Raw genomic sequence first — 143698 nt, forward strand, 5'->3', positions numbered from 1 at the left:
CCTAGGGTCGGTCGACTCCTCCGATCGCCGTACGGCCGCCAGAGACTGTCAGCCCTGACAGCAACATGCGGCACTGTCACCTAAGGGCATTATCCCGCCTAGGGCATTGTCAGCCCTAGTGATTTGACAGCCCCACGGAGATGTGACACTTTCACGATGACTCTGACAGTCTACAGTGAGTTGACAATTCCTCAATTGTCCGCGCCATTAATGGCGGCGCCATACCACGCTCCACTATATATATCCGGGAAGGCAACAGTGCAAGAGACCCTTCGAAACAACAGACTTGCTCTCTCTCTCTCTCTCGATTGAGCTCTCCGTCTTCATTTCACTGTTGCCCAGTCACCTCTCTGACTTGACCGTCGGAGGGTCCCCGCCGGAGCCACCTCCGGTCAGTGTGGACTTTCTTTTTTGCAGGCGCTCGTTCCCGGCGACCAGGCGACGAGGGATTGGCCGCAACATTTATGGTTTTGTTGACAGATGATGTGAGTTTTATTAATCTTGCAAAGTCTATTTTTAATTCCTCCATATTCATACTTGTGGTGAGAAGGTTGTTTCCTCCAATACTTGATTACTCTGCATGCCAAGCATTACATATAAATTATAGAAAAGTTGAAGAATGTAGCCAGCTATGTAGAACTGAAGGTTCAGACATGTGAAAGAAGTGTTTAACTTTTGGTAGCATATATTGTAATTTAGGCATCTGGTAGAGAAACTTAATAAGTTAATCCACCAAGGCCCATCATTTCATGCACCATTTGCCTCAAAGCATTTCATTGTTTAATAGGATCAGAATGGTATTAGATCCTCCTCTCTCTCGTACTTGCCAGCTGGTCCAGATGCTGTTAACTTGGAATGCAACGAGCAACTAACCTAAGAACTAGATAGTCAATAAAATGAACTTTATCCATTTTGATAATGGAGACATGGTTGGACAAATTTATTCTAGAACTTAGACTAATAAAAACAAAGGATATAGAAATAATTATAGTTAGAAGGGAAAAAGCAAATGGAATTAAAAAAATGAATTATTTCGTTTGGATGATGAATTAGAAAAACGAAATAAACAAATAGGCCATGATATGAGTAATAGACCATTATTTCTACAAAAATAAAATGACATTGAAAGTGCCTTCACAATACTACTCTTACCACACCGAACCAGTGATGAATGTCAGATTGAATTAGACTGCTTTCAGGTGTCGAACGTACTTGGAATCATGGGTGCATGGCCAAAAACTTATCGCCAAAAGGACACATTTAAAGAGTTCATAAAAAACAATTAGGAAGCTAAAGCAATTTCACGACTTAGATGAGCAAGAAAAAATTGAAGGTAGAACCCCAGGGACCGAGACTCCTGGCCGATTTTTTGTTTTTGTCACTACTTGTGGTGGCAATCCAACCAACATCAAAATAGATTACTGAAAGGAAACTCGGTCAAGATGCCCAAGATAGTCTTATGAAACGTCAGCTTTATAACTGCATAAATTTGAACACGTTGAAGTCTATAGAGTTTTACATCAGCTTTATAACTGCAAGCTTCTAATAGTTGATTCCAGTCACCCTCATCTATGTTTTGGCGATCATGTTCATTTGACTTAACCAATTTCTTCCAATCCTTTCTTATGGTGCCGCGCAGTGTGGTTCCATCATGCAAATCGAGTTACTTTAACAGCTGCCCCTGAGTGGAGTGGAGGTTGGGTGTTTGATCACTATTTGGTGGCTGGACATGGCTCATGGGTCGATCAAGTCAATTTTGTGGGTGCTCACCTATACCTAATGCTGGATTATATTACTGACAGTGATCATGATGTCATAATAGTTTGATAGAACCAAAATAACGATAAAAAAGTAATTTTAACTTTTTTAGTTAAAAAAAGTAATTCTGATCTTTTACATTTCATAGGTCGATGTTGTCAATGGTCATGATCCATGCTTCATCCACGTAAACTAGCTTAGGCATGCTTTGACACAAATTCATCCAACGAGGAACTTCCGAATAATCCTCGAGATATTAATATGGCATGATTACCCAACCATGGATCGACAATTGCATGGTGAAGCCAAGCAATTGATCATAGGTCTTGTCAGATGATCGGAATATATCTTTGATTGAAACATGATCCGAGGTTGAAATAGTGTCCCAAAAAGTTCCAGCACCATGCATGGCTCATGTAGGTGAGCTTTCCCAAATATGTGAAGGTGCCGGCCTGTGGAAGGGGAATTATGGCACTTTTAGCCAAGACAGTGACTCAAATCATGCAAGCAAGTGGAGAGGTGAGATTGGAGATAACCCACGTTCTTCGATATTGTGTCCTAATAGGAAGGGCATGGGATTCCAGTGTAGGTCTAAAGGGGTGGCAACCACAACTATAGGAAACTCATGTTTTCTTACTCCTTTCCTTGCTGCCCTTAGCTTCCTTTGGAGGGTCACCTATCCTAGCCCACGGGGATGGGATTGGTCTTGAAGGCTATAGATTCTCACAGCACAATTGTGGCCTTGCGCAAAAGCTTCCAGACAATGGTAGACCTTTTAACGGATTGATGGGCATTAGTTCCATTTTGGTGGAAGAAGCCTCTGGGCTAAGCTTTGGACTGCTAGCTTCTGTCTTCCTGTACTTTAATTGGGGGTCGGCATTGCTGGACAAAAAGGTCTTCTGCTAGAAGATATTTCTCAAGTAAAACAAGATCAGGTGTTCTCCTTATGTTTAACATGTATAACTCATCCGATTATCTTACCTACATTCCTCTCAAAAGAAGCTTATCTTACCTACATTTTGGAGCTGCTCACCAAAGCAAAGACTGTCTAATATCTTCGATGGCTTTCAAAGCTGCTATCTAGCTCGCTGGATAGGTCTCTTGGTGGTTGTGCTATAAACTCGGGATTAAATGATGCTTTTGTCAGATTTGACATGTCATACCAGCATAAATTTATATTCAATGTTCATCTTAATTTTTTTTCTTTTTAAAAAAAGCTGGCTGGTATGTTGTCTTGCGATGAGATATATTTGAAACTATTTATATCCCGAGTTCCTTACATAAAGATCCTACTTGATGCCAAAGCTAATTAACATGAAATGACTATGAAAATGGACAACAACCACCCGGAAGCTGATCAGAACCAATCTAGACATGGGATTATTACCACATGTTCTACACTGTGTGGAATGAGCTGCGACACCCATGCACACCCATGCACCGATTTGGGTGTATGGGACTTAACCCAAACTGAATGGTTTGATGGACTTACCAGATTCCATGCGCTGCAACCAATATTTACTACACTTGAGATTTATTTGAATTGTAAATTTCTCAAAAAACAAAAGAATTAATTGAATTTCCACTGGAAGCACAGGTTGGCCCCTGTCATCTGTCATCCCTTTGCCAACATTAGAACGAACATATATGCCACAATGCAGCGAGAGTTTATACATGGAACCACACAACCAAAAAGCTAGCTCCCTTTCCTGGAATATCAACACTAGATAGTACATAATTAATTACACCAAAACATTTCAAGAGCTCTTGCCTTATTTTCTGCTTTCTTGGAGTTCTTTTTCATGGTGTGTTTCTTGCTTTCCTATGGTTAAGTGTTCATTGTTCCAGAAGTTGCGATTCTTGCTATCCAGAATCTTTCAGTATTGTTTCTCCCGGATGAGAAAAGAAACCATATCACATGCTTCTTGGTCTGCCACAAATACAATCGGCTGAACTTGTCCAAACCGATTTAGGTCATGTATTCCGTAAAAAATGCTTCAAAACCTCACCTATAATAGAAGCAAGCATCTGTCTCAGTGAATACTCTATTATTTGTGGAGTGTTGTAATTGGTATGACTTGATGCAACTCCATGGATTACAGCATAGTGAGTAGGAATTTCTTTTAGCTTGAGACTCTGCCATTTTTAACTGGCTAACATTCTTTCAGAATTTTTTGTCACCGTCTGCACCATTTTTAACTAGAGGTTATTCACTTAAGCTCCACCAGTAGCAGTCCTCCACATAAAATAACCTCCTAAACTGGGGATTTTAGAGAATATGGCTGCAATGCACTTTTTTGGTTGCTTAGGGCCTAATCCTCTCCGACTCAGAATGGTGAGTTAAAACTAATCCTTTTTGGTTGGCCGTGTTACCGCATACAAGAAACCATTCCTCCGCGAGTTAAAATTCCAAAGATTTTACCTAAATGTTGGAAAGTTGTAACGATATCTGGTACACGATAAACAGTCAACGGCTAAAAGCCAGTTAAGATATCTCGGTATAAGGCGAAATTTGGTCTCTTTTACTCCTAAAGATAACCAAGAATAACATGATACTAGTAATTTAGTATAACCACCAAGTAGGAAACCAATCCAAGTTATAAAACTGATTCAATGCCTAGCTAATCTCGGTTAGAGGAGAATGACATAGTGCCAGGATGGCAAGCCGCCTATAAAAAGGAATTCTCTCAGGTGAATTGGGATGTGGGACAAACAAACATAATGTTTAGTTAGGGGGATAGCATGGATTAGTAAGGATTAGCACATACTAAATAAAATCATATACCTTTTTTTTTTTTTTTTTTTTCCTGAGCGAACAAAATTCTACATTTCATGAATAAATATTCTGAACATGCCATGTTGTCTTTCTTTCTATAGAACTTTTCTATATTTAACCAAGTATGGTAATTTTGTATTAGCAATTTCGATCTAGATAGTTAATGCCATAAGCCGAATGGTTGAGTCATACATACTTAAATTGAAAACAAACAAGATCCAACTAATATAACATACAAGGCTCTATCATTTAGGCTGGTGAAGTTGTTCCATATTAACCTTAAATTTTGCGACAACTAATTAAGCCACTTGTTACAGAAAATGTCAACCATTTGAAAGGTATATTTGCCCCAGGAGGAACTAGTAAGATGCAATTAGTTAAGGCAACAGCCTCATACTACGAGCCCTTGTCGATTAGCAATTGGTAGTCCCTCTAACATCAATGGATTCTTCACGTGGTAGTCAAGAAACATGATGCATTCTAGAGCATCATGAATATTAGGATAAATTCTCTCTTCATCAATAGACTACCAGAGAAATCTCAAAGTGTGCAGTCTAAAATTTGCCACACACCCTGGTTATGGTTTTGCTCTCCTTGTCAGCAGCATCAAATCCCGGAAATAAACCAAATCCCCGCAGATTTGCCGTACGAGCGCGTCACTGCCACGTCCGCTAAGTCCCACGTGGCCGATGCTTCCAGGCCACCGTTGGACCCGCGGGCCGGCCCCAGGGAGGGACTCGCGGTCCCCCGTTAACCTCGGGCCCTAACCGCTGACGGCGCTCACCGTACGAAAAACGGCCGTTATTTGTCCTCCCCGTCCACTTATAGTCTTCCGATCTTCTAGCCTCCCAACTCGCCATATTTAGTAACCCCACCCGCGTCCCACTTCTCCATCCTCGGGCTCGTCCATCTCTCTCTCTCTCCACATATCATCCTATATATATTGGAAGGGGCCGGTCTCTGGTTTGGCTTAGGAATTTTTTGTATTCCATCTTTCTTTCCTTTTTTTCCCCCATTTTTTGGATTTGGAAGGATAGATGGTTTTATGTTAGGAGCAGGAGAAGAAAAAGGAAGGAGACATTTGCATTGAGCTGGGGATTCTGTTTTTATTTTTTTTGTTATTATTATTATTTAGAAGACAAACAGAGCTCGTGAAGGAGAGATGTTGCAGGACCTGATCCATCCTCCCTCGGAGCCGCTCTCCATTGTAAGTCTCTCATCCATATTGCTCCTAGTTTAGATTTTTTTTTTTTTTTTAATTGTTGAAAGTTCTTTAAAGGTTTGCATGTATATTATCATCTGCACATATACCTTTTAATTTCCTTTTGTCGCAGATTGTTCTACAAAATCTTAATGCTGTCTTGTTTTATTTTCCTCAAAGTTCTGCATGAAACTGCTGTTCCCATGTTTCAAAACAAAACCCGTTTGGAGGAAAAAGGAATTCTATTTATTCATTAAAGCCAAGCAAATAAATAAGCTACATTTTTTTAAAATTTAAATATTACTTTGTTGGAAATATAAAAGCATTTTTGGAGTTTTAGAAAAGAATAACCGATTTCATGAGAGTACATGTGCCGCTTATTCTCAAAGTGTCCTCCTTTTCCTTTCTAATTTAGATTAATTTATCTCTCCAGCTTTTGGTGTTTGTTGTGTTCAAACAATTAAAATGATATGTTTAATTCCTATTTGTAGCTGAGTTTGCAAATTCTATATCCAAACCATCTCCCTATCTTTCACGTATGATCTCCATTTCCTGTGTGTTTTAATCTCGAATAGCATGCTAGATAAGAGAAGTCTTTTCTTTACATTGTCTCCCCCCTTCTTGGTTCTTGTTATTCCCAAAATGGCCCATCAATATCTCTTAGATGTCCTTACGTGCATTTTTTTCCCCACGATGTTCCAACGTGAAAGTACCAGTGCCGCTATAATCTCACCGTCGGTTACCGTAACATAACTTGATGGTGGTCAACATCTTTGATACTCATTGCTCAAGTATTGTTCCGAATCCCTCTCTCTGCGCGTGGTGACCAATAGAAGCTAGATGGTGCACGCTAAAGCGACCAAAGCCATATCCTTCAGACAAGACTAAAACACCACCACCATGTAGAGAATATCTGCACTTTAGCTTTGCTTAGTGCCATAGGATGGGTGGTGCTGTTTGGATTTCTTGGTTTATGACCGCGGTGGTTTGAGATTAACTTCTTTTATCTCTTTTTGGAGATTGTTACCCTTTTTTTTTTCCTTATGTTTCATACTCCATAAAGGTCTAGATTTAAACAGGTTTCCACGTTAGCTATCCTAAAAAAAATTGTTGTGCTCATTATATTATATTTATAAATTTTTTAGGTATCGTCATCTTGAATTTCTAGAGAGCTTAGGACAGCAATTTGTTAACCCAAACCCTTCCTTGATTCCACCCAAATGTGCTCCACTTGCGTGGATCAATGTAGCACAACAAAAGTATGGTCGCACGCGTATTTCACTATTAATTCGTATTTCCATGAACATTTAGTTTCGACTAAGTGTCACCAATGATGCCAAGGGCAACGCATTTTTAAATAACACTGTAGGTCAGGTAGTGAAGGCCCACAAACAATGAAATGAATGAGTTGATTGATTTCAAAACATTTGATATTAGGAACTCAAGTAATAATTATTGCACTATCAATTTGGTCAATTATAAGCCCCTAACTATCGCCGCATCTATCCCTTCAGTTGCATCACCCGACAGAATAATGAACATAGTGTCATCATTGCTGGCTAAGTACCTTTCCGGCCTACATTCCCCTCTTAAGGACAACTAGGTCAATGCATTGACCGTATCCAGACCACGCTGGACACCGCGGGCCTGTCCCTGTCCCACAGAACCGGCAACAGGCATTGCCAACAAAAGGACTCGAAATCAAGACTCCATAATTTAACTACTCACGACCGTATATCGTCTCCTTCGAGTTTACATTTCCGTAAACTTGGGTCCCTCTAAAGTTACTCCTTTTGGGTGCGTCTATGATTTAGTGTTTTCAGAACATTTTTTCGAAATAATTGTTAACGACGCCTCCTTGTATGTATGGAGTGCGATTGGTTACGTCTTCGTTCATGCGCGCAGGAGAGCCCCATGGCGGCACAGATGCTGGACTTCTGCGACGAAGCAGGAAGCGATCTCTTCCTCCCCGATCCCCAACTCCTCCGCTCCTCCGACGACGTCTCCACCTCCTCCGCTGCCCACTCCGTCTCCGTCTCCGTCTCCGACGCCACCCCACCTCTCTGCTGCTACACAGACGCCTCTTTCAGCCCTTCCATCGCCGACGCCTGCTCCCCCTTCCCCTCCATCGACGCCGCCACCCTCTCCGCCCTCCTCGACGCGCCGCAGCCGCCGGACCTCCTCCCCGCGGTCAGTAACCCGTCCCCGACCAACCCCTCCTCGATGTTCCCGATCCCACCGCAGTACGTCGGGGAACAGCACCAGATGGTGGACCCTTTCGACCAGATCGGGCTAACGGATCCGATCCCAATTGGCGGGTACGGCTCCTACTCGCCCGAGTCCATGGTGCCGATCCAGATAGGGGGCCCGTCGGCGCAGCAGCAGGCGCCGGTGTACGAGGAGGAGTGCCTGGCGGCGATGCCGGGCGGGCTCGTGGGGTTGGAGGCGGCGGTGCAGTCGCCGTCGTGCGCGTTTCTGGAAGGGGGTGGTATCGGGGCGTTTTACCATCAGGGGGGGATGGTGGGAGGAGAAGGGCATCAGGGCTTCTTTAATGCGGGGATGATGATGGTGGGATCCAGGGGGGAGGTGGTGGAGTACCAGCCACTGGTGGAGGGGGTGGGAAACGTGGGGATCTACGGCCCGGATTCCCTGCAGCCAGTCTACAGCTCCAGCGACCTGCAGCAGGTGGCAACCTCAAACTCCAAACTAGAACGTCTCCGCTTTTATATTTTCATTTTTTCTTCTTTTGCTAATTAATATTTCCATTTATGAACAATTTGCTCGATTAAAAATCAAGTCAAGCTTCAGCGATGACGCCGCTGGGAAATAGACTAGGACTATGGTCATCTTGTCAAACAAATAAAAATTTGCTTAGATGCAGCTGGAGAATTAGCTTACTCAAAATGGCCGATGAGCCAAGTCCGAAGACTCGGAACACAAGTTTTGAGTTTGGTTTTCCTACAATTGAGCTTGGTCATCCTTTTGAATGACTAATCTAATGGCACGGAGGTCCACTTAGATCGACTTTGTTCAGCATTAATTTCAGCCTACTTAACCAAGACAATAGCATCTACAGCCTACCTATGGATTAATTAGTGCACAAAAGGGTCGGGGCCTGTCATTCATAGCTAAAACCTAACTTGATTGTAGGCCTACCGGTATAAGATATGGACCCATACCAGACTCATTGACTCCATCTACAGATCCGCTCTGTTTAGGCCTTGTCTGAATTCTAGAAGTTAGATCTCGATATTCAAACACCCTTTTAGACTGGTTAGTAGTAGGGAAAACAGTACTATTAAGTTCCAACCTTACCGGATCCAAATCATACCTAAGCTCTTTTAGGTCTTGATTTTGAGGTGACCGATTCCAGCTCTTTCCTACGGAAGTTAATTGTAGGAGGCCAACCAGAAAGAATCTGGTTCAGTCTAGACCTGCTAAAAAACAGTTCCCTCCTTATGGTAATAGTGCGCAGACTTTTGTCATGGATTAGATTGCCTTTGGTTTTATATGCCAAGCCAGACATTTAACTTCAACCCCACCAACCCCACTACCATGTACAACCAGAGTGCTCCAAACAGCGAGAAATGCTGTGACACAAAAAAAACCAGCGAGAAAATGCTCCTCGACACCTGGAATTGTTGACCCATCACTCCTAAAGTGCCAGAGTTTCCCAAGTTCCTCTGGATCATGGAGTTGGGCAGCACACTTTCCTGTTGAATCAAAAATTCTTAAACCTTCATGTGCATCAAAAATTGTGCATCTACAAGGCAGCATGAAGAATCAAACCTCTCAATAGGCCAGCATCACTTTGGAATGGTTGACAGGTTGTGTCAGCCATTCTACAACGAACAAATGGAATTTTTGTCATGGTGCACTGACCATCATCAATTTTGTTCCTTTTTAAGGTGATCGGAGGAAATCAGCATCTGATGGGCGGGTGTGGTGGCGGGCCAACACCATTGCCAGCATCAGATATTGCAGCATTGGATGAGTCCACCTTCAAAGTTGGTCGCCTCTCCGTGGAAGAGAGGAAGGAGAAGATCCATAGGTACATGAAGAAGAGGAATGAAAGAAACTTCAGCAAAAAGATCAAGGTAGACGAGCCTTACGCCTCATGGCTATCTGAGATAACGAGCTTTTAATTTTGAGATTGTTCTTCTTGCATATTACGCCTCACTAATGGTCCAAATTGATTGGAAAAAAATGCAGTATGCTTGTAGGAAAACTCTAGCAGACAGCCGACCTCGTGTCCGAGGGCGATTTGCAAAGAACGATGAGTTTGGAGAGGCAACAAGATCCACCTCAAGTCACCATGAGTTTGATGATGAGGAAGAAGTAAGATTTACCGTTATGTCATTTTTTTTCTATGCATCATGCTGATTGTCCAGAAAACCTCAGCAGTTATTTGCAATGGAAAAATTAGTCCTAAAGAGCAATATATACAATGGAAAAGAAAACTGACGAAATATTTTATTGTCTAGAAAGCATATAAAAGAAATGGTGATTATGAGCAACATAATATACCATAACCTTAACTTATTTCAAAAATTAGTTGATATGATATGAATGAATGTGAACTGATCCATTTTCTGATCTGTCTTCGTTGAATCACCATCAGTGTTAGAACACAGTTGCCAGAAATGGTCCGCCCTGCGCCATTTGATCATTAACAGTTCAAAATATTTAAAAATGACAACTGATATTAATATGAAACATTGAAGGCCTCCAGAATATAACTCTGTTGGGCCCAAAATATTAAAAAAACCATACTAAGAATCCATTGTTACATTTCCAACATCTAAGGTTTAGTCTTGACTCGACAAAAGCATTTAAAACTAACATATTTTCCTTCTTGCTTTAATCCTGTTTTTAACTCCATTTAAAACTTCTACCACCAAGCCGAACTGAGCTACTTGTCAGATCTCAATAAAACCTACATGCTTTGCTACAGCAGGTCTCAATATCTTGGTTAACTTCAATAAGAAAGAAGACAGCTTTCTATTACCCTGGGTTAAGCATAGCTTTCTCTTTTCCTTTCTCCTGACATTATTGCTAGTGCTATTTGCAGGTGGTAGTGAAGGAACAAGAAGATATACACGACTCCTCAGATATACTTGCCCACATCAGTGGCGTGAATTCCTTTAAATACAACTACACTCTGGAGTCCTGGATATGAGTCATATGACCCGACAGATGCTGGAGTTGGTGCAATTGCTATATGTGGCCATTCACCAGCGGGCGTAATCATCATCCCGTTCAAATAAAAAGAATGGCATGGAGATTGTTTTTTCCAGTAGTGTTGTATAACACAATTTGCATGATTGCAGACATAGCAAGAGATTTTCTTCCCATTTTCTTGTTGTCTTGTTTCGATGTGAAAGACCCATATCTGAACATTGTCATACATACTTCACACTAAAAAATAAAGCTGGAAGCTTTACGTCCTAAAGAAAGCCAGACTGATAGTCAAAGAATGACCAAATTATAGAGAAAAAAGTCTGGTATATGAAATGCTAGTTTACATTATATGCTATTGTGTACATATGTAAATATTTCTTCATGTGATAATATATGAGGTCTAAGACACATCCCATTTGCATTTTCTTGATAAAATTGAAGGTGCTATTAAGTTGCAGAAACTGTTGTGAAAGCCACTTCCAGATGGTTTGTTCTTATTGCTAAATCCAATTTTGGAGAAAAAAGGCCAGGGAGGAAAGTGTGTGCAGTAAAGCAATAATCACCAAGATCATCCAAAGCCAAGGAGCCCCTATTCCAATCAAATTATTGAGAGAGTGCTACTTGAAGCATTGAAAAGGAATGATTTAGTGAAGAACCACTTCTAGACTAGATTTATTTGATAGAACAAAATTCATGAAAGATCAAAGCATAGCAATGTGTTACATCAATGGGGTTAAATACCAGCAGATACTGGTTTGCACTTTGCACCTTCTGCTTAATGCCATCCATAACTGCTCCCCAAATTTGTGACAGATATTTGGATGATTTATGACACAACCAATCTTAAAAGTTACATTGATAAATGACTTAATTGTAAGCAATGAAGTTGACCTCTTTGGTTACTCCTATGCAGGGAGGCAATAACACCTATGATTTGCACTATTTTTCACAATAAAATAAATTATGCTTTGTGGAATGTTTCATTGGCTCGTGCAGTGGTTCTGCTCAAGTCATTCCCCTTCTCCTAAATAGAAACCTCCTTGTTATCCACCTAAGATCAAGGGTCTGTTTTGGTTGTATCAGACCATCATTTTATTGCTTGTGTGCACATGGACACGACTGACAGTAACAATAGTACCATCAACAGGAAAAGAAAGTTGTAGAACCAAATCCTTTATTTTGGATCATGTAATCATGAATGATGAAGAATTCTGAAATTCGGTTAAATATATGCCAGCAAATTCAGCAAGTGTTTCACAAATAATATGTAGAGTATGAAAATAAAACGCCAGGAAATGAAAGGTAGATGCAATACCATGGTTACGGGAAGAATACTCGACCTTGTGATAATTTAGCCAGAATAATGAACATTCGGTATGTGTGCAAACTTCTGTTTGTATTCTTGTCCTTAATCTTAGGCACAAAATTTTGCCAAAGCACCAAGGTTGGATTACGTTTAGCAAATAGTATAGAAAAAATCCGACACTATTGAAGATATTTTAAATATAGAACAGGTCAAATCTTGAAAAGTAGTCATTTTTAGGCATTTGCCAATTTCCACAATCCAAAGGAATAGACTCCTGCAAGCTCACACGATAATTGTAGTTAACCTGAAAAAGATGACTTCAGAACTGCAGGATCATTATGTGTGACCCTTTGCCATATTCACAGAAGCCAATCAGATCTTGGAAGTAATTGAATTGATGTAACTTGAGAATCGACAGTGCAACACAGAGCAGAACAATTTTGGGTCAAATTATGCCTTCCATGAGCTTAATGGGCTTAGAAATGTGCTGCTGGCCCATGGACAAAGCTATACAGGATAGGTCACTTAGCTCAGATGACACCAAACATACATGCTGGGCGGATACTTAGCTGGGCAAAGCTCTACAATATCTGTCACTTTCAGAGTTCAAGTTTTCTAATATTAGTAGACATGTATAGAGTTTTTGAAGGTAGGGCTGGAATATAGAGTTCAAGTGCAACGAAGATATTAACTTTTGCTAAATTTTTGCTCAACATATTTTGAGCTTGAGGATATCTACTCCCTTCTCCGCCTATTTCCCTCTCTGTTTTTCTTCCTCTCTAAATCTAATCTATATCTTTTCTTCCTTCACATTGAATTTGGTATCATAACTTGAAAAAAAATCTACATTGATGTCAGACTTAGCTGATTCTTTGAGCAATATGAGTTTGATCCCCTGGTCATCTTCTCATCTTCCTAATCTACAGGGAATGATGCCTTTAAGTAACATAAACCCATTTTCTCAAGCAGAGTTTGTTTTTGGAATTAAAGCACAATCTTATTCTACAAGTTCTTGATATGAAGAAGTAACAAAGAGAATGAGATAACATCAAGCATGGACCAATGACTGGAAACTATAGAGAAAACAGTCACCACTGTAAGGCTGCATTTGGTTTGAAAATAAATGAATTAAAATAAAGGAACAGGGATTATTGATTTTGGCATTGCTATCATGCAAGTTGTTTCTGTTTTGCTTTTGGCTGAAATTCCTTCCTCATAATAATTAGTTAGACTAACCAAATATGTTATTTGGTTGGAATTGCTGGAACAAGAAATATTCTTGAAATAAGATATGATAAATTGCATGTTTACCTTTCTCATCAACATGAAGTATCAGAGTTGGCAAGAGTGTTCACAGATCACGCTTGATTTCATTATATATGACTAGTTTTTTCATTTTTGCTTGGTCTCATTTGACAAGAATGCAAACAAAGAACCATCAGCTACAGTGGAAAGAATAATGGTCTGATACCTCAAAGAATCCCCTTTGTTCCTCATTATATAAAATGTAACCAAGAAATCACAAATCAGAGAACACCCCTATGCATAAAAATAAATAGGCACTTGGATAAAACAAATTATCTTCACCTCAACCAAAGAATTTATAAAGAAGGGTTCTAGCAATTGTAACCAAGAACTTGCAAATTAAAGAGCATCTTTATGAATAGAAACTGGTAGCCAATAAGACAAACTAATTACCTTTTCCTCAACCAAAGTTTTAATAAAGAGAGAAGGGAGGTAGAGTATATCCAAAATTTCCCACCAAGATCAAGAACATAAAAACTATAACTGTCACAAGGAGGTTGTACAGGGATCATGCATAGGAGGAGCTAGCGTTAGAGCTAGGGCTCTAAGGTGGAGAAAGGCCAAGGGTAATTTTTTCATACAAAGACCGGGGTTATGGAACAAAGATGGCAGCTAAAATGCAATAAGTCTTATTCCAACTGTCCCATAGAAGTATTATCCAAGAACAAGCAAGCTTTGTTAGAGCCACTGGTTCCTTCTTATTCCCAGTTTTCAAAACCCATTTGGCCAGAATAAGACACATTCCAAGCCTCTTCCAGCTTCATGCTTGAAACAAGCAGGGTGTAAGGCACAAAATAGATCAAGAAGTCACCACTCTTGTGAAAGATCTCAATTCTCAAAGAAGACTTGGACAAACATGACATGAGAGACAACTTTCAACACAACCTAAGAATCAACCTAACTAGATGACTGTCAGAAGGGTCATCCAAAAATTGAGTTAGGTTAGGTCTTTATTCATGCCTCGTGAAACATATCAGTTTCAGGTCAAAGTCTTAACGTGTCCTTGGTTATCATGTTAAAATTAGATAGGTAGGCATAAGTCAAAATAGATGTAATACAGCATTCTAAACCTAAAAGTAAAACTTTTGAAGCAAGGCCCATAACAAGGAAATCTTAGTCTTTCTATCTTCAAGAAAATAACCAAGACAGGATCATGAAAAATTGAACCTCCAAATAGATTCTACATCTAAACCCTAAAAGTAGAAGTCCCGATCTCTCCTTTTTCCACTCTATTGCTTACTATACATAACAAACACTTTCTCTTCCTGTGTACACCATGAGCTGTAGTTGCTATGCAGTATCCATGACTTGTGACCTATGGAAGCTGGCGACCAAGCAGACGTCCCCCACCCCACCCCCCTTTCTCTTCTTTACAATATTTTCATAATTTTTTGCTTTTTTCCTTGATTTCAGAGGTTTGATTAGATTCTGTTTAACATTGTGCATTTCTGAAAATTAATCTGAATGGTGGTGGTTTATAAAATTTCAAATGGAGGAACTTCAATGATATGGTTAATTCAAGGAAATTGGATCAAGTTAGATGAGTAGGCTGTTACAATTGTCTGCTTGGTAAGATGAGTTAGGTCAGCTCAAGTTGAGTCATGCTGGGCCACCCTTATTATCAGTTAAAAATTTGACCACCAACAAATCACAAATGACTGAGGTTGGGTTAACCTCATGCATACTGGCATAAGGTGGCTGATAGTTGACAAGACCTGAACTCAACTGAACTTACGGCCTCCCTTAATCTAGATCCAATTGCCAATATACTGGGAGTACGATATGCAAAAATCAAACTTCACCATCCACTTAACTCAATTATTCCAGACATGTTGAGATCCAGGGCAAGTCCCTCTCCCTAGACCATATATACACTCAAAAATTTATGCCTATGCATCTACTGACTAATAGTTTTAGAGGCCATTCCTCTTTGTGATCGCTTCTAATATTTCTTAACAAAGAAAAAGGCAAATATAGTATCACAAGCACCCAAACATCTTTTCCGACATAAAATTAACCTAGATTTATTTAGATTTTTTTAAGTAAACACAGTTTTTTTCTCCCTTCCTCTTTTTTCTCAATTTCCAATATCTGTGCTGCACATGTACATGCTACTTATGAAAGCAAATGCCACAAGAACAGAAGATGCAATTGCTTATATAATGAAAGCAATTTCATTTTTTCCCTCATTCTGGTGGCAAGCAGAGTCACACTTCTAATGAAATTTTTCATATCTTTTCAGTGAAAAAATATCATATTTTCTGGTTACCATGATGTATCCTCAATTTTACTCTCTTCTTTCTAATGCTTGATCAATTACACTTTTATAACAACGATCATATTTTTTTCTTTTTTCCTCTGGCATTGATTTTGGCATAATCTGGACCTTAAAGTGTTAGCTTCTGATTGAAGGAGTACTGCACACCTAGTTAGTTCCTTGTGGCATGCATATGCAATGTGTCTAAAATGACCCTCAACATCTCTTTCAGTACTGCACACCTAGTACTTCTTCCGTTCTCCTTAACAATGTCAATTCTATCAACAATGCTTCTATATGACCCTCAACATCTCCTTCAGTATCTAAAATATCGAACTTCAGAAACTAGCTAACTTTCTAATCTACAAAAAAATGAATAAACTTGATCATGGTAGCCCACTACATATCATGAGGTGAACTGTATGAGTTCTCCAAACTGCTGAATATGACTAAAGAGCTGCTACAGCTATTTGAACCATAACAAAATTTCAATACACTGGAAGCCTAAAAAAATACTTTTGTTGATGAGCTAATAAATTTCATCCTCTACTGAGCTCAATAACAATGTTGATTGCATGACTCATCATTAGGTAATGGGAAACCAATGAACCCAACCAACAACGTTGATGGTGCCAATTTCCTCCTTATATACAACAATCAATTGACAAACTAGACCGTAAGACTACAAATATCAATAATTTTTGTCCTCGTGTGCATGCAAAAAACCAGGCATTTTTACAATAACTACAGTAAATTCATTGGTATCACCTCATGTACAGGAATAGACAAGCACAGCAGTTCAGAAAGATCCGGCTCCGAAGGCATTTCACTAATCACTGCTCTCTCCAATTTAGGAAAATTCTCTACAGGAAAACCTGTCACATATCTACAATCCCCGTCAAAATTCGTTCTTTCATAACACAAACAAGCCCCATACCTCATATCGATGCGTCTCGCGAAGCCACACTCGTGCCGCCTCTTTCTCGGCCATCCGATCACAATCCATTGCTTGAGCTCTCTTGCAACAAACACAACCCTAACCAGCAAACCCAAGGTATCGACGCCATTCTTGAGAGCCGAATCCAATTGCAAGCCCATAAACCCTTCGAGAACTTTCAAGAAATTCTTGGAAAACTTGTAGCCACCCTTCAGGAGCCCCAACCCCAGGAATCCATCCGCATAGAGAGGTGAGGTCGCGTATCTGACCAAATTGATGGCGCTCAAATAAGCTTTGAGCCTCTTGGCGATGAGGGGATGGATTCCGAGGTTGGTTCCGGCTGGAATGAAGCGCTTCGAAGCCTTGTAGCCCTTGATCAAGGCCTTGGAAGCGAAGACGATCACTTTAGGGGAAGGAGAGTGGAGATCCTGGAGGACCTTGGTGCCCTTGATGGCGCCGTCGGCGACCATGATGGCGGTGGAAAGGGGTTTGATGGATCTGGATCGGGTGAAGAGGAGAAACCCCAATCCAATCCCAAACCCTAACCCCAGATAGGTGACGATAGGGGGGTCTAGGGCTTGGAATTGGAAGGTCGGGACCAGAGGGAACAAGGAGGAGAGGTGTTCGTCTCTTCCTTCTTCGGTTGCCATCAACGGCTACAGGCGCCGCTCCCCTGGTGGTCCTGCTCGTCTCTTCCAGACAATAATTGAGACTCCAGCTATTAGCACGTTTGGTACACGTGAGAGAAGCACACACCTCACAACTCAAAGAAATGAGTTTGAGAAATTTTTATAGGGGATCAAAGATAAATCTTCAGTTTTATTTTTTATTTAAAAATAATTTTTTAAATAAATTTTATATAAAAATATTTATTAATTTTAAATATAAATTAAAAAAATTATTTATTTTAATTAAAATTTTCTTCATATCTTTTAAAATATTACAGTATTACATTATTGTAATGCTAAATTTGTTTACAATAAAATAATATTACATTATGTTAGTGTAGTATTTCTTTATAACAATGCAGTGTTACTTTATTTTGTTATATTAATATAATATTTTTTTATAATAAAATAGTATTACATTATATCAGTGTAGTGTTCGTTTATAATAATACAGTATTGCTTTATTGTATTATATTAATATAGTATTTCTTTACAATAAGATAGTATTACATTATCTTGGTATAGTATTTTTTTATTGTAGTATTATTTTATAACAATACAATATTGCTTTATAATAGTGTAGCATTACTTTATAATAGTATAGTATTTTTTTTTATTATAGTGCAATATTATTTTATAATAGTATAGTATTACTTTATAATAGTATAGTGTTGTTTTTATAATTATAAGGGTAATTGAGTTATTTCATCCCATTTGGATAGTTACTTTTAAGTTATATTTCAAATGGAGAGGATTTTTTACTTGAAACTTAAGTAGATAATTACTTTTAAGTTTAAACTCAATTAGATATTTCTCATTAGTTTTTTCAAATTTTTAACCTTGCTAATAAAAGATAAATTTGACAAATCGGTTTAACACTTATAGGGAACTTTTAATAGTTAAAAATATATTTTTCTTATTTTTAAGATATAAATTCGTCGGGATGATGTTTTTTTGGTAACATGCTCGAAATATTATTTAGCCATCATGAATACCTAAAAAATGCACAAAAGATCACAACATTCAAAAAATAAATATAAATAATATTATTGTTTAATGTTGGCGGTAAATTTAAGACAATCACTTATCACAGTTTTGCATTTTCCAGGAGATAACTAATTTAGTGGAATCAATGAAATCAGATTTGATAGTCTATTATGTAATTTTGGAAGGAATAAACTTAAAGGCTTCATAATTAAGCATCATCTTTTTTATAGTTGAGACTCAATATATGCATAGGAAACATTTTCATGCGCTAATTTTACATATATATTATTTTTATTTGCTATACATTTAACTCAAAAATATATACATCAAGAGAGAGAGACTGTTGTGCATTGCATGATTAGTTATTGGCCTCTTTTTTGTTTTTTTCGTTTGTGTTTGGAAGTGGGAACCAAAGTCAAAACTGAAACGTGGAATCCTTCTCAGGCTTTGCTTCGAGCGCTAATTTTGCATCAAACTTCAAACATAAACAATACTTAGGCTGTGATGGGCCTTTAAAAAAAAGAACATCACCACGTGGATGTGGGTTAAAAAGTCAAAGATATCCTAACTTTGGCTTAATCACTAGCAATGATTACTAAAAACAGTGCACTAGTATGTTGCCCTATCAAACTTCGAAGAAGGATGTCTGGTACCGGTGAACCGGAGCGTTGCTTTGTCCGGCTCATTGCCTTCTTTTATTGCAGGTTTGACTGCTTTGACTTTGGCCAACAAAGGGTTTAATAAAGTAATCTTTTTTGAAGGAAGAGTTTAATAAAGTAATCAATAATATAATGTGGCCAATGGTTCTTGGAGTGCCGCTGGCGGAACCCAAAACTGGAACAGTCATGGAACAGGTGAAGTGTCGAGCTTCCAAATCTATGAGTTACTGTTTTGCTGGACAACTTAAATAATATAAGGTTGTTATTGAAATGATAAAAACTCGCCCATCTTTTTAGCTCTTCGTCTACTTTTGAGAAGGCTGCAAGCAATTCTGAGAAACCAATTCCCATTTAAAACGCCAAACTCGCCTCTCATGCAAATATCCAGCTAGCAAATATCTCACCTCTCATGCAAGGGCTGTAATATATTTCTGTCTCAAGAATGGGTTGAAGTAGCATTGTCCTGGTTTTTGTTTCTTGGGTTGTCTTGGCCCGGTCCTGTTTCCGAACCATGGGAATTTGAAGTTTGAGCCATTTGTGGGGACTCGAGAATTAAAATATTAAGGATCCTTAGGAGAAGCAGATGATGTTTCGTGGAAAAAGTGTGCAAAGAGCCCACTATTTTTTTTTTTTTTTCCAACATGCAGCTCCTCTTATGCCCGCCGCTATCCGGTGCTCTAACTCTATATCATCAGTCTGTGATATAGCCTGGAGCCCAAAATATATGGGATGCCACCAGCACCACCTGTTCTTGCGAAGCCAACTGTTAGCCACTTCCCGCTTGCCACTGTCGGTTTGAAAGAATGAGCATGGTGCTTACACGACCACCAGCTTGATTGAAGCGGTAAGGGGATTGTAACATTCCTCTGTGATATCCAAACAAGCAGCTGAGGCGGAAACGGCATAGATTTTACTGAATGGGGAGCCTTTGAATAATAAATTGATTCCAAGCGAGGCGTGATTTGCACCATGGCCGTTTACATGAAAACAAAATATGTGATTAATAATTTTTCAATTATTTTTCTTATTGATAAGGTCTTTGGAGCACCAATCAAATAAAAAAATATTTCTCGCACCACCTCTGCAGGCAGGCCTTCGATGAATTAATGCAAGTAGCCAAAAACAATCCCGTTATCCCAACTTTAATGCTCGTTCCGATTGGATATGCTCGATATCCGCCACACCAACACATTTTTAATGCGCAACGTGCGGTGTTCTCTGGTACCCATCGTTCCTGCAACAACGCCAGAGGCTCGGCAATCAGCCAAAGAACAGAAGAACGACGGTGATCAGTTCTTAAATCCCCGGGTTTTAACCTTTGGGCAATGTACAGGGGCAGGGTAGAAGTGAAGGCGTCAAACAGGGGCGGGATAGGTGGGAAGAGAAAGAGACCCGTTTCGTGTGATTAGTTTCATCACCATACGAAGCCGAAGGGAGCTCGCAATCTCTGCTCTCATCCCATCGCGTCCTCCCAACTACTCTCTTCCAAGGAGCTGAAAAATATTATTTCAATATTTTTGATTAAAAAATTTCTATTTTTTCTTCACCCCGCGCTCGATCACATCAGGATTAGATGGCAATTGGCATGGCACTTCCACGCTAAAACGACGTTTTCTATTTTTTTATTTAAAAGAAAGTTAGTTGCTTTCTTTATCTCTCTTCTTTTCTTGGCTACTGCTGGTAATGGTGGCTTAAAGGATTACAGTTGTTCAGGGTGATAGACATAGGAGTTGATTGGATTGTTTGGACCTGGCACGCGCTAGAAAGGAGAAGCCGACGGAGAACCGACTCCACTCTACAGTTCATCTTATCCTTCTTCGTTTGTTTCTCCTGGGTCTCCCTACTTGAGTGTTTTCTAGGGGAAATCCCTTTCGTTTCTCTCCCTAAAGAAGTCTTTTTTTGACCTTCTTCTTTGTAGTCCCCTCTCTGTAGTGGAGAAACAGGAAAAAGGAGCGCCTCTTTCCCCCGCTAGATATCCCTGCTCCTGTTTTGCTAGAACCAAAGTCATTTTCATGCGCTTAGTTTTGAACTTCTTTTCTACATGAAATGGAATACAGGAGAAAATCCTCTGTGCCGCGTCCAGAAAGCTCTCTTTTTTCACCATCCTGATCTTCTCTTCTCTCTTTAGCATATAAACAGGGGAAAAATTCGGCTTTCGTCTCTCTCATTCCCTTTTTTTTTTTTTTTTGATGAAACCTTTTCCCGCATTAATATAGCTATTTTCGTTCTCTAATCTTTGCTCATTGTCTTGTCCAGGTTGGGAAACCCGTTTATTTTTTTTTCCTCAAATTTTTTATTTCGCCCCTTCTTCTTTTCTCTTTTCTGTCTCCGGTCTTCTGGGTTATGAGATTTGGGACTCATAAGGGCGAAAGGAAGCTCCTTTTTGAGAAAACCTGCGATTCATTTCTCCATTCTCTGTATAAAAGAAGAGCGGGTGAGTCGGAGCATCCGAGCTTGCAGCTTCGGGGGAGCTTCGGCGAGCTTTGGATTCTATCATATCTGAGGCAAGGAATCTGTTCTTATTCCTTATTCTTTAGTCTGATATACTCTTTATTTTCTTTCTTCCTTGTGATTCTGATTACATGGTAGCTTGATTTATACTCTCTCCCTCCAAAAAAGAAACTTTATTTTTCGTATATACCTATAAATATATATATCTTCCGTTCTACTCTTTTCTATAGAAGATTAGGAAGGAATACGACCTTGCCATTTTATTAGGACAATGTAAAGTCCCATTGAAGGCTTAAAAAACCGTGCTTTTATTTGCTATAGTTCATAGTTGATCTCTGAAACTAAAACTAAAGACTCAGATAGGGGATGGCCATAGTTTTCCAGAAATTTTAGATGTAGCTTGTGCTAATTCTTGTATTTTTGGTGGTAGAGCAGTTTGCTAGCTTTACACTATTTTTGTTTCTTTGGAAGAGAAGCATTGATTTTTTTTTCTTTACATTCGTATTTACTAAATGAGCTAATGCATTGTAAAACGCCTTATATACATACAAGTAGACATATACATTTGTAGTTTTGGCAATATGATAAAATTTTGGCAGTTCAACTTCCCAATTAACTAGTACCGCCTCCATTCAATTCAAAAGATATCCCATCAATTCATATTACAGCAATAGTGCCTTTTTACCATAAATTTATGATTTCGAGTCACTGGAGTATAATCTGAAGGGATGGAACAAATCTTTTCACTTTTTTTTTTTTGCGTATTTTTTACTATCAGAGTGGATTTCATGACAAAGGATGGAGAATGTGTCCATCATGCCTCTGAAGTAGAAATTCTATAAAAATAAACTATCAATACTTACAAGAGTCCTATTTCTGTTCTGATATTTATGGGGATCAGTTCATGTTAGGATTTGGCACCTCGAGATTCAGCCCACATTGAGCCCACAGTGAGGTTCGCGGCGAAAAACGGAGTCCAACGAGATCAAGATCACCTGAAACGGAGCTCGGATGGAGGAGATACGAGCTTTTGAAGTCGGCACGAGATTCGAGGCGGTGGAGGACCACCGGCGACCGACGGCGGACGGCAGCGGCGCGAGACGTGTGACCCAGGCCCGCGCGGGACGTGCGACCCAGGCGGGCACACGGCCCAGCCGGGCGCGCGGCCCAGGCGCGCGCAGGCCCGCGCGCGGGAGCGGGCCGACCCAGGCCAGCGGCCTGCTGGCCCTTTGCACCGGTCCACCGTGGACCGGGCGGTCCACGGCTGGGCCTGTGGACCGCGTGGATATTTTCCACGCGTTTCTTGCGGTCCACGGTACTATTCCGTGGACCGGAGCGTGATCGGAGGGCCCAGGTGGCTCCCGATCTTGATCCGACGGTCTGGGACGTGATTTGGGTTGATTAAGGAGTCCTAATCATGATCTAAGTCGTGATTAAGGTCTATAAAAAGCCCTGTACACAGAGAACAGAGGGCGTGGTTGGTTTTCTCGCGCCGTACAAACCCGAGAAGAAAGAGAGAGGCGGAAGTGTTGTTGTGAGAGAAGGAGCAGGGCTCCTGGACAGCGGTCGCCAGGCACTTCAGGAGTTCAGGGGATCTTCAAAAGAGAGAGAGCTTTTGTGAGGGGAACTTCAGGTGAGAGAGAATTGGGTGTACAAGGGTTGAGGGTGAGGTCTCCTCTTGTAAAATTTCTTTTTCATAGTGAAGTTTGCATGCTCCGTGGAGGCGAGCCCTTTTGTGGCTGATCCACGTATTTAAATTATTTTTCTTTTGTTTTGTTTCTTTTTTCTTCCTGCTGCATCGCGTGGTACTGAAAAGATCTTGAAAGGTGGTGTCCTGACCAGACATCCACCCAACAAGTGGTATCAGAGCAAGGCGGTACAAGGACGCAGATTGCAGTGGTGGTGAGCAAGATTGAAGATAGAGAAGATAGGAACAATCAAGATGGAGATCAACAAGTTCGATGGTAAGAGCAATTTCTCCTTGTGGCAGGCAAGGGTGAAGGACGTGCTCATCCAACAGGGGTTGATCGATGCTCTCTTGTGCGATGAGAAGCCGACCACCATAGAGGTGCGGGATTGAAAACGGCTACAGATGCAGGCGGTAAGTACCATTCGCATGTACCTGGCGGATGAGGTGGTGATCTATGTGTTAAGCGAGACTTCTCCGACGGTACTGTGGTCGAAGCTCGAGAAGTTATATATAGCGAAGTCTCTCACCAACACTCTTTTCCTCTGGAGGCAGTTCTACCAACTGTGGATGACTGAGGGACAGCGTGCAGGAGCATCTCAGCCACTTCCAGAAGATCCTCACCGACCTTCTCAGCGTTGGCGAGAACGTTGAGGAGAAGACCAGAGCGCTGGTTTTGCTGGCGTCGCTTTTCCCTTCGTACGAGTCCTTGGTGACTGCTCTTCTAGTGGGGAAGAGCACTATCAAGATGGACGAGGTCACCGCGGCGATATTCCAGAATGAGGTTCTCAGGAGGGAGAACCCAGCTTCGAGCTCAGGTGGTGGTAGCTCAGCTTTGGTGGCTTCTGGAAGAGCAGAAAGCGGTAGACGGAGCGATAGGAGATCGCAACGAGGGGGGTCCAAGTCCAGGAGGGACTTGAGCAAAACCAGATGTTATCGGTGTGAGGAGTTAGGGCATCTAGTCAGAGATTGCCCTCAACTCAAAAATTGGATGGTGGCTGCTGTAGCGACGGCTGACAGCGATTTAGATGGAGATGTCCTGGAGATATCTAACGAGGTATCTACTTCTTCCCAGCAGTAGATATTAGATTCTGCATGCCTCTATCATGTATGTTGCAGAGAGGAGCAGTTTGACTCCCTGGAGAACAGTGAGGGCACTGTATATCTGCCGGATGGATCGAGCTGTGCGATTAGAGGCATTGGGACGGTCAGCTGGAGGACACATGACGGTGCAGTGAGGAGATTGGGGGAGGTCCGATACATACCCGATTTCAGACGGAATCTTATCTCACTTAGCAGACTGGATTCGAGAGGCTACAGGACGGTAGCTGGTGGAGGAATCCTGAGGGTGCTACGCGGCGATAGGATTGTGCTGGAGGGAAAGAAGGGGAGCAGAGGACATTATTACCTGGCAGGGAGCCCAATGCGAGGTGGAGCTTCGGGAGCCAGGCGGAGCCCAGAGCGAGGTGGAGCTCCAGGAGGCGGATCGGACACGAGACAGGAGACTCGGGAGGACGAGAGGCGACGTCGTAAGGTGAGATTCCTATTGCCGCAGGACGATGCCCCGAGCAGGTCTCAGGTCAGGAGGAGCACAGCATACGACGGAGATGGGATCGAGCAGCCTGGCTCGACTCCCATGTTTGCCCATCCATGATTAGCAGGCGATTGCCCTAGGGCATGGGGGCGAGGAGATCCAGAAGCTCTCGGAGTTTGGAGGAGGCCGAATATCGAGTTGAGGTGGAGATTGTTAGGATTTGACGCCTCGAGATTCCGTCCACATTGAGCCCACAGTGAGGTTCGCGACGAAAAACGGAGTCCAACGGGACCAAGATCATCTGAAACGGAGCTCGGATGGAGGAGATACGAGCTTTTGAAGTCGACACGAGATTCGAGTCGGCGGAGGACCACCGGCGACCGGCGGCGGGCAGCAGTGGCGCGGCCGCAGGTGGTGGCGCGCGAGACGCGCGACCCAGGCGTGCGGCCCAGGCGGGCGCACGGCCCAGCCTGGCGCGCGGCCCAGGCGCGCGCAGGCCCGCGCGGGAGCGGGCCGGCCCAAGCCAGCGGCCTGCTGGCCCTTTGCACCGGTCCACCGTGGATCGGGCGGTCCACGGCTGGGCCTGTGGACCGCGTGGGCATTTCCCACGCGTTTCTCGTGGTCCACGGTACTATTCCATTGATCGGAGCGCGATCGGAGGGCCCAGGTGGCTCTCGATCTTGATCCGACGGTCTGGGACGTGATTTGGGTTGATTAAGGAGTCCTAATCATGATCTAAGTCGTGATTAAGGTCTGTAAAAAGCCCTGTACACAGAGAACAGAGGGCGTGGTTGGTTTTCTCGCACCGTACGAACCCGAAAAGAAAGAGAGAGGCGGAAGCGTTGCTGTGAGAGAAGGAGCAGGGCTCCTGGACAGCGGTCGCCGGGTACTTCAGGGGTTCAGGAGGTCTTCAAGAGAGAGAGAGCTTTTGTGAGGGGAACTTCAGGTGAGAGAGAATTTGGTGTACAAGGGTTGAGGGTGAGGTCTCCTCTTGTAAAATTTTTTTTTCATAGTGAAGTTTGCATGCTCCGTGGAGGCGAGCCTTTTTGTGGCTGATTCACGTATTTTGATTGTTTTTCTTTTGTTTTGTTTCTTCTTTCTTCCTGCTGCATCGCGTGGTACTGAAAAGATCTTAGGAGGTGGTGTCCTGGCCAGACATCCACCCAACAGTTCATTTTCGCTATTATCAATAGTGGAAATATGCAGCGCATGAATAGGGAGGAATTATAGAACAAAATGTTATTCCTAATAATTGTTTGAGAAAGGGAATTTTCCACCAGTGGCCCAACAGTCTGCCATGTGGTGTTCAAAGTGAAAAAAAGAGATGCGGATTAGGGCTGCTAACAAGGGCGGTGAGATCTATCTCCTGAACTCATGAAGGTTCCTTCTGTGGAAATATAAACCTGCTAAAAATGAAACTATTTCTGCATTCTCCGGAGAACCAACTAGGCGCAATCTTAGCAGGAAATGCACTCGATTCTACTTTGTTTTGGTATGTTTATTTACAAGTCCAAGTTCTGTGTACCTGATTTATTGTATAATTAATTAGTAAAATGATATCTAAATCATAAAACATTTTCATGCTCAACATTTTAAGAGTTTGTTTGATTATTGCGCTGCTGAAGTGTTTTGGCATCACTTGCAATTTGAGAAGGAAATCATCGTTGAATTTCTTGACTGCATTTTCAGAAATCTGTAGCTGTGTCTAGTTAATGCTATACCTTGATTTTTGTTGTAAAATGCGCATGTGCCGGAGTTCATCCTATTTGGTCAATAATTAGTTGTGCCATGTCAAACACAGGGATGAAATGTCTGAGGACCCATGCAGGCATGTATTGAGCCTCATATTGGTTATTTGCTGGGAATATCTTGGGTATTTATATAGGACAAAGGAACCCAAATAATATCTTCCGGCTATTTTTTTTGGGTGAGGTTCTGGGTTATTACAAATTGTATATATTTGGATGAGCTAGAAGTATGCCCCAATGAGAATATGATACATTGTAGTGCAGACAGTGAGGGATTGGAAGAAGAAATTACTCGAGTTATGCTCTATCGGAACTTAAACTTGAGTTTGAGAAGATCAGCAGCAACCTACCTTTGATCTTGGATGTCAGGCATTCAAACGTGAGTCCCACATGTAACCATAAATCATGTCCATTCATCAAAGAAGTCACCTTTCCAAATTGTATCAGTTTCGTCAGCCTCAATAGGAAGTTTGCACAGCATTGCATTAAATCAGCAGAGATTAGTTCTGACTGTTCATATCTCTTGTAGGACTGAATCCCTGTTACACACTGTGGTGAATGTGGCATCAGCAGGTAATACATTCAAAAGCTTAAAAGCCTGAAGAAGAACAAGAGCATAAATGATCTGGGTAATTTCATTGTTGATTGCTCTCCAGCAGCTCATTCAGTGAATGTAATTGTGAGTCCTTCAGTGATAGGTTTTGGTTCTATAGAGGCAAGTGTCAAGGCAAGGACCCTCATAAAAAGCTCACTGTTCTTCAAGCTTGGCTCTTCAGATGGTACAATGGGACATGTTAGATCAAGATAGGCCAGTACTGGACAAGTAGAATCCTAGAGTCGAGAAGTGCTCCTTCTGGGCCTTTGAACGCCTTATCGCAAAAATCCAGGATGGCAGTAATTCCTCCTATGAAGCAAAAATATGAGTATGACTTCTCTGATGAGATGCTTCTGTCTTGCTCAACTACAAACTCCCTATGTTCATATTGGTCCTCTTCATCGGCACATTACTCTATTTCAACCGGGCTTCTTCGCTGCATATGGAAGAGTGGGATGCCTCATTTTGTGTTCTCTGTGAATGATGATCTGAAGGAATTATATTTAGCCAGTCCTCTAAAAATCAAGGCCTCGGTTGACAAAGCCATGGACTACATGTACTTGTTTCATTCGAAAACTTATAGTAAAAAGGATCCCAGAAACCCTGTCAATAGCGCCTTGAATTTTGTTGGGAAGATGAAGGTATCAAGTTCACTAGTTCTGAATTCCAATCGATCTAAATTCGTAGAGACTGAGTTTGTCTTATTTGGTGCTAGTGAAGACCATTCCAAAGAAATGCAAAGGTCCTCCTCTTCTCTTGTGAAAAGCAAGGGGTTATCCAAGAAAGTGGCAGGAATTGTTAGATCAAGTCATTCATCTAAGTGTACATCTACCCAAGTTGGTGAAGCAAGCTCTCAATCTGAGGATCTGGAGGAACTGTTTATAGATGAGTTGAGCAATATTGATGAATCATTTGCTTTGAATCACCTTGCAGATGATTTCCCACCCAGTACTGAGTTGGCTGCAGTTGTTGTGGAAGACTATCAGCATGATAGCAATAAACTGGCAGCTGGTGGTGGTTGGGGCCTTAAGTTTCTCAAGAGAGCTGGTCATGTTGATAATTGTCCAGAGCCTTCATCTGCTTTGGAAAATAGTGAAGAAAGTCTTGTGAGAACTTCCAGGAAACATCCCAGGAGCATGAATGTTCTAGTTCCAGCTGGTTTTCATGGTGGTCCACTTATCAGAACTGGTGGCCCTTCTGGTCTTATTGAGAGATGGAGGTCAGGTGGACATTGTGACTGTGGTGGGTGGGACATTGGGTGTCCTCTGACAGTGCTTAAAAACAACTCTATTTATTCAAAAGCTTTGCTGGCGGAGGGGTTGCAAGAGGACTGCATGTCAGTTGACTTATTTATGGAGGTGTGTAAGAAGTTGTTTCTTTTATCTATTTATTCAGTTTCATTTTGGTCCCTTCCCTTAATATCTTATGTATTCATTGTACTTTATGTTTATAACTACACGACCTGCTTTTGTCTGCTTGTCTGAAGTGAGACAGTGAGAAGTTTCCAGATTTCCTAATTTCTCTATGGCACCGTGCTTGTGACTCTGTGAGCATGATTGTATCTTGGAAGCATTCTAGATTCTGTTGATTGTAACTCCAGATGTTCCTTTGTTATGTGAAAGTACTATTTGGGTTAGTTACTTAAATAATGATGATTGCAATTTTAGCTCATTGTAATTATCCTGATCTTTAGCTTGAACTCAACCAGTTGATCATGAATGCACTTGTTAGTTGATTCCACCTTTCTTAGCAAAGCTTATTGAATGTACTAATAGTGCTTAAGAATTATCTGATATCTGCTTATTTCTTGATTTTGCATATGCTGCCTTCTTATTCTTATTTGCATTTTGTTAGAGTTTCAGGAGCAGGTGTTTTTTGCTGTTTCCCTTGAGTGCATGTAGTTTCCTACTTGCTCTTTTCTGTCCTCTTTGGAATTTGGATATAATCTTAAGTTTAAGGTATGTCTTAAAATGATCTTATTGCACATATCTGGGTTAGATATATGTATGCATGTATGTATGTATATGCTAATGAGATGACCTAAAGCCTTGTCTAAAACTTAATTCAGATAACTAGTGCAGTAGTGCTACCAAATAGTCTTAGATCTCTGAAACTTTTTTTCACTCTATTATGGTTCTTGCTATGTGTACATATATGTATGTATGTATGCACGATGCATGTGTGCGTGTGTGCATGTATGCATGCATGTGTGCATGTGCATATGCTGATGTGCATGTGCGCATGAGTATGCACCTTTTTACTTATTCATGGTGCTCTTACTCTTTCATTGAGCCACTCCAAATTGTTCATATTAATTTTGCCACCTCTATCAGATCACAGGACTGCAAAATCATCTTCTTCAGTGTATGCCTTAGAAGTTGTGGTAGCTTGGTCTTTTTACCACCCCCCCCCCGCCCCAACAACAACCCCCCCCCCCCCTTTTTTTTTTAGCTATACAGTCTGCTTAACTATAGTCCAAATTTAGATTTAATGGTCATAGATTCTCTTCATTATCTTTCACCATTTCTTCATTTTTTATTTGAAAGTGTCATGTTTTAATAAGTAACTAAAGACGTTTAGACTCCATGGCTAAAACTTCAAATGCTTGTCTAAGGGCTTGGAGAGAAACACTTATAACTTTCAAGTCTAAAAAATTCTAGAAGTCTCTCCTGTTGTTGCTTAGAAAGTGGCTGCGTTGGTGAAATTATTTCAGCAAGTCTTTATCTTGCATCCATAGATGAGGAAAATAGAATTTTTTTCCTCCTAGCTGGCATGGTGGCTTCTTGTTTTCCATGTATAGCTTCTCATAGTCTCTGCAACAATGTCCAAGCATCTTGATACCATATATTATCATTCAGATGCATCTCTTTTCTTGGTAACTTTTGTGAGAGTGGAGAAAAGAGGAAACCCCCTTCAGATATAAGTTTCACATCCACCACAAACTATAAATTCTCTAATTGCTGAGGATATCAATAGTGTTGCTAACGAGATGTTACTCTATGCAGTGTAGTTCATGTTGTTTTATGCTTCTAAGCTCTTCCTCCTTGTCATTTAATGAAGTGCGTTATTATTGTGCATCATGTTAAACGAAGATCTTTATTGTGTTGACATAGCCTTCTCCAACTTAGAATTTCCTGGTTGCTGAAGGGTAGGAGATGCATGCTCATTAGTACTTGCATCATGGAAGCCCAAGAAACAAAATGTGGCCTGGTTTTACTGCTATTACCTCTGATAACACTTAGCATGAATCTTTCATAGCAAAAGCTAAGACCCTCGATCAGAACTGGTGAATCCTCTACTACAGATGAAAATTAAGCTACTACAAAAGAGCTGTTTTTATTTTTTGTTACTTCTACCTGACATCTAACTTCTGCTATAGCTGTACCCATAAAAGTTAACCATAAAGTGCCAAACCAGAGCCTATTCTATCTTTCGACTAATTATCCATATTTTATTATTCTTTGTAGAGTAGATAATTATTTCAATTTTTCCTCTTTACATAAAAGCTTTCTCATTCTCTTCTATGCGTGACAAGATGGCACTGGAAATCTTTGAATTGGAGTGTTTTTTTAAGGGTCCACCTGGGTTTTGATAATCCCAAGATGAAGTTCTGCATCATTCATCTTCTAATTATATTATTGATATTTGGAATTTTATATCATCATGGAAATATAGCACTTTATTTCTTGTTTGTAAAGTTATTTTTTTGTATGTGGTGGCGGTGGCGGCGGTGGTGGATGGGTGAAGTGGTAGGGGCGAAGGAGGCTGTCTATGTTCTGCATGATACTGAGTGAGCATTGATACGACTTTAGATATGTTTGTAATTCTCAGGGTACACAACATGGCGAACCCACACTCAAGCTGGTGAATTTGAATGAAGGCCTGTGCATTATCTACTTCCAGTCAACTCTTTCAGCTCTACAATCATTTTCTATAGGAGTGGCAATTATCCATACTGAGACTCCAGATCTCTATCCGAAGCTATAAAACCAAGATGAGTTTTCTGCAACTTTAACCTGTCTTTTTGCAAACGTGCTTTTGATGAGGAGAAAAATATAAAATACCTATACAGTGAGATAAATGTGTACTATTCTTTAACCCCCTTGTATTCCGGTAAATGCTGTATACATTCATATACGAAAGGATTTATAGCGTCATTTGCCTATTAGTGTTTTCCAATTTTAGACGTCAGTGTAGCTCAATTTGCTGTAAGTAATTGGACTTCAATAAATCTGTTGCAGAATACACTGATGCTTCGATCATCTCGTAAATTCCTTTTTCTCAGTGGTTTTTGGTTCCTGAGAAAATGCCACGTCAGCATCGAAGACTGATATAATGGAATCATTCCTGCTAATAATGGAGCAACTAACAAAGATAATTATGCTTCTTCAAGACTAGAAAGTAATCTCTTATTCTAAGGTCTTGGCTTTCGATCATTGTTAGTTGTCTTTCAGTTGTAGAGAATTGAACGGTTGGTATTGGACGGTTGTCTTTCATTGTCGAGCTGTCATTGTCTGTGATGCTAGATTTTCCATTACAAGCAAAGCAACAGAGATGCTAAATGCATGTGAAATCAACAAGATTAAAATTAAATGCGAGGGTTTATATGTACGTTTTTTTTTTGGCACATCATATCCAATATTTTGTTGATATTATATATAAAACTTTCCCTTGTCACTATTTACAGATTGATAACCTAATGAATTATGAACCTGATTAAATTAATAGGAGAACAGTTTTGTCCCTTGTCTACCATTTTTTAACTATTAAAAGGAGTGAATTGAAGTTTTAGTCGCAAAATAATCTTTCTTTTAATCTTTTTTTTTTTTTTTTTAATGTGAATAGGAGGAATCTTCTTTCTTTTAATCAATCTTCACTAGATGCTGAGTTAGCAGAATGTTCTTCACCAGCTTTATATCTAATAAATATTCTACATTTGCCATTCGATTGGACTATATAATGACATCATGAATCTATTCTTTGTTCACATTCTTGCCTCACCAGACATCAGTAAAAGCCAAGCATGAATCACAGAGGCTATTTGATTTGATCTCTACCGTTGGTACCCAACATTCTTCGAGGATAGCTTATTGGCAACTGCTAAAATTGCTACAAGAAGAAGTCACGGACCTAACATCCCTTTGGCAGGCCTTTGTTCTTCACGAGTCCTTGCCTGGATATAAGTGGATGCTTACCCAAATAACACAACTCTTCGCAGTAAAAGTGGAGCAAAACTACAGGGCATATGGACGGTCAGAGCATTAACCTCATGAACTACCATATCTTATCTCATTCACTCGAGCACCTTCAGATTAGAAATCTAAATTCTGTCCAAATCTTTTTAACTAATGTAGATAAGGTGCAGTTAGATTTACTTTTCGACCCAAATCCAAAAAGGGAACTGAATAGTTTGGAGCTTGAGCCATATCTAGGATACCTAAGCCACTTGCAACCCTGTTTTGTGCTGACAAAGTTGATGATCTTATTCAATACTCAACTCCATGTCAAAGATGCGTCTCCCACCACTGACGCCACTGCATAAAAGTAGAACATCCTCTCCTGTCCTCCCACCCAACTTGCATGATGTTGAGTGGGCCACATGTGATTCATTGGCAGTTGCTGTGGATGCCTTCTCTCCTCTGCCGGTGAATAAAGGCTTAATGTAGTCGTTGATGGTCTCTGGCATTTTTTGATGGTCTTCCTCACTTTTGAGCTCCTATAAAACAAATAGCCAGGCAACAACATTTGATCACGGGAGGGTTGGGGTAAGGAGAGCCTAAAGATGATTCTCCTAAGCTTCGGGTGCAAGAAGAGGATCCATGCAGTGAATTGGGGAAAGAGATTTGCCCACGGAGAGAGTGGTGTTACTCTTATGAAGGTGCGGCGGTCTATGCCCATGAGACGAATGTTTTGGAAGTTGAAGTCACGGTGGAGGCTGGCCTTGAGGTCAAGGAGGAGTTCGGTGCGGTTTGGGTACGACCCTGAGAGCTACTCTCAGAACTTTGATGATGGCTACTACTTCATGTCCTGCTCGGTTCCTTTCAAGTAGGTGCTTAGTCTGATGAGAACTTGGTCTTTTGGCAGCTGATTGTTCGCCAATTCATTCATGATGCGGTGGCAAAGGCTGTTTTAGGCCGTTAGCTATTGTATAAATATGCCCTTCTTCTTCCATCTTCTTTTTGTTCCCTTTAGACAGTAAGATTCTAACGAAACAAACCGTCAGTACGGACATCGATTTACTTTTCTAGCAGTTTGCATCACAATTTCAGTTACCCACTACGTTTCTCGAGTACCGTCTGAATTATCCAAGTGACCGTTGTTTGGCTTTAGTGTTCTTAATAGAACGACATATAGGTTATATGGCTTTAGTGTTTAAATCCGTCTTTTCGATTTACCCATGATTTGGTCTCCCTGAAGTGGCAGATTTTGTCTCAAAAGACCAGTTATATTTTTCTTCTTTTCACCAAAATTTTGTAGGACAGTCAAAGGGGAAAACTTATAGGGATTTTATAATTTATGGATATTATTTATTAAATACTAAGAAGAGAAGTGCTTGATTCGATTTTAAGGAACATATTGGCTTAATAGAGGCTTTTGATTTCAAAATCGTGATAAATTTTGGTAACTTAAAATTTTTGAAATTTTGAAAGTTTAGTTCTTTTGATTGTTTAATTGTTAAAGGGAGAACATTAACGTAAAAAAAGAGTCAGCGTAAAATGGTAAAAGAGACAAACATGGATTTTAAAATATACTAGTCAAAATGATACGTATATATATATTTCTAAAAAAATTATTCCATGATATAGAGCTTCATGACATTCTACGGACAATGGCATCTCTCTACAACTAAAATTGTGAAAAATCACGCAATTTGAGTATATAATAAATTTTTGGTTCCTTTAAAAAGTATATGGCAAATTTTGTTGACCAAAAAACTGATTTGAAGGGAGACTTTATTTCCATTCCGCGTCACCTCATCAAATAAGTTCGATGCAGGCAATAATTGCACAGCCTACCAGGTGCTGCAATGAAATTTCTTAGAACGTTTTAGAAGATTCACATGAAATTCTTTTGCAAAGTCCAATACTAAGTAGTAGTATTGCATGAATTGTATTCAATAATTTTTAAAGCATACAAAATCATGGAGTTTTTGAGGCACCTAAAAATGCCCTAATTGAATCCATACTGGAAAACTGGTAGCAAGTTTCAACCATATATCTAATGGAATGATGCCCAATCTGGCCGCCAAACAGCAACAGCATATGTGTGAACACTTACGAATTCACCGGATAACCTAACGAGGACTTGAATTTACTGTATATTCTTTATGCTTTCATATCACATCCTGGATCTTTTACACCTTTTTTCTTCTTTTTTTTTTTTTGATAGAAAATGGCCCAAATGCCTCTTATATTATATGAAACAAATTTACAGACCTTCTTCCTAAAGAAATGGGACAAATGACAACACAGTACAAGAGGCAGTTACTTATAAACAAGACAAAAATTATCACGATCCAAAACAGAGATACATTTTTTACACTTTTGTCAGGATGTTCTTGAGGAAACGTAACAGCCCCCATCAGCCTTCATGTCTTATTTTCTATATTTTGATTTTCTTTTTTTTTTTTTTTGGGCCCTTCACTATGTAAGCCTTAGGTAAGAAATCTTACGCACCAAAAAGGTGGGGACGGTGAGCACAAAACTACAAGCTACAGTGAAACAGGACGCCCAAGGCGTACAAAAGTGCGAAGCCCAGCAAAATACGCCCATTTGAGAAATTGATCAAGCTCTGCCTCTGTAGCAGCCAATGGGATAGCTTAGGACCACGATACCGTTTGACTCCCACTGCTTGGTGCAGCACTTATAGAAGCTTCCATCAACGCTTGTCTATGTATGATGGTGGAAGTCTGTATAGAGATTTGTTATATGTTTATGGGACATTGATGGTGCAAGCCATGCACCTATGTATTTATGGGAGACTTGTCTACTGATAGATACTTGTGATATCCATGGTACATTGATGGTGTAAGTCATATAATCCTTAGAGCACTGCCCGCAGTTTTATGTGCAATGAATTGAACTAATCTTCTCATTTGACAAGGTACAGGGAGCCTTCCGTATGCGTAAAAAGATGTTTGATGATACGACTCTAAGAGGAAAAGGAAAAAAATAATATAACAAAACAAATACATTGCTTTTTTTTTTTTTTGTAGAGCAATAGGTGGCGTTTGAATTTCAAATTGAAAAAGATCTTATGAAGACGAGAAGGCTTTTTTCTTTTTTTCTTTTTTTTTTTTTGATGAAAAACAAGTAGTTCTCTCATGACCTTGTCAAGATTTTTATTGAAGATTTTTGGATATTAGATTAATAGCCATTACCAAATGAGATGGGGGCACATAAATCAAATGGATCTCGCACTCCCATGATTTTCAACTAAATTGAAAAAAAATTGGTTGCATGAATCAAGTATTGATCCATTGCTGAATTTTCTACTTGAATCATTATTTTTATTAAAATAAAAATATAATTGATGAGATTTAGAGACGAATGTCTTTTTTAATAAATTTGGTAGAAGTTTTTTGCCCCCTCTCATTCCATTACAATATATATATATATATATATAATTATCTATATAATAATAGTAAAGTAATTAACGAGTATTAAGAGTGGCATTCCATATTGACACCTAAGATTATAAGATAATCTCCCACATCACTATGTATCAATTTTTATTTTTTTATTTTTTAAATAAAAAATATAAATATAAATAATATGATAAAAAATTATTTATTTATATAATAATAATAAAATAATATACAGATATTAGGAGTAACATTCCATATTAATACATAAAATTATATGATAATTTTCCGCAACGTCACATATCAAATTCTTTTAATTTTTTTAATAAAAATATAAATAATATGATAAAAAATAATATCAAATACAGCAATCTTCATTGGTTTGGATGATTATTTTAGAAAAAAAAACTCTCAAAAATTCTTTTGATCTCATCATGAGATTAATTAATCAGAGCAATCTTTAATGTAAAATATTATCATTATTATCAATTAAATTTTCATAATATGAAAATTAAATATTAATTATTTTATATAATATAAGTTAATTTTGATGATTTAGCTCTTGTATTATAAAATATTGAAATTAAAAGAGTTTAAAGATCCAAAGGACAAACATTTCGTACCAAGAGATTAATAGAGAAGGCCCGTATAAATCATTCGATAACTCTTACACTCCCTCGCACCCTTTCATATCGAGAAATTAACTGAGGAGCCTCATATAAATCATTCGATAACTCTCGCACCCTTTCTCTCTTCTATCATTTTCTAAATGTCCATTGGTTTGAATGTCAAAAAAAATTTCAACAAGAGAGACTTCCTTTCGGATCCATCTGTGGTCCAAGAAGCTGCAACAAACATTATCATTGAGTCCTCATCATTACCTTGGCAACACTCAATCTTCCTCTTTCCTCTGTCACGTGATTGAAGCCGTCTCTGTTTTTCCTTAACGTACATGTCACGTGCATATGAGATAACTCTCCCTCTGCTCCCTTCTCTGCCCTCTTTTCCTTCGTCTTTTTCCTTCTTCCCCATGCCTCTGCTTCACCTCCCCTGCTCTCAACTCCGTCCTCCCCTCTCATCCCCTTCTTCTCCTCTCCTTCCCCTCTTCCGCCCAATCTGTTCTTATTCTCCTCGCCCCAAATGGAACCCCCAAAACGTTCCCGCGAGGGACCGAGTCATAGACTTCGGCAAGCACAAGGGACGAATGCTTGGCTCCCTCCCCTCCAACTACCTCCTCTGGGTCTCGAAGAACCTCCGCGCCCGCGACTTCGAGCACTGGGCCCGTCTCGCCGACGAGGTCCTCCACGACCACGTCTACCGCGATCGCATCGAGTGGGAGTCGGCGGAGCGCATCCTCAACGGCGACGGCCGCCGGGCCTCCTCCGAGTCCCCTGTCTCGGACCTCCTCGAAATCAGCGAAAGGTTCGGGTGGGACAACGAGGATAAGGCCGGCTGGGCCCGCGTCGATTTCCAGCTCCTGGGGACCTCTATGGGCGGAAGGATCCCCCGGGTCAATCAGGGCGGGCAGGGCAAGCCGGAAGGTGTTCGGAGATCGAAGGAAGAGGGGAAAGGTGGGATTTTTAGCAGAGATTTGAAGGAAAAAGCGAGGGAACAGAAGAAATACGGAATCTTTAGTAGCGATCCGAGGGCTTCGAGGAGTGGCAAGATGGGTCCTTTGGAAAAGCAAATGAGGGGTTCGGGTAATTTTAGATCGGAAGGAGAGAATGGTTCTTCGGGGAGGGATCGGAGATCGATGGAAGTGAGAAAAGATGTAATTTTTGGTGGACATTTGGGGGTAAAGAGCGTGGAGATTGGAAGCAAGGAGGAGGGGGGAGCTGGAATGCGTGATGGGAGCATACGCAATGCAAGAAAGGTGGGATTTTTGAGCAAGGGCCATAGGTTTATAGTGGGAGAGGAGGAGAGAGAGGGGGACGAGGAGTTGATGGTGAAAGGTCGGAGAAAAGAGAGGAGGGTGAGAAGAAGGATGAAGAGGGAACAGCAGTTGGGGGATTTGAGGCAGGAAGTGGGAGTGGAGGAAGGGAGTGGAAGAAGTGAAGGGGTTTCTGCGAAGAAGATCGAGGCTGCGGGGAGAGGGGTGTCGGCGAATCCATTTCCCGGGCGCGGATCCCTTCTGGACAAGATCAACAAACAGAGAGATTGATCCCGTTTTCGCATTGGATCGAGGCGTGCATTTGATTGCCTCGCTAACCGATTAGCCCGGTTATATTTGCTTCTCATGTTGTATGCGCGCAGGGGAAGAGAGGGAGAGCTTTTGAGCCTTTCTTCTTCTTCTTCTTTGGTACAATTTGATAGGCCAGCATTGACATATGCAAGTATTTCCGCCATGCTTAGATTTTAATAATGTTTGATTCAAAAAAAAAATCATACAAATTCCAACTTAGATGAGAATTTTGCAAACAACGACTTTTTTTCGAAATTTTGCAATAATTTTATCTTTTCTTATTTTCGGAAGATTTGGATTGTAAATACGCCGCTGCAACGCATGCACACTGATCTATGCTATTCATGCTTCTGTTATCAATGTGTGCGCTTTTGTACAAAATCCCCTTGATCATGGAAGACCTCTCATCTCTGCCTATAAAGGTCATAGCATGCATCTTACAAATGAGTGATACTTGTTATCAGGTCCTCTGAAGCGTTGATTATTCCATTATCCTGAAGCATTTTTAATGAACCTGGCTTTACGTTTGGGTTCCCATTTTCAAGTAAAGTCGAGTTCATGCTGAGAACTTGAGGAGCATGATCTAAACGAACTTTCTTCGGATAAGATCATAACCCAAACCAACGCATTCCTAATACACTCTCTGTATTTTACAACATGGCCCTCGACTCCTCAATCCAACTCGATCCATCCAAGTTACTCTTATATCACTATGCAACTCATGTTTCTGAACGGTGCAGCAGGTTGCTTTCTGTTTATATTCCAGGTCAATTGTTTGTTGATGGAAGTCTTTATTCATAAGAGAAGCTATTTACAAAAGCAAAACAGAGCAGAATCAGAAGTCTTCGAAAATAAAAGGAAAGGGCTTACGGTGAGACCGGGGCTGAGACAGAGGTTGAAGACACAGAAGCAGGGACTCTCCCCCAGTACAGGGAGGTGATTGTGTCGCAAAGCTGACCGAAAGATTTGTATTGCTCTCAGAAGTGTAGAGTGAATCGATTAATGCTTCTTCCTCAAAAGGATTCTCTCATTTCTTTCCCTCCAGAGTTCCCTGCACATGGCAACCAATAACTGATCTCTGGCGGGCATTCATGGTAGATTATATTTCTTCGGTCTCCAACACGCCCAAAGGTCATGGAAATTTGCAGGCCAATCTTTTAACTTCAGCTGTATTTTGATTGTGGGCCAGATAACATTTTGTGAAGGGACATTTGGTGAACAAATGACTCACTGTCTCGGAGCTATTAGAAATCCATACTTTCCTTGTCAACCCTACCTAGGGTTGAGCAGATAACCGAAGACCGGGAAAACTCATCCAATTCGATCCAATAAATATCGATTTTGATCGGTTGAAAGATATAAATTGAATAAAATTAGATTAAAATTTATAAAAAATCAATTATTTACGGTCGGATTCGATTCCTATATTTTTAACCTTATGAAATCGAATCCGACAGTTGTAGTATTTCACAAATTCACTTTTATTTTGAGACAGCATTGTTTAGACTTCAATGCTTCATTCTAAAAAACACCCCATCATCTATTGGATTTATGGGAATAATGTTGAATTGTTGATGGAAGCACATCAATTTGAGATAATTTTTGAGTAAAAATTTTCAGATATAGTTGCTTTCAGATGAGTAATTTTTTTTTTCAATTTTATTTTGTACAGATTCAAAAATAAATCCAAAACTTATAACTTAAAAGGTCTAGACATTTTTTTTGCATTAACTTAACAAAAAAAAAACTTAAGTGGGCGAATATTGGATTTAAAATCATCGTTCGATCAATATTGAAGTTCAAACCGACACAATTCATCCGAATCCACTATAAATCGTTCACTTCGATTTCAAATGATTTATACGTGATAAACGGTCGGTAGCGGATTGAATTTTTTTCAATCCGATTAGATTCGGTCAGATGAAATTTTTTTCTCAATCCAACTGAATTCAATCCGTGCTCAGCTCTCACCCTATCACCTGTATGTATTTTCTTCCTTAGAGCCAACCATCAGAAGACTTTAACTTTCTTGAGGATGTCTGCTTTCCACACAATTTTGTAGTAGGGGCAACACAAACCTCCATTGTTTAGGAACCTGTAGAAGGATCAACAGATTATACTCCTTTTGCTGTTTATATTCCAGGTATCGAGCTGCTTTCCGTTTCCATTTGCTATTCTTCCTTCTTTGTCAACTGATCTACTTTTGACTTCCGTATCAAGCTGGTCAACGCTTCATGTACTCTTTCTTTGCTATCTCAGTTTATTTCATCCTCATGTGGTTGCATTGCTGCTCGGCTGGTGGAGATTTCTTCTCTACTCGCTGTGAAACATAGCTGCTATTTTATTAAATCTGAGCTTCTCTACTGTTCATGCTGGCATGGTTGCTTCTCTTTTCTCGCTGATTTGGCTGATGGGTTTGGTGTGTCTTTGGCCTCTGGGTCTCTTACATTTGGATTATCTACTTGTACATGTGCTTTATATTTTCTTCTACACCTTTTTCACTTTGTTTCGTGTACTTTATCTTACATTCCCTTTTTTTTTAGTCTTTTATGTTGCGATCACAATCCTTTTTTTCTTCTTGAGAGTCTGCTCTTTCATGAATAAATATTATAAAAAAATTGATCAACTTTTTTATGGACCAACTTATCTATATTGTTACATTTTCTAAAATGGATAAATTACTTTCTCTTGGATAGCATTTACTCATAAAATAGAGAAAAATCTTATCCACCTAAGAGGTATCTAAATCATTTTCTCATTTATCAAAAAAATAGCATTTCTAATTCATTCCTAATATACTCTTAATCTTATAATATAATATATATATTATTATAATATATTATTAGAGTATAATATAATATACTATATTAAAGAATATTATATTATAATATTATAATAAATTATTATAATATAATATAATATACTACTATAATAATAAAAATAATAATATAATATATTATTACATATAATATTATATTATATTAATATAAGATATTAACATAACATAATATAATATACTATAATATATTATTAAAATAATATATAATAATATAATATTATATTATTATTTATAATAATATCTATATAATACTGTAATAATATAATAATAATATAATATATTTATATAATAATATACTACTATAATAATAAAATAATAAAATAATATATTATTATATATAATATAATATAATATAAATATAAGATATTAACATAACATAATATAATATACTATAATATATTATTAAAATAATATATAATAATATAAAATAATAATATTATTTATAATAATATTTATATAATACTATAATAATAATATAATAATATAATATATTTATATAATAATATATACTAATATAATATAATATAATATATTATTATATATAATAATAGTATATAATCTATATTATATTATATTAATATGATATTAATATAATATAATATATTATAATATTATAATACTATAATAAAAAATAATAATATAATATATTATTATATATAATATTATATATAATATTATATATAATAATATATTATATTATGTTAATATATATTATCTTAACATAATATAATATAATATATTATAATATACAATAATATATTATTAAAATAATAAAAAATAATATATTATATTATTATATATTATAGTACATTACTATATATAATAATATTTATATAATACTATAATAATAATGTAATAATATAATATGTTTGTATATCATAAAATATACTAATATAATATATTATATTATACTATATTATTATATATAATAATATTATATAATATATATGATATTATATTAATATAATATAATATATTATTATGATATACTATGCTAATTATAATAGTAATATAATAATATATAATAATATAATATATTATACTATTATATATAATAATATTTATATAATAAAGGGTACTATGGGAATATGGATCGATCATAGCAATTTATCCAGGAAAATAATAATACAAAAGAACATGGATAATAGATTTTCAAATCATTTTTCAATACACAAAAAAATATAGATAAATTATTTTTTTATTTAAATATTATCTAAAAAATATTTATATAAAAAAATATAATTTTTAAGTAAATTTTTTACCTGCAAACAATGAGCCCTCGTGTATCTACTGACTACTGGGAGACTATTCAAATTTTGAGTTCCACTTGAATTGCCACCGATGAAATTTTCAATGTAGCCCAAGGCAGTTGCCAAACTATTTTATAATCGACCAATAACTGGTCTATAACTATATACGAGCCTATTCCGTCACGGATTTGCAGCACAACTCAATTGACATGGTTAAGCAAAACAAGCGTCCTGATTTTAAAGCATTTGACCGGAACAGGGACCTTAATCCATTCTGGCTAAGAGAACGTACCGTGAAAGAAATCAAACTAAAAAAAATAATAAGTCAAAGTATCAAAAAGTACGTAGTTTGTTCGATGTTCTATTTGTTACATTCCCTCGTTCCCCGGGTCTCCTTTTCCCCGGAATAGAAAACAAAGAGATTGAACTGAGAGAAAGCTGGCGTGTTGTCATCGAGAAACTGAAGACATACACCATCGTGAGGGAGAGAGAAGGAATTGGATGGCTCCTGGACTCTTGGGGGCCTTCAAGGGCCAGGTAGGTGGTTGTAGGAGCTAAAAGCGTCGCCACGTTCGCTCCGGTACGCAACTTAGCCGAGCCGAGCGGAGCCTGATTCGCTCCGGTACGGAACTCAACTTAGCTCAATGGCTCTTTATTTATTTTAGATAATTTTAAATATACTTTTCTTCCATCGGTCGTACTAACCAGGACACCCCGATGATATTTTCATGCGAAGTGCGAGCGGGAGCGGGTGATGCCAAGAATCGCGCAAATTTTATACCTGTAAATAAATTTTATCTTGTATCGACTACTTATTTAATTTAGATATTATTTTGGACAAGCAAAGAAATAACTCCTATTTATCTAATTTAGGATGCAAGTTAAGATTGTAGCTTTACGGGCTAAGTACAATACGACACGAAAATGGTTCTTGATTGGTTTGACTCTTCATTGTCGCATTCCAAAGTGATTATTGCTTCAGGCACAAATTTGAAGACGTAACCATAAGCTAAAAATAGTGTAATCATGCGGGGATCTCGTTGACATCTTCCCTTATCAATACAAAACAACACTTGCAACAGGATACCAGGGGCTCCCTTCCAAAAAAAACATATAAGCAGGGGCAAGACACCTTTGAGGTAGGTATTGTGACTCACGTACTAATAAAGAAAATGAGCTCAGCAAAATACCAGGGACTCCCTTCCAAAAAAAACATATAAGCAGGGGCAAGACATCTTTGAGGTAGGTTTTGTGACTCACGTACTAATAAAGAAAATGAGCTCAGCAATACAAAGTATGGAGAATGTTTTAGGAAAAAAATCTCTCAAAAGTTCAGCCCTCTCACAAAATAGAGCAACTAGCATTACTATTTTTTTTTTTAAAAAGGGCAACTATTATACCAAAAAAACTTTATTTTTCTAAGTTTCCGGTGGTTTGTTCTTATTGTAGCGTATGGACTAGAGATGTAAATAGGAAAAACATATGCGGCTGGTACTCGCTAATTCTTAACCGTATTTTTTTAAAAAGAAATTGACTCCCAATCGGTTGGCTTGGCTGCTGAGATGGGATTTCGAGCCTTGTACCAGTGGGCATATTGCATCGCCACCTTGCCCTCGCGGCAGCCCGCAAAAGGCCGCCTCTTCTCCGTCTCTCCCGTCGCCTTCGCCTCCGCTTATTAGAATTCGCTCCCGTCTTCCCCTCGCGAGGTAAGAAATCCGTGAACCCTTCCCGATTTGGGCTTTCGATTCGCCTTTTCTAGACGTCTTTCTTCCCCTTTTTTATGGATTCGATCGCGGTCGGGGTGGCCTTTTGTTGTCCTTAACTTTTTGGATAAGAATCCATGAAAAACCTAGCTCGATGCTGGCTTCTTTTCTTTTCCTTGGCTTCGAGCCGGTAGTAAGCGGAGAAACATCTCGTTCTTTCCGTTGTTCTCTGATGGTTGGAACCGGTGGGATATAAAGGAATCGTTTCGATTGATTTGGAGATCGATTTCGTGCATGGTATCTGTTGCTGCAGGCCTTTCTCTGGCGTGTAGGTAATTGACATGGATTGGAGTATTCTCTTTTTCACGCTTTTTAATTATATGTACGGAATCTGGGGGGTGTTACTTAGAGAATCTTGATTTCAGTTGCTTCTTGATGCCTGCTTGTAAGGAGCACTACGGAGTTATTTTTGAAATCTTTGGGTTGGTCTGGTGTTGGATTTCAGGAGTATAGTTTCGTACGCTGTTGTTTCTGTATCATGCTAATAGTGCAAGATTCTAGATAGCAGAAAGTTTTTGTCTTTTCATCTTTTGTTATCATGATTTTTTTTTTTTTCCCAATCGAGGGAACTGATAATTCCCTGGTTGCATGGGCCTATACTGCAGAACCAATTGAGATCTTTCAACTGATAATTCCCAAAGTTGCTTCTGGGCAGGCATCTGACATCAATTTAGAGGTTTATGTCAGGTTGATGGCCTCTCATATTACATTTTCACACTTCAGGGGATCATGCCTTCATAGATAAAGCAGACCCCATAGAGATAATTATGGCAGATTGATCATGGTAATTATCATTGTCTGTAAAGTATGATGCTTTGAATAGGGAAAATCCTTTAGTTTGCTAGTGGTTAGACTTCTTCATCAGTCCACCTTGTGCAACTAGGAAAATCATTTTTGTACCTCCATAACCTTTCTTTTTGGTGGATTGTTGTCAAGCTTAGTCATCATGTAGATTGTTTTAAGTGTTTTGAATGTACTTGGCATGTATGGTGTGGATCTTTATCAGGTTGTTTTGCATCTTATTTATATCCTTACCTTCTTATTCTTGTAAACTGTAATGGCGGTGCCAATCAAACACAGAATCATTTTATCTATATCTTTGCTTTCATTGTATTTGCAACTTCATCTTTTTAGTACAGACTTATATCTTCATCTTTTTCCTGGGCATAGGTTTCAAGGAGCAAAAACTGCTCAGCTAAAATGAAAATATAAAAGGAAAGTGGCTCAAGAATATTTTTCTTAAGAACAGACCTTTCAGAAGATATCCTACATATGGAAAGGAATGGAAACACACCCAGTGAAGAATTGTAAGGCGAAACAGTTTTGCAGTAGTGGAAATTCTGAAGTGATGTCATCATCTCTACCTGTGCTACCTGCTCCCTTGGAAGAGAAGTTTCCCAAACTGCCAGATTCCCAACAGGTGTTGATGGAGAGGGAGCTAAGAAGCACTTCAAGTATCCCCCATCATAGTCCTTTTGTCTCTAACAGTGCAGTTGTTGGACCATTGTACTCATCAGCTTCAGGGTTCTCATCAGATCTTCATTTCTCTTCTATGTCACCTCATGAGAGGCACCACAATGGTGCTTCATTTGTTTCTCAATCACCAAATGTTGGACTATCTTTTGCTTCAACTCCTTCACATTCAGGGTCATTCTGTCCTATAACAAGTAATCACCCCAGAGAATCCACTGAAGTGTCCTGGTGTCCAGAACCAATTCACAGCATGCTTGATTATTCAGATAATATCGCTGCTAGCAACAATCAGATCCAGAACAGTTGCGATATGGCCTCGGATGACCTTGCTAAGCAAAATGAGTGGTGGACAGATTTAATGAATGATGATTGGAAGGATATTCTTAATGAAACAAGTGCTCCTGAATGTCAGCCAAAGGTATTACGTTCAATAAACTGGAATTCTTAAGCATACCACATTCCTGATATTGTCCAAGAATTTTATTAGATCTCTTTTTTTTTTGGGTTCTACTATAACATGGCTACCACTTTGTGGCTTGTAATATGTTAAAAGTCTTGCAAACTGCAGACTTACCAAAGTCTTGCAGAATCCAGACTCTTCTAATCAGTTATTGATACTCATATGAGTCCTTGGTTGCCATGATTTCAATGTTTAAATGAAAACAATAATTTATTGATTTCTGATGATTAAGGATAATCAATTTGTATAATTCTTCAAGCTATTGAACTTCCATAAGACATTACGATATCTTACAATTAAATGATTAGGCCGTTAATCAATTGGCATTTTTGGTGGCACTCAAATTCAGAAATTGATATATGTTCTTTCAGATGATTCATGTCATTAAATTTTGTAGTAGTTCAATTGTTTGGTCATGTGCTTGGCCCACCATCTTCTTGTTCCTTTGTTGTCATATAGGCTGTGCAACCAGCAACCCAAGCAACCCCAAGTATATCAGTTCACCAGCTGCAAATCCATCAATCTGTTCCGTCTCCCTCTGGAGAGCTTTGTGCAGTCTCTAATTCCTCCTCCGCTGCCAATGCTGCTGCAGCCAAGCCGCGTATGAGGTGGACTCCAGAGCTGCATGAATGCTTTGTAGATGCTGTGAACCAGCTTGGTGGTAGTGAAAGTAGGTTACACTCTACTTTGAGATTCATTTTTTTCTGTCAACAATTATCTCATGGCTTGAAGCTGTTTTATGCCTTCAGAGGCTACCCCTAAAGGTGTGCTGAAACTCATGAAAGTGGAAGGTTTGACCATATACCATGTGAAAAGCCATCTGCAGGTCTCTACTTTCATTTTCTTCTTATACACAACACTTAATGCATGCCATTTATTTTATTTTTTTTTTGCCTTTCTTAATAAGATCTCTCTGTTGCTATATATATATTTTTGCTTTACAGAAATACAGGACAGCTCGGTACAGGCCAGAATCATCAGAAGGTTAGTCATGCATATACTTGACATTCAGTTCATTTTATGGATTTATATTGTTGCTGCTCCTCCATACCTTCCTTTTTAAACTTTTCTCCTCCTCCTGCTTCTCTCTTGTACTATTTATGCCTTACAAAAATGCAGCAACTTCATCTGTAAGCGAAAGTAATATAGTATGGAAGACTCTAGTGTGACATTTTTCCAATATTGTTAATGCAGGGGCATCGCAAAAAAAGGTCACTCCACTTGAGGAAGTGTCATCTCTTGACTTGAAGACGTGAGTGAGCCATTATTAAAAAAGAATACTTGTAACTATATGTTACTTGGAATTCATAGCTAATATGCACTGCCTTGTTGGAAGAAATGTAAGCTAGCTGCAACAGTATATATGTCGAAAAAATATGGAAATGCGTATATGCTTTTGTTCTTATGATAATAGCTATAGAGACTTCTCTTTCTGAACCTTATGGCCTTTGAGAAACCAGAAGGATTATTTGTTTACTAATTTGTGTTGATGCAAATGTCTGATAATTAAAACACTTACAAGTCAATGAGTGAGAGCAGTCTCATAATATGCAGAAATGAGTTAACTTTGTTAGAATGTTGGGTTATAAAAAAGAAGTAAAATTCATGAGCTCATTGTTTATTGCCGAGAAATGGGCATTGCTATTAAGAGAACAAGAACCAGCAAATTGTGATCTCTAAGCTTGCTGGTTGCTGGTTTGACTTTGTTTGATATGCAAAAATAATCCTGAAAATTGAAAAACTTTTGTTTATTTACTCCACTGCTTGGATGTGCACTAAGATCCACATACCGCCCCCTCCCCACCATACAAACCACCACTAAACACCCCCGAAAACACGCACCCACCCACTTCAGTTCGTGCATGCTTGCATGGTGCTTTTTCCAAGCATGTGAGCATGTATCTGTATCTTGAGATGTAGTATTTGCATGTTTTTATTTGTTGCTCTATAGTTCTGTCTCTTTTACTAGCTACTTTATGTATTTTGTCCCAGTGTTGTAGAAGAATTTCACTTTATTATTGTGTTTTCAAACATGGCCTAGACACTGACCCATTTGCTGCCAGATTAAGGGGTTTTTGGACCCTGGATGAACTGCTGTTTGGGAATATCTTTTTTGATCAATGAATTAGAGATGGACTACCACTTTTGGTTAATTCATTTCTTGTATTTATTCTCTCTCAAAATAACTTCTCTCTTTAAGGCGTTATTTAGGAAGAGAGAATTAAAAGGTGTGCCTATATTGAAATTGTGTATTAATAGAATGGAGCCCTATGGTCTGTGGGGTTCGAAATGTATTGATGAAAATACCAAAAATTTAGAGAAAACCCACTTTCTGGTGTCAAGAAATTGGCAAGTCTGTGACTGGATACTTGAATATCTTAATGGTAGACCTGTAAATATGGATACAACCTGCACTATTCTGTTGGAATGGTTTAACATATCTTTTGTGAAGCGATAAACATGACGCTACTTTTAAAGGATAAACTCTTGTATGGTAGACTTCTAGAGAATATTGAAAAGTGTCAGCATAAGAGGGTTTGATTCATCAGTGCCACCTACTATTCAGCTATCCCTCTTTGGTTTCTTATGTAGAAGTAGACTAGAGATCTAACTGCCCTGCATAAACTGTGCTGTGGACTTGGATTAAACATGCTCTCAATAATATTTTATTTAAATATTCAGCTCAAATGCTTTTGCTCTTGTTTCATTAGATGCAGATCTCGTTTAGGTCAGTTTATTATTTCTGTTTTTTTTTCTTTGTTTCCTTTGTTTTGTACTGTTATATTTCTGCAACAGCTAATATGTGTTGTTAACAGTATCAAAAGTTTAGTGCCTTATCTTTTCGTTCCAGGCAATGCTGAAATGTTAGAAGGCCTGTTTAGTCTTCTCTAAGTCAATGGTTAATCTTGCTTTTCATTTCAATGACAGGAGTATTGATCTCACTGAAGCATTGCGACTCCAGATGGAGGTTCAGAAACGACTTCATGAACAACTTGAGGTATGCTTTCTGGTTGAGTTTTGACATTAAATTATTTCACCTTTTGTTGCGTGTTCTATATTAATTTTTTGATTTCAGAATCTGGAATATTAATCTCATAGTAAATCAATAAAATAGTACAAAACTAAAGGCCTATTATTAGCTTGAGTTTTCCTGTACTACTGCTGTGCACATGCAATGCACATGAGGAAGGTATGCATGATTGTGGTTTCATGAAAGAAAGCATTGATGGTTGCAATTTCACTCTAGCAAGAGATGAAATGTTAGTGTATTTTCATTAAACAAGGGGGTATTATAGAAGCCTAGATGGACATCTAGCAATTCTTGAGCAGAAGTAGAGGTTCATAGCCATGCATGAAGGTTCAAGTAGGTTGTGTTGTAATAGTAAGGCCTATTATTAGCTTGAGTTATCCCGTACTACTGCTATGCACATGCAATGCACGTGAGGAAGATATGGATGATTGTGGTCTAATTGCTAGACATGTCATGTATTGTCATCATCCTTTCTATTGGCAAGATTTTGAGCATGCATATGAATATGTACTTGCATGCTCAAAACACCTTTTTGTGTGTTTGTTCATATCTGGCTATAGAGATGAAGTTGTCAATTGTGTCAATAGGATTTTGCTGAAACAATCTGAGTAATTTTCAGTTTGTTAGTGTCATGATTTCTCAGGAGCTTCGATTTTCTCTAACAGAAGCATCCTCATGCAAGTTTTTAAGGATTATGTATGAACAAATTTTGCAGTATCACACGCAGTGCATGCATTGTTTAACTAAGATGTATGATTTTTTCCATATGGTTGCACTGCTTACTGATGTATTATGGGTGGATTGGCATGAACTGGAGATATAATTCAATTATACATTAAATGGTTGTTTTTTAGTGATTAAAGATATATCTTCCATTTTGCTTTGTAGGAAAAAAAAAAGATATTTTGTGATTTTATCTATCTTTTACTCGAATTGTCATCCCTTGGATGTTGCATCTGCATGGTTGACTTAATTTAAACCATGCATCTCTGTTCATTGCTACATCTATGTTGGTTCTGAAACAAATGCTTGAAACATAGGATCACTTTTTTTTTTTTTTCCTTTCAATTTTGTTTAAAGCAATATGGGTGGTAATGTGCCACCACCAGGTTTTGGAAAAAACCTCAACATTTTTGAGAAACAAGGATCAGGCATGGTATTATTAGTAATCTTTGCGGTAAATAGAAGCAAGCATGAAGACCCTTCATGTCTGCGTGTAATTATTTTAGATCACTTAGCGTGGTACCCCCTTCTTTTCCCTATTTTTTCAGTGAGCCAGAATTTTTACATTATATGATGATACAAGTAACACATCGAGTTTGCAGAAAGGAAGGTCTAGGCATCATGTCTCTGTGTTGTGCTGGCTTGTCCCACTGGTACACTTGTCATGCATCAGTACAGCCGCATGCCAACTGCTGGCATTTAGCCCAATTGCCTGATATGTGGTGTGGATCAGCAATTGAAACAATGCCGGGAAAGTCATCTCTCCAAAGCCTCTTCTCAATGTGGTTTGCCCCGTTGTTAGCCAACCAATCGATGAGTTGCTTTTGGTTCACCCTGAAACCATGCAGGTGGTGAGGGATTTCAAATGGGGTCCCACACTTAGGTGCTTAACTTAAAAGAGTGACAAGTCCATTCTAGGCCATAGGCTGGGGTTGGGGCATCATCATATGCAACTGGTTATTTTCATGAATTGTAAAATTTTATAAGCACAAAAAGAAGTTATAGAGTTCCCCAATCCTTCCTGATGTCATGCAGTATTATTCCATTCACATTCACTTGCTTTTGATCACCTTGACAGAAATGTAAAGATCTGTTCCTGCCAGGACTATGTATGAAGAGCACCTGTTTAATACCAACTGCAGACAATTGTTTGATCCTATATTCTCTCTTCTTTCCACAGATTCAAAGAAATCTGCAGTTGAGAATTGAAGAACAAGGGAGGTACCTTCAGATGATGTTTGAGAAGCAATGCAAGTCAGGCATCAGCCAGCTCCAGGCTCCTTCCTCACTGGAAGAACCATCCACTGTATCGTCTGAGCAAATGCATTCTGCTGCCAAAATTGAACTCCTGGAAAAAAGTGGAGATGAATCAGGAACTGACCCTAATGGAGCAAAAATGTCAGAAGGCTTAAGGCAGGTGGGTGACAAACAGAAGATGCCTGAAGTTGAATCCTGCAATGAGATGGAAACTAATATTGTTCGTGGGTCTCACTCCTCATCCTGCAAGCATGCACGGGTCCCTGATGGGGAGTCCTTAACTCCCACGTCTGCATGAGATTAACAAATTTTGCTCTTGTGCATTGACTGGTGAAATGGGAACTATCATTGTAATGAGAAGGTCAATATTAAGTGGAAAGCTAATCTATGGTCAGGAGCCACTCTGACGCTTTTAGGAGACTGCAGACAGTGATCGCTTGTATTATTGGCGATTAATGACTTGTTTTCTGTTAATTTCAGTGAATAATGATGCTATAGGGTGTAAAGATTTGTTTATGTGCCTTTCATTAAGTTGAAGTGTTTTGGCAAACTGTCAAGAAAGAAATGCTGTACTTGAAGGAAAGGATTATACACTCTTATAACAACCTTTAGCTTTAATATTCAGAAATTTCTGGTGTAATGGTGTTTTTAATAACCTTACCGATCCATTACAGAAAAAATATATTGCAGTTTATTGATTGTAGATCACCAAAAGTATAAGTTTGACATGACAGATCTGTGTCTGCTGGTTATGTGCTGCGAGTTGCACCTGTAACTAAATGCAATGGGACAGTCATAATGGATCCTTCCTCTAGTAACACTGTTCATTCTGAATGTTCTTTGTATCATGCAATGAAATCAGGTTGGTATAGAATGTGTTGTTTTACTCGCTAGTTTGTCTTGAACTCGTGCTAGTTTCAGATACTTTAAGGTGGCTTCTCAATTGAGATGAAATGAATCTATCATCGATACAGTTGGTCTAACATGTGCCGTAGCGATGTTGCCAATCATTCAGCAGCATGGGAGTGGATTCATGACGTGTGTGTGTGTGTTTGTGTTTTTTTTTATAATAATAAATAAAAAAATTAATTTAATTAGATTTGATTTTAAATATCATTTCTAATTTTACGAAGAGGAAGCAAGTAAATACAATTATTGATGGCAATAGTCACGACAGGGGAAGCGGTAACGGGGATGGTAGCAAGTGACTGGCAGTGAAAACAAACTATTTGGGAACAGCTATTTTTCTGATTTTATTGTATCTGTGAAACGTTACTATTGACTAAATATCTTCTAACGTAGATTGCTATGATTGTTCTTTTGTTAATATTTCATCAATCATTTTGAACAAATATTGCAGTCTAGTGCCAAATGCATGAAAAAAATTATCATAATTTATATTTTGATCCTTCAAATTTATCAAATATTTTTAAATAATTTTTATAATTTAAATATCTCTAAGTAAGTCATCCGATTTTTAGATGTGATTTGAGGTAGTTTTTTTGGACGGTGCATTCATGAAAAAAAATATTCGTTATAATGATGATATCACATCAAATTTGTAACAAATCAATAAAAATTTTTATATTTTATTAATTATCATACGTCATCGATTTTCATAAATAATATTTTATATTATTTTTTTATTTTTTATTTTTTTAATTATTAATTAATTTATTATAATATTATCGTGACATCACTGTTGCAACGAAAATTTACTCGCATACGTGATTTTTTTTTTTTTTTTTTCTGTGTGTGCTGGTTCCACTGGGCTCTCTCTCTCTCTCAACCCAACCCCCACTTCAGTGCCTCCGTATTGCATGCACCAGGTGGAGTTGGACCGCGTCAAATCCCACATTGGATAACACGCCATGCTACCCCTTGCATTTCACCAATTCGTGATTGCACGCTATCCACCGTGCATACTTCGGGATTTTGCCTGATACACTTGCACCTGGTGCATGCAATAACTGCGCCGCCATTACCGTCTTTCTCTTGCCGCCACGTGTAATGTAGTCTCCAATCAGCCAAACAGTGGCGGTGGAAACGATTACCTCACAGAAAAGAGTCTTTTATTTAAATAATTAAAAAAAATTATTTATAAAAATAATATAATTTTTAATTTATTTATCAAACTAATGCAAATCTTGAATGATGTTTTATAGTGTCCACATCACCATCCTTTTCCACATTTTTTTCACGTGGATGACGAAAAAAAATCAAAAATACCATTTCAAATAGTAAATTTAATTATTAATTTCCAAAAGAAAATAAAAAAATATATTTTTTAATTTTAAAAAAAATAAAAATTATAATTTTGATTCAAATAAAAATAATTTTAAATTTAAAAAATAAAAATTTTAATTTTAATTTAAATAGAAAACATCATTTCAAATTACTTTTTCCATTTCAAATTTATTTTTTTAAAAAAATATCCCAAAAAAAATATCACAAAAAGTTAAAAAAATACCAAAAAAAAAGAAAAAAAATAAAAAAAATAAAAATTATAATTTTAAATTTAAAAAATTAAAAATTTTAATTTTAATTCAAATAAAAAACATCAATTCAAATTACTTTCCCCATTTCAAATTAATTTTTTTAAAAAAATATCCCAAAAATAATTATCTTAAAAAATAAAATAATATAAAATAACATAAAAAATGAGAAAAAAATGAAAAAAAAAAAATTATAATTTTGTATTTAAAAAAATAAAAATTTTAATTTTAATTCAAATAAAAAACATCATTTCAAATTACTTTCCATATTTCAAATTAATTTTTTTTAAAAAATATCCCAAAAAATATCTTAAAAAATTAAAAATAAAAAATACCATAAAAAAGAAAAAATGAAAAAAATGGAAAAAAATAAAAATTATAATTTTATATTTAAAAAATAAAAATTTTAATTTTAATTAAAATAAAAAACATCATTTCAAATTACTTTCCCCATTTCAAATTAATTTTTTTTAAAAAATATCCCAAAAAATATCCTAAAAATTAAAATAATATAAAATACCATAAAAAAGAAAAAAAGAGAAAAAATAAAAATTATAATTTTAATTTAAAAAAATAAAAATTTTAATTTTAATTCAAATAAAAAATATCATTGCAAATTACTTTCCATATTTCAAACTAATTTTTTTAAAAAAATATATCGAAAAAATATCTTAAAAAATTAAAAAAATAAAAAATACCATAAAAAAGAAAAAATGAGAAAAAAATAGAAAATTATAATTTTAAATTTTAAAAAATAAAAATTTTAATTTTAATTCAAATAAAAAATATCATTTCAAATTACTTTCTCCATTTAAAATTAAATTTTTTAAAAAATATTTTAAACAAAAAAAATCTAATAATAATATAATTATTATGATATATTTTATTATATATTACATATTATTTTTATTTTTTTGAGTTATTTTTATATAATTTTTTTAAAAAAAATTAATTTAAAATGGGGATAATAATTTGAAATGATAATTTTTATTTGAATTAAAGTTAAAATTTATAATTTTTAGATTTAAAATTATAATTTTTATTTTTTTTATTTTTTTCTTATTTTTTTATTATATTTTTTATTTTTTAATTTTTTAAGATATTTTTTTGGGATATTTTTTTAAAAAAATTAATTTGAAATATGGAAAGTAATTTGAAATGATGTTTTTCATTTGAATTAAAATTAAAATTTTTATTTTTTTAAATTTGAAATTATAATTTTTATTTTTTTCTCATTTTTTTATGATATTTTATATTATTTTAATTTTTTAAGATTTTTTTAAAAAATTAATTTAAAATACGGAAAGTAATTTAAAATGATGTTTTTTATTTGAATTAAAATTAAAATTTTTAATTTTTTAAATTTTAAATTATATTTTTTTATTTTTCTTTTTTATGATATTTTTATTTTTTTTTAATTTTTAAGATATTTTTTTGGAATATTTTTTTTAGAAAATTAATTTTAAATGGGGAAAGTGATTTGAAATGATGTTTTTTATTTAAATTAAAATTAAAATTTTTATTTTTTAAATTTAAAATTATAATTATAATTTTTTTCTCATTTTTTATATATTTTTTTCTTTTATGGTATTTTTTATTTTTTAAGCTATTTTTTTGATATTTTTTAAAAAAATTAATTTGAAAAGGGGATTGTAATTTGAAGTGATAATTTTTATTTGAATTAAAATTAAAATTTTTATTTTTTTAAAATTTAAAATTATAATTTTATAATTTTTATTTTTTTATGATATTTTTTATTTTTTTATATTAATTTTTTTTTAAATATTTTTTTTGAAAAGATAATTTGAGATGGGGATACTAACTTGAAATGATATCTTTTATTTAAATCAAATTATAATTTTTATTTTTTTAATTTAAAATTATAATTTTTATTTTTTTTATTTTTTTTTAAATTTATAATTAAATCCGTTGTTTTCAAAAAAATCATTTGAAATGATATTTTTAAAATTTTTTTTTATCATTCAAGTAAAAAAATAAAAAAAATGGTGATGTGGATACTATAAAATATTATTTTAAATGATATTTTATAGGATTTGTATTAGTTTGATAAATAAATTAAAAATTATATTATTTTTATAAATAATTTTTTTAAATTATTTAGATAAAGAACTAAAAAAAAAAAAAAAGACTGACGGCGATCATCGTCACGCTAAAATTTCCACAGAAATCGAGAAGATACCCGAAATTGGAAACAGTCCCTTCCCAGCTCTCTCACCTCTCTCTCTCTGGATTCGAAGAAAGAACCGAAACCCTAGCCCTAGTCTTTATCGAGGAGAAGGAGATGCTGTTCCAGGTGGGAGGGCAGGGGACTCGGCCGACCTTCTTCGAGATGGCGGCCGCGCAGCAGCTCCCCGACAGCCTCAGGGCCGCCCTCACCTACTCCCTCGGGGTAATCGCCTCCCCCCCTTCTTCCCCTCTTGTTGGATTCTTGTTCGCGTCTTTTCTCTGTTTCAGTTGAAGCTAGGTTTTCATCTCGTTAAATTTACAACATTCCTGTTTTATGCCGTTTAAATATCAGTCACCATCTCACCCTTAACTGTCTAATCGCCCATTTATACCTTTAACTTCCTCTTCCTATTCTGCACATTTTGATGTCAACTGTCCAAATTCCTTTTACCTTCTTCCCAGTGAGGTCCATTTGTTAGGATCCTGTTGCAGAGTATCCCTTGTCCTGGTGTTGAATTAGGGGTATGATACTTGTTTCTATGCCATAAAACATTTATGCAGGGTCGATTCTGTTAGCACCATAAGATTCGTTATACAGTTTGATATTAATGGTAATTGGAGAGATTATGGTGCAGATATTTATAATCACTGGCAGTAATATAGAGATCATTCGTACAAAATTTAGTAGATAATTCATCCTTGCAAGCTATCATAATGTCAATTAGACAGATTTTGGCAATGTATTACTTCGCTGCCAGTGTAAAGTGATGCTTCCTGGGTTGTGACAAGTCTTCTGTTATGGCTGATGATGCTTTTATCTTTTATTCTACATATGACGTTGCTATTCCTAATTTCTATTTTGAGTTGACACAGGTTACATGATTAATCAATAATGAAACTTCATGTTCTGGACTCATTTTGTTTTTTTAGACGCTGCTAGCATTACCTATGCAAGACAATGCTCATTGACATTCCCTGTTATGATTGCAGGTGTTTGCCTTAAGAATGCCATTCCTTCACAAGGTGTTAGATTACAATGATGAATTCTTTGCCTTGTTGATGATGGTGCTTGAAAGTCACAGTTTACGAACCACAGGTTCTCCTTATTATCTTGTCTATAACTTCATTCTGTCTTTTTTTTTTCCTTTTCTTTTCTTTCCTTTTCTTTCTTTCTTTCTCTTCTTCTGAATTCACATGTGTCAAGCGGTTATTTTCTTTTCTGATGAAATTAGAAACTGCAATATCTGAAATCAAGTTAAATACAAGTGCTTTCCCCCTTTTTCTGGGTTTATTACAAGGATATGCAATTCTTATTGAAAGCAAGCTTCTCTCAAGATGTGTCACTATTATAGCCGTTGCGTTGGCAGGACTGGCCATTTCATTAACAGAAAGCTTCAACTTAGGGTGCTGCACCTGCTTCTGAAACCTGTTTCCATGGACACTTCATATGTGCTTCCTTATACCTTTTTTTTTTTTTTGGAGATCCATTGTGGAATTCCCGCACTCTCTGGCTTCTGGAAACGAGGATCATCTCATCATATTTGCTGGCTTCTTTGTTCCTCATACTTTACTCTTAATAATGTTTTGAGTTACTTCATGGTATTGAAAGTTTTGAATTGGTAAAATTTTTAAAGCAAATCATGGCTCTTTTTTTTTTCAGTTCAAATCCTACTCTTACTTCTACCATGTTCGTTTTATTAGCTCACTTGCTAGGGTTGTCACTTTTACCAAACTAAACTATCATTCTGTACGAATATATTAGATGGATTGCAGCCATTTGGCCAAACAAGCTGGAAGCCTGTTTGTTTAGCTAATGGGAGTTGCTCACATGTCTTCATCTGAATATCCACTACCTGAATTTAATTGTTAGGATAAGAAACTTTAGAATTTTATATTGATCAAAACCAACATGTTAAACAGGCTTGAGAACTTGAGAACTTCTTATTGACTAAATCACAAACTTCTCTCAAGCCTTGGAAAAGAAATCTGTTGAATTCCAGACACCCAAATATTTCCAATTTTTCCACTTCAAATCATACGGAGTCTTAGTTTATCTAATATATGAATAAAGGCCCCCAAAAAAAAAATTGAAACAGATTGCTCATATATTTAATTTGGCTCAGTGTTAGTTTCATTTGGAGCTTTGAAACCTAAACATTTCAATTTTGGTTTGCAGTTTCTATTGAGACATGGATCATGTTATTCATATAATTTGATGCTTGAACTTATCTATGTTTCCACTTGAAATTTGAATACAGTTAAGCTCTGCTGTATCTGCAGTCTTTTCATTTCAATTTTGGACAATAGTTGTACCCTCAACCTGGCTTTTTTCCTATTAAGTAATATAATTGGAAGGCATGTTTCCTCCAGTGTAGGAAAGCAATCTTATCGAATATTAAAATGTTCAGGACACCATCGTTAAAAAAAAAAAAAGCAAAAAAAAAAAGAGGCAGTATTTATAATCATAGACAACAATAAGTCACTAAGACTGTAGAAAGTTGACAATTCTGTTTCCTTGTTCTATTCTGATATATGTTGCTGACAAAAATAAAATGTACAAGAGAATTAATCTTATGGCAGTTCTTTTAAAGATAGTAAGCGTTGCATTCTTATTAATAAATTATTGGTGAAGTGCAATCAGGAATGTAGGCAGAAATATGCTTGAGTGCAATCATTGAATATGTTCAAACAACATGCATCAAAGCTGCAAACCTGATACTTTTTTAGCGGATAAACCATGCTGCAATTTATTTTCAACATTATAGGTTGTATTGTAAATAGAACTGGAAGTGGTTCAAATGTGCTACAACATCTAATGCAAAAACCAAACCTTCTCAACATATGACAGGGCAAATGATAATTTTCTTCGGATCTCTTATTTGAAAGTGGCATAGGGTATAGGAGTGAGAGGGATGGCAGGAGAAGGTCAAGAATAATTTTCCTTGCATATAAGAAATCAACTAGTAAGGATAGAGTGAGGATACTGTGATTATGTTTTGTAAAACTAGGAATGACAGAGTGAGGAAGAAGGATCTTATAGAAGGGATAGGAGTTACTTTGGTTAAGGAAAAAAATGATGGAGAAAATATTGAGACTGTATGGGCATGTGACACAAAGACCTAGGCGGCTTTAGTAAGGAGAGGTGCTCGGAATATGTTTAAGGACCTAGAAAGTGGGGAGAAAGACTTGCGTATGATCAGTCCATCTGCTTGTGCTAACATATTTGTGCTTTGCTAGTGTGAAGTAGATGATATTTCTTCCTACTACTGTAATGTAGAAAAACTGAAAAAGTGTTCAGTCTATTGGGTGTACAGGTTTATTTCAGAATTTGCTGATTTTATAAATTTTATGATCCAGTTGTGATGCACTCTAGTTCCCTAACTCTATGTTGTTTTATGGCTTGGTGTACTCTTATAGAATGGAATTAAGGAAAAAGAAAAAAATGAGAGAGCATTCACCAAATAGAAATTGAATCTGTGAAGGTAATCAGCAAGATCCACATGTTCTTCATTTTAAATATGTGCCAATCATTATGTACAAAGTCTATCTGTAGATTAATATCAATTTATAATCATTTGAGGTGAATCTTTTCTGAAGAATATGATAATACGAAATTAAATCCAAGTCACTGTTCAGGAATTACAATCCTTTGTGCTTGTTTTATAATGCCGCTGAGTCATGTGCAACAGTCTGCAACGGTTGACACATTTTAAGCTGCTTTTTACTTTTCCTAAAATATATACAGTGCTAGATTTTCGATTCTTCCTTTGAACTGTGTGCTTGTAAATTTGGCTGAATGGATCATATTATTGTTTTGCATCATAAAACAGCTTTAGAATGCACGGATATTTATTTTCGATGTTCTGCAAGGATATGTTTGGGTTTGCCTTTACCAATTGTGGGGTTTCATTATGTAGGAATTAAAATTTGTATATTTTCACTTGAAGGATTGTCAGGTCTGCTATTGGGTAACGCATGTTTTCGATACATTCTGTTTCAGATGCTTCTTTTTCAGAGTCCTTGTATGGTCTACGAAGGAGAGCAGTGAAGATTACCTACAAAAAATATTCTTCTAATATGGAATCAAATGATAAAATCCATCACTCAGGATTAGAGAAGCACCAAAAAATTGCCTCAGTTGCATTTCTGGTATTTCATTCTGCTTTCGGCTACTTAAGTGCACTCTTTGTTGATAATTTCTTTGTACACTTCCCTATGTTGATATTATTGTTTCTGTCCCATTGATAATGGCCAAACCATAGTGCTTGCTATGTTTTCTTTAAGATCTCAATTTTCCACTCCTAGATTTCACTCAGCAAAGAAGATATATTTTACTTTGTCAGCTTCCAGGAAAACTACCATGTTTTTAAAAGCTGCAATTAATTTTGTTTGTACATCAAATTATGAGAACATATATAGGGCAGAGTTGTTAACCTGCTAGGAGTGGCGGCAGTGGGTAGGGTTCAGGTTGCATCTGGCTTTATCCATTGCCAAACCTAAAGTAAACCCAAGTTAGAGCCTCTACCACTACTTTTTAGTGAACTTTGATAGTATTCTGGTAGCTTCAGGTATTGGATCAAGGAACTTGTTAGATTGTTTCGGATGCATTACTGGTCAACTTTGGGCAAATTAATTTACTATTTCTTTAGGTCTTATTTAGTTTGATCGACAATGTTCCTTATGTTAGAAGTTAATGCCTTGAGAGTAGAGCATTAGAACCATAAGTTAGGAAAAAAAAGAAAGAAAGGAGAAAAGGCTGAACATGAGAGAGAGTCTAACCATCTTCTCATACTTTTGTCCATCATGCCAAGGCTCTTTGGCAAGGCTGCTGCCATTGCCACTGTGAGATGAAGGAACCCTAGGGCTGAGGAGAGAATAGAAGATATGATATACATATGTATGTACTTTCGTGTATATATGCGTACAATCAGGCTATGCTTTTCAAATTTGGAGTAGCACCTACATCATCAGTAGAAAGTAAGTGAAGCTTCTCCTTCTTATTCTTATTGTTCTTATTCTTTTTAAGGTTAAGAGAGGGTGAAACCCCTAATTTTACTAAGAGAAAAGTCAGTTAGAAAACAAAAGAAGTAGCAATTCAAGAATAGCATATGTCAGTTTACTTTCCAAGTAAAAGGAAATAAATACTTCCATTAAACAAATATGCTTCTCGATATGCGCACATCAAATTTTGACATAAAAATCCAACTCAAAGTTACCTTATGATTTGCATGGATATCCTATTGAAAATAACATGGAAGGAGAAATTTAGAGGTAGGTAATCATCCCCGACACAACCTGAATTTTATAGCTCATCATAAGGACCACATAGGAGACACTTTCTTTTATATGTGACAAAGAGTTAGTGAGTTTTTTTTTTTGTATCTAATAGTAGATTGCATTGATGATTTTTCAGGATTCAATTGGAAAAATTTCTGAAATAATATGGTGAAGGATGTGCTAATGATATGTTTGTTAAAATGAAAAATACACAAGTTAATTTTCCTAAAATGGATTGGATGCAACTTATATAATCATCACAATAATAGTAAAGATACTACTAATAATGCCAAAAACAAATTGCATGGCTTATATTTCCCAATGTGAAAACTTTATTCAAGTAATAACTTTAAGTCAAATGCTTTGTATATAATTTTTCTAGATGTGCTTATGAGACTAAATCAATAATATGATTTCCCTGGTGATATTGAATAGACCACTACAACCACATGAGGAAACAATTGCCTAGACTATATTTTCCAGGATCAAAGATATGTAGTTGAATTCTTTCCTAAAATGGAATTAAATGCATTGTATGTAATCTTCAAAACAATTTTGGAAGATTCAGTGAATATAATATGAAAAATTCACTTAGATTATATTTTCTACAATGATGAATGTCAGGGGAGAATGGCTGCTGGCTCAATTGTCCTAAACACGAGATGAAAAAGAAAAAAGGGCTAATTGCTTGTGTATGAGGCCTTGGGCCAGGCATTGGAAGAGTTCAGGCTGAGACCAGGTTATCTTGGGCAGCTTCAAGTTGTGCTGTCTTGGATGAACGTGTCAGCACTTGGCCGGGCTCTATTATTGGGCTAGTCCTGATTATTGATAACCCTAGATAAATATTTAATTTTGAGAATATTTAAATATCACATTTTTTATATTTTATTAACCTGTGGTATCCAGGAAGGAGAAAAAGAGGATCATAATAGAATTTAACCCATTGTGGACCATCACTCATAACTTGCATAACCCATCACTGAGGGAAATCTAAACCTACACAGGCATGTAGGCAAAGGGCATTTGCATGCTATATAATTCACTCCCTGTTCCCCGAAAATATAGAAATTTGTTAGTCTACAATGGGTCAGAACTAAAGCAATCTGTGTCATCAGTGCATATTTAGAGGGGGTCATTTATGGTTTGTGCCATTTGTGGCAAGCCTTTGTCTGCATGCTTCTGTAAGTTAACTTGCCCTTGTTTCTCAAACCAATGCAGCATGTGAGAGGATGAGAAACTCTATGGTTGGCTATGTCTAGAAAATTGTTACACTGAGTACTTGAATCATTAACACATCAGCAAGCTATTTATTCAAACCATCCTCTTGAATTTTGTATTTTAGAGTGTCTTCTCACATTTTTTGAGATACATTGACCGATGTAATTAAGGCTTGCCATTCTTGATTCGAGCTGCCATCCAGACTTGAACCTGATATGTGGTTAGCACTTTGGTTGAGCACTACTTGCTTGAGTCATAAACAAGTTCACCCAAGTAACCTGTTCATGAAATGGGCTAGGTTCAGCCTTAGGGACTCAACCTGCTTAACTTGGATTGACCTGGTCAAAAATCAGTCTTGGTCTGTTTAATCACCTACAGCTACAAGCGATACATTAAAGTTACATTTGTGAAGTATTATATAGAGTAACATGCTAATAGAACATGAAATTAATGTAGTAACGATAATCAATTGATTAACCAAGTCAATAGTAGTTTAGGCATGGAGTGTGCATGTATGTGTGTGTGCATGTAAACAGAGTGACATGCGATGGTTCTGATATACATAGGCATGGAAAGAGGGCTTTACATCCATTGCTGAATTCAATGATGGGGATTGCAAAATAAAAAGCGAAGCTGTTGAACATGATGCACAATGCCTAAAATGCATATAAACAGAAGAGTCATATATCATTGGACCTTTATGCATCTGTTAGCCCTAAAAATCAGAGATAATGAATTTGCCCTAAAATTGAAATACCATACTAGGCCATTACAACTATTAACCTGGAACTACTTGATGCACACGGAATGGTCTCCAGAATATATGCCTTTTCATCTATTGACATTTTAGACCTTCTAGATCCTATCCAACAGTTTAAACCTTCATTCTGCAAATGCTGTCATTGAATATGGTCATGGGTGTAAAGTCCTCTCTTTCCTTCCTGTGTGTGTGTTTGTGTGTGCACGTGTGCGCTGTACTGGGTTTTCAGGTATAGGTTGATGTACACCCACTACTTGACCTGATTAAACGTTTTGGGTCCTGTTCTGGGACCTGAACCTGACCTGCTAACTCTGTGTTCATTTTAGACCCAAACCTGAGATCTCAACTCTGAACATAGTTGAATGTATACTAGTTACATAAGACTTATTTAACATCTTCCCTGAACTCTTCCTTGCTATTTCTATTACCTGTTATTTAAATCACATTCTTTTATTGATATGTTGATAAAATTGCTGCAACATGCTGTAATGATTAGTTATAATTCACTCAAGTTTGTTGAAGTTCTTAGTTATCCCATTTAACTCTGTCAGTTCGGGTTAGATGGCAGGGGAAAAAGCTTCTAGCATTTGAGCATTAGTATTGTTTTAATGTTTTATTGAAACTTGCAAACAACCTTCAATATTACACACTGTCATTTGATTAAATTGTTGCAGGTCATTTTGCCTTATGTAAGGTCAAAGCTTCATTATATTTACAACAGAGAAAGAGAAGCAAGGCTTCAAGCAAGTCTTTGGGGTCATGATGATGCAAGATTTGATGACACAGACTTCCTCCTGGATCAAGGAGAGAGCTCTCATTCTCAAGTTGAAGCTTTTGGTGTCGAAGGATCACATATGATGCACGTAAAAAAGAGAATTATGTCTGTTATAGCTTGTTGCTACCCCTGGATTCATGCGACCAATGAGGGTAGGTAATTTTCTTTATGGTGATATCATTTACAAACATGTCCATTCGAATATATCTGTACCTTACGAACATTTGACCATGTGATTTACCTGGTCAAACTAGATTTAATTTTTGCTTGAAACATACTACAGCTGTTTGTTTAGATTATCTAAGTGTAAGTGTTGGCCTGCTGGTTAATATACTTTTCTTGGGTAAAATTGTCTTCAAGTTTGAAGACTTAAAACTAGAGTCATGTAACCATGCGTGACAATCCAATGTGTTAATATTTGTTCAGAATTATTACTATATAATGCTGCTTGGTAGATCATTTATTAAGTCAGAATGTTTGTAAAAACTTAGATTAAGAAGAGTTCTTAAATACCAATTCTATGTGTTCAAGATTTCTGTTAGATGTTACAGTTTTACAAATAGGAGTAAACAGTTATCCTGAGATCCCTTAGTTGAAGTTTGTGTCTTGGAAATCTGTTATATTGGTAATTTGATTGGCTAAAATTGTTCTGTGAACTTCCAAGTCCCATTATAGATATTTTAATTTCTTGTGTTTAATTTTGTTCAGATTTATTTTTTACTTTGCATATGTGGATACAAATTATAAAAGGTGAATTAATTTGTGGTTTATTGGGTCTTTTTGCATTTTTAATGTCATTTCTTTGTCTTGATTTTTTTTTAAAAAAAATTCATATAAGAAATTTTCTGGTCACCTGAGAATGATTCTAGCATCCAATATGAGCTTGTTCCTTTTTATAATGGTTTTGCTGCCTCGAAATTTATGGCTCGTAAATCATAATTAAAATATATCGTCTTTTTTTAATGTAACGAACCTTTGATTGATTAAAATATATCGATCAGAACATATTTGTGTAACAAGCCTCTGATTAAAATATATCATTCTTTCTTTAATGTTGGTGGTACTATTAGGCAGCCACCTCGCTAATAATTGTGAGAGATCTTGACAAGCGCTTCATCATATCTTGATTTCTTTGTTGTGATCTAATGATTGTAGAAGCTTACTGGCAAATAACAAGGCTTCTGTGTTGGCCTAGCTCTATTCGGATGATGTTAGATTTTCTGTTGTTTAGCTTTGTGAATCTTTGTGGTCTTGCTTTTCCTATTGAAGGGGCAACTGTAGTAATATATTAAAGTTCTATAGTTAAATTACAGAATGTTGTTTTATACTAGTGATATGGTATATTTTTTCTGAATGATTATGAATAAAATTTTCTTATGCCTCTTTATAGCCGCCCACTGAATATGTAGTACCTAGCTCTCAGAAGCAACTGAGTGCCATATTGAGCTTCCTGTCAAAATCAAATGTCATTGAACTGGATTTTTCTGCCCTTTCTCTGCATGTTGAATAAAATTTATATAATGATTCTATATTCTAAGTAGCTTATTTGTTCTTTGCAGGATTGTCATTTGCTTATCAACTATTGTATCTGTTGGATGCAACTGGCTTCTATAGTCCAGGTCTACATGCACTTGGGATTCATGTATGTCGTGCAACAGGACAAGAACTGGTGCGATATCTTTCACAGTTGCTACTTGATTTCTCTTTTGAATTCAGTCACCTTGACGGCATGCTAGGAGCCTAGGGCATTGATGTGCTGCTGGGCATATATACATATACATACATGCATATACACAAATACATATGTATATATATGTATACATGCATGCATAGGATTCTCACATACACTTGTTTTAAAAGGCTAAAGTTTTTACTCTATTTTATTGCTGCTCCTGTAATTGCTTTTCTGCTTATTCAAATTTTATATGCATATGCTATGCATGGATTACTTTATATTATAATCTCTTCAGCCACTTTTTTTAAGTGGAAAACGTTGGTTCTTGAATCTTATCGGTGGTTTCTGTTTATGCTATCTTATAAGAATGAAATATTTCTAGAAAACTTGCACAGCATGATGATCAATGTCTGATAGGATTGGAGCATTACGCCTTATCTCATTATCTCAAGCCTTTTTTTTTTAAAAAAAAAATGTCAAGGTAGATGGATTCCTCTTCTAGAATTTCAAGGATCAGAAGTCGTGAGCTTGAAAGACTAAGGGGTCCTCTGTGGTTGAAGGTATATCATTTCTATATTCAAAAATATCTGAATGTAATCATTTTTATGCATCAGTAGTGTTTGAGGTCGATATACTGTCTGAGATCTTTTCCTGTGTAGTTACAAAACTTGTTTCCTTGCTTGTCTGATTTGTACAGGCAGTTCAGAGAGTTCTGCTTAGCTGTATATACACAACATTAGATTATGCGCAAACTGGTCTGATTGCTGCAGTGTTCTTTTTCAAGGTGACCAGACCTTACCTGCTTTTGAAATTCTAAATGTATTTTGCATGGAAGCATCTTAATTCACTCAAATATACACATCTTTTGCTTGATCTTGTAATTTTAGAGGTTTGTTATAATCGACCTGTAGTTGCTTTATCTGTTATCGTACAATGATTTTTTCCCAGAATATTAATCATTATTATATTATATCTTGACTATTCTATGCATTATTCAAATTTCTTCTGTTCTTTTGATGTTAAAAAAAATAGTAGGGAACTTTGCATTAATAGCCATTCTCATTCTCATATTTGTAGAAATGGCCAATTTTATTTCCTCTTGCAGGATTAGCTGTTTTCCATTTCTTTGACCAAATTGCCCGTGGCCCAATCAGCAAAGAACAATGTGCATTCAATAATCAGATTTTTGCACTCTCAAATATATGCATCAGTTTAAAGTATGCGACCTCGAGGTGCATATACTGATCTAGGTTTTGTATTTATGAATGAAAGTGTGCTCTGGTCAGTCTAAATGTATGCATCACATTTATTATGCCTCAACTTCTCGAAAGTGTGTGTACCATGGACTGTCTACGTATTTATCAATTGCATTGGATAATTTAAATGTCAAACTACCAGCTAGTCATTTTAGATTTTCTTTTTCCTTTGGGTAAAATGGAGATCTGGAGCTTCAGTAATAAGGTAAGCAAGAATATGACCTCAACGGAAGGGAGAAAAGAGTAGAAACCTAAATCCTAAGACTGTTACAGCTCCCAAGACACTCTCTCAACTATCAGCATTTTTCCTATTAGATAGAGACGTCCACTCAGTTAATAGGTATAGACAATGCTGAAATACTCTCCCCACTGAAGAGAGACCTCCAGAAAATTCTGCTATTCTTTTCCTTCCATAGACAACAACATAAAGCTAAGACAGCCTTATCTCAGCATCTCTAAGGTTATGCGGAACTTAGCCTTTTTCGCCATGCTGTCCAAAGCTGAACTAGGGATTTTGGCTTCCCTCATAGGTTCCAAGTATCTATCAGCTTTCTCCAAATAACACTGGTTAAGAAATAGATGAGTGTTCAATTCCTTTGGGTTGTCAGCAAGGCAGCACCCTCCTTGAACAGCCGATCCTTTCCCGGCCATAACTTAGTATGTAGCTGTTATTTTAGATGTGGGCAACTTTCTAAACGTAGTCTAAATATATGCACTGCATGGCATGTGTATGAGTCCCCTTGAAACTGTGGTTCATATAGTCTAGAAGTAATTTGGACAGAAAAAATTCGAAAATGGCTTATCATACAAAAAGAAATAAAAATGGTTGTTTCAGCTGAAAATGTGAATGGCTGTTTATGCAAATTACCCAAAATATTATGGTAGTTGGCTGGAAACATCTGAAAGCAAATTATTTGTAACAGAAGCAAGCTGCTTTCTATAATTTTCAAATACTTCCCACTAATTCCTGGTTTTCATATTAATTCCTGGTTTTCATATGCTTAATTAAATAAGCATTTTACTGATGGAATATTTGCCAATTTGCATTACCTTAAAAATTATTTGCCATTTTACATTATCATCAAATGATCTTGTGTGCTACCGACTTTTATCGCCTTCAATGTTCAGATGAAATGGATCCTTTGTGGCTGTTAGTTTGTTCATATCCTTGCAGTATTCCTTTTGATTAGTTGATATCAGCCTTGAATGCAGAAAGATGCATACTGAAAAAAAAAAAAAAGAAAAAGGATCTTAAGCACATTTGGCTTAGCAAGTGCAGTGGAGTCATTGCACACCCTCTGTATGAGATCTCCTATCATGTCTGAATTGTGATGCATGCAGGTTTAGGGATCATATCTTTCATCTTATTTATTTCCTGTATTCTTTTTTTTGGGTCCCCCCATGTTGCGCCTGCTACTTTTGCATCCTTTCTGTCCATGCAGTTGTTTCATGTATACGGTGTCTGCCACAAGGATCATTTTGCCATTATTGATCTGGTCACTTTTGCATGTTCGTCATATTGATGATGTATCCAGTTCCTTACCTGGAGGTTGAGCCTTGGCGCAACGGTAAGGTTGCTCCATTGGTGGTCATGGGTTTGAAACATGGAAAGAGCTTCTCCACATGTGGAGTTAAGGCTGCATGCATATGACCTTCTCCAGACCCTGCTGTGGCGGGAGCCTCGTGCACTGGACCACTATTTTTTATCCAATTTATCGCCTTATGGTATCCGAAACTTTGGTCCCAATATGGTTTGTCTAAGGTTTATGAGATCAATGATAAATACTGCTGGGACTGTATGGACTACCTTCTTTTCACTAATTATAGCTATGTCTTAAATGTCATGTCCTCCACCACCACCCCACCCCCGACCACCAAAAAAGAAAAAAAATTCCCCTGTTTCTGATGTATGCCTTCTGAAGATTTTTATCGATTTACATATTCATTAATGGGTGAAATTTCTTCTAGCTTCATTTACTTAATGTTAAAAGTAACAAATAACCTGCAGGATGCTTATACCTGTTCTGGATGAGTATCTGCCTAGATTGTTATGCATTCTCTTCTTTTCTTTGAATTTCTTCCCATATCATACTCTTTTTTCCTTCTACATAAAACTGCCCTTTCATACAGATGATGGAGTGGTGGTACCAATCTGCTGAAGAAAGAATGTCAGCTCCAACTGTATACCCCCCACCCCCTCCTCCACCTCCCCCAAAGGTGAGCTTGGTTCCCCACTTCATGGTATCTTAATGATTGCAATAATCTTCTAGATCTATCAGTCTTGAACTTTTCTCCCAAAATGGTATGCATTGTTGTTGAAGTATACATTTCTAACTGTCGTGATAATGTTATTCTCATTCTCTTAACCTCTTTGCTTGCTGATCTGGGCATCCATGCTTTGCAAATGTTATATACATGACATGCATATCCTTGTTGTGTTGTGTGTCGGATATGGATCTGTATTGTGATATTAGGATACTTGCACGATATTTGATGACTATGTACACGTGCTTATAGATGTACTTGTGTACATATTGTGATTTGGGCTGGGCTTGTTCTCTTTTTGAAACACCTTACTGTATCAATTCAGTTCTGAGTCTATATGGTTCAGGTAACCTGATTTAACCCAAACTGGACCAATATATATTATATAATATTACACATATAATATTTGACCAATATATATTATATAATATTACATATATAATGTTTGTAATAGATTCTTATAGTATAAGATATGTTATCTCATGTTTTATTATATTATAAACTGACAGGTGATGCTCATTGTCTCATTTCATTTATAGAATACTTATTGTTGTGCCATATTATTGTCAATATTTAGTTTACTTTTTGGGTATTTTGTTATATGGTGTTGTGAATAAATTTTTTGTCGGTTTGTGCTGTTCACTTTTAGTTGTCAATTGATTATCTTGCATAGATTCAATGTATCATTTTGCTGATTTTTTCAATTTGTTTGGCACTCTGGAGACCCATGGATTTTGGTTATGTTGGTTCAGTTTTGTTCCAACAATGACCTGTTCAACTTTGGTTCCAGAAATCATCAGCTTATTGGGATTGGTCATTTTCTGAGTTGACCTGTAACCTGGAACACCTGAACCATGCGCAGCCCTAATGTAGAGCGTGCGCCTGTGTTGACCATATCATATGCTGTTGTTGATCAAAATCCTTTATGTAGATGCTCCTAAAATCTTGTTTCACAGTTCTGGTTTAAATGATAATGACCAAGATTCTTATTATTAAATTGGCAAGGAAACTGGAATAGAATATCCGAATAGACTGGTTTGGAAGAGTTTTTTCTCGTCAAATTATTGATCCACATTGGCAAAGTAAAGAATGTGAACAAATTCTCTGAACCTAGATTCTGAATAAGTTGCTTATCTTTTCGAACTGTGTAATATTCATTAATGTAATAAGATAACCATAGTCTCCCAAATATTGATACATTTTTATAGATTCTAAAATGGTTTCCAGATCTTTTTTGGTGAGCTAAAATGATTTCCAGATTAAAGGCTGGAATATAGACTGCTGCTTTCTCAGCCATGTTTTTTGCTTGCTTGATTGCTTAACCACAGGTTGCCAAAGATGGAATTCCGTTGCCACCAGACCGGACGTTGTGCCCACTGTGCTCCCAGAAACGGGTTAATCCATCAGTCATTGCTGTTTCTGGTTTTGTTTTCTGCTATGCTTGCATATTTAAATATGTGTCACAGGCAAGTCCTCGTACCTTTAGTAGACAATTCTTCTATCATCAGATGGAATGCCTTTTGCTATGCATCCTGATGATGGTCTAATCTTCGCTTTTGAAATGACAGTACAAACGGTGCCCTGTCACATTGATGCCTGCAACAGTTGAGCATATTAGGAGACTCTTCCATGATTTATAGTTATTTAAACTGAAGCTTTCCAAAATTACAGTGAAGAACGGATCAGATATGCACCCAAAACCCAAAGGGAAATCCACAATTCCTTTGCCAGACATAATGGGAGGATTCCATGTGTACCTAGCATGGTTGCCATGGAAAGAAGCGAACCTGGTATTTGCCTGGTTCTGTGACGCCAAGCAGGTTTTGAGAAAAGTTAAATAATACATACATATATATATATATATATGTGTGTGTGTGTGTGTGTGTGTGTGTGTGTTTACAGTATACGGAGTTACTATATTTTTAATTAAGAGAGCTTGATGAAGAGTCTGCCTGCCATGAAGAACTCTCCTGGTTCCTTCTGGGTCCCAATCTAATTTTCAAATGGTCAATTTGATAGGCCTCTGTACATTAAAATCGTGTTGATTATTACCTGTATCATGAAAGTGTTGAACTTGCAGCATTTCTCCATATGTTGAAATGGTTATCCATGAGATGGTTTGTATAGATTTTGTTATGTGCCGGGATGATGGGGAGTAACTAAAGATTCTAGTTAACTGGTGGTTGATGCGGTGTCTGTTTCTGAAGTGGCCAAGATAGAACAATGGCTTGGTATTGTTTCGATGCAAATTTTGGAAAGCACGTGGACATATGTTTCTCTCTGCCCATGTTATTGATGCTTTGGTGCCGACCTTTAAAGGCCAAAGGATGTGATCCGCTTGGGGCACTGTAATTGAACTTGCAGCAGGAAGGGAAAATCTAGAAGTTAAGAAGCACAATTGTTTGCTGGGGTCTAGAAACATGTTCTGCAATCCCAGGCATTATTGACAATCTCATCAAAAGAGAGCCGAGGAAGGTCTCCTCCGTTCCGGAGAGGGGGACCCACTTTTCTGTTCTGGGCGAGAAACAGCCCATCCGCTCCTCAAGTATTTATTATTATTTTTTTTAATTTTTAAAAAATAAAAATTAAAAGTATGTTTGATAACATCATGAAAAATAAAAAATTAAAATTTTTTATTTTTTAAAATTTATTTTTTATTATTTTTTATTTTTTCATATTTAAAAAGCAAATTAAAAAGTAAAAATTTAATTTTTTTTTAATCGAGTTTTTCACCTCTTCAACCCCTTTCTTTCTTTTTTCGAATATTTTTTTCTCGTTGGCTCTTCATCTACAGTAATCAAATATATTTTTTATTTTTTATTTTTACTCAAAAATAAAAATTAAAAAAAAAAATTTTTTTTAAATTAAAAATTAAAAATAAAAAAATGTAATCAAATGCATCATTGGATTGGACATCTAACTTTTTATATAAAATTAGTTTTGAATCTACACGATACAAAATTTAAATCATATTATGGATCATTCATTTTAAAAAAATTATATATAAATAATAAAATAATATCTATTAATTTTTTTTATATTATATCAATGATTTTTTATTACAAGAGATCACAATATCAGATTTTAAAAAATTATTTAAATCATATATGTGATTTTAACAGCAGCATATTTTAATTCAATATTTGAAGAATTAAAAATTATTAGATAGTAGAGTCGAGATGCATAGCGTATTGTTGGTTAATTTTGATTTAAATAGCATTCATATGTGATAATTGCTATTTATGTGGATAATTTAAATTAATATAATATAAATTTATGTATGTTTACATTCTGATTTGATACAGTATCCATCTTCCAATGTCCATGCCCACGCGGTGGTTGACCCCTATTCTCCATCGTCCATGCCCATGCCTATGTCCATTTCTCCAACCGCCCACATCCTTCCTGTTCTTTAACGCCCACGTCCCTTCTGTCCGAAGGGCACCTCTTGTTCAGGAGAGAGAACAAGGAGGTGGTTATGAAGTTATCCTCCCATCTTTTGACGATGTTGGTTCTTATCTTCTGCTCCATTTGGAGCACTCTTGTCTATGAGCGTCCATGGTCCAGAGAAACCCCCTTTGTACCCTTGTTGTCGATGTTGATAAACTCACTTCCTAACAAAAGAATACTGACAGCCAACGAAAGGAAAAAAAAATAAGGGCATACAAATCCAATTGATTCGCTTATCTGGCGGTCCAGACATGCCATCATCGCTATTGCTATTCTCAACGTCGCTTTTTATCTAAGTTACTTCATCGTTATTAGCACCATATCAACTACATCGATCTTGATGCCAGCACTTGTTACGACAGCGCCATTGCCAAATTATTATCTCTAGATCAATCAGATATCGATTATATCGAATTCTGATGCCGATCATCTCTAAATCAACTAGATATCGATCGATTAGAATATATCAGTCAAATACAATCAAATCTAACCATCTCCAAATTGATAAATGCCAATCAAATCTGATCATTTCTAACTTGACTGGATGCCGACTACATCCAATCCAAACAGATCATCTCCGGATCAACCAAACACCGATTAGATTCGATCTAGACTAACCATCTCTAACTCGATTAAACATCGATCAAAATAGAATAACACAAATCTGATCATCTATTATCATTTTTATTGTTATTCCAAGGTCCAATTCAACTTATGCACCAGAGAGTTTGGCTGAAGTTAATATTGTAAGATTTTTTATTTTTTTGTGCAGATCCACGATTCCAAAATAAATTATTTTTCATAACGTCCAGATGATCCTAATCGAATTTTGTCAGCAAGATTATTTGTCAAATTATTTATTTTTTTATTTTAAATTTTGAATTGGATATCTATTGATTTAAATAATTTGATCTAAATAAAAATTAATTGAATGGATTTAAATATCTGAAAAATTTATAAATTTTTAATAAAATAATTTTGAAATTTTTTTGATAAATTTTTGAACGTATTTACGATGGATAGGATAAATAGGTTTGGACATGGACGGGATAAATTTTAAAGCATCCCACCCGCTGCCACTTCATGGGCCCGTGCCAAGGCGACGGCCAGAAATTTAATGTCTTGTCCATCGTGACAACGGATAATAAACAAAACAAGATACTTTTCCACCAAAAAAAAAATAAAACAAGATACCAATTGCATTGCACTGGCCGATATCTCGAGGATACGTCTGTTTATACCGGCTGATATGTCCGTAAGCAAGCGCCCGATATAAATAAAGGCTCTCGGCCGATATCTCGTTCTTCCCTCGTATAAAACCTATTTATTTAGCTGCACAGCCGCTGCCTCCCTGGTCGATTGCCGGATCGGCTTTATCTGTATCAGATGTGACAAAATCGATTCAATTCGATACGATGGATATAAATTTTATTTAAATTTAATTAAATTTAAAAAATAAAAAAATAAAATTTAATAAATTTAAATTTAAGTAAAATTTATAAATTATAATATAAATATAAATAAAATATAAATAATATTATTTTTATTCAAATTCGAATCCGATCTCAATTTAAATCTGGGGATAATATTCGAATCCATATCTGAATATATATATTTATTTATATATTTTATATTAAATTATAATTTTATTTATATATTTAATTTTTAAAAATTTAAATTTATAAATTATATTTTTTTATTAAATTAATTATTTTATTTTGATTGATAATATATATAAAATTATTTAATTTAATTTTTTTTTTATCGATATGGGATGGATACGAAATGAATATGAGTTGGATACGAAAAAAAGGATTATCAAAACACCTTCGAATCCGTTGAGTACGAGGATAAATATCTTTTCTCTTACTCAGTCGGATATTGAATAGGATTTGAATATTGGGTCAGATTTGAAGTTGATTGTACGGTATTCGATCCAAACCCTACCCGTTGCCGTCCCTAATTTGTGCTCGAGAGAGAGAAGAGGAGGAAGAATCGAAGAGAGATGGCGACGGAGGTTGAGACGGCGGCGAGCGGTGGGGAGATCGATGGAGGACAGAAGGTGCCGCACCGGCTGGAACGGAAGTGGACCTTCTGGTTCGACAACCAGTCCAAACCCAAGCAGGGCGCCGCCTGGGGCACCTCCCTCCGCAAGGTCTACACCTTCGACACCGTCGAGGAGTTCTGGTGGTCAGTCTCTCTCTCTCTCTCTCGTTCGGATCCGTCCATCTTCCGTTTGTCTCTCCAGTTTCTTGATCTGTTCTCAGTCTCAGATTTGATGCCAGGAATATTTTCTTTTCTTTTTAGATCTTGTTTGGTTGCGATGCTTCTTGGCTTTGCTATTCGATCCATGATTTCTTGGTGGAAAATCCATGTGATGTTTCCTTGATTTTATTTATTTATTTATATATTAGAAGAAGCAGTAAAGAAGTAAAGAGTTATCTTGTTTACGATATGATGCTTCTTGATTTTTCTTTAATTTTTTTTTGAATTTCAAGAGAAATAGGATATATTTTTTGTAGGATCTGTGGTGACTTAACTGGTTGCAGATCTATGGATGCTTTGGATCTTTTTCTTTCTTCTTTAATGTTTTCTTGGTACTTTGGATTGGTTATGTTGTAGCTCGATGCTTTTTGTTTTGACTTGATTGGTATTATCTGCCAGATTTTTCTCTATGGAAACCTTAAACATCAGTTTTGGTTATTTTTAAGTTTTTCAGAGAAAGATCGTGGCTTTTCGGCATGATGCTTGGAAATTTGGTCTATTTACAAGTCAATGAATTCCAACATTGATTTTTGGTCCTTGGCGTTCATTGCTTACAGTGCTATGCTTCCTGTTTTCATCAGATTTTTGTTCCCGTTTCCCCATGTACTCCAACATTGATTCTAATCTTATAATCTAAGATTATAAGGTATGCTTAATTATTAATCTAGCGATGCATTGCATTGTTTCAAGTATTTATCATGCAAACTAAAATTAGATTAATTCTTTTTACACAATAAAAACACAAAAGATCTCAAAAATCTTAATAAAAAATATAGGGTGATGTGCAACATATCAACGACATATTAAAGATACTATATTAAATATATTTTACTCGCCTGTTCAGTAATATGGAAAACTTATATAATGATACTGTGGGAAACTCATACACGTTGCCACAATTTCTAAGTTCTAACCTTTGGTCTGATTTGAATGATAATTTTCTGTTATAATCATGTTTAGTTTGTGGAACAAGCATCCTCAAGAAAAAATGCTGCAAAAATAGATAGAGAAAGAGAGAAGAGTTTCAAACAACCTTTAATAGAAATAAGGTTATGTAGGATGGTCAGATACAAGTTTCAAACAAAAAAAGGTGCTGGTGCATATCAGTTTGATATGCATCAATACATGCTGGCATGAACAATTCATAGGTATACAACGTTGTTGTGTTGTAAACATGCTAGCATGGTACCTGTTGTGGATTTGGTATGATAAGAACTTAAGTCATGGGTGGAAGAGTAGAAGTTTCATGTTTCTTTGATCACTTCATGCTCAGCAAGAGGGAGAAAGGTGATACAGATATCTAGAAAAGAATAACTATATGTGTGTATATATACTAGGTAGTGAAGAGCTTTAAATATAAAATTTCTCATCTAAAACTTCAAAAATAGTTCAAAGATATAAAGGACATGACATTTTTCAAAGTTATTATGTTGCCTGTTTTGTTGACCCATCTTTGAGAAGAAGTAAAGCTCAATTTTGACATTATTATTAGTTGAATGAACTCATCAATTTCTAAAAGTTGGAACTGAAGAATTTGATAAGCATCTAAGTGTTGGATACTATTTGACTCACCAATACATATCCAATGCAAATTCTTTGAATTGTATGGAATTGTCTTGGTAAAATTGATTAAAATACAATAATATAAATAAAAAATTGAGCATTTTGTATGAGCTAGTGCCTAGTAAGCTTTTGCATGGAATTGTCAAGCATAATTGATGACACATTTAAAATAACAAAATGGCTTAGAGACCGGCTTGGATGCGGCAGCATCTCACAACTAGGGTGTATGACATCACCCCCCGCTGGTGCTTTCTTCATCCATATATGAGAGGGGTTCTGTTTTGAAGCCTTTTTAATGATGCTCCCAAAGCATTGCTTGTGAAGTATTACTAGTTTTGCATGTAAAGAAATTTTTTATGAGTTTGGTATCAATTTGGATATTTTGATTGATGACTATATGTCTCAAGAGACTGGTTTTCTTGCATATTTGACCATAATGTGGTTGCTTGAAATGGTTTATAGGCTATTTACTTTACACTCCGACTTAATTAGCTTGGTGACATTCTTTTTATTTATCAAAATTGCACTTGTCAAATTTAGTTTAACATCCAGATGCATTTTTGCAAGTTTTATCAACCTCTTAGTCTTCCAAGCATCATAGTATCTAGAACGAGGCCTTCATCCCAATTAATTATATCTGGAAGAGTGGATAGATTAGGTAGGCTTTTTAAACTGAGAATATTTTATTATTCAACTTTGTAGCACATCATCGATTTCACCTGTTGGCATTGCCAGAATTTACTTTCTTATTATTCATGCCAACATCTTAGCTTAGAGCTGATCAAAGGTTCTGCAAATGGATAAAAGTGAAACAAGGAATGGTAGTTGTGAGAGGATTTGAAAAACTTGCATTTGCAGGAAATATAGCTTTCTATTGGAGGTAGATAAGTGTTTCATATAGCTCTCAGCATATATTTAGAATTAGTCTTGATTGTTATGGTTATTTTCCTTGATGATAGCTGCAGAAAACTAACCTTAGCGAATTTAATATGATTATTATAAGTGCAATTACTTGTTTTTTCTTTAGGCTGCTAATGGAGAAGTGAATTCAGTGTCACATTTAGTCTTTTGTTTGATATAATTTTTTTCTTTGGAACATATTTTGATTTTGTGAACCTTGATGGTTTGGTTGTTTTCGGGTAGCAACTCTTGAAAATGCTGTTCAATAGGTCCAAAGGCAAGGGATCAGTCACTATAAAGAATCAAAATTATATCCTTGTCTGGGTATCATGGAGCTACCAGAACCACCCGAAAAGTTGCCAAGAGGATTGCCATTTGTCTGATGAATAACAACCAAGCTTTCTGAGATTTATTTATCATGTAGTGGAACTGATATTATACTGAAGGCTTGTTTGTCTGTTTCGATTTCCCCTTCTTGAATTTGTTTCATTCTCTGCTTATACTCCATATATCCGGTTTCTATATTACATCGACATTGTAGGTGATGTACATTACTCTTTTTCCTTTTTCATAGCTTGTATGATCAGATATTTCGTCCCAGCAAGTTGCAAGCAAATGCTGACTTCCACTGTTTCAAAACTGGGGTGGAACCCAAGTGGGAAGATCCTGAATGTGCAAATGGGGGCAAGTGGTCGGTGACATGTAATAGAAAGGCCACTCTTGACACCATGTGGTTAGAGACGGTGAGTCCTTGTCTATTTCCCTTTCTTATAATGGTTTGCTTCTGTTTCATGTGGGCACTTTCTGGATATCAAACTATGTGCACCATCCATGCAATTAAGGGCTATAGCCTTTTGCAATTTACTAGCTTTTAAACTCCATGGCTTTCCCCCTCATCTTTTGTGCCAAATGACTTATGCTGCATGAATAATATTTATGCAGTTGATGGCATTAATCGGAGAGCAGTTTGATGAGAGCGAGGAAATCTGTGGTGTCGTGGCAAGTGTGCGTCAGAGGCAGGACAAGCTTGCACTGTGGACCAAGACAGCAAGCAATGAAGCTGTTCAGGTTATTGTTTTTTTTTTATTTAATTGATTTAGGAAGCTTAATGGGTGTCAATTAATAATGTTATATCTTACATTGCATCGTTTTTGAAAAATGTGAAACACCTAATCTGTGCTTTAGCTTTTGGATATTTTTTCTGTTGAAGTGAACGTTTTGTTGTTATATTTTGTAAATTGGGAATTATGACTGGGATTAGAAGCCCAAGTATGTTCAATTTAATGCATAAGATCAATAATATTCCTCTTGTGTTTGAACTTCATGACTTTCTATTGATGTTTTCTTACATGTTTGGTTTTGCAAGTGCTTTTTTTTTCCCCAAAAATGAAAGAATTATTGATGTTGGGCAAAGGAGTGTGGAATGAGGATCGATATAGCCAACACCAAATAATTGGGACAGTTCTGGATGGTTATGATCATGGTCATGGCAAGGGAGAATGAGATGTACATGGTCTTGGTGGTCCTTTGTGATCATTTTGTGTTCAAAGCGCATACCACAGCAAAGCATATGAAATTTGTCTATATCAAGTCTTCTAAATTGAGGTGGTTGGAGTATAGGTGATTGATATTTAGATCGGGTAAAGCAAGATATGGAATGGTAACAAAGCATTGAAGGGTTGATTTTTTATCTGTTATGAGATGATAAAGTGTAGAATATTACCTTTCTTGTGGAAGCCATAATCAACCTTATTAACCAATACAAATTTTATTGGAGTTTGGTGTTAAGATGCTGATTATAGGGGGAATGGAAACAGTAATGTTGCAAGAAAAATGATCTTGAATAATGTGTCAAAGAAAGGGAGAAAGACTTAAAGAAAAAAAAGATGGCTCATGGTCTGGGTAATCAAATTAATGTGGGACGAAGATGAATAGTGGAGGTTTGCTAAAGATCGGTGGGTTACTTATTTGCTCCTGAAAGATTGATGAAAAAGATGTTTATGTCTGTAAAGGAACATTAAGGAGCTGTCTTTGTTGACAATTTTTATAAAACAAATTTATACAAAAATGAAAATGAATGAGTTTTACAAAAATGGTTGTTTGCTTGTTTTTCTTTAAAACTTATTTTGCCAACACTGGCAAGGCATACAACCTGAAAAATGAGGTTTATGAACCCCCAGTCCCCCCACCCTGTTTTTCATAAATAATGTTTTGCGGAAATCATGTTTTATAGTTATCTGTTTTAGGAAAATTATCATCCATCCAAACAGCCCCTAAGAGCATGGAGTTTGATATCCCCTTCAAGCCTCATGGAAATGATACTGGTTTAAATTACTATTCAAAAAGGGTCAAACGAGAGAGGTTAATGTGACTCATTTGGTTAATGGCTTGCAATATTATCATTGGGGTTTGTTGAAGTACAAGGTGAATTCTAGAAGTTTGCTCTTGTATGGTCAGTTTGCTTTTATTTTTGAAGCTCCATTTTTGTTCTAGCTGTGAATGAATGTGATAATCCCAAATTTTTGTCAAGGCCTGCCTTTTTATTTTGTAGGGTTGACCTTAAGAAAGGTATCAGAATGCTGATTAGGATTGTCTTCAGTATTTTTAACTAGAATGAAATTTTTAATAAAGATGGATTGCCTGGAAAAGGCATAATGATTTTTTAAGCAAGGTTTTTGTGTGTCTGAATGGTCTTGTTAATTTCTTGCAGGAAAATTTTCTAGCGTAATTGGGCTATGGACAACAGAAAAATATGTTAAAGCCTTGTTTATGTTGTGTTGAAATCTTTGGCTTCTTCTATTATACTATTTAGCTCAAGCATTTTTAAAATGATCAAATCTTAAAATAAAAGAAGAGAAGATTTCCACCTGTGTAATTGAGATAAGAGTTTCTAAGCAAGATGGAGTGCTTGAGAAAGAACAAACTAGATGAGGGAGCTTAATAATGGGAGGGATGACCAGGCTGTTACTGAGGTTTGAGATTAAGCTCATTCCAAGGCCAAATTGAGACGATTTGGTAGATTTCATAGTCTTTTTCTTCCTAGATATCTCCTGTTTGCACAATTACATAATTTTAAAAAGTCAGAAAATATAGAAAAAGGGATAATTGAGAAAAGAGTTTAAAGTTTATTTTTGTTTAAAAAAAAGGATGCTATTATAGTTTCATGTAATTCTTCAACTTGATGTACCACATGTAAGGTGCAAAAAAAAGTCTGTAACTCAGTCTTCGTATCAGTCAAAATTTGATGCCAAGGGTTTGAGTCTGGTTTAACTAGCTAGTAGATTTTAAATTCTGAAGTATCAATAACGAAACTAATGTAAAAGATCAATTTTCTAGAATCAATAAGAGCCAATTAGATTAAGTTACGGATTGTTACGCTTGTAACATTAACAAAAGTTAAGCTTTCAAACCTTATTTTGGGGTCACACAGGTATTGGTTCTAATAAAATTGCATGTCGCCTAATGTGGCCTCATAATTCGTCTGATTATTGGAAGAAACTTCTTAGGCAGAGAATGATAGATCATCCTATTGTGGGGTGTGAGTAAAACTTTACTAGCTCTTGCTCTTGCGTCTCGAATGGACACCTGCCTAATTAGCTATGGTTTTAAGGGCTCCATTGAAATGCATGTTTTATTGTAGAATAAACATACATATGTATTAACTTACTAATTGAATTTCAACTATTCAAAAATCATTATATTTAGCAATTTGGAAACTTTTTCCGGTCACAGTTTTATTAAGTCTTTTTGATCATCATTTTTTAGTAGAATCTGTGAGTATGTTGGTTTTGGGCTTTTCCTATCATATTTTGAGGTTAAATGACTATTAACTAAATGCATGTAGTTACGGACAAATAAATTTATTTATAAAAAACATGTTGTTACTGTTGTGCTTTGTATCATTTTGTTGTTCACATTTGCCTTTGTAATAGTCCCTTTGTGGAGGCTTCAGCCCATCCCATGTTACATTGGGATTCCATGAGTCTGTTGTGTTTGACTCTCTCTCTCTCTCTCTCTCTCTGTGTGTGTAAGTCATTTCCAAGTGTCATACAAACGTTTGTGTTTATCATATCCTGGTACTGTAAGTAAATCTAAGGGCCAGATAACTTAGTGCCCATCAAGGTGCTGAAGTCCTCAAGGGCCAAGGTCTATGGAGAGGCCACACAGGCATTAGACTGAAATTCCATCTAGGAGCTTGGGATTAGAGCCCTTGTTATTCATGTTGAAATAGCATTTATTTGAAAATATGGTAGTTTTCAGTTGTGGGACTGATCAAAAGTGACTAAATGAATTTCAGCCAAAACAGGCCAAAGCCTCCCAGTACATTAGTGGAGTTGGCTTCAGAGGCCAACGGCCAAAAACATGTTTTGTCTGAAACTTCAAGCTTTGTTCACAAGTATTTCGTTGGGAGTCAGCCATCATTGAATATCTTCAAGATCACATCAGATGGCTTTGGTCATTCATGGAAGTAGTTACCATCATCATTCCAATAACGTTCCAATCGTAGTAAGAAACTTTCTTGTTCTATGTTTTTATGTTATGAAATCGGAGATACAGCAAAGTCATGCTCCTTAGTTCCAACCCTGCAGTTGATTAGTTATAATGACTTGTTCTTACAGTAAATATATTAAAAATCATGATCATGTGGTAGTATATTGTTAGCTGTCCTTGTGGTTTTTCGGTTTTGGTTTGCAAAAATAAGGAAAAAAGGATGAGATTTTTTTCCCTAAAATGAGATTTTGTGATGATCTTTCAAACATATAAGTGAATCCGTTTCTTTCATTTCTCTGGTTTTTTTCAAACATATAAGCTTTTGATATTTCTTACTGAAGCATGTAGCTTTTCTTAAAGTTGTACCATTTGGTTTCTGTATAAATTTACTATTTCTTAATATTATGCAGATGAGCATTGGGAAGAAATGGAAGGAAATCATTGACTACAATGATAAGATTGTATACAGCTTCCATGTACGTCTTAGAACATAAATATTCATATCTCACTCATAATGTTGGTGTATCTCATTTTCTATTATATGCATCAATATCAATTCATTGTATTCTTTTTCTTTGCATTATTTTATTTATAAAATATCTAGAAATGAGATGAAATCAGAATCCAATTTCGATTACTGTTGTCATTGTTTGATTCTGTTAGTGTACTTCCAATCCTTTATCATTATTTCAATTCTTGGCTTTTTACAGGATGACTCCAGAAGAGAAAAATCAAACAGAGGTGGTCGGTATAATGTGTGAATACTGCAGATGACCTATCAACACCTGAAATTTTGGATGGTTTTCTGCCAAGCTTTTGGGAGTTCAGAGGCACTTCAGTCTTTGGAGACTCTAGTTTGGATCCTACCGAAGAACAACCTGTGTTAAGGTGCTTCACTTTACGATATCTGGATATTGTATGTGCTATGGGTACCAAAAATACACGGTTACAACTTTATGATATTTCTAGATTTGATTAGCCTGTACTTCCATTTATTTCTTCCATTGGCTGTGCTTCTCACTTTGATGCACTTGTGGATTAGATAGTCGAATTGGGACCATATCCGAAACCTGGATTGCAGGTTGACTAGCACTTAAAAGAGTCCCGCTAATTTCCACCCTCTTTGTGGTTGTTTGGGTTTTATGATGGAATTTATAATTTTGCGAATGAAAATGCACCGAGTATTAAAGGAAGCATGCTTTTTGTTTGATGGTGGAATATGCTACTAGTAGTCCAGCAGAGTTCTTTGGTAATAATTCGGATCCGGGCATACGATGCTTGAGGGTGTTGCTATTAGCGTGTCTTGGGCTGACCTAGGCACCAGAAGGGAACTCACAACCCAGTTTCACCTTGTTCACAAATCATAAACTTGAAAGGGACACCAAATGTTATGCACTTGGAGGATTATAAATTGATTGCCCTTTGAACTCCTTTGTTCTTTGATCTCAAAAAGACAATGTTTTGCCATGCGAGATTATTAATTTTTCTATATATTCTTGATATTCGTAGTTTTGGTCTCTTCTCCACCGTAATGGAATTTTAATTCTCTCACCCGCCCTCAAAGTCAGCCACCTTGTTTCGGGCAGAAAACAAAATTACCGTGCGCCTCTGCCCACCCTATCTGGGGTGACTGTAGATCCTGTGTTCTCCAAGAAGACGGCGCTTTTTATTTATTTGTTTATTTAAATTTACATATGATGCTGTTGTTTTCTTTATTATATGAAATAAATTAAAAAATAGGGTGTATATTTTTTTCCGAAAAGCCTTAAGTTCGTCCCTTGTATCAGGTATGGTCCAAGGAGTTCAATCAAGCACTCTCAAAATCATGATTATAAATCTAAATAATATAATAATTACAATTAACTCCCTGCATAAATTCTGTCCATGATTTTGTATTGCCATTATGTAATCCAGCACAACTGGAAGTACCATTCGATACCAAATTCTTTTGAACTCCATACATTCCCAGGGTGGCATTTGTCGCATTCATGTGAGAAAGGAATTGCAAGGGTCGTGAGGAGCTCATTATTACATTACCAATGCAGGACAGACTTTTGGGAATGATGTGCATATTTGGTTAAGACCGAGCTTTGACGGAGCTCTTCTTCCAAGCCCTGTAGTCTTTACTCTCCAGCATCTTCTCCACCTCTTCGAACTGCAGTCCTCTGGTCTCAGGCACGAGCAAGAAAATGAGAACGAGCGCAACCACGGAAACACAGCAGAACAAGAGGAATGTTGGTGCAGTGCCTAAAGCCTCCGTCAAGCTCAAGAATGTCTGTGTGACGATCAGGTTCGAGACCCAATTCGCCACCGCGGCAACCCCACCGCAGACTCCTCGGTATCTCAGAGGGTAGATCTCGGAGTTGACGATCCAAGGGACGGTGCCCATGCCCGGAGAGTAGGAGATGATATATGCTCCGAGGGCGATGAGAGCCAACCAGCCAAAGTTGCTTGGGCAGCCACGAGTGTACCACTCACGGCTTGATGCTTGACAGAATTGTTTTCCATCAGACTCAGACGACAAGCAGGTCCCAGGGAGAAGCTGTTCCATGATCAAGGCAGGCATGATCAGGATTGGATAATTCAATAATACTTTGATGCAACCAGAGCGACAGATTCTAAATATTTGCACGTCTAAATCGAATCGAAAACAATTTCCTCTCTATATTTTGGTAGTAAGCAAAGCAACATGTCGTGGATCTTGATGCAACATGGATAAAGCCAAATCTAGGAAACGACTGCAGTGTAACATCGACTCGAACATCGCTCTTTAAGAGGTATAAGCTTGTTATGTTCTACAGGAATATTGTTCCTATCGCATCTATTTTTACGATCCAATTTAATTGTAGTAGTTAATTTTATCCTATCATGTGAAGGAAACGACTTGTCTGTTCACCAAAGGTACGGCCACCATCTGGGATTTAACATGGCGACCAGAGTCCACCGGGCAAAAGCGTTTGCTGAGTTCGAACATCAACTAGACCCAGAGGCTTGCATACATTATTTAGCTCTTGATCATCAACCTTCTTATTTAAAAAAAAAAAAAAAAAAAATCCAACAACTGAAAAAATCACGTACTAAATCCTATGGACGACCATTGATCAATATATGGAGGTGCTGTGGTACTTACTTTATCCCCGTCGTGAGCACAAAATCCACACCCTGAGGCTGCTTTCACGCAATCCATGCATGTCCATGTCATGCCTGAAGCTGGCTTGAAATCAGGGCACGTAGAGTTTCCACCGACCGGATTCGGCAATTCCACTGCCGGGGAATGTGAAGCAACTCCAAAGAAGACACCGCCGAGCAAGGCCAAGCATGTAATGATTCCAACCAAGCTGATAAGAAGCAGCTTTCTCCTTCCGGCTCTGTCGACGAAGAAGATACTGACGATAGAGCCCACGGCGTTGAGACCAGAGGTTATGAGAGAGAGTGCCAAGGCAGTACCGTTGGAAGCATAACCAGCCAATTGAACTATTGTGGGACTGTAATACATCACTGTGTTGATACCCACAAACTGCTGAGCTACCTGCACAAGAATGCCTGCCACAAGCCCTCTGCGCACGACCACACTACCTGTTGCCTTCTTTAGTTTGCTGAACATGCCATCTCCCCCGATCGAACCTTCCTCAGCTATTTCAGCTTCAATCGACTTTCGTAAAGCTTCGATTTCTTTCTCAAATTCATGAGAAGGATATATCTTTCTCAAGATCTCTGCAGCTTCCTCTTTTCTATCCTGTTTAATAATAATAATAATAAAAAGAAATTCATGATCATTATCATGCAGCATCTATAGATTAAAACAGCAGAGAAGTAGAAAACTGTACAAAAATTAATTTGTCTGATATGAGAGAAAACCACATCAAGATTTGAAGGAAATAGATAATGACCTTTCTGTACAGCCACCTAGGTGACTCTGGAAGCATCAGCATCAGTACAAACTGAACAAGAGCAGGAAGCCCAGCCACACCGAGCATCCAGCGCCAAGTTCCTGGGGTCTGAAGAAAAAAAAGGATTAAATGTCACTACCAATATTACCATATGGGAAGAATCGATATCAGGAATGAAGAAATTTATTTAATTACCTTGGTGAAAGCCAGATTTATGAGGTAGGATAGAAATTGTCCTCCTGTAATAAGCAACCCATTAGTGCTGACAAGAGCACCTCTAATTTTGGCAGGAGAAGCTTCAGAAATGTAGAGAGGAGAAGTCATAGAAGCCATCCCAACTCCGAAGCCCACCAAGATTCTCCCCACGATTATAATTTCGGGAACTGGTGCGATAGCCATTACAACAGCACCAACAAAGAACAACAGATCAGCTAACAATATCGAAGGTTTCCTTCCAAATCTGTCATTTATCCATCCACCAAATGCAGCACCAACTATAGCTCCAGCTACAGCCATGCTCACAATGGTTTCCTATCGACAAAGTAGCCATCGATCACAGGTAAATGGGGAGGAAGCGTAAGTTACGAAAGATCTACTATGACAAATTCTACAAAACCATATAATTAGTTGTCATGAACATAATGAAGCAAACCTGGAGTACAGTGCTTCTATCAACTTGTCGGAAGTCATCACGAATGTATAGTAGTGCTCCAGAGATAACACCTAAACCGACGATCAGTGAATAATTTTGATCCATACACCAATAAACCATGAATCATTTTGAGTTACAAAATTGTACCAAATCATACCGCAGAAATTGAACAGTATATGTTTCTCTGACATGCTTTAAAGAAAAGATCCAGGGTTTAATGTCAACTTTGTGGATAAAATAATGCAGTTATGAGACCTGTACAAATCTAGAGGTCAATGACATAAGTTTATTCATTAGAAATATCAACAACAAGCTACCAAAGTGAAGGTAAGCATACAGTACCAGATCTGGTCCATTAGTGGCAGCAATGCTTAAAAGTGTAGGTGGATGTCTGATCAGAACACCATTTCTTAGGATCTTTTTGATACCGCACGTCGCAGCAGGAAGAAAAAAGAAATAAAACAGAAACAATCAAATATATGGATCAGTCAAAAAAGGGCTCGCCTCCACGGCACATGCAAACTTCACTACGAGAAAAAGAAATATTACAAGAGGAGATCTCATCCTAACTCCTGTACACCCAATCTCTCCCTCACAGGAAGTTTTTCCTCACAAAAGCTCTCTCTCTAGAAAGATCCCCTTGAACCCCTGAAGCGACCGCTATCCAGGAGTCCTGCTCCTGCTCCTCTCAGCGTGTGGCGTCTGCTCTCTTTGGGTTTTGGGTTCTCTACCGAAGCCCGTGCCACACAGTCTCTGTTCTCGCATCAGGACCCTTTTAAAGGCTTAAAAACGAGTTAGAATAGGATTAGGACTCATCACAATACCCAGAGAACTCCCCTGAATCGTCGGATCGAGGCCAGCAATGTCCCAAACCACCCGATCGCAACCCGATCCACGAAATAAGGTGTAGACCGTGAGAAATGCTGAAGAAACTCCTATCAGTCTATGGTGGACCGCGAGAAATGAATAGAAAATGCCTATGTGGACCACGCATCAGGCCGTGGACCGCTCGATCCACCGTGGACGCTTGGTCCACCGTGGACTAGGATATTTGGGCTCTAAACCCGTGCTCGCACGTGCATGAGCCTGGGCCATGCCCACGTGCGTGAGCGCCTGGGCCTAGGCCGCACCCCGCACGCGTGCACCCGGGCTCGGGCTGCACGCTGCGTGCTGGGCTGCGCCCTGCGCACTTGGGCCACGTGCTGCTGCGCACTGCCGTGCCTGGGCCGCACACCACCGCACACGGCCGCGCCACCGCCGCTCCGCCGGATCGCCACCGGCCGTCGGCGGTCCTCCACTACTTCGAATTTCGTGCCAACTTCAATCAGACGTATCTCGACCATCCAGACTCCGTTTGAAGTGATCTTGGACTCGTTGAACTCCATTTTTCATCGCGGACCTCGTTGTGGGCTCAATATGGATTGAATTTCGAGGTATCAAATCTTAACAATCTCTATCTCAACTCGATATTCGGCCTCCTCCTAACTTTGAGAGCTTCTGAATCTCCTCATCCCTATATCCTAGGATAATCGCTTGCTAATCATGGATGGACAAATATGGAAGTCGAGCTAGGCCGCTCGATCCCATCTTTATCGTATGCTTTACTTTTCCTGACCTAAGACCTGCTCGAGGCATCATCCTGTGGCAATAGGAATCTCACATTGCGATATCGTCTTTCAACCTCTCGAGTCTCGCATCTCGTGCCCGATCCACCTCCACCTGGAGCTCCACTTCATTTTGGGCTCCCCTTGACTCCTAAAGCTCCACCTCGCATTGGACTCCCCATCAAATAGTACTGTCCTCTCATCTTCTTCTTCCCCTCCAGAACAACTTTATCGCCATGTAGCACCTTCAGGATTCCTTCACCAGCTACCATCCTGTAGCTTCTTGAATCTAGTCTACTCAATGAGATAAGATTTTGTCTGAAATCGGATATGTATCAGACTTCTCTCAATCTCCTCACTGCACCATCATGTGTCCTCCAGCTGATCGTCCCGATGTCTCTGATTGCACAGCTCGATCCATCCGACAGATAAATAGTGCCCTCATTGTTTTTCAGGGAGTCAAATTGCTTCTCTCTGCAACATACATGATAGGTGCATGCAGAATCTAAAATCCACTGCTGGAAAGAAGTAGATATATTGTCAGATATCTCCAAGACATCTCCCTCTGAATCATTACTGGTCGTCGCTGCAGTAGCCCTCGTCCGATCTCTGAGTTGAGAGCAATCTCTGGCTAGATGCCCCAACTCGTCACATCGGTAACATTTGGCTTTGCTCAAGTCCCTCATTCTGGACTTGGATCGCCCTTATCGCGATCTCCTGTCGCTCCATCTACCGCCTCCTACTTCTTCAGAGACCACCAAAGCTGAGCTGTCACCATCTTAGCTCGAAGCCAGGTTCTCCCTCTTGAGAACCTCATTTTGGAAAATCACCACGGTGACCTCGTCCATCTTGATGATGCTCTTCCCCACTAGAAGAGCAATCATCAAAGACTCATATGAAGGGGGAAGCGATGCTAGCAAGACCAGTGCCCGGGTCTTCTCTTCAACATTCTCGCAAACGCTGAGGAGGTTGGTGAGGATCTTCTGAAAGTGGTTAAGATGCTCCTACATGTTCTGTCCCTCAGTCATCTGCAGTTGGTAGAACTACCTCTAGAGGAAGAAAGTATTGGTGAGAGATTTCGTTATGTATAACTCCTCGAGCTTCGACCATAGTACCATCGGAGAAGTCTCGTCAAGCACATAGATCACCACCTCATCCGCTAGATGCATGCAGATGGTACTCACCATCAACATCTGGAGCCACATCCAATCCTGCACCTCTATGGTGATCGGCTTCTCCTCGCATAAGAGAGCATCGATCAACCCTTGCTGGATGAGCACATCCTTCATCCTTGCCTGCTATAAGGAGAAATTACTCTTTCCATCAAACTTGCTGATTTCCATCGTGATTGATCCTGTCTTCTCCATCTTTAGTCTTGCTCACCACCACTGTAATCTGCATCTTTGTACCGTCTGGCTCTAGTACCATTTGTAGGTGAATGTCTGGCCAAGACACCATCTCTCAGGATCTTTTTGATACCATGTATTGCAGCAGGAAGAAAGAAAAAATAAAACAAAAATAATCAAATACGTGGATCAGTCAAAAAAGAGCTTGCCTCCATGGGGCATGCAAACTTCACTATGAGAAAAAGAAATATTATAAGAGGAGATCTCACCTTCAATCCTCGTACACCCAATCTCTCCCTCATAGGAAGTTCTCCCTCTCAAAAGCTCTCTCTAGGAAGACCCCCTTGAACCCCTGAAGCGACCGCTGTCCGCTATCTAGAAGCCCTGCTCCTGCTTCTCTCAATGAGTGGCATCTGCTCTCTCTGGGTTTTGGGTTCTCTATCGAAGCCCGTGCCACACAGTCTCCGTTCTCGCATCAAAGTCCTTTTAAAGGTTGAAAAATGAGTTAGAATAGGATTAGAACTCATCACAACACCCAGAGAACTCCCCTAAATTGTCGGATCGAGGCCAACAGCATTCCAGACCACCTGATCGCGATCCGTTCCACGAAATAAGGCATAGATCGTGAGAAACACTGAATAAATACCTATCGATCCACGGTGGACCGTGAGAAATGCATGGAAAATACCCATGTGGACCACGCGCCAGGTCGTGGACCGTCCGATCCATCGTGGATTGGGATATTTGGGCTCTGAACCCGCACTCGCACGTGGGTGGGCCTGGGCCGTGCCTACATGCGTGCGCGCCCGGGCTTGGGCCGCGCGCTGCCGCACCTGGGCTGCGCACCACCTCATGTGGCCGCGCCACTGCCGCTCCACCGGTCTACCGTCGGCCACCGGCCGCCGGTGGTCCTCTGGCCGCCGGCGGTCCTCCGTCGCTTCGGATTTTGTACCAATTTCAATCGGACGTATCTTGACCATTCGGTGGCCGACGGCGGTCCTCTGCCGCTTCGGATTTCGTATCAACTTCAATCGGACGTATCTCGACCATTCGGACTCCGTTTGAGATGATCTTGAACTCGTTAAACTCTATTTTTCGTCGCGGACGTCGTTGTGGGCTCAATGCGGATTGAATCTCGAGACGTCAAATCTTAACAAAAAGATGTTTTAAAGGGACACAATGGGTTAATTTGTTCTGATTGATATTTAGTCACAAAAAAAACATGTAAACATAAAAAAAAAAAAAAAAAATACAAAGTCCAACCCCACATAAAACAAATAGCCCACCAACGTAAGCAAAAGTTAAAGTTGGGAAGCACATTGCGAATGCAGCGAAATTTTAAACGTCTCCCAACTTTGCGGTGCAACAGTTTTTTTAAAACACTACTTTTATACCACAAAAAGCGAGTGTGGTCTCCCTGTCCGTCTTTCTGCTTAAATTTTTATGGAAAGAATCCTAATGACAGGAATTGGCAACTTCCAGAAATAACTTAAATAAGAGTTAGAAACTTTGATGGATGAAGTCACATTGTTTTCCTAATGAAATATCCCAAAAAGTGCAGAACTCATATCTTCCCAACTGGTGCATAGAAATTTCCTTCTTGTTAAGCTGTGCAATGTCTAGGATACAATTGCTTCATCTAGAAAACATAAAATTGATGAAATTTCACAGTGCCACAAAACAGAAATCTAAGGTTAAATCACGTACCTGTATCGTAGCCAAATAGAAGACCACCAATGCCAGCAGAGAGTGCAAGTTGAAGGATGTACGGCTGCTTCCATGTCAGACTAAAACATTCCTTAAACTCTGTATTGTCCGCTTCATGGACTCCCCCTTCCATATCATCAACTGTGGAAGAAAATGCCCCCAGAATCCCTGAAGTCCTGTCCTGCCCTGGCATGCAAAAGAAGCATTGAAACATTCTGCATGACCAAAAAATTAAAAATCCCTAAGCAACATAACCATTGAATATGGATAAAGGTCAATCTTGAAGTGAGGTCAGTTAGAATGATTACAGTTGCTGATCATAATCATGCGTACTAAAAAAGACATGATGCTATATATGAAATACGTATTATCTAGATGGTCAAAAGAAATTTAGCAGCGAAAACTGTAATATATTCATAAGAATATGAAATGCCAACTTATCTAAACTATAGTTCTGGATGATAATTGGAATATCTCCAATAATAAGAATGAGATCGGTTTATAACAATGAAAACTATCTAAAAGTATGAAAAAATATTCGTTGCAATGGTGATATCATGTAAATTTGTAACAAATCAATGAAAACTTTTATATTTTATCGATTGCTCCGTAGTTCATCGATTCATGTGGATTATAACCATATTATCCACGGGTATTTCACTCATTCTCGATTGTTAATTGGTTTGTTACAATGGGGACATGATATCACTGTTGCAATGAATATTTTTTCCTAAAAGTACAATACTGGCATGAATCAAGGGGACATTGAGAGAAGAATGTAAAGAACATATTTTGTACATGGCTATAGTAAAGCAAAACGATAATTTCCCATGATATGCAAATGCCCGCAAACATGCATGTTTAGAAGAAGGCAAAGATAGAATATGTATCTTGATAGATAACATCTAATGATGGTGACAAAGGATTCATAGAGACCAATCCAAATACATGAAGATTTTCATTAGAAAAGAAAAAATCCAAATGCGTGAAGATAGATTTTGGTGCTTGTCGTCTTCGTTATGACTGCCCTATAGAAAGGATTGTGTTAAGCACCAGCATTTTCTGGGACCTCTCATATTACATACATCGAAGAGGCCCACCAACCAAGACAAGTACAGTAGAGCAAATATTCTCGGGGCCCTTGTAACCAGTGGTTCACACAAGTAAGAGAAGCCTATTACAGAAGATGCAAATTTGGCGTGAAAACTAAAAAATCTATTTCGAAAATGTCATCAATTCAGAAGAATGTTTGTAAGCAAATTGCCATCTTTTGGAATTACCTCACTTTCAAGTTGCGAAATTGACAAAATATTTATTTTTGAGAGGATGCATGGATTGATTCTTTCCCTCTTTGCTCTCTATTTGTGGATTTATATGACAGAGTGGTCAAAAAGCAAGTTGCAGCTAGCTCATATTGGAGTAGGCAGACACTTTCTTGGAGGATCAATTTGAGAAGTCTTTTGACAAGGGATGATACAACTCACCTTTCTGATTTGTATGATATACTATCTTTGATTAGGTCATCTAGTCAGGGTGATATGCCGTTTAGGAAGTTGCAATCTTCTGAGTTCTTTTTAGTAGATTTCTTCTACTCTTTCTTGAATAATGGCACTACTCGATGTCTTTTCTGTAAGATTATTTGGAGAGCAGCTATTTTGGAGAAGACTTGTTTCTTCTTGTGGTTAGCGCTTCGCAACGAGTTTCACATTAGAGATGTGCCGGTCAAAAAAGGTTGGCAAGGAAATATGAGGTGTGTACTATGTGGTAAGTCCTCAGAAACTATCAATCATCTATTCATTAGATGCCCATTCTCATTGAATATCTGGTTCTCAATTAAAACTCAACTTAGATTGAAGGGATGTACATCTAGTTTGTGGGATCTTTGGTCAAAATGAAGGCTCAGAAATAAACAATGTCTGGTGCATTTAATAGGGGATCAATTGCTGGCTGTTGTCTATAATGAGATTTGGAGAGAACGAAACTTTAAAAAATTTTTAAATAGGTTATGATCTATTTACTCTACTCTTCTAAAGATCCCCGTCCGCTTTCGAAGCTGAAAATGCCTTTCTCCAAAAATGCCTGATGATCACGTATTGCTATGGAACAAATTGACAAGCTTAGCTCCTTCCTTGGGTTAAGTTGACTTGGAAAGGATCTGTTGGCTGCCATTTTGCTATGTATGGAGGTAAAGGAACGAGAGTCAAGATATTTTTTGGAGTATGTTGGTAGTATGGAAGTTTCACCAACTTGCTCAGTCGCTGCTGGTTGATCTGTTATTCAGCTCTGAAGATGCTTAGATTGACTTCGGCAAGAGGCTACATTGTGCCAAGGAGGGACTTCGCTCTCTTGCTGTTGCTTTTCTTCTCAACCTATGGTCCAATCTGTGTGACCGTTGTTCTCTATCTGAGCATGCAAAAATCTCGTTCAAATTCAAAATGGCACGGCCAGCTCTGCTCCAGGATGTCTGAGTTTATCTTTTTCTTCACCTTCATATGGTTTGGGTTCCATTTCCCTTTTCTAATCCTATCTTATATACCATCTAGGGTGGTAGAAGTCTTATGATCTATAAGGCTCCGTAATCTTTACTGATTTTCCTATAAGAATGGGAAGTCGTTTGCTTATCTACTTCCTGTTTCTTGTTGTAAATATCTCCCACCTTTAATAAAAGCTAGAAGGTGATCTTGCCTCTCATATTCATAAAAAAAAAAAAAAAAAGTATAGAAGAGCGAAATGGCAACTTTTCTATTCGGTCAAGAGCACACATATTCCTCATAACATCTAGATCCAAACTTTAGGGACATAATGTCCTTCCAATATCCATCATAGCCAGGGTTGTTAAAGTTCAGGTCAACTTGTAAAACCTGACCCAAGTAGACCTGACTCAATCTGTGTTTTAAGATCCATAGGTTGGGTTGGATTGAACAAATAGATCCTATCTAAATTTAAGGTCAGGTCCAAAATTTATATTTTTCAACCCTAATATCATTTAGGCCCAATATGGATGAACAAAAATAGGTCCGACCCAACCCCAACATCACTTGGTCCAAAAGTCCGAATCATACAAATTTCCTTCTTTATGCATCATTCCTAATTCATTGTAGAAACTCTCATTTTGCCTAATTCCTTTTTGTTCACCTAAACAAGTATATCTCCTCTCATTTATCTTCATTTAATTATTTAAATATTCATATTTCATTATTTTTTTGATGGATTCTTATTTATAATACCCTTTGAAAGGCTCGATTCAACTTAGTGCGGACCCAAATTTGACATTTCATATTGGATCTTAATCATACTTCATCTTGATCTAATTCAAATAACTTGCTGGGCCTAAAATCTTTTTCATGGACTGACCTAACCCCATTAGCTAATAAGTTAATCTTGGATCCAAAATCATTACCCGATTATAAAATTTTTCATGGTTCCCTAGTTTGACTCCACTCATCCATCATTATAACTTAGAAACTCTTTTCTTTTTGTTCCTTGAATCCTAATTACAGATAATATCTCTAATTACTAATATAGTAGCTAGTCAATTTTCTAAAAGAAAGGCATAATACTTGAATATTGCCTTATTCCACATCTCTAAGGAAATCTAAATAAAAAAAAAAGCAAAAATGAGGAGCACGTCATGTTTGCGATCCAAAATTCTAATTTATATGTCCATATCCTACAATTCAACTATATTTTCTACTAAAAAAATGAAAAAAAGTAAAATTATCTAAAGCAATAGATCAGATGTGGAAGGCTAACAATATTTCCAATCCCACCCCAATTAGGACAAAAAGAAACCGTCCATCACCTACATTATGCAAGGACTCTTGACAAAATAAAAAAAAATGAATAAAAATGTCACATCTTCTCGTTCTATACCAACAAACACCGTAAAAGTCGAACAAATCCAAATCTTACAACCTGATAGCTGAAAAAAGGAACCAAAAACCTAGTAAACATCCCATTTTTTGTAAATAGTAAACATCCCACTTAGTGAACCAAAAAACCCAAAGGTAAGAAGTCTCTGAATCTTACCCAAAACCTCTCCACAACAATGTGTCTCTCTCCTGTTGAAGCGTTTTAGACCTTCTCCCCAAAAGCCTATGTTCTCTAAGGACGTCAATCCCTAGGTGAAGAGGCCGATGGGAAGGCACCAAGGCCTGAGAAGAAACGGAGAGGAGGCAAAAGGAACTGGAGATGAGTTTTATTATAAATTAATCAGTTTTACTATTTTTGCTTTTCATTATGGATTTCAATAAGGGGAAAAAAAATTATAATTCGGGGTAATCTTTTTAATGGATTCATCGTATTTTTCGGAATTCCAGTGGTCGAACTACGGCATGTTCACAGCCTTCTTTTCCCGGTTTGCCGTCCAATTCGGGGATAAGATGTTCGCTTTTCGGCCTAATCCGGAACGCTTATCCGGCCTTCCGCTCACAAGTCTTATTCCTCCCGTCGATCTCTCTGATAGCGTATCCTACGAAATCCAATCTGGCATTTTTTTAAGACCCGTCATTCGTCCGCAATTATTCTGACCGTTATCGTCGTTTTTTTCTCTGTTTATCTGATTATTCTTAGATTCAAATCGGATTTCAACCATGTTTGTATGATGGCGTTATGCTAATATTAATATGCTATCTTGCCCAATTGAAATTTCAGTTGGATTTTTTGGAGTAAGACTGTGGCTATTGCAGTAGTTGTTTTCTATTGTTGTAGTTAAAAATAACAGTAATAACATAAGCAATAATGCTATATATTGGATTTTGTTTTCGTTCTTTTTCCAAGCATAAATTTTTCTACTCATAGAAAAACTTTTTTTAAAAATTTTTTAATTTTTAAAAAAAATATAATTACTTTTCTTAAGCAACACCAGATATGTCCCAGGTGCTCAAATCTAGCTTGAAACTTGACTAGGTCGTAAATGAATTTAAGCCAGCTGATGGACCCTGGAAACCCAAAGAATTCAGGATCCCTCGGCCAAGAATATGAACGAGGGGTTAGGTTTTAGATGTCCGAGAGTTAATATTTTTTTATTAGTGACTTTATCAAGCAAATTAGTTGAATATTGTTAAGACAGTTAAATTTAACAAACATACATTTTAAAGGATATGATCACATGTGATTGCCTACAAAAGACGATATTCTTTGGTTTGCAGTGTCGAATTAAACATCAAGCATGCATGTTTCGATGCCTCGACGCTTTGTTTGGTGCAACAACTCGAGCAACAAATCAATGGGTTGAAGAGAGACAATATTGCAATCCCAAAATTTATGGGATGCCTGAGATCGGATGAACTCTGATATCCAAAATGGAGGAAATTAGATGCTCGGCTAGATATATATCCTCCCCATCTCATAATTGGCTTTCTATTAGAATAAGGGTTTGGGTTGCCACACCTGGCAATGGAGATTGAGGGGTGCAGTTTTGTATGCATGCTGCTCGAATACCCTCTTTGTCCCATATACTGTGCTTGTTCCATGCCTCAGATAGGAAATAGTACTGCAACAACAGAGCTGAAGAATCCAAACCTGGCCCCTAAACTTCACTCTATGAGCAGCCCCTGCCCCTTGTCAGAATATCCAGACGGTACGCATTGAAACATAGCTTTGAAATAATGTGGGATTCATGGTGTAGGAAGAAAACCATCAAAAATCAAGAAGCAGTGAGAGATACAAGTAATGTGGAGGAGCAAGCTTTGATCATCCTTGGTGCTGATTTAAGCGGATTTAAATGGCTGCCTAATGTCTTGGGTTATCATCAGCTAGCGCTTGCTTGCGTCCAATATCAGCACCAGCTAGTAGCGAAAAGGAGGAGCCTTTTCCATCGTTCTCTGATGACACGGAGGCCAAAATAAGTAGGAGCACAAATTGTCCAGACCTAACCCACCCACCAGATAAGACAAGACATTTGGATCGCCTTTATGATGGACACTCCAACTCGTGCTGGAGCTTTTTATCTATAATTTACTGCAGGAAGCTATATTAAGTATCTACTAACTTAAGATCTACACTATGCCCAGCTTTTGAATATTTTAGGTGGCAAAAAAGTGAGCCCAAGGGGCCGTTGTGACATCTCCATCATTTTTGAGAGAAAAAAATAACCTGTCAAACATTTTTATCGTGCAGCATACGTGTGGTAGGCCTTCTGCTTCAGGCGTATTGTCACAGGTCACCTGCTAGCCTTAGCTGGTACCAAGAACTTTGGTTCCAAGCGAGCCCAAAGAGCTAACTTCTCTTCGACTCAAAACCTCGACCTCCCAACTCACAGTTGGTGAAGGATGGAGCTCTCCCACCTCACCACCCATAAAATCTCTATCTTTCCTTCCCCCCTTCATCCTTGCCTTGAGACATCCTGCTCTCATTGCTCCTCATCCATGGACTCCGCATCCTCCACTGGCTTGGTTGCGGGATCCCACCGGCGTAACGAGCTGCATGTCATGCATGGCCACGAGGAGGTTAGTTTTTACCGTTTGCTCATGTCGATTCCTTAAGAGCACTTTAATAATGCTATTATATATAAATAATAATGGAAATTAATCTTGATATATATAACTGCGGTTATTTAAGTGTTGTTTTGTTATGACGGCTATAAAATGACGAACTTTAATGTTTACGAATAAACTAGCATTTTAATTATTTTTTTTTTTGCTGCCAATTTTTTTTTTTTTTTTGTACTAAGTAAAGAATGATCGTAGTGGCTTCGACCTTTTTTTTTTTTAAAAAAAAGTGATAGAAACTTTCCCTTATTATCCAATATTATTTCCTTTTCTGGTAGTTGATGAGGTCTGCTATTAGGGGATATCATCCAAACTTTCAATTCTAAAGTTTATAAAAGTCTAAAACAATTTACTTTATGCTAGCCAAAGGCACGGTAGGTCAAATTTTGAGCATCTTTAAGTTAGTTATCAATGTCTATAGGTTACAATTGACTTTACGACCTAATCCATGTCCAATCTAGTGGTTCATAGTTGTGGATGAGGTCAATAGAGGGTCAATCATATGATCTAATTGAATTGCCCAAATTTGGAGATCCAGTCAGATGTGTTCACGTTGATGTTGATTTTGTGGACGTATATGGCAGCCAAAGGTGCAGAACCACCAAGTGAATGGAAAAATTTGCCGTGTTTGTGGTGATGAGGTGGGGCTCAAGGAGAATGGTGAACTGTTTGTGGCGTGCCACGAGTGTGCGTTCCCTGTTTGCCAGGCTTGCTATGAATACGAGCGGAGCGAGGGCAACAAGACCTGTCCCCAGTGCAACACTCGTTATAAGCGTCACAAAGGTTAGCTTCCACATCTCTCTCATTTTTAACTTTGATATACCATAATAACTAATGCGAATTTTAAAATAATTAAGATATATTGGATAGGTTACCGCTTATTGTAGTTTTTTTTTTTTTTAAATTCTTTGTTTAGAGTCACTTGGTTAATTTCTAATAAATCCATGCAAGTCTGTGTTATCACAGCTAATAGGTTATTATATTATTTTTGCGAATCACTTTATTTTTTAATACAAATTCGTCCCCATAATAACTATTCTTTCGAATTAATGATAGCATCATATATTCCAAAACCAATACGTATCTTTTGGATGGACTAGAATATTGTACTCATGCAATTGCTAACAGTGAATCTCGATCAATTGATCGATGGACCAATTTTTCTCAGCAACACTTTCTTTTCACTTTCATCAGCTGAATATGTTTCGGCGTTGCAAGTTAACAATAGAGAAATGAGAATTTACATAATCTTAACTAGGACTTCAAAGTTCAGAAATAATAATTTCTCATCGATAAATCTTTAGGATTTTATTTTCAGTAATTTGAGTATTTAATGCAGCATGTCATTTTAATTTTTAACTGGAAGTAAAGAATTTCTCTTGGATAAATGAAGATTTTGATATTTTACTCATGCAATTGCTAAGGAAACCTAGTAATTGTAACTTGAAACTAGATCACATAATGCATAAATCAAATCTAATTTTGTAGCTCTGTTCGTTGAATCATTCGTACAGGATGTCCAAGAATTGAAGGGGATGAAGATGATGGCGCAGATATGGATGATTTTGAAGATGAATTCCAACTGAAGAGCCCCAAAAATCACAAGAGAATCATCGCTTTGATCTTAACTCGGTAACAATCATTTAAAAGAAAATAAAATTGTTTTTTAAAAAAATTCTTGTCATTCTAAGCACGATAACATTAAAAATGCTTTTTGGCAGGAGAATGGTGACAGGATGCAACAGTGGAGGCCCAATGGGCTTTCATCCTTCGCAGGCAGTGGTAAGTAGAAAAGCAACGAAAACCTCCAAGAGCAACCATTAATTATTTGGGCCTTTTTTATTGTTCCTTAGGCCTAATAATGGGCTGACTCACCCGCTGTCCGGTGTGGGCTCTGCAGTAGTCGGTAAGGATTTAGAGGCTGAGAGGGAGATGGAAGGGAACTTGGAATGGAAGGATAGGGTGGAGAAATGGAAAGTAAAGCAAGAGAAGAGAGGAATGATCAACAAAGATGAAGAAGAAGATAACGAACAGGATAACTATGAAGATGAGATCCTGTAAGCTCTTCTTACCTATTCCCGTCTCAGGGTTCACTTTTGAATGATTAGTTCATTCCTAGCCTTTTACTTCCAAAATCAAGGATTTACAAGGCTCACTTCAAAAGAGTGACCAACCTTCATGAACCTCTTCAAATGGTCATTCTTTTCTATCCTTTGCAAGAGCAAGTTGTATGTCTCATGCACCTAATATTGATATTGAAATAACAGTTTTGCTAATATTACCATGAAGTTTTATTATTCCAATTTGAATGTCCCTATTCACCGGTTAAAGATAGATATTTCTTTTTTTTCTTTTTTTGTGATCATAGCATCACATGTTCAACCTTGCCTGCTCCGAATATATATATATATATATATATATATATATAATATAATAAATATATATAAAAAAATATATATATATATATATATATATATAACTCTATATGGGGTAGATTGGATAAGATCGATCGGATTTGGACTCAGATCTAGTTAGATCAAAATTAGATAATGAAGATTTTACATCGCTTATCCAATCTATTGGATGTGATCTACTGTCTCAAAATTGCTTGCATATTAAAAATTATATAATTTGAAGATTTTCAGTTTATGCATCAAATGATCAAAAAATATATCTAATTTATTTTATTTAAATTGTTCAATTTTTGACTACTTGATGTATTGGTTAGGAGCTCTAAATCATATAATTTTTTGTGAATAATTTTAAAGTAATAGATTATATTTAATAATTTAAATTATTAATGTAAGATTTTTATTATAGAATTTTAATCTGAATGAATCTTAATTCAAATTTAAATGACCTAATTCTAATCTATCCGCGCGCGCGCGCGAGTGTGTGGGAAGGGCGGTGTAAATTAACCACCCGGCTTTTATTCAAACTTTTCACACACCTACTCAAATCGACGACTTTTTACCCATTACGTAGGTGTAACCTGCATGTGCCATGCACGTATGCAATACCAAGCATGTATAAGACTAAAAAATTTTTACAGGATGGCGGAGGCTCGGCAACCCCTGTGGCGGAAGGTGCCGATCCCTTCGAGCAGGATCAGCCCGTACCGCATTGTGATCGTCCTCCGCCTCGTCATCCTGTGCTTCTTCTTGCGCTTCCGGCTTACCACCCCTGCGAAAGACGCCTACGCCCTCTGGCTCACGTCGGTCATCTGCGAGATCTGGTTCGCCCTCTCCTGGATCCTCGACCAGTTCCCCAAGTGGTTCCCCATCACCCGCGAGACCTACCTCGACCGCCTCTCCATGCGATTCGAGCGCGAGGGGGAGCCCAATCGCCTCTCCGCCGTCGACGTCTTCGTGAGCACCGTCGACCCCCTCAAAGAGCCGCCCATCATCACCGCCAACACCGTCCTATCCATCCTGTCCGTCGACTACCCGGTCGACAAGGTCAGCTGCTACGTGTCGGATGACGGTGCGTCGATGCTCTTGTTCGATGCGCTGTCGGAGACTGCCGAGTTCGCACGTAGGTGGGTCCCGTTTTGCAAGAAGCATACCATCGAGCCGAGGGCTCCGGAATTCTATTTCTCGGAGAAGATAGACTATTTGAAGGACAAGGTGCAGCCAACCTTCGTTAAGGAGAGAAGGGCCATGAAGGTATATATGCGCTACTTAATTTCGTTCCATCTGATCCTTCTGATACATGCCATCTTTTCTGGGTTATAATACGAATTTGAGATGGTGCAGAGAGAGTATGAAGAGTTCAAAGTGCGGATCAATGCATTGGTGGCCAAGGCTCAGAAGAAGCCGGAGGAAGGGTGGGTGATGCAGGATGGTACACCGTGGCCAGGCAACAACACGAGGGACCATCCTGGAATGATACAGGTTAATTTGGCTGATCTACCTTTCCCTAATGGCAAATCTGTCATAGACCACCAATAATTTTCCCTGTTTTGCTGGAAGATCCTGCATTGCTTGGCATATAGGTTTGTCATCCGTGATCAGCAGAGTAGGTAGCTAGCTGATGGTACACATGACCAAATATTGCTGTTCTTCACAACTCACCAACTGACAAGTTCCCGATTACAAATGACCATGTTTCGAATAATTTAATAAGATTACTGCTACCGGTCAAAGATCAGTACAACAGGCTGATGTGGCAGTCGAGGATTGGTGCAACACACGAGGGAATAGATGGTGGCAATTAGGCTTTAGGTGCCATTCCATCAATCAATCAACCACTTTGCTAGCTTGGTGAAAACTGAATAGTGATCTTGCAATTCATCTTTAGTATTTTTTTCCATTTCATAATTAATCAATACTTTTATGAAAAATAATAATTCTATTCTATTCCCTCGATTGTCGGGATTCTACGAATAGTATATAGTAATCTATATATGCATTCTTTGCGTGTATTTATCATCCATGCGTATCACCTGTAGAACAAACCAAGCCATGATCAAATATTAAGAGATCATAATCAAATCTTTTTGTATCGCTAGATTACAATCTAGTCCTTAATTGAATCTACCATGAAATCATTAATTCCCGGTCCTTGCTTTAACTGTCATAAATGCCTGATCATCGTTTTGACTATTTTTCCCCCCATCGTTTTGACTTTGAAACAATGATCGACATAGCTGAAGAAACTCAAAACATTTTGTAGGTATACCTGGGGAGCGCAGGTGCACTTGATGTAGAAGGTAAAGAACTCCCTCGGCTCGTGTATGTCTCACGTGAGAAGCGCCCTGGCTACCAACACCACAAGAAAGCCGGGGCCATGAATGCACTGGTGAGCTTTGAATTTAACAGATCGTAACACCCATTTCGGTGAAACTACATTTGTATGTTAATTGTATTAATGTTTCAATGAATAATGACAGATTCGCGTTTCCGCGGTGCTCACTAATGCGCCATTCATGTTGAATCTGGATTGTGATCACTACATCAATAACAGCAAGGCCTTAAGGGAAGCCATGTGCTTCTTAATGGACCCTCAGTTGGGGAAGAAGCTTTGCTACGTCCAATTCCCTCAGAGGTTCGATGGAATCGACCCCAATGACCGATATGCCAACCGTAACGTGGTCTTCTTTGATGTAAGCTATATATGACTCCTTTCACGTATTTGTCTTTTTTTTTTCTCTTTTTTCCGGACTCCTGTCACGTAGTAGCAGTGGTTACATATCAAATTAGCAAGAACATTCCAAACATCAAATGAGAAAGATTTCATAAACGGCGACTTTTCATAAGAAGTCTATAATTAGCATGTTCAAAGAGTTAATTAACACTCCCAGCATCATGCCTGCTACTTTAGATTTTATTGCTGCTACTACTATTATTGTAGTGGGTGTAAGTTCTATAGGTCTTGCAAGAAACTAGCTAGAAATCGTGTCCGTTAAGACTAGAACAAGGAAAAACTAATGCTCAATTGCTTGGATAAATATTTGTAGATCAACATGAAAGGCCTAGATGGCATCCAAGGCCCTGTGTATGTTGGAACCGGCTGTGTCTTCAATCGCCAAGCATTGTACGGCTACGATCCCCCCAAGTCCCAGAAGCGGCCCAAGATGACATGCGACTGCTGGCCCTCATGGTGCTGCTGCTGCTGTTGGGGGGCTCAGGAAGTCCAAGTCTAAGAAGGAAGATCACAAGGGAGGGTTCCTAGGATTTGTTGGCAAGAAGAGCAAGAAGAATAAGATGATGGTGGTGAACAAGAAGAGCTACATGAAGAGGGGGTTCGACCTTGAGGAAATTGAGGAGGGGCTAGAGGGGTATGAGGAGCTGGAGAAATCGTCGCTCATGTCGCAGAAGAGCTTCGAGAAGCGATTCGGGCAGTCACCAGTGTTCATCGCATCGACGCTCATGGAGGATGGTGGGTTGCCACAGGGTGTCAACAGCAATGGGCTCATCAAGGAGGCCATTCATGTCATCAGCTGTGGGTATGAGGAGAAGACCGAATGGGGGAAGGAGGTAACCCACTACCCTTAATTCTTCCTATCGCTGCTAATAACACTGATAACAGTAGAGCCTCAATTCTTCCTATTAAAATTGATAACAGTAGAGATGAGCAAATAAACATTTAAAAAAAATTTGTTGCACCAGCCGGGAATCGAACCCGGGTCTGTACCGTGGCAGGGTACTATTCTACCACTAGACCACTGGTGCGATGGCGACGCTTGGTTCTAAACTCTAATTGATATTTAAATGACGTAACAGCTTAAACAGCTACCAACCTAAAAGTTCGACGCAGATGCTTAATTAGTGGTCTGGATCGGATCGAGTCACTTTCCGAGCACAATGCAAGTCTGATATAAGTTAAGGTGATAGACAAGGAAATAGATTTTTGCAAGATTATATTGGATTTGGTTCAACCCTATTAGTTAAACCAATTTAAAAAAAATCTGGTCTATTTGGGATCCAAGCTGATACGATGGGTAACTCCATGAATTGGGTTTGCTGTGAGTTGGATCATTTACCGCTACCTGAACCACTGGCACCTCTGCTTGTCATGCCAATGAATATGTTTATGAGTCATCTCACTCTCTACTGCTTATTGCGTGTGAAAGCTAAACGTTATATTACATGCTTAATTGGCATGTGGGAATATTAGAACTAGCTAGACGCTCTATCTGTCCCAAATTAAGGCCAAAATAAAATTGATGGCACTTTTGTTAGCTAGCTGTCATCAGATTATTTATGCATTAACATTTTTTGTGCTTAAAAAATTAATTGAATTATATCTTGCAGATCGGCTGGATTTATGGGTCCGTGACAGAGGATATCTTGACAGGCTTCAAGATGCATTGCAGAGGCTGGAAGTCAGTGTACTGTGTTCCTCCAAGAGCCGCTTTCAAAGGTTCAGCTCCGATAAATCTCTCGGATCGGTTGCACCAGGTGCTACGTTGGGCTCTAGGATCAGTTGAGATCTTCCTTAGCCGGCATTGCCCTCTATGGTATGGCTACGGCGGGAACTTGAAATGGTTGGAGAGGTTAGCATACACCAACACCATCGTGTACCCCTTCACATCCATCCCTCTTCTCGCCTACTGCACAATCCCAGCCGTCTGCCTCCTTACTGGAAAATTCATCATCCCCACTGTAAGTAACCAAATCCTAACATATAAAACAAATTATAGTAAAAACTGCATGCATGCATGCTACGTACGTAAATCACAGTCCAGCTCAGCATAAGATTGGACGTGCAGTCCACAGCAAGTAAAAATGTCATTGGTATGTGCTTCACGTTGCATGTAGGGTGCTGCATGTATTTATGTGTAGCAGTTATGGAATTCAAAATATTTCTCTAACTAAATTAACTATCTCTTGACACCCTTCCTCAACGTACAGCTGAACAGCTTTGCAAGCATATGGTTCGTTGCTCTCTTCCTCTCCATCATTGCCACTGGAATCCTCGAGCTCCGGTGGAGCGGTGTGAGCATCCAGGACTGGTGGCGAAACGAGCAGTTCTGGGTCATTGGTGGGGTCTCAGCGCACCTCTTCGCGGTCTTCCAGGGTCTCCTTAAGGTCCTAGCTGGTATAGACACCAACTTCACAGTTACTGCCAAGGCTGCGGATGACGCCGAGTTTGGAGACCTGTACCTCTTCAAGTGGACAACCCTTCTCATCCCTCCCACCACCCTAATCATCCTCAACATGGTGGGGGTTGTCGCTGGGGTGTCGGATGCCATCAACAATGGTTATGGTTCATGGGGCCCACTGTTTGGGAAGCTCTTCTTCGCCTTCTGGGTCATTGTTCATCTGTATCCTTTCTTGAAGGGGCTGATGGGGAGACAGAACAGGACGCCGACCATAGTGGTCCTCTGGTCTATTCTTCTTGCCTCTATCTTCTCTTTGGTTTGGGTCCGGATCGATCCTTTCTTGCCCAAACAGAAGGGACCCGTTCTCAAGCAGTGTGGAGTGGAGTGTTAAGGTCTCCGTTTTGGCCTTTGATTTGTTTCTTCTCATTTTAATTTACATCATTTCCGGTGTGGAAAGTATTATGTGGGATTAAAGAGTACTCTGGTGCTAAATCTTCAACTGTTTGGGATGATAATACGCCATGTAAATTTTGTTGAAAACAAGAGCTTTTGATACGTTTTGCAGAAAAAGGTAAGTTCTGAAAATTGTATAGCCAATCACCATCCGTGATATTCGTGAGTTGTTTTAGTTTTTTTAACAGAGGTCACCAGTGGCCCTGTTTGGACCCACTCTCTCTCTAATGCATAAGATTTTAGTTGGACGAGGTCCCCACTTTAATGCATAAGATTTTAGTTGGACCAGGCCGCGACTGAGCTGGTGGACCAGTCATTCTACGAAGCAATATATATGCACAAATATGTCTATATTGCTTTATTTTCCCTTCTATTTCTGTTTGTATCTATTTTTGTGCGTGTTGGTTTGTGATTGAATTGATCTATTGCTGAGCTGATAGACTTGATCTAACCAATAATTTTTTTTTTTGGTAAATATCTAACCAATAATTCTCCTCTCGTGCCCGCACCGAAGAAGAGCAGGGGTGCCAACTATATATTGGACCCAAGTGTTATTGGCTATTTTCTAGCCAAATTATAATAAAGAATACAAAATATAAATTAAGACTAATTAGAATCTCTATGAAAAGAATAGGTGTTCATTATATTTTTCAGAAGTGTAAAATGGATGGGACGCAAGGGAGAAAAGTCCCTCTCTCATCCTTGACTTCGGATTTTGGATCTTTATCATTTTTTTTTTCCTGTAACAGGGCTCCTCGTTTTTAGGGTGACTTGTGAATTGCACATAGGTTATTTTATATATAAACTTGAATCACTGACATATGACTTTGAGATTCGAGTAGCGAGATGCTATATTTTTTCTCTTCTAAATTATAAAGCCTATAGACGAGAGATATCTATATCTTTAAGAACTACGATATGGGAGAAATCTCGGTCGAAATCTGGGTGTGAACGGGACCATTGTTTTTCCTTAAAAAGACATGAAAAATTGGTTATGTGAAGCAAACCATATGATCAATCTCAGTCGAAAGTGTAAGATCTACCTTGCTCAAAAGCAACATTATTTCAATCAATCTAGCTTAATTTAGACCTATACCCAACCATTCATTGTTGGGTGTAGATCAGATTTCAGTCCATGGTGGGTCGAGTCTAGGTAGAGTACTGGCTTTGCAAAGTGGAGTAAGAGCCTCAATAAAAATCTTCTTATTTTGCTGAGAAACATCACACACTAATGATCTCATGTGTCAAAATACCCAAATCACTGTTGACTAAATAAAAAATAGTTTTGACTGTTGACTGAGATATCCTCATTGACACTTTTGTACTCCTTGTTTTATCCTCTCTTCTACATCTTCTTTTGTTGATAATATGATTTTATTAATAAAATTTTGGGGGAAGTGCCTCACTTCCTCCGGTCCAAAAAAAAAAACTTTGACGAAGCAAAACTTTAAGAAAAGCCAATTTCTCAACAAAGCAATTTATTTCAGGTTTTTAACCTTTTTTTTTGCTTTGACAGGAAGGGCATAAATTAAAGGCATGCATATTTTCTTTGGACAAAATAAATCAAAGGTTTGCATGTAACTTTCTGAAAGCGATAACGTTATAGACCATAGATTTTTCCCCTGGTATATATGCAGCCATAGACTATATTTAATTAAGAGGGTGATAGAGGCGGCTATGTGATAGATTCTACGTGGATCTAATCCATATGCAAACAGTTCCTTATCTTTAGAAATTTTGAAATTTTCAAGTTACATGCAAGAAACTTGAATGAAAATCCGTACTTGTTATGTATAGCTGTAAATAACAAAAGATTTGTAGCTTCACAAACTTGACCTACATACAAATCCCAGCAGACAATAAATTCCAGACATTAGAACAGTGAAATGTTGTCTCTTGGCTGATTAACTAGTCCAATGTGAAAGTGTTTCTCATCCTTTTCATCAAAAAAAATGAGAGCTTTGTGTGTGGCCGTGAAGTACAGCTATTTTGATGCTATCAATTCTCTCTTTGACATCTTCGAGTCACGGAGCTTCCCTGCTTTTGCAACGAGTCAAAGAACTATCCTCATCTCTTGAGAACTCTCATCTTTGGAGTTTGTCAAGATTAATTTGACGGCTGCATCAAGAATGGCAAAAATAGCGCAGGATTTGTTATCTGGGGACCGAATGTCGGATTGCTTACAGCAGGAGGTTCGCATCTCTTTGGACCCACCGTTCCAGGAGTGGAGCTCCATACTGTTTGAACAAGCATCATCTGTGCTTGACTGGAGTTGCGGGCAGAGCGAATCATCATTAAGAGTGATTTTGCAACCGTGATTAGCTGGATGTAGGATAAGATAATGCACATAGACAACCATCCGCTTCTTTAGGACATTCGGCTATGTGTTGTGACTGCATGGCGGCATCGGCTCAGCATGTTTATCGAAAGATGAACAACACTATCGACTGAATCACTTTCTATGTAGTGGAGCATACCGACGATTGGACCTGACGCTAGAGTTAGATCTATCCGCGGGTCTTACAGAACATTTTATTTTTTGATTTTATGAGGTGCATCCATACTAGATTGATGTGAGCACCCACTTATAACAAAAAAAAATATTATCTTTATCATGACCTATGCAAAAAAAGTGTTGCTTTGTGATTAAAAAAAAAAAAAGAAGAAAATGTTTCTCATCCTTGTCATGACCTGCGCAAAGAAAGTGTTCCATTCGTTGCCCCAGCAAAGTGTTTCTTATTTGATGAAATTCCCCTGGTAAAGTGTTGCAAGCAGAAGAGGTTCAATCCAAGTCAACTAATATGTGCTATTGGGACCATCTCTGTCATCTGTTAGGTGCTCACCCTCGGCTCTCCACTCTGCCTAGTTGGTTGCCGTAGACCCCTCTCGAACGAATTGAACCCCATAGACAAAGGAATTACCAATATCAAATCATGAACCTCTTCCTTAACAATGATGCCAACGGAACCAATATGTGGTTCCAGCCCCCAGATTCCACAAGTGGAATGTAACCAAATGATGGCTTGAGGACTTCATTCACCACTTGGAATGCGATGGCACTAACACGGATTCAAGTGGAACGCTTGGCTTCCAGCCTGCAATGCCCTACAGAACAGTTTTGTTGACTGTAAAAGAGGCTGAAAAACCGCTACCGATACAGAGTGTGAAGAAGAAGAACCAAAAAAAAAAAAAAACAAGAAACACTTTGACTAGGTCAATACACCATCTCCAGGGCCCATTTTCTTAGAACTTTGTCATTTTGTAGTCAGCTGCCTCGGTACTACTTTAAGAGGCATCGCCAGAACGAGAGCCAGATCAGATAGAGGTACAGCCATGGCCTTCGTATCCAAGTTTCTCTTCCTGTCCATTCTAGTTTTCCTTTGCCTAGCAGTACCGATCAGTACCTCAAGAACGTTAGTTCTGAGTCAAAAGAAGCTGGGGCACTCCTCGGATGGAAAGCCGGTCTCAACAAGCATAAGCTTCGTTCATGGTCTCTGTCACACAATACCTCTTATCATGTTTTAAATTCGAGACATAACACGGTTATATTATCAAAGAATAGTACCCACAATAATACGAAGTCAATTTATTGAAATCATCTAAAATCCATCAAATAAAAGATTCAATTCTATTATTTATCAAATAATTAAATCAATATTGATTCAGAGCATCTAAATCCAAAATCAAATACAAATCCATATCTCAAAATTCATAATTATTTACTATAAGTTCGTGATCATCATATATCTAAACTTCATCTACAAAATTTTCAAGCTTGCATCGCGGATGTCCAAATTTAAATTTTTTTACCGGTCCTAACCTTATTCTTCTGTACAAACAAAAAAAATATGAGCTACACTAGTCCAGTAAGTAGAACCTACGCTTTCTTATCGGATCCAGCATAAATTTTTTAATTATAATATAATATTTAAAAAATAATAGATAATATAAAATAAAGTATTTCATAGAGTATATAATAAAACAAGTGATAAACCAATCATACATGCATAAATCATGAATATTTCATAAACATATTTTCAAAATTATTATTGTCATATGTCCATGTCATGTTTTCAAATCTTGCTCTATGGTTACTTTATACCTGTGACAGGGTCAGTGTTCTTAATCGATAAATTCATGTTTCGTATGCCAACTTTATACCCGCTGGCAAGACCTGTGTTCTTATGGATGCTAGCTTCGGATGTCGACTTTTCTGAAGGGATTTGTTTATAGCTATCTGAAAGCCTTTGAAATCATTATATCTTTTTCTTAAAACATATATATATATATATATATATATATATATATATATATATACACACACACACATAGCAAAATCATAAAATTTATACTTCGTAACCATACTATTTTCATAAGTATATTCATGAAATCAATACTCATAATAAAACATATTTTTTCATATCACATATGCTGATCTTTATTTTATGAAAAATATGATTTCATCAATAAAAGATCGTATGCATGAAAATCATAGAGATTTAAAAATAAATAAAGAGCGTAAGATTCACTTACCTCAATCGTCTTAGATCTTTAATTTTCTTTAAATGGATCAGATAACTCTATTTAAAATATTAAATCAGAATCAATTTTTATTCTATATGTTTAATAAAATTTAATAATAATAGAAAGTAGTTGATTAGGTGACCAGTCTGATAGACCACCTGGGCACTAAATCGATTTGGGATCATAGGTCCCTAGAAAAGGAAAAGATGGCATCATACAAGATCTATAGGTCTTTCTTAGACAGAAAGGAGGAGAGATAAAATTTTAGAGAGAGAAAGTAAAGAGAGAAAGTCCAATTCTAAAGAGAGAAGTAATGGTTTAAATCGAAGAGAGAGAGAAGAGAGAGAGTCTCTTTTTCTTTTTTTTTCTTTTTTTTTTATTTTTCTTTTATTTTTCTTCCTTCTTCTTCCCGTGGTCTTCTTTGGCAAAACAGGGACCGAACGGTCCCCCCCTTTTGATGATCGCTCAAGACCGTAGCCAGCACGGCGGTGGTCGACGGCAAGAGGGCGACCCACTCGAGGCTCGGAGGGACCAAGGCCGGCTGTCGGTGGTGACCGCCGACGTCGGAACATCGAAGAAAAGAGAGGGGCGGAATAGGGGACTTCTTCCTAACAAAATTCGACAACACCAGTCACCGACAATCATGCTCACAGGTACGAAAAGAAAGGGAGAGAAGAGAGGAAGAAGAATCGCGGCTTACCTCAAACTTCGGTGACCTCTCCGGTGAGGAATTGCGGCGAGCATGATGATGACTTCCGCGAGCGATTTCTAGCGATCCTCGCCGTTTCGCTTCGAGACTTCTCGATGAGAGGAAGGGGGAAGGATTCCCCCCTTAAATAGAGGAGGGGTGGAGTTTGACTCCTCCCCAGTGGGCTTTTCCGACTCCAATTAGGAGTCATCGACGGTGGAAGAAAACTCTCTGTGGGAGTTTTCTTCAAATTTTTATTTATTATTATTATTATTTGTTGGCTTTTGAGTTAAGGCCCAACAGGCCGGGTGTTACACCTCTCACATTCCTAGCATCACCCATGGACCATGTAGGTGGATCGGCATATCCTGCAATGCCCATGGGCGTGTGACGAAGATTAGCCTAGAGACCATGGGCCTGCAAAGTGAGCTTGATAACCTCAGTTTCTCATTCTTTCCAAGACAAAGAACTCTCAATTTGAGCAGCAATACTCTCTATGGAAGCATTCCATATGACATCGGCACCCTTTCAAAGCTCACTTCTCTTGATCTCTCATCAAATCAGCTCTCGGGAAGCTTGCCTGCCTCACTCGCCAATCTGGCCGTGATTTCCTATATCGATCTTTCGGATAACCGGTTGACTGGGTCACTGTCTCCAGCTTTCTTCGCCAATTGGACCAAACTCACTGATCTACTACTTTTCCAAAATCGACTCACTGGAGGGATTCCTCCAGAAATTGGCCTTCTTCGCAGCATCCGCTGGATGGTCTTGTCGGAGAATCCCTTCACTGGATCGATACCTGCCGAAATAGGAAGCCTCAAGACTCTGCTGGGCGTCAGCTGCGATGCAGCCAACCTCACAGGCACCATTCCTCCATCTTTAGGCAGTCTAAGTGAGCTGCAGTTCTTGGCTTTTCCTGATAATGAGATCTCTGGTTCCATCCCCCCCACTCTAGGGAACTTAACCAAGCTAACCCACCTCTACCTCTATGGCAACCAGATCATGGGTACCATCCCACAAGAACTCGGGAATCTGGAAAACCTCCGGCCTTTTGAGGTGTCATCAAATCTATTAGTTGGCTCCATTCCACAAACTTTAGCTAACCTGACCAACCTCAATCATATGTACCTTTACGAGAATCAACTTTCTGGCCCCATACCTCCACAAATAGGAAATCTAACGCGACTAAAAGAGCTGGCTCTCTACCCGAACAAACTAACGGGGCCCCTCCCTCCATCTACAGGTGACTTGAAGAGCCTGAACTATCTTTACATCCATGAAAATCAATTATCTGGTATGATTCCTCAAGAGATGGGAAATTTGGTTGGTATAATTTGGTTGGCTACATTCCATCCAGTTTTGGCCTCCTGAGTGAACTCCTCTACTTGGCACTTTCCGATAATAATCTTTCCGGTCCGATCCCTCCGATGCTTGCCAACCTGACCATGCTCACGCAATTGATTCTCTCAGGAAATCAGCTGTCTGGTTCGATCCCTGAAGAGCTTGGCAACATAGCAAGTTTAGAACTGCTTCATCTGTCTGGAGACGTTCTAACTGGTTCCATTCCCTCATCCTTAACAAACTTGACTATGATGTCCGACTTTGATCTTTCACAAAACAAGCTTTCAGGCTCTATCCCTCACGAGCTAGGAAATTGGAGAGACCTTGATAGTCTGAGTCTTTATATGAACAGGCTCACTGGTCCAGTCCCTCATTCAGTAGGTAATTTAAGCAGCCTAACCGATCTGCGTATTTATCAAAATAGGCTATCAGGCAAGCTACTTGCTGAAATAACCAATCTCACGCATATATCCACACTCTATGTGAGCATCAATGATTTCTCTGGCTATTTGCCACAAGATCTATGCCAAGCTGGGCACCTGAAAACTCTCACTGTAGATTCCAACCATTTCATTGGCCCCATCCCAAGAGGCTTGAGAAACTGCACGAGCCTAATACGAGTAAGGCTCCAAAGGAACCAACTCACAGGAAATGTATCAGAAGAGTTCGGAGTATATGAGCATCTTGATTACATCGATCTGAGCTATAATCAACTGTATGGTGAGCTCTCATCTAAATCGGGGGAATGCAAAAACTTGACAGTATTGAAGGCATCTGGAAACAATATAGGTAGTAATATTCCACCTGGTTTAGGACAATTGAGTCGACTGGGAGTACTAGACCTTTCATCGAACAAGCTGGAAGGTGATATCCCTGGAGAGCTTGGAAAGATGATTTCCCTGTTCAACTTGAGCCTAAATGATAACAAACTATCAGGAAAGATGCCACCAGAAATCGGAAAGTTGTCGAACCTTGAGATCCTTGATCTCTCATCAAACAACTTGAGTGGGGGAATACAAAGCCAGTTAGGAGCCTGCACCAAATTGCGATACTTAAAATTGAGCAACAACAATCTCAATGGAGCCATACCAATGCAAATTGGTGACTTGGAGGATCTACAGCTCCTCCTAGATCTCAGCCACAACTTACTCAATGGGAAGTTGCCACCACAGCTTGGAAAGTTGCAGATGCTTATGTAATATCCGGCCCAATTGGGCCCTGAACCAAGCCCAAAATAATAATAATAAAAAAAAAAAGAGAATGGAATGAAGAAGACTCCTACTGGAAGTCTTCTTCTACCCGAGTCAATGAAGGAGAAGTCGGATCCGAAGGGGATTCGACCTCCCCTCCACTCTATAAGACCCCTTCTCCTCCTCCTAAACAACCCACGATGATCACCGGTCTCTCTCTCTCCTTTCTCTTTGTTTTCTCCAATTGAAGTCGAGGCCTCCCATACCCATGCTCGCCGAAAATTGAAATCGACGACGCTGCTGAAGCTTGAGGTAAGCCCTTATCCTCTTTTCCCTCTTTGTTCCCCTCCTTTCCACAGCACAGTGCACCCTCGCCGGCCGTCGAGCTCGCCAGAAAATCCATGAAAAGGGTGAACTCTGTTTTGCTCTGTTTCAATCGGGCCTTTTCCTCTATTTTCCAGCCACCGACGCCGTCGATTGCGGCGTCTAACCCCTAGGATAGGACCCTTACCTCCTAGCCTTCCTTCCCTATGGGTCTTAGCCGCCGGCGACCGGCCAATGATCAAAAAATAAAAGAAAAAGCGGCGGTCCACTGTTTTTCATTATTTTTTTTGTCTCTGCCGGTTGAGCCTCGCCATCGGCCACCTTTGGCTCCACCGCCGCCTTCACCTGCTACCGTCGGCCACCAGCCGGTAGTCATCACCTTTAACCCGAGGAGCAAGAAGGGACTGTACGGTCCCCTGTTCCACCAAAGAGCACTCACGGAAAGAAGAAGGAAGAAAAAAAAGAAAAAGAAAAAGAAAAAGAGAAAGAGAAAAAGAAAAAAAAAAAGAAAGAAAAAAAAGAGAGAATTTTTTCTTTCTCCTCTCTTTCCTCTTTCCTCTCTCTACCTTCTCTCTCCATCTTCTCTCTCTAGATTCTCTCTCTATTTTCTCTCTCTAGACCTTTCTCTCTCTTTATGAATTTTATCTCTCTAGAGTCTTTCTCTCCCTCTCTTATTGCATCACGGATCTTAGGATAAGCTTGAAATAAAAATATGATGACTTGAGATTGCTCCGAAATTCGTACAATAAATTGGATCTCAGTCCAGTCTGATTCATATTCAAAATTGATAACATCAATTATATTTAATTCATATTAAGTCACCCTAATAGGACCTCTGATGATCTCGATCATGATTGCCTCATTTGGAGGGTATGAAGATTCTCTCTTCACTTTTTCTCTCTAAAATTTTCTCTCTCTTCATAAATTTTCTCTCTCTAAAAGTCTTGTGGACCAATGGAGGGTCCGGATACTCAGACAAATCTCGATTTTGGGTAATCCTAGGAGAAGTCTTGGATTTGTGTTATTAGGATCGATTATCGATAATTTCTCTATATATTATTTTTATATTTGATCAGGATCATAAAGAGATATGATTGTCTGCATAAGATGTCAAATGAAATATCTTATTAGAGAAATTTATAAATCAAAGAAGAACATTGATTTCTATGTTTGGATCAGTCACCGATAAAGATAAGAATCCCTATACATGATCACTATTATATATGCTATTTTACCGTTGATCTTGCATCATTGATTTTGCATCGTTGGATTTGAGATCGATGAATTTGCTATATCCGAGATACCATTATTTGCTTATATGATTTTGAGCATGAGTATGTTATGTCAATATATATGTATTAGATATATCTAAATTGATCATAATGTAAGTCGGAATTGATTTGATGAAATCAACATATAATGATTAAATAAAAAAGAGAGATATGATATGGACTAGTCTTGTCATATGGAACAGTCCGCCAGGAGCTTATGTCTGGGACAACCCGCCAGGAGCTTATGTCTGAAACAGCCCCCATTGACTTATAGGTGGATCAGCCGGCCAGGAGCTCATGCCTGGGACAGTCCGCCAGGAGCTTATGCCTGGGGCAGCCTCTCACGAACTTTCGTACGTGGGACAGTCAGTCAGGAGCTCATCCTGGGACAGTGCTTTTAAGTGAAAATTGATTCGGATGATGACTGAGGTATAAACTTAGTTAGTCCAGAGCCAGAAAGAAAAGGTTAAAAATTATGTGATTATGAAAAGAGAAATGAAAGATAAGATATGAAATAATTATTGAACAAAAGTATTTCACCTGTAAACATATGTTGATGCAGCTATTTTAATAAGACAAAAAATTTATGGATGTTTGCATTATTCTGGACATTGAAGATCGGATTTTATATTTTATTGTTTATTCTTATTTTCAGATTATATTATTATATCGGTGTGATATGAAAATTCTTACTGGACTATAAAGCTCACACCCCTTCATTTCTCTTTTTTTCTTCTCAGAGTTACAGGATGTTGATGATTGGCTATGGCTTGGATTTACGGATGAGCAGATGGATAGATAAAGTGTCATAGTATCTGATTAGATAATTGAAAGAATTTCAATTGTAATTATGCAAGTTTTACTAGTTATTATTGAAATTAGATATTATGAATGTTGAGGTTGTAAGGAACTATTTTTGACCTTGCATATTCTTTAGGACTTGCTCTAAGGAGTGTGCGGCCATCACGTATTCGAACCGACTGTTGGGTTCGGAGCGTGACAGCTTATAAACCTTAACCTTTCGCACAATAATTTTTCCGGATCTATACCATCTTCTTATGGTCATATGCCAAGTTTATCATCCATCGATCTGTCATACAACCTTCCTGATGGAAGAACCTTCCGACATTCCCCTGCAACAGCATTCATCGGTAACAAAGGGTTATGTGGTAAAGCAAGAGGGCTGCAACCTTGTGATTCATCTACGGTTGAAAGGCATTCCATGAGAAGTCACAAGCTCTTGATCATTATTCTTGTTCCTCTTTTTGGTGCTGGTCTTTTGCTTCTCCTATTTATCAAAGTCTATTCCATCTTTACAAAGAAAGTGAAAGAAGTTGACAATAAGAGGGTGCTAACTAATGAAGACCTATTCTCGATATGGAATTATGATGGAAAGATTGTGTTTGAAGACATCATTGAAGCAACGGAGGACTTCGATGAGAAATACTGCATTGGTGTTGGAGGTTATGGCAGAGTCTACAAGGAAATTCTTCCAACATGTCAGATTGTGGCTGTAAAGAAACTTCACCCACTGGATGATCCCAACAACTCCATTGAAAAAAGCTTTAGAAAGGAGATAAGAGGCATTGATAGAAATTAGGCATCGCAACATCGTGAAGCTTTATGGATTCTGTTCTCATCCTCGACGCATGTTCTTAGTATATGAGTATATCGAAAAAGGTAGTATAGCTGCAATTCTAAGAAATGATGAGCAGGCAATGGAGTTGAATTGGATCAATAGGATGAAGGTCATTAAAGGTCTAGCCAATGCTTTATCTTGTATGCACCATGATATAGACCCGGTAATAGTACATCGAGATACAACAAGCAACAATGTTTTGTTGAATTGTGAGAACGAGTGCTTTGCATCTGATTTTGGCGCTGCAAGGCTTCTGAAGCCTGACGACTCTAACTGGAGCACACTTGCTGGCACATTCGGATATGTCGCTCCAGATAAGTCATCATCAAGACATTTCAAATGATGCCATGAATTTCCCTTCCTTGTTACATACATAATAACATGATGAACTGATGAAATCTTATCGATTTTTTGGAAATTTTTTCTTTAAATTCATATATGTAAACTTATGCAGTAAATGTGCATGTGCACTCCACATCTGTCTTTAGTTTGAAGATAGTAAATTTGTAAAATATTGCTTATGCACTCAACGTCTCTATCTCAGATTTTCTCTTTTTTTTTTTTTCCTTTCTTTTAGAATAAAACAGTGGCAACCGCCAACTGTTTCATGGATCAATGAAATTATATGAAAGAGATTACCTACTCAAATGAGAGTGGGCAACAGACTGAAATTTTTTCTTTGTGTGGTAAATACTTTGTTGACAGGTTGAAGAGTTTATTATAGCTTAGAAAAGTGATCTAGATGTTCTGGCTTTTCTCTTGCAGAGCTAGCGTACACAATGAAGGTGACTGAGAAATGTGATGTATATAGTTTTGGTGTGGTTACTCTGGAAATCATAATAGGAAAGCATCCTTTAGAGATTATATCAGCAGTACAATCTAATTTTGGTGAGGATATACTTCTGAAGGATGTGTTGGATCGACGTATCCCTCCACCGGAGGATCAACTCGAAAGAGAGGTGTTTTCAGCAGTCCTCCTCGCAATATCATGCACAGATCCCAATCCACAATTGCGACCAACCATGCAACATGCATCTCAGTCACTCTAGGTATGCAAGCCACCACTGCCGGCCCTGGGGCGGGTCAAAGCGGGCGACCGCCCCAGGCCCTATTTTTTTTTTTTTGGTCAGGCGCCTAGGTACAGTGGTGAGGCATTTATGGGAAGAGGACTGCCTCGAGGTGCGACCTAAACTGAATGCATTATCAGTGGTGAGGCGCCTGATCAGATGGGGGTGGGTTTTGGTAATGAAATCAGTTGTTCTTCCTGACAGCGGTGAGGCCTTGGGTACAGACAGGCCCCAGGCCTAAAAAATATCAGGACCGGCCCTGCAAGCCACCGAATGTGGGGCCTTTCCATACAATCAAATTGTGTCAAATATTGAATCAAAATATACATCCAATGAGTCAAGAAGATGGTCCGAGTGTCTAAGAAGCAAAAGAGGCCAAGTAATTTGATGCAATGTCTCAACTCTAATCTCTTTCCATATTCCGAAAATAATGATCAGTAATTGGACAAGAGCTGAAAGAGAGGAATGCAGAAGGACCCATATGGTCAAGATGAGTTTGCAAGGATGGAGCCACAAAAGCTGGGACTAGAAGCCCGGTCTGTATTTTATTTTGGTTGCAGTTAGACTTTGTGTTTATTTTGGTATGTTAGACATGAATGTTTTCTTGTCAGTCTAAAAATTTGAACTCTTTGAAGTTAGTTTTCTTTAGTTTGTGCTTGAGTGACCCAGCCATCATTGTAATGTTATCATAATCATCACTATCCATGCTGGACTTCCAACCAACTCTATTAACTTATATAAATACCCCAGTATCTGATTTTCTTGTACAAAATTTTATCCTACATAGTTTGACGCAAAAGCCAAAGATATAGCAGAGGCTTACTTTAAGACCCACACTTCAAACCAAATGATGAACCCGGCCTAAAGAAGGCCCAGCTGGTAGTGCATATAATATGATTATATTTGATCTAAAAAAATCGACATATTAAGGCATTCAAGCGAGTAGGCTAGATTCATCATATTCTCATCTCGAGTGAAAAAGATCAAGATCTATCATTTCTGTTAAGATTCAAAGGTCTATCTTTGGTAGGTACTCTTAATTACCATTCAGCCAAGGTTTTTTATGAAAAAAAAGCAGAAAAAAAATGTTATCCATTTTTGTGTAATTTTGTTTACCATTTTTGTTTAATGATCTTGGAATCATATAGATTACAAAAGGATTGTGCACAAGATCTATACATAGATCCTAAAAGAAAAATATGATCTAACCACACAAATCAAATTTTTCTTTTTTTAACAATGACTCACACTTGAATTGTTCATTCTCGGCTGTGACTTATGCAATCTCATGTTGCTGATCTGGTGGCTGTAAGAGGCTCGAGTAGCAATGGCTTGTGCCTTGCTGTGTACTCCTTAAGACAAAAATCATGGGGAACCCACATCGTATGTGGCATGATTGAGATTAAGAAAACATGGTATTCAGCTGCTCGCTTAAATTCCACTTTTATTAAAGATATATATATATATATAAAGGTTTCATTTGATTTATGAGAAGAATTTTTCTCACTAGAATATTTTTTGTTGGGAAGCTAATGCTTTGATATCTAATATATGAGAAAGTATTTTTTACATATTTGGTTGACCATGAACATGTGACATATTACAAAGTAGCTTATATTTAGTTTTACTAAAAAAATTATTCAAAATACGTATTATACCTTTAATAAGAGGAAACACTTTAATCTATTCTATCTAAAAGTTAGGGGGATTTTTTGAAAAAAAAATCTTAATTCCTGACCCAAGGAAACTTACTTTCCCATGTCCCATATGAATTCCTCTATTTCATAGATGAGCTACTTTTCTCTCTTTTTTTGGAAAATTCAACAAATATAAGATATTTCTCTTTTTTCCTGTTGGCCATATTTTTCTTTTTCTTTTTCTTTTTCTATGAATCAGATGAGTCCTTAGTTTTATTTTTTATTTTTTTATTTTTGTTTTATTTTGTTTTGTTGTTTTTGTTTTTGTTTTTGTTTTTGTTTTTGTTTCTTCTCATGGTGCAGATGATACAAGAGGATATGGTTTTCGCTCACAAATTCTAAACTAGACGAGCGGATGAGACAGAGATTCCAATGAGCTCGTAGATTACATTTGCCTCGACTCGTGTCACGAACGCCCCACCGTGGCTGCGTTTCGTATGCAAGAACTTGAGAATTCGCGTGCACTAAACTATATCGGGTAGGGAGTCACTCTCAGACTTGTACTTAAGCAGCTTAGGTAACCAAGCTCCAGATAGGTAAGAATGAGGTATGATGCTCTCTACCAAAAAGAATTGGTGAATTTAAGAACTTTTTTTTCCAGCCCCAACGTAACGCCCACATCGATTGGCCCAACAATTTATTTGGATCTTAAACCATATGGCCCAAAAATATTTAGGCTCAATTATTGGTAGTAGCCCATATAAGTTATTATAAACTCCATTTAAATTCTTAGCCCGTCGATATGGGACTATCACAATCTCCCTCACTTAAATCCTTGATGTCCCAGTTAGGGTCTATTTGGTCCCAATATTTCCTCCAATATATATCCATATAAAACTCCGGAGGCAATCCCATCACACTGTTGTCACCATCCTCGATGATCAACCTCACCGAGATGCATAGTCTATTCCAGTATGACCCCACATGATAGTATCCTTTCAATACACATCCATGTGAGACTTTAAAGGTAAGCCCACCACGCCGCTATCACCGTTCTTAGTCGTCAACCTTCCTCCATCAGATTGAGGTATCTCACCGAGATGTGTAGTCTGTTCCAATATGACCCCACATGATATTATTCTCGGAAGTGGCTCTGATACTATTTTATAACGTCCCACACCGATCACTGATCCAACAATGACCTTAACATAATGTAAATTATATTAATTATATGATTAGGAAAGGTTCAGGCTAAACATGCAGTATAAACATCACTTTTGTTGCAGCATATTTCGAATCCGTCAAAGGGTCTGGATGTTTTTCACTTAATATATGGCCTCCTTTTTCCAACCAATTGGCATCCACTAAAATAATTTTTGGCATCATTCAAAGGGCAAAGTTATCAGGATGTCACTAAGATACCCTGCCGACTTGCGATGCTTACGTTTGCTCCCTTTCCTAGTTTCTAAACTCGTGGCTAGACTTAGTCAACGTTCTTTTCCCAAGTTCAGACCACTTTAGCCGCCAGCTGACCCACAAAAACGTACAAAAACTCGTTGGAAGGTTCTGCTAGGAAATTTGTTCTACCCGGCCCAATTACTCAGATTCCCATGGTATCCTACCAAGTGCCCGTGACCCACAGATAGGGACGCGGTTTACCTCGCATGTGCCAGAATAGTAAGGGGCTAAATCCATAGAGGTTGGGTTCTTTGCCATGATAAATGTTTAAGTCTGTTGCGGCCAATCGCCTCGTCGCCCGATCGTCGGGAAGCATACACCTGCAAAAGGAAGTTCGCACTGACCGGAGGCGGCTCCGGCGAGGACCCTCCGACGGTCAAGTCAGAGAGGTGACTGGGCAACAGTGAAATGCAGACAGAGAGCTCTGAGAAGGAGAGAGGGAGAGGAAGAGAGAGGAGCGAGCCTGCGTATGTGGGAGAGACGGGCGGATCCTCCTTTGCACTGTTGCCTTCCCCGATATATATAGTGGAGCGCGGTATGGCGCCATCATTAATGGCGCGGACAAGTGAGGAACTGTCAACTCACTGTAGGCTGTCAGAGCCGCCGTGAAAACGTTATGTCGCCGTGTAGCCGTCTAATCACCAGGGTTGACCCGGCTCTCGGCGGGACAATGCCCCTAGGTAACTGTGCCGCATGTCCGTGTCAGAGCTGACAACGTCTGGCGGCCGTACGGCGGTTGGTGGAGTCGGCCGACCCAAGGTCGGTGGCCAACAGAGTGGCGTCGGACTCCTCCGTCGGTCGGCGAGCTTCAAGTGAGTCGGCCTCTGGGTTTGGTCGGTCGGGAGGGATACGCCCGACATACCTCCAGTCGGCGATTGGGCCATTGAAAAGCCGTCAGTAGCGTCCGTTAGTCGGGCACTCCCGACTTTCAGTCGGGGTGCTCCGACCGTCAATCGGTCGGTATGCCCGTCAGTCGGTCGGTCGGCCAGTCGGAGACGGTCGGTCGGGCCGCCAGCCGGTCGGGCCCTCCGATAGTCGGTCGGTCGGTCGGTGGGTATCCCCCAACAGTTGCCCCCCTCCACTCCTGAGTCGGGTGGTGAGCTGACGACTAGGAGTGGATTTGTCGTGCGCGAGGATCCGACCGTACCGCCGATTGATACGGTGTCCGGCGCCCTGTAAATGTCGAGGGGCTTACTGGCGCCCGACATCCAGTCGGCGCCAGGCGTCTCGTCCCATCAGCATCAGGTGTCGGTCAGCGCCGGACGTCCCGCCGTGCCGGATGTCCCGCTGGTGTCAGCGATAAAACCGGTGCCAGGTGTCATGTCCCATCGGAAAGTGGAACCGTCGTGTCCCATCGGGAAGTGGAACCGTCATTCCCGCCGCTCCCTCGGGAACTCCAAACGTTGCGTCCCGTCGGGAAGACAAAACGTCGCGTCCCGTCGCGACACGTGGCGTGTGGCCATCGGTTCGCGTCCGGTGGAGCGGATGGAGGCGACGTGGCGCAATCTGAAGGGGGGTGCGTCGAACCGTTGGATCGTTGGACGGCCCTGATGATGCCACGCGGCGAAATCTGGGGAGTCTTCGCTGGGCGTGCCTTCATCTCGACCGTTGGGGAGCACTATATATACAAAGTTACCCCCACATGGTTTTTTGCCCCTCTCATTTTTACAGTCGAGACTCTGCCCACTTGAGCCTCCGCTCCAGGTACTTCTCCGCTCTGTCTCCCATTTGCGCCTCTTTCCTTCCAAGGGCTAGAGTAGCCTTCCCCCTCTCATTTTCCTTTCTTCCTTGCCATTTCTTTGAGCTCATGGCTAGGACGTCCCCACGAGGTAGTCGGTCGGGAGAGCCGACCGAAGACACTCGGTCGTCCCCGGAGGTGGAGGCTTCTTCACTTTCGGGGCCGAACGTCGATCGGCTCCGGGAGCAGTACTGCGTCCCGGAGCAGATTCGGCTGTTCGCCCCTGGCGCCGATGGTCGGGTTAATAGCCCGCCCGAGGGTCAGGTGGCCTTCTATCTGGAGGATCTCCGGGCCGGCCTTCGATTCCCGATTCCGGAGTTCGTCCGGAACGTTCTGGACTATTACGGGTTATGCCCGGCACAACTTGCGCCGAACTCGGTTCGGCTGATAGTCAGCTTCGCCCTCCTGTGTCGGCTTTTGCCGACCGAACCTCGGATCTCTCTTTTCCGAGTTTTCTTTGTCCTCCGCCCTCACCCTAAAGCCCGAGGGTGGTGGTACTTCATTCCTCGGAAAGGGCTCTCTTTCATTACTGGTCTTCCAACATCCATTCATGGATGGAAGAACCAGTTCTTCTTCACGTCGTCCTCTGCCCCTTGGGGGTTTCCAGTCCGTTGGGGGAACCCCCGAACCGATCCAAATGAGAACAGTCGGGTGGAGGCCGATGATCGGGAGGACTTCCATCGGCTAAAGGATATCTCGGTGCCGAAGCAGAGCGAGCTCGTCACCGAGCAGGCCTTGTACGACGCCGGCCTTAGCCCGGTCCCCCGTTTAGGTCGGTTTGCATTCTCCCGACATCTTCATTTTCTTTTCTGTCTTCTTCTTTAGCTCTAACCTTTCGTCGTCTTTTTCAGATATGCCGCCGAGGACGCGACTGTCGGCAGCCGACATACGTCAGCACGCCGTGAGGAAGAGGCCGGCGGCAGGTGCCGGACCGTCGCAGCCTCCCAAGAGGCCCCGCGTGGTTCCGCCGAGCGAACCAGCCGGGTCGGAGGCGGAGCTGGTGATCGCACTGTCGGTGCCGACAGTGCTTGTTGATGTCCCATCCGAGGGACCGTCAGTCGGGGGAGCTGCTTCGCCCGACCGTCGAGCGGCTGACTCTGCCGGGGGCACGCCGACCGCCCAGCAGATTCCGGAGGTTCGGGAGGAAGTCCGCGAACCTGAGCTGCCGACGCATGCCACCGCCGCGCCGTCTGCCGAGACTCGGTCGGGCTCGAGCTTGCCGTCTATCTCCGACGTCAGGGCCTGGACGGCAAGCCGAGGTAAGGCCCCAATGGCGTCGGGTGACGAAGGTCGGTCGGCGGGCGGGTCGGCCGACTTTCCGCTTCCCGAGGGTGCGTCGGGCCTGGAAGTATGGTCGGAGCCGTTGCGCGGAGACGGTCAGGGCGAAAACCATCTTTTCTGTCTCCGAGTATCTTGCTTCGGCGCCGTGGAGCACTTTGCTGGTGTAGTAGATGGGCTGATGGGTTCGGCACTCGTTTTCCCGAACGAGCACCGAGCTGATCGCCTCAGAAGATGTGGCCAAGTAGAGATACAAGGTCTCCCCGACCTGCGGCTTCACGAGCAGCGGCGGAGAAGCCAAGTACCTTTTCAAGTCTTCAAATGCCTGTTCGCACTCATCCGACCAAGAGAAACCGTTCGCCTGGCGCAGGGTCTTGAAGAACGGGAGGCACCTTTCAGCTGATCGGGAAATGAATCGGCTAAGAGCGACGATTCTTCCGTTCAGTTGTTGGACCTCCTTCTTGGTGTTCGGATGACGCATGTCGAGGATCGTCTTTATCTTCTCAGGGTTGGCCTCGATCCCTCTCTGAGAAACGAGGAATCCGAGGAACTTCCCCGAGGTCACCCCGAAGGCGCATTTGGTCGGGTTGAGCTTCATTCGGTGTCGTCGAAGGGTGCGGAAGGTCTCCTCGAGATCCTGAACATGGTCCGGGATCTGCGTGCTCTTTACCAGCATGTCGTCCACGTACACCTCCATGTTACGCCCGATCTGGTCTTTGAAGACCTTATTGACGAGTCGCTGGTAGGTGGCGCCGGCATTCTTCAATCCAAAGGGCATCACCCGATAACAGTAGAGGCCCTTGGGGGTCACGAACGCGGTGTGCTCCTCGTCTTCAGGCGCCATCTGGATCTGATTGTACCCGGCGAAGGCGTCCATGAAGCTAAGCAGCCGAAATCCGGACGTCGCATCCACTAGCTGGTCGATCTTCGGGAGTGGAAAGCTATCCTTCGGGCATGCTCGGTTGAGGTCGGTATAGTCGATGCAGATCCTCCATTTCCCGCTGGCTTTCTTGACCATGACGACATTGGCAAGCCAATCGGGATACGTGGATTCCCGAATGAAGCCTGCTTCGAGCAGCTTGTCCACTTCTTCGTCAATGGCCTTCTGCCTTTCTGGGGCGAAGGACCTTTTCTTCTGCCTCACCGGCTTCATCGTCGGGTCGATGTTGAGTCGGTGAGTAATTGTTTCTGGAGGGATGCCCGACATATCTGCTGCCGACCATGCGAATATGTCGGCATTGGCCGTCAGCAGCTCCGCCAGTCGGTGGCGTTCGGTGTCGGGCAATTGAGACCCGATCCAAACTTTTCTGTCGGGATTTTCTCCTATCGGGATCGCCTCGAGCTGCTCGGCCGGCGAACCCCGCTCTTCCTCCTCCCGTTGATCCAGTTTGTCGATTGTCAGGGGATCCTTCGTCTCGTCGCTTTGGGCGGAGATTTGGAAGCATCGTCGGGCGAGCTGTTGATCTCCGCGCATCTCCCCGACTCCGCTTTTGGTCGGGAATCGAACAAGGAGATGGTACGTCGAGACGATCGCCCTGAGGGCGTTCAGTCCGGGTCACCCGAGTATGGCATTGTAGGCCGAAGGAACTTGGACGATCGCGAAAATGAGGGAGACTGTGCTTTGCCGTGGTTCGGTACCGACCGTCACGGGCAGGGTGATTTCTCCTTCTGTCGTGACGGTGTCTCCGGCAAAGCCGATCAAGGGCGTGGAGACCCCACTAAGTCGATCAGTCGGTAGTCGCATTCGGGAAAAGGTCGAGTAAAACAAAACATTTGTCGAACTTCCATTATCAACAAAAATTCGTTTTACATCATAATTGGCTATTGTCGCCGACACAACAACAGCGTCGTCGTGGGGAGTCTGGATGCCCCGAACGTCGTCTTCTGAGAAGGTAATCACGTCGTCCGGGGCGGTTTTTTCATCGGCTCCCCCCCTGTAGACGTCCCCGATCCCAGCCGCTTGGAGATCATGTTGATGACTCCAGCCGTCGGCTGGTTAATCGGTGCCTCTTCAGTCGGCTGGGGGCGTCGATCGGCAGTCGGTCGGGTCGAGGGACCCTTTCGAAACTTGCCGAGATACCCCCGGCGGATGAGATTTTCGATCTCATCCTTCAACTGGATGCACCGCTCGGTGTCGTGGCCGTGGCTCCGATGGAACCGGCAGTACTTCCGATGGTCGAGGCCCTTTGCCTTCAGAGGCGGAGGCCGTCGCAGGTATTCTTCCCCTTCGATCTCCATCAAGATCTGCGCACGGGGAGCGGAGAGAGGAGTGTAGGAGTCATACCTGGGACGCACCGACCTCGGAGTCTGTCGGCGGGGTGATTTTTGGATCTGTCGGGGTGGAGAAAGCCGACTATCGGCCGGGGGCCTGCTTGGTTCGGCGGGCTCCCGACCTTTTCTTCGCTTCTCCTTCGGACCCCTGGGCTCGACCAAGCGTCGGTCGGACGCTCCTTCGTCCGTGCGCATATACTTGTATGCGCGCTCCAGTAGCTCGGCGTACGTCCGGGGGAGGGTCTTGTCCAGAGAATAAGTAAATCGGGACGACCTCAGGCCCCTCTTCATGGCTGAAACCGCCATGTCTTCGTTGAGGTCCCGGACCTCGAGCGTGGCCGCGTTGAATCGCGCCACGAAGTGTCGGAGCGTCTCGTTTTCCCCCTGCTTGAGGGAGAAAAGGCTATCCGACGTTCGCGGCGGCTTTCGGCTGGTGCTGAAATGGGCCACGAACGAGTGCTCGAGCTGCGCGAAGGAATGGACACTGCCCGATCGAAGACCGGAGTACCAAGCCCTGGCAGCCTTGCGAAGTGTGGCGGGGAAGCCGATGCAAAAAAGAGCGTCGGTTGCCCCCTGAATTGTCATGAGAGCTTTATAGCTCTCGAGGTGGTCGACTGGGTCGGTGGAGCCGTCGTATGGCTCCACGTTCGGCATTTTGAACCGACTGGGAATCGACTCATCGAGGACCAGTCGAGAGAGAGGCTGGGCGGTCTGGAAGTCGACGTCGTTCGAAGACTTCTGGCCGTCCATTTGCAGTTGGGCGAGCCGGCGGTCGATCTCCTCGAACCGTCGCTCGTAGTCGTCCGCTCGTCGATGCTGGGAGACCCCGGGAGTGGAGCCTCCGGAGGATTCTGAAAGAGAGGCCGACGGTGTGCGCGGCCGCTTTTCCTTCCTCGCCCGTTCCAACGGGGAAGGAGAGGGCCGCTGAGACCGTCGGTCGTCGCGCCGTGGTCGCCCCTCCTCTTCTCCGTGGGAGCGCTGTTGAGTGCGCTCGCTTGGAGGCGACAGGGGTCGGCGCGGCCGTCGGCGGCTGCTCCTGGAAGGCATAGGTCGGGCCACCGGTTGTTGCTGGAGGCTTTTGACTGCGTCGGTCAGTACGGTCATCTGCCGTACGATGGCCGCAATCTGGGCCTCCGTGGTCACTGCAGGGCGCGGAGAGCTAGGCTCCGCCGCGGTGGGGGCGGGGAGGCTTCTTCCCGGCGGGAAGAGCGCCTTGCCGACCCAGTGACTCTCGATCGTTGAGCTCTTGTCTTTGTCATGCTAGCAGTCCCTACCTGGCTCGCCAATCTGTTGCGGCCAATCGCCTCGTCGCCCGATCACGGGAAGCGTACACCTGCAAAAGGAAGTCCGCACTGACCGGAGGCGGCTCCGGCGGGGACCCTCCGACGGTCAAGTCAGAGAGGTGACTGGGCAACAGTGAAATGCAGACAGAGAGCTCTGAGAAGGAGAGAGGGAGAGGAAGAGAGAGGAGCGAGCCTGCGTATGTGGGAGAGACGGGCGGATCCTCCTTTGCACTGTTGCCTTCCCCGATATATATAGTGGAGCGCGGTATGGCGCCATCATTAATGGTGCGGACAAGTGAGGAACTGTCAACTCACTGTAGGCTGTCAGAGCCACCGTGAAAACGTTATATCGCCGTGTAGCCGTCTAATCACCAGGGTTGACCCGGCTCTCGGCGGGACAATGCCCCTAGGTAACTGTGCCGCATGTCCGTGTCAGAGCTGACAACGTCTGGCGGCCGTACGGCGGTTGGTGGAGTCGGCCGACCCAAGGTCGGTGGCCAACAGAGTGGCGTCGGACTCCTCCGTCGGTCGGCGAGCTTCAAGTGAGTCGCCTCTGGGTTTGGTCGGTCGGGAGGGATACGCCCGACATACCTCCAGTCGGCGATTGGGCCATTGAAAAGCCGTCAGTAGCGTCCGTTAGTCGGGCACTCCCGGCTTTCAGTCGGGGTGCTCCGACCGTCAATCGGTCGGTATGCCCGTCAGTCGGTCGGTCGGCCAGTCGGAGACGGTCGGTCGGGCCGCCAGCCGGTCGGGCCCTCCGATAGTCGGTCGGTCGGTCGGTGGGTATCCCCCAACATATAGCTTTATCATGTTCAGGAGGAGTTGCTTTCTCAAAACATATTCAACAAGTCCCTTATCAGCTAGGCTATACCTTTCAATCCAGCCCTCTCGAGCATCTTAAAAGTTAAGTTGACAAATACTGTTACAATTGTCGCGCAGCAGCAAGCTAGGAGAGTAGGTGCCATACATTTGGTTGGAGTGATAACATCTATTTGCGCATCAAACTAATCTTCCATTGTATATCACAATTTAAAAAATTAAGAGCTTATTATGAGGATCCCTGTAGGCATATATTTAGTCCCATATCAACTATACATTGATAGATCTTGAAGAACTTATACAAAAGTAAGGAATCTAAATAATGCCTTCCAACAATTCTTTTTAGATGAGATCCTAAGTTGTTACAAATGATGTTAGAGTAAATTCAAGCCATGGCCCATGTGAACTAAGAGATATTACAGCATGAACCCATTGAAGCTGGCCACAAGTTGATCATGATGCTTGTGATTAGATTTGAATAAATTTGGATCCTTAGCTCGATAAGTATGTTAAGGCTTGAACGAAAGAATATGTTAAAACCCGTGTGAGCATATGTTAAGTCTCATATTGATTATATACTTGATAGATCTTGAATATTTATATCGATCTAAAAAATTTAAATAATATCTTCTGACTAGTCTTTAAGGATGAGGTCTTAGATTATTATACTTCTTAATAGCCTTCTTAATAATAAGATCAATAAACCTTCTCAATAGCCTTTATAAAATTATCTCAAAGACCTTAGCAAATAAGGTAGCTAATTTTATTCCACTCTTAGTGGATGAATCTCAATCAGCCTTCATCAAGGATCATCCTATTATCCATAATTTCTCATCTACTTATGAAATGTTAGCACACTAGAAGAGACTTGGATACAAAGGCATTCTTTGCAAGTTTGACTTTAATGAAGGCAATTGATAGGGTTAACTAGGAGTTTCTTCTTAAGATGATGTGGGTGAGAGACTTTCCTCGTAGATAGATTTTTTGGATTCACTTCTTTCCTCAACCTCCAATATTGTTTTGGAGAATGGGGGTCGAGACAAATGGATCAAATATAAGAAATGATTGAGATAAGGTAATCCATTTCATATCTTCTTTCATTATGGCTATTGAGGTGTTGTGCAGAATCCTTAAGCAAATAGGTTTCCTCGGCCTTATAGAAGGATTTGGAAGTGATCTTATTTTCAATGGCATCAAAAGCTTATATTTTGTAGATGATATATTACTTATTTCTTGTGCTGCAAAGCAAGGCGGCTTATTAGCAGCTAAGGCAATTCTCCTTACTTTTGAAAAAGTATTTGGTTTAAAAATTAACTTCTAGAAAAGCATAACCCTTTATATTGATATAGCAGAAGAAGAAGCATCTTTTTTTGTCATTGTTGTGGTTCTAATAATGTGGAGGGCATCAATAGTCCCATATTGGTTGTGAGTCAAGGGGGACTCGTACTTATACGGAGGAAAAAAAAAATTTCACATGAAGCACTTTTTAAAGGGCAAAACTGTGAGGCCCATGGGTTCGGGGGTTGAAGAACCACCAACTCTTGACCTTGGGATGAGGTCGGAAGACAAAAAAAGCTCGAAAGAGAGAAGGACGAGGTTCTGTCGGCAGTAACTGATATAACAGAGCAAAACTGATCATTAGCCGAACCGAATTTGATGCCAGCTGAGCAGGACAGAGACCGTAGTAGTCTAAAATATTTCATACGAACTCCGAAATCAAAAATCGAAGATCCATTCGAAGATCTTCGACATAGAAAGTCACCTGGCCCGAAGAAAGGGCATTCATCTGACCATCGGCACTAGGGGCAAAGAGCTAGTACTGCTCCGAGATGCAATATTGCTCTCGGAGTCATTCGATGTTCGATTTCAAAAATAAAGAAACCTCCATTTTTGTGCTCGACGGAGAGTCGTCAGTCAGATTCTCCAACTGACCGTCTCGAGAAGAAGAACCTCTAGCCATTGAAGAGTAAAAGGCTAAAGAAGATGAAGAACGACTTGAAAAGATAGAGGACTTAACCTAAAATTTAAAAAGGAAGATGAGAAGGAAAGAGCCTTCAGATGCTGGGATGATCCTCCAGCAAAGTTTTCGTAGTAAAAAGGACAAATGAAAAGTAAAAAATTGGCTGAAAGCGATCATATATATATAGGATCCCTCAATGGTCAAGATCGAAGCACTCAAACCAAGATCTCGTCAGATGTTAACACGTGATGACATCTGGACCAATCATTAATCAGACGGTTCGATGCATCTACTCCAGATCGAGCCATGTCATATTATCCGCGTGAACAGCTCCGACCCAATGGCATTTGAACACGTGGTAAAGATTTACTAGTCAGAATCATATCATCCGACATCGATTCGTCTTTCCGAAATGATATCTGACACTGACATCCAGTACCGAATCGTCCTGTCAATATAACAGTCTAATGATGATTCTGTACTCGTCAAAATGACAAAGTAGCCGATGCTCATATCCCAAAGAAACTAACAGCCAAATCGAAGTTCGATATGACACGAAATGACTCCCTTCGTCCAACGTGATAAACCACGTGATGACACACATGGGATCACCTTAGACTTGAGAGTGGAGGGCAACTGTTGGGATAAGTCAATCGACCCTCGACTCAAGTCAACCGACTCCTGACTTCGATCTGACAAAGACCGACCGACCGAACATACAACTCCGACTACTATTTGGTTGACTGGACAAATCATACCGACTCATGGTTGGCAGACTGATTGACATTCGGCTATTACTAATCAACAGCAAATAACTTAAACAATCTCTGACTTAAGACAATTGGCATATCAGAACTACTGACTGATGATCAATTGGACATTCTACCAACATACCAGTATTACCGACATATAGTCGGCCAGTCTGCTCAACATACTATAACCGTTACGAGCGATTATCGACTATGTGTCACGATAATTAGTGAGAATTAACAACCCACTAACTCCACAATTATGGTCCGATAATTTAGCGCTATGAAAAGCGAGACACGTGCTCGACGGTAACATCAGATTCATCTATAAAAGGAGGGTAAGGGAATAATACTGAGAAGATACTTTTGAGCCAAAGCTCTGCTACTCTCGATACTCTACTACTGTTCATCAATTTTTTCTCTGACTTAAGCATCGGAGGATCTCCGTCGGACACAACTCCGATCTGTGAGGACGCTGTTTTGCAGGTGCTCTTTACCGACGACAGAAAGTTGGCCGCAACAGCCACTATAATAAATTGTAAGATCTCGCTTCAGTTCAATTATCTTTGATTATCCCTTCATGATAAGAAACTACTGAAGTAGTGTTGCTTGTCTATGCAAAAGAAAATGAATTCTAAACTTGCTTCTTGGAAAGGAAAGCTTCTCTACGGTAAAATGATTCTGATTAACGCAATTCTTTCAGTATTACCCTCCTATTTTATATCCATATTTAAGCTACAAAAATAGGTTACTAATAGATTAGATCAAATAAGGAGAGCTTTTTGGCATTACCCTCCTATTTTATATCTATGGTAAGGCATGAAAAGTATGACTGGTTTCAACCGCCTTGTAAGATGGGAAGAGGTTTGTAGATCTAAAGAAGAGGACTTAGTATTAAAAACATCAGAATATGAACCTTGCTCTGATAGCTAAATAGGCATGAAAATTGTTAGTTGGTACAGAAACTACTTGGAGGAGTCAAATACTCCAGAAGAAGAAAGTTGGTCATGAGAGTTGGGAAAATCCTTGTCAAGTTAGTGGGGAAGGATGTTAGCAAGGACCTTTCTACTTTCTAGAATTGCACGTCCTTTATATTAGGTGATGAAAGCTGCGTCAGGGTTTGGGCAGATACTTAAGCAAGGATAGCTCCTCTTGCTCTTCTTTTTTATGACTTCCCAATGGAAGTGGAGAACTCTTTGATGGGTAGTCTGTCTCTGTAGCTCACTGTTCGAGGTTCGAATGGCATAGATGCAGATTTTATCGAATCTCTTGGCTACTGTTAGATTGTCAAGAGTTGCAGACACTTCAGTATGGTTCCTTCATGATCAATTCATACTACCAATCATCATCAATCGTGGAGGACTTCTATGCCCATATTACAAAGTCATTTCAAAAGCAGTTGTCCTTAGAAAGAGATCGTGGTCTTTCTCTGACTTGCTTTGTAGAACAAACTCCGCACATGTGAAGTCTTTGCCAAAAAGGAATGGGTTATGAGTGCAAGTAACCATTCTTGTGCATGTAATATGAATGGATTGTGAGTGTGAGAAAGTAGTTTAGGTATTTTGGTTGACCATAAGAAAGTAGTATATTCAAGATAGTTTATATTTGGTTAAGTATCTATTTTTTCGAGATAGATATGTAAAATACCTATTATATGATAAAAGAAAAGATGTTATCCCATTCTATGTATTGCTTTAAGGGTATTTTTGAAAAAAAAAAATCCTAATTTTCAACCCATGAGAAAGCAAAAAATTCATGCCTCATATAGATTTTTCTTTCCCATAAAATATAAAAATTTTATTTCTATGAAAATATTATTTTTTAATCTATCTCTTTTGAAAATTTCAACCAAATAACATGAGTTTCTTCATTTCTCTGTTAATCATACTTCCCCCTTCTCTTTCTGTTAACCAAATGAATTCTAGAAGAATTTGGGCCATTTTTAAATGTTATCTTAATACAAGAGGTTGGTCAAGCAATCTTAACTTGTGCACCTCTTGGAGAAAAAGAAGTTTCAGCTCGCTGCCAAAGGTGCATGGGACCAGTTGTTGATGGTATTATTTTGATATATTTGGCTTGAAAGAAAAGGAAGATTCTTTCTTCATCGGCAACATTCGATCTTCTTGATTCTTCCGAAGACTTTTCATACATTTCACCTTTAGAAGCATCTGGGTAAAAGAGGATGATTGAAAGGCACCGCAAGATTTGGTAGTGTTTCTTCTTCGACTTCTACCTAACACCTGTTTCTTATTCCGGTGCTTGATGTCCTTGCAAGAACCTATGCACATTTTCTTCCTTTTCCTTCTCTCTTCCCGTTATGTACATTTATTATTTGATTTAATTAAGCAGCGGACGTGGCTCACTTCCTCTATTTCCCTTCCAAAAAAAAAAAAAAAAAAATCAAGACTAAAATTAGAAGGCAAAGTGTCCAAGGTCCCTCTCGCTAACACACCAGCCCTATTTACATAAAATCGTCTAGCTAATATATTCCACTGTCACGTTTTCTGTGCATTGTATCTGCTACCGTCCTCATCTTGCTTGGTATTAGATTGTTAAGTGTACGACTTTTCTAGTTAATTATCTTCAGCGTGTGAAGTACGGGGCCGAGTGACTCAGACCCTTTAGATTTTCTGTTGTCTGACGTAGGATGGACGTCTCTTACGACTATTGGACCGTCACTGGAGAACAAGATAGCTGATGATTGTAAGGACAAGGAAGCCGTTTTATAAAAACACACTCAGCGTTCTTTGATATAATTTTCTGTTAGCTCTACGTTCTTTTTTTTTTTTTTGGGTAAAGATAGCTTTACGTTCTTTGATACATAAGCAAGACTCAGCATGCTTATCCAAGTTTGAATTCAGTCTTTGCTTCCCAATCCCATAGTCCAATAGAGTCAAGATTTTTTTTTAATAAACAATAGACTAAAGATTAGACGAAGTGAGTTCAGCTTGACTTTTTTTATTTTTAAATATCTTTCTCATAAAATAATTATTTACTTATTTTTCACAATATGTATGTATGTATGTATATAAATAAAATGATGAATGAATGATCTCTTATCTAATATATATATATATTAGTGTGTGTATGTTTGTATATATATAATTGCTGGATGACTCCGGTTCAAAAAAAAATAAGAGAGCTCCGAAGCACGTGTCTCGCACGACGTTCTGCGGTGCCATCCATAGACTCGATCTTGTCGTGAAATGTGATGGAATCTGGCAACGCTATAGGCTCGAAACCAATTGAAGTCGAGTGAATTTTGCTGCCGAACGCCGACAAAGAGATAGCGGCACCATCGACGAGGTCTATCATGGGCCGGAATCTTCGAGCCGGAGCAACCAACGAATGGGGAGATCACCATCATGGTAGAGGTTCGGGTCATGGATCCGAATGCAGAGCGCCGCAGGTCACACCGATTCCGCTAGGCACGGGCTCGCCACCAAGGGCGCGGCGAAGGAAGAGGCAGAGGCAGCGATGGAAGAAGGTGGGGATGGGAGTTTCGGCAGGCCGTGAGGTGTGATATGCATAAAGGAGAGCGTGCGGACGGGCGGTGTGGTAGAGGAGACTGGTGCGGAGAAGATAGAAGAAGAGGAAGAAAGAAAAAAATAATAAAATATTATTTTTTTAAATAATAAAAATAATATATATATATATATAATAAATAAAAATAAAATATTAGAAAAAAAATATCTCATGTTTTATACAGGGTTATAAACTAGTTTCACTGACGAATCAAACGAAAAATAGACTAGAGGTACGCAGGAGGAAAAGACCTCAGCATCCAACCAAAGAGTTTACAAAATTGCAAAGCTTAGATAAGTTTGGATCAACTCACCCAAAAACCGATCCATGGACGCACAAGACACCTCAAAAAAACACATGATACCATGCATGTACGTAGAAACTGCTCTTTAAAATGTAAACTTATTTACAGCCTTTAAAATGAAGAGTTACAGCACTGTCGGATTATGTTGTCTTATTATTTGTTTCAAAAATTTTATATATTAATTTTTTTTGAATAGTGCTTAATTGCTTAATTGTTTATTTAAAAATAAAAGCATATGTTTCCTCCAAAAGAAAAAGGATGCACGGAATTTTAATTATGTCCTCCAAAAAAGTATATATGAGAAAAGGCAAAATAGTTAATGTAGAAGCTAAGCTACATTTTGACCTAACCAATTTAAATTTAGAGAAATAATAAAATCTAACGCAACACGCCTGACAAGAAAAGTATATATATATAATATAATATATAAAAATATATATATATATTTTTTTTTTATATATATTATATATATATATATATATACTTTTTTAATCAATTTAATAATTGAGCACTAAGAGATAGATACCAAGGCCTCACGCCAACCGGGGAACATTGATATTTTATAATTAGATGCTGGAATCTAATGTAGTATATTCAAATAAAAATTTTTGTATTGACAAAGCCGTTTGACACGTATATTTAAAAATATAATATTTAATATAGAAATAGTTTTGATTAATATCCGATTAAATATGAATCCATTGATGTCTATTCTATTAATACATCTTAAATGCTAAAAAATTATTTTGATTAATATTAGATTAAATACTATTTCATTAATGCCTCTTCCATTAATGCCATCTTTTGAAAATTGTCCATCTTAAATGTTAAGAGATAATTTGGGTTGATAATATTTTAAATACTATTCCATTAATGCATGAAATACCATCCTTTGATAAAAGGTTTATTTGTTTGATTAGCATGAAGGATCTTGAGCTTTCTCAATAAGGAAAGACTCTTACAAAGTGGTAGATGGATAGCTGTCTGATCTAGTGGACCCTCTGTTGCCACAATATCAAGTCAATTCATGATAAGCTGAGAGCATTAAATGATTTATTAACTGTGGGCTAAAGAGAAGTTTAAAATTTTTTCTCATGCATTATGGAGATAGACAATTGATAAACAATATCAGTTTCATTCTGAACTTTCAACTTTAAATTATGGTTAAAAAAAAAGATTAACATTTTTTTTATTTTTTGGGCAATGATTTGGTAATTGTAGATCTTTTTTACAGGAAGAGTCATTTGGAATCTAAATGGTACTAGCTTTGTGGTTAAGCATTGGTATTTTATTCTTATTTCAACACTCCCTACTTTAATTCCACATGGATTTGGGTCTTTTTGTAGTTTTGCAAAAAAATAGGGGCTTTTAACGTGGAAGTATTTTTAAGAGCATTTCTATATTTTAGTTTTTTTTTAAAAAAAAGTAGGGCATTTCAATGCTTTCTACTGTATAAAGTTTATGTGGCGGATCTTTTCGTAGTTTAGGAGATACTGAAGGGTATTCTATAACATGATATTAATACATTAGAAACTAATAAAAATAATATCTTACTAATATATCAATAAAATAAAATATATATTTATAAAATAATATATTAATGTATTAATAAAATGATATTTATTTTAAACTAATAAATTATTTATTAATAAAATAAATATTTTATAATTTAATAAAATATATTATTTTTTAAATAAAAATTATTATATATTTTTTAAATAAAAGATGTATCCTGCACATTGCGTAGATAATATCTAATATATATATTAAAATAGATACATCTGTATTGGCAGAGCCTAATCCGTAATATATATACATGATATATTCGCCACGTGTATATCAAAATAGCAAATAGTATTTAAGTATATACTTTAGAAGGACAAATAGTATGTAATATTATGAATATATTTATGCTACATTTATATATGGTATAGTATATCTTTGGAACATCTATATATATGCATTCAATAAATAATCTAATAAATATGAAGATAAATTTTTGACATGAGATAAATATGAAAGAGATCTCTTCCCTTATTTATTCTAGAATTCTGAGAAGAAAAAATATCCAATATTAAATAAAATTTTGATTTAAAACTCTAAAAAAGATAGACATCAGATTTAATCTGGACTCTTAAAATATGATTTTTTTTTTTTTGGAGATGCCCAAAAAATTTCTTAAAACATAATATATCTTGGGCAAAACCTCCATTACAAACACTATATATTTGCTACGTAGTATTTAATATATACTTTAGAAGGACAAATAGTATTATAAGTATTAAATAGTATTTAGACATCTTTGTTGGTAGAGCTTCCATTACACACACGTGCGCACGCATATATATATATATATATATTCGCCATGTGTACATCAAAATAGCAAATAATATTTTAGTATATACTTTGAATGACAAGTAGTATTTAATATTTAGAAAAATATTTATGCTATGTTTATATATGGTATATCTTTAGAACATCTATACATGATATATGCATTCAATAAATATCTAATAAATGTGAAGGTAGATTTTTGAAGTGAGATAATATGAAAGAGATCTCTTCCCTTATTTATTGTAGGATTCTGAAAAGGAAAAAAAGTCTAGAATTAGATAGAATTTTAGGGATATAAAACTCTAAAAAAAGATAGATATTCGGTTTGATTAGGACTCCTAAAATATGAATTTTTTTGGGGCACTCTAAAATTTTTTCTTTGAAAATTTCTTAAAACATAAAATATCTTTAGCATAGCCTCCGTCTGCCATATGTATCATAGTATATTCGCCATGTGTACATAAAATAACAAATAGTATTTAAGTATAGACTTTAGAAGGGCAAATAGTATTTAATAAATATTAAATAATATTTGAAAATATAGTTATGCCACATTTATGCATGGTATATATTTGTAACATTTATATATGATATATGCTTTCAATAAATGATCTAATAAATGGGAAGGTTAATTTTGGATGTGGGATAAATATGATAAGACTCTTCCCTTATTTATTCTAGGATTCTAAGAGAGAAAAAAAAATCCAAAATTAGGTGAATTTTCAAGGATTTAAATCTCTAAAAACTGATAGATATCAGGTTTGGTTAGGACTCTTAAAATATGTAAATTTTTTGGGGCACCCGATCATGCATAAGTAAACTTTGCTTATTAGCGTGTCATATCAATAATAGGATTGTAAGATACTTATGGAAGAAAAAATCCAAGTTTGATAGAATTGATAAAGATTTAAAACTCTAAAATATATATCAGATTTGCTAAAATTTGAAGGCATACGAAATGTATTATGCACACATGAGAAAAAAAATAGGATGGCTCTACTGATGTGTTATGCACGCTTAATAATTGTCACTTTTTCTTTAAAATTACTATGCTTGGATTATGGGACCATTCTTCTTAGTGATGTGTGTTATGTAACAACTCTATGTAGACATAATCTTAACCCATACAAATGGTTAGAGATATGAATGGATTAGCTATGATTAGACTCGAGGATCGTGGGTCAATGTGGATGGTTGGATTAAGTACAGTCTTATCAATCTTGAAATTTAAGTGGAAGTTTGATCCAATCAATTTGGATATTCCTATCATATTGGATTTACAATTTTTTTCTAGCATAAAATTGGATTGACAATCATCTCAAGCACAAATTTCAATCACCTATTAGTTAAGAAAGCCTTCTAAACTAAAAAATCTGATGATGATTATTAACTCCAATAATATTTGATGGAAGATAAATAAATAATTATTAATATAATTAAAAGACTATTAAAAGCCTCAGCGATGAAAAAGGGAAGAGGAGTGGAACTTCCAAGATAGAGACTTCTTCTCAAATTTCTGGTAGAAATGTTTATTAATGAAACAAATGTTCACAAAATAAATATTATTTTTAAAAATAATGAGATGGTATACTTTCTAAATAAAAGAGTGATGGTGCCAAAGCCTTCTTTCATTATGTATATAAATAAGTAGTCACACACAAAAAATTTTTGAAGAGTATTTTTTTTAGTATAGTAGAAAAAAAAAAAAAAAAAAACATTCAACTTAGGATCATGTACTCTTCAAGCATTCCTGTGGCTAGTTTTATTATAATCTCAGTTGATAAGATTAATAAAATAATATTTTTATTAATCATATTCTTAGAAGGTTAATAATATTTAAGAATATATCGATATTAAAACTAATAAAAATATTTATTAATAAAATAAATATTTTATATATTAGTAAAATATATATTATTTTATAAATAACTTTATATTTAATAAAAATAATATTTTAAGTATATTATATTTACTAAATAAATATATATTCGGTGCATTGCGTGGATTTTACGCTAATTCTATCAGACAGTTCATGCTAGTAGACCTATGGCTGCATTGAATGGTGATGTGACCCATACTGAATCTATTAGTCCAACTGTATGTCCTTGACTGCTGAGGGAAAAAAAAATAATTATACTTGTTACTTTTTTCTTGCCGTACTGGAGAAAAAAAAAATCATCCGATGCTAACAGGCAGCAGATTACAATAACAGTATATCCCTTTCTCACATTTTCAGTTGGAACAAAACAACCAAATCTGTCCACCAAGATGATGCATTCACCGGTCATTAGATAACTGCATAATGATTTCAATACTTGGAAGGATATCTCATCTCTTTGCGATAATGACCATCTAACTCAAGTTGACAACTAGTAGCTTCATTTCTCATATAATAATGATGAGCTATCCAAGTGAAGTAAGTTAATAGTAATATGGTTTGTCTCTTTGTTTCAGGCTCATGATGTGGGCTGTTTTTCCTCTGTCTCAAGAGTTCCAGGAGACGGCTTGTATTTTTTCTGGTCTCCAACTTCCAGGTCTTCAAGTTATTCCTGTGCTCTTGCTCAATCCAGTGGACAGAGTTTACTATGAAGATGCATCACCCCCTCTTCTTCGATTTCAATGCCAGTTGGGGGGATTACTTGCAGGATGTTCTAAATTTGGTGGTTGATCATGTAATTATATCTGTGGGCGGGCTACTCACAATGTATGGTGTGTTGTCTGGGTGTTCTTCTCTGTTCTGTAGCTCTGAATATTGTATTATATTTCCTTTTCAAATCTAGCAGTTGCTCTGTTTTCTTCCCCCCACAAAAAAAAAAAACATAGTAATATCCAATGTTGAGTCCAGCGCATTTGTAGAACTATTCTCTCGTATACTATTTACAATTATGTCTACAGTGCACACAAATTTATATGTGTTCCAATATACAATTACGTCCGTAACATGGAAATATAAAATATAAATATTTATTTCATACAAGATCGACGACCCTTTTTTTGTTTTGTTTGGGCGTGGGGGTGGAAATTTTTATTGAATGTGATATGGCAGTTAATTCAACTATGAACGCCAATTCCCCCTTCACATCAACTCTTCCGCTATCAAAAGTTTGGTGCCATGTGACTGGCTTCATCACAAGTCAACATGGCTCCAATGTAGCGGTTGGCATGCTCTCTTCGGCGATTAATTAAGGGCAAGATGCACTCAAAAAGCTGATGCTCGCTAGTCTATGAGATTAACCTTGAGAGAAGAACCATGATCATGCAATTAAGTGATGGATTCAAGAGCAATTATTTTCCAAATGTGTTTCACCTGAATCCAAGACAAAAAAAAAAAAAAAAAAAAGTAGCATTTGTCTATCAATGGTAAGGGACCAAATATGCACATACACAATTGATATGGGCAAATTATATCACATAGCGCGCACCAGCATGCCATGTATCATACCAATCAACTCGGGCCAATCATTGAAACAAATGCGTGATTAATAAGATACATGGGAAAGAGATTAGAGATTCGTATGATATACGGCCACATGGTCCACATGATCCACATGATATAGTATATAATTCCTCGTCAATGCGAAAATTCTTATTATATACAAGTATGAGTGGTTTGACAAGATGGGGTCCCCAGCCGCCCCCACAAGAGGGATGGAAGGGGCTCGGAGGAGCGTCGACATGAAGAAAATCCCTTTCGTGGCTTTTTCTTCCGCCTCCATATTTTACTTTTCTTCCGTCAAGTTGTCGAAGCATGCTTGTCCGCATGGTCGTAACCAAACCGGTGCGCATCGCGCATGGTCCGGAGGATTTGGCCTTACGGCTCCAATCTCGTGCTCCATTATTCCCCCATTCCGTTCTCATCAAGGCCCGTGCCGACCTAGCAACTCAATTTCCTAATTTTTCATTTTTGTAATCTTTGTGGTAGAAAAGGAATGCAGGTCATACGCTAGATGGCAGAGAGGAACTTTTCTAAATATCTCTCGTCTCGGAGTCTAGGCAAAAGTAGGAATTTTTTTTTTTTTTTTTTTATGATGAAAACGATTTGAATTTAGATATCTAAATAATGCAATTATTTGCTTGAATGTATCTAGATACTCTAAAAAAATATTGGGCATGATGCATGCTTGCTCGAATCTGGAGCTAGTCTAGAATATGGCCGGCTAAGTCTAGGTGTGGTCAAGATTGTTGAAAAATCTCACAAGAAATTTTTGATGGAATAAAGAGGGAGTGAACCTATTCCCCCCAATTTATTGAAAGAAGAATAAATATGTGAAAGGAAGACGGAAAAAGATATGTATAAAGACTAGGAGGAAGGGCAAGCATTAATTGGTTACTAAAAGAAAAAAAAGGTACGTGCAAATCTTAAGATGTCCTCCTTTAATCTTTTGTGACTCAGACGCTCTCAAAGATGATACGTGTGAAGAGTTCCGTAGAGCTGAGAAGGTAGAGTGGTGTCGTCGAAAAAAGATTCTACCGTTCTTCTCAAGCCAAACGTGCAAAGCCAAGACCATCAAAAGTTGGTCCCAAAATCTTCTCAACGAGGGTTGATTTTTTTTTTTTTTTTTTCATCCTCCAAGTGGTCCATTATGAACGCAAAATGGTTGGCCATCCTCTAATATATATTGAGATAAGATTTGAAGGTGGTCCAAATGCTATCTCCTCATAGCTCATGTATTCATTGAGTTTGGAGCAAATAATAATAATAATATTTGGCTCAAGATACTCAACTTACTAATCAAATTAAGTGAATGCAATAATCAAAAGATATGATTCAAGAAAAATGGTAGCATGGTAAAATGAGCTTGCTGTTCTAGTTGCATATGACTTGCTATCTCATGGTGGACATGTTTCATGCCCTGATGCAACATCAAACATATCACACGTCAGGATATTGCATGGCCAAGTACACGACATCAGCATCATTGAACTAGTGCATCCAGACAACCTGATAAATGATGATTTTTTTTTTTTTTTTTTTGAGAAATAGAGAGGCAACAACCACCCAATTTTATTGAAAAAACAGAGTTTTACATAAATGATGGTGTCAATGTCCACCGCCTTACATAATAAATAGAAGGATGAAACTTAAGTATTCCTGACACTAGAATACTTCTCTAAAGCATGACAACAACTTCTTGTATGAACTTTAGTCTGTGCAATTATTTTGAATTGATTAGAAGCTTATGCAGAAAGTATCTAAACGAATAATCTATTTTGTTTGTTGATTGTTCTGGTTCCAATCCCAACACGCAACTCCTTAAGGGAAAGATCTTTTTGATTAAATGACTAGCTGATCACCTAAAAGTCCAAAACGTTGGTTCTTAAGTCCTAACTACTTTAAGACTGCTACCAACTTAATTTCTAGAAGCGCTTACTCTGGATGAGATGGACACTGATCTCATGGCATCAGATCCTTATTTCCTTTTAGACTATAAGTAGAGTCCATTAATTAAACATTTAAAGTGTTGTTTGTCATAGACTACTTCTCTGTATTGACGATTTGTCTCTGTTGACGTTCCATGCATTGGAGAACCTGTGACCACGCGCGGGTAGCATTCTACCGTGCTCATAAGGCAGTAATGGCCCGGCGCTGTTATAGAAAAAGCCATAGGTAGGATGGTCCTTCAATTACATTGAGCTCTAACTAAACAAGTGGATATGATGAGCCTTAGGTCCCTATCAACAGCTGCTCACTACTGCAGCGGTGTGTCGTGATGAGCACTTGATGAATGGATCCATAAAAACGAGCGGCTATGATTGATAGCTCACACGACCATATGGTGCGCAATAATTTCTCCAATATTCTCACAAGCTAGTGGAACTAGACTTGAAGTTTTAGCTGAGGAGTCACTAAATCCGCACGGGCATAATCTTGGATAATGATTTGCTTGATCCACCTGCATGTCAAAATAAATGTTCTTAGATTCTATATTACCACGGAAGCTTTGTTGTGACGATTGTCAATTATTGTTAATTTTTTTTTAAAATAGTTTGTTTTGGGTTTTATGGGATTACTATACTCTTATTTTCATGACTACTTCTAAGATATTGTTACATATGCATTGGCTAATATTACTTGTGATTGATTAACTATGTGCACTCACTCAAGTATTAGGACATGATAACTCAGTAAAATTCAGAATAGACCATGTCAATAAAAGAAAAACCAAAATAATTTGTTCTAATAAAAAGATTAAATAAATGGTCTTTTTCAGTGGCAGAATCCCCATTATTTGTTCTTCTTTATAGAATGACACGCCATTGTGAGATAGGTAATTGGCTCCGAGTGGATGGCACATAGTGTAATTGATCAGTAGTCCTTGGTCCATTTGATGGAGGATGGGGTAGTATATGGATGGCTTGTGATGCTCTTATGTATCAAGGAGGTCTATAAAAGCTAAGGCCTATAAAGGCTTTCTCTCCCATCCAGCTTGTTTTTAGTCTCACCTTGCGAGGGACCCTTGCGAGCCATGGCAGAGAGCTGTGAGTCCGGGCAAGGAGAGTACACGAAGGACGGCTCTGTTGATCTAAAGGGCAACCCTGTCCTTAGATCCAAAAGAGGAGGATGGACTGCTTGCGGCTTTGTTGTGGGTAATGACTTCATCCGCCTCTTTGCCCATCTCATCCAAATCTCAAATCGCATATCTTTTGTTAGATTTCAAAACAGAACCCATGTATATTTCCAACTCAAACTTATACACCATTCTTGTAGGTTCCACTAAATCCCACCCTGAAATCTATTTTCCTTTGGTTTTAAAGGGCTCATATGTAACCCAGACCTATGATTCAAAGTTAACTACTAGTAAGATTCCCATAGGATCCATCTAGTCTCACCGTTAATAGATCTCTTCACTTTGCTTTCAAAGGACACCCACTTCTCTCATCTATAATATAAACCTTCATTTCCTTTGAAGACCCCATCAAAGAGTTCCAATATGAGACATAGCACCAACTCTGGCTTTTGGTTTAGATTTGCAGTGGAGAAATATCCTCATGAGGTGGGAACTCCATGGTGGTCTCTGACCATCTTCTTACTGATGGATGACTACCAACTACTAGGTTTTCCTTCAATTCAAGCAATATACCATTTTTATCAAATAGTCCGGTTGTTGACTTACTACACCTTCCTCTGCTTACTATATTATAATGTTCATTTCAATTACTTACTACTCTAGAAGGAAATTTTTGTGTAGAAATATTTCCTTGATTGATCTTTCCCACTAACTGATACATTTCAAATTTGTTTCCATATTCATATTACATATTATTTTTCAGCTACCATTCTAAAAGATTCGCTACCAATCTCTATAACCATTTTATCTATCTATTTATTTATTTTGGCAGTGTATGAGGTGTTCGAGAGGATGGCATACTATGGGATATCTTCAAATTTGGTGATCTATCTAACCAACAAGCTCCACCA

At 38.6% G+C, this 143698-nt stretch overlaps 11 protein-coding genes and 1 non-coding gene across 22 annotated transcripts in view; 9 read left to right on the plus strand and 3 right to left on the minus strand.

Annotated features, from left to right (window-relative positions):
- The first annotated feature begins 5513 nt into the window (after positions 1-5513).
- On the plus strand, positions 5514-10989 carry LOC105054437 (uncharacterized). The gene is made up of 5 exons (XM_010935940.4): positions 5514-5741; positions 7641-8420; positions 9644-9832; positions 9948-10073; positions 10807-10989. The coding sequence occupies exons 1-5, from the start codon at positions 5697-5699 to the stop codon at positions 10912-10914; spliced, it is 1248 nt and encodes a 415-aa protein (XP_010934242.3). The 5' UTR covers positions 5514-5696; the 3' UTR covers positions 10915-10989.
- A 5400-nt stretch (positions 10990-16389) lies between these two features.
- Positions 16390-17427, minus strand: LOC140852637 (uncharacterized). Its single transcript, XM_073246160.1, has one exon. The coding sequence runs from the start codon at positions 17369-17371 to the stop codon at positions 16529-16531; it is 843 nt and encodes a 280-aa protein (XP_073102261.1). The 5' UTR covers positions 17372-17427; the 3' UTR covers positions 16390-16528.
- Positions 17428-20701: 3274 nt separating this feature from the next.
- LOC105036813 (uncharacterized) lies at positions 20702-32822 on the plus strand. 8 transcript variants are annotated; one of them, XM_073245922.1, is made up of 6 exons: positions 20715-21539; positions 26509-26834; positions 26985-27028; positions 27148-28408; positions 30882-31451; positions 32055-32822. In XM_073245922.1, exons 4-5 carry the CDS (start codon positions 27344-27346, stop codon positions 31035-31037), a joined length of 1221 nt encoding a protein of 406 aa, XP_073102023.1. In that variant the 5' UTR covers positions 20715-21539; positions 26509-26834; positions 26985-27028; positions 27148-27343; the 3' UTR covers positions 31038-31451; positions 32055-32822. The 8 variants fall into 8 exon arrangements, with proteins under 8 accessions (XP_073102026.1, XP_073102023.1, XP_073102020.1 ...); XM_073245919.1 differs by having other exon boundaries at positions 26509-27028; XM_073245921.1 differs by having other exon boundaries at positions 26985-28408.
- A 3749-nt stretch (positions 32823-36571) lies between these two features.
- On the plus strand, positions 36572-38035 carry LOC105037294 (uncharacterized). The gene has a single exon (XM_010912975.2). The coding sequence runs from the start codon at positions 36587-36589 to the stop codon at positions 37793-37795; it is 1209 nt and encodes a 402-aa protein (XP_010911277.2). The 5' UTR covers positions 36572-36586; the 3' UTR covers positions 37796-38035.
- Positions 38036-43433: 5398 nt separating this feature from the next.
- LOC105054439 (protein PHOSPHATE STARVATION RESPONSE 2) lies at positions 43434-51252 on the plus strand. 3 transcript variants are annotated; one of them, XM_010935942.4, is made up of 8 exons: positions 43434-43611; positions 44839-45559; positions 46061-46271; positions 46351-46427; positions 46546-46585; positions 46796-46853; positions 48530-48599; positions 50536-51252. In XM_010935942.4, exons 2-8 carry the CDS (start codon positions 44951-44953, stop codon positions 50908-50910), a joined length of 1440 nt encoding a protein of 479 aa, XP_010934244.1. In that variant the 5' UTR covers positions 43434-43611; positions 44839-44950; the 3' UTR covers positions 50911-51252. The 3 variants fall into 3 exon arrangements, with proteins under 3 accessions (XP_010934244.1, XP_029123203.1, XP_073101699.1); XM_029267370.2 differs by lacking the exon at positions 43434-43611 and adding an exon at positions 43612-43940; XM_073245598.1 differs by lacking the exon at positions 43434-43611 and adding an exon at positions 43623-43936.
- A 4020-nt stretch (positions 51253-55272) lies between these two features.
- On the plus strand, positions 55273-70311 carry LOC105054440 (peroxisome biogenesis protein 12). Its single transcript, XM_010935944.4, has 10 exons — positions 55273-55517; positions 56285-56390; positions 59295-59443; positions 63224-63476; positions 64884-64993; positions 65485-65559; positions 65697-65783; positions 68386-68472; positions 69849-69986; positions 70089-70311. Exons 1-10 carry the CDS (start codon positions 55410-55412, stop codon positions 70158-70160), a joined length of 1185 nt encoding a protein of 394 aa, XP_010934246.1. The 5' UTR covers positions 55273-55409; the 3' UTR covers positions 70161-70311.
- Positions 70312-73826: 3515 nt separating this feature from the next.
- On the plus strand, positions 73827-82167 carry LOC105054441 (eukaryotic translation initiation factor). The gene is made up of 5 exons (XM_010935945.4): positions 73827-74160; positions 77273-77441; positions 77641-77766; positions 81600-81665; positions 81900-82167. The coding sequence occupies exons 1-5, from the start codon at positions 73976-73978 to the stop codon at positions 81948-81950; spliced, it is 597 nt and encodes a 198-aa protein (XP_010934247.1). The 5' UTR covers positions 73827-73975; the 3' UTR covers positions 81951-82167.
- A 958-nt stretch (positions 82168-83125) lies between these two features.
- LOC105054442 (probable inositol transporter 2) lies at positions 83126-94872 on the minus strand. 2 transcript variants are annotated; one of them, XM_010935946.3, is made up of 7 exons: positions 94418-94872; positions 90389-90569; positions 85732-85802; positions 85275-85610; positions 85080-85187; positions 84320-84925; positions 83126-83731 (listed from the first exon to the last, which is right to left on the minus strand). In XM_010935946.3, the coding sequence occupies exons 2-7, from the start codon at positions 90519-90521 to the stop codon at positions 83267-83269; spliced, it is 1719 nt and encodes a 572-aa protein (XP_010934248.1). In that variant the 5' UTR covers positions 90522-90569; positions 94418-94872; the 3' UTR covers positions 83126-83266. The 2 variants fall into 2 exon arrangements, with proteins under 2 accessions (XP_010934248.1, XP_029123205.1); XM_029267372.2 differs by having other exon boundaries at positions 90389-90574.
- A 1808-nt stretch (positions 94873-96680) lies between these two features.
- Positions 96681-105143, plus strand: LOC105054445 (cellulose synthase A catalytic subunit 7 [UDP-forming]). Its single transcript, XM_010935947.3, is given in 14 exon segments — positions 96681-96837; positions 97464-97662; positions 98394-98471; positions 98474-98511; positions 98601-98661; positions 98780-98936; positions 99932-100544; positions 100635-100772; positions 101554-101679; positions 101771-101983; positions 102338-102495; positions 102497-102857; positions 103635-103985; positions 104235-105143. Coding segments are annotated over 14 exon segments (3156 nt in total). The 5' UTR covers positions 96681-96756; the 3' UTR covers positions 104817-105143.
- On the minus strand, positions 102982-103052 carry TRNAG-GCC (transfer RNA glycine (anticodon GCC)). The gene has a single exon. It is a non-coding gene; the product is annotated as a tRNA-Gly (tRNA).
- A 10139-nt stretch (positions 105144-115282) lies between the features above and the next one.
- On the plus strand, positions 115283-116904 carry LOC105054554 (MDIS1-interacting receptor like kinase 2-like). Its single transcript, XM_073245371.1, has 3 exons — positions 115283-115799; positions 115876-116145; positions 116621-116904. Exons 1-3 carry the CDS (start codon positions 115283-115285, stop codon positions 116902-116904), a joined length of 1071 nt encoding a protein of 356 aa, XP_073101472.1.
- A 25791-nt stretch (positions 116905-142695) lies between these two features.
- LOC105054446 (protein NRT1/ PTR FAMILY 5.2) overlaps positions 142696-143698 on the plus strand; it is a 6933-nt gene continuing 5930 nt past the window's right edge. The window contains exons 1-2 of the mRNA XM_010935948.4: positions 142696-142866; positions 143620-143698. The exon at positions 143620-143698 is cut by the window's right edge and continues 139 nt beyond it. Of these exons, the coding sequence (XP_010934250.1) occupies positions 142746-142866; positions 143620-143698 (200 nt within the window). The 5' untranslated portion in view covers positions 142696-142745. The remainder of the gene's footprint in view (positions 142867-143619) is intronic.

This window comes from Elaeis guineensis, chromosome 11 (genome assembly GCF_000442705.2).
Source record: "Elaeis guineensis isolate ETL-2024a chromosome 11, EG11, whole genome shotgun sequence".
Lineage (NCBI taxonomy): Eukaryota > Viridiplantae > Streptophyta > Magnoliopsida > Arecales > Arecaceae > Elaeis > Elaeis guineensis.

What these genes read in the sequence shown, in the direction of transcription:
- LOC105054441 (XM_010935945.4), top strand. Translation starts at nt 73,976, where the DNA reads ATGGCGACGGAGGTTGAGACGGCGGCGAGCGGTGGGGAGATCGATGGA. An exon ending in ACCGTCGAGGAGTTCTGGTG is followed by an intron (nt 74,161 to 77,272) that starts GTCAGTCTCTCT and finishes CCTTTTTCATAG; the next exon opens with CTTGTATGATCAGATATTTC. An exon ending in ACACCATGTGGTTAGAGACG is followed by an intron (nt 77,442 to 77,640) that starts GTGAGTCCTTGT and finishes ATATTTATGCAG; the next exon opens with TTGATGGCATTAATCGGAGA.
- LOC105054442 (XM_010935946.3), bottom strand. Translation starts at nt 90,521, where the DNA reads ATGGAAGGGGGAGTCCATGAAGCGGACAATACAGAGTTTAAGGAATGT. An exon ending in TCTATTTGGCTACGATACAG is followed by an intron (nt 85,803 to 90,388) that starts GTACGTGATTTA and finishes TCGTCGGTTTAG; the next exon opens with GTGTTATCTCTGGAGCACTA. An exon ending in TAAATCTGGCTTTCACCAAG is followed by an intron (nt 85,188 to 85,274) that starts GTAATTAAATAA and finishes TTTTTTCTTCAG; the next exon opens with ACCCCAGGAACTTGGCGCTG.
- LOC105036813 (XM_073245918.1), top strand. Translation starts at nt 27,344, where the DNA reads ATGGCAGTAATTCCTCCTATGAAGCAAAAATATGAGTATGACTTCTCT. An exon ending in CAGTTGACTTATTTATGGAG is followed by an intron (nt 28,409 to 30,881) that starts GTGTGTAAGAAG and finishes TGTAATTCTCAG; the next exon opens with GGTACACAACATGGCGAACC.
- LOC105054437 (XM_010935940.4), top strand. Translation starts at nt 5,697, where the DNA reads ATGTTGCAGGACCTGATCCATCCTCCCTCGGAGCCGCTCTCCATT. An exon ending in GCTCCAGCGACCTGCAGCAG is followed by an intron (nt 8,421 to 9,643) that starts GTGGCAACCTCA and finishes TTCCTTTTTAAG; the next exon opens with GTGATCGGAGGAAATCAGCA. An exon ending in AGTTTGATGATGAGGAAGAA is followed by an intron (nt 10,074 to 10,806) that starts GTAAGATTTACC and finishes TGCTATTTGCAG; the next exon opens with GTGGTAGTGAAGGAACAAGA.
- LOC140852637 (XM_073246160.1), bottom strand. Translation starts at nt 17,371, where the DNA reads ATGGCAACCGAAGAAGGAAGAGACGAACACCTCTCCTCCTTGTTCCCT.
- LOC105054554 (XM_073245371.1), top strand. Translation starts at nt 115,283, where the DNA reads ATGCCAAGTTTATCATCCATCGATCTGTCATACAACCTTCCTGATGGA. An exon ending in CTTTAGAAAGGAGATAAGAG is followed by an intron (nt 115,800 to 115,875) that starts GCATTGATAGAA and finishes GCATGTTCTTAG; the next exon opens with TATATGAGTATATCGAAAAA. An exon ending in TAACTGGAGCACACTTGCTG is followed by an intron (nt 116,146 to 116,620) that starts GCACATTCGGAT and finishes TTTCTCTTGCAG; the next exon opens with AGCTAGCGTACACAATGAAG.
- LOC105037294 (XM_010912975.2), top strand. Translation starts at nt 36,587, where the DNA reads ATGTCACGTGCATATGAGATAACTCTCCCTCTGCTCCCTTCTCTGCCC.
- LOC105054439 (XM_010935942.4), top strand. Translation starts at nt 44,951, where the DNA reads ATGGAAACACACCCAGTGAAGAATTGTAAGGCGAAACAGTTTTGCAGT. An exon ending in CTCCTGAATGTCAGCCAAAG is followed by an intron (nt 45,560 to 46,060) that starts GTATTACGTTCA and finishes GTTGTCATATAG; the next exon opens with GCTGTGCAACCAGCAACCCA. An exon ending in GACTTCATGAACAACTTGAG is followed by an intron (nt 48,600 to 50,535) that starts GTATGCTTTCTG and finishes TTCTTTCCACAG; the next exon opens with ATTCAAAGAAATCTGCAGTT.
- LOC105054440 (XM_010935944.4), top strand. Translation starts at nt 55,410, where the DNA reads ATGCTGTTCCAGGTGGGAGGGCAGGGGACTCGGCCGACCTTCTTCGAG. An exon ending in TCACAGTTTACGAACCACAG is followed by an intron (nt 56,391 to 59,294) that starts GTTCTCCTTATT and finishes ATTCTGTTTCAG; the next exon opens with ATGCTTCTTTTTCAGAGTCC. An exon ending in CTGCAGTGTTCTTTTTCAAG is followed by an intron (nt 65,784 to 68,385) that starts GTGACCAGACCT and finishes CCTTTCATACAG; the next exon opens with ATGATGGAGTGGTGGTACCA.